The 144179-nt window shown below is 39.8% G+C and overlaps 2 protein-coding genes across 3 annotated transcripts; both read right to left on the bottom strand.

The window, feature by feature from the left end:
* Positions 1–44701: 44701 nt before the first annotated feature.
* Positions 44702–108255, bottom strand: RAB28 (RAB28, member RAS oncogene family). Of its 2 annotated transcripts, XM_039699109.1 has the most exons (8): positions 107928–108255; positions 101444–101540; positions 96283–96371; positions 87271–87400; positions 55710–55813; positions 52830–52907; positions 47580–47677; positions 44702–46675 (listed from the first exon to the last, which is right to left on the bottom strand). In XM_039699109.1, exons 1-7 carry the CDS (start codon positions 108003–108005, stop codon positions 47585–47587), a joined length of 669 nt encoding a protein of 222 aa, XP_039555043.1. In that variant the 5' UTR covers positions 108006–108255; the 3' UTR covers positions 44702–46675; positions 47580–47584. The 2 variants fall into 2 exon arrangements, with proteins under 2 accessions (XP_039555043.1, XP_039555042.1); XM_039699108.1 differs by lacking the exon at positions 47580–47677 and having other exon boundaries at positions 107928–108251.
* A 21392-nt stretch (positions 108256–129647) lies between these two features.
* On the bottom strand, positions 129648–133206 carry NKX3-2 (NK3 homeobox 2). The gene is made up of 3 exons (XM_039698774.1): positions 133195–133206; positions 131653–132307; positions 129648–131206 (listed from the first exon to the last, which is right to left on the bottom strand). The coding sequence occupies exons 1-3, from the start codon at positions 133204–133206 to the stop codon at positions 130728–130730; spliced, it is 1146 nt and encodes a 381-aa protein (XP_039554708.1). The 3' UTR covers positions 129648–130727.
* Between the last annotated feature and the right edge of the window lie 10973 nt (positions 133207–144179).

The raw sequence follows: 144179 nt of genomic DNA, 5'->3' as shown, positions 1-144179 counted from the left end.
GAGCTTCATTCCTCGCTGTTAAACACACAGTAGATCCTCTGACTGTGTCATTACAGCTTACCATGAATAAAACCACCCAAAGCCTACATATTTAGGAATGCAAATCAATAATATCTTGCAATTTTATCTGAGGCAAGAGTCTAAAATTAATTACTTCTGAACATTCAATGGTTATTATCAAGGATATTCTTTCAGCATTCAGGGAAAATATGGAAGGGGAAAAAAAGATGGCATAGTCTTTGGCATGTTCATCCCCTTAATTTTTTAAAAAATAAAAACATGGTAAATTTTTTTAACATTTTCCATTGGTTTCCTATAAGTAAGGGAGGAGTAAATGGATAGCATGATGGTGTGAGGCAAAGCTCAGTACTAGAAATCATGAAATGCTCAAATTAAAATGTTTCATGATGGATTCAGAACTTAGGAAAAGCTATAAGTTAGTATTGGCAAGAGAGTTTTCAAAAAGCAAACCAGGACATCTTCCTATAAACGAAACAACTGGGATAGAGATGCCCATAGTTACACATAAGAAAAGAGAAATAAAAACTAAGGAAAATATCACCACACCTCTGGCCTCACTGAAAGAAATATAAGAGATGTGGAAGAACCAAAAGACATCAGGACTTTCAAGTAAGAACCACCTGTGTTTAATCTGAACAAATGCAAGCAAATAAATTTGGATCACAGGCAGAGTGAAAAAAGCCTTTCAAGCTGTAACTCCAAGTTTTTTGAGAAGGGCTGACAGCTCGCAGAAACATCTGTAGAGGAGTCCCAAACCACCTCAGCAGGGCTGTGCTGAGCAGTGTGCTCAAAGCACGATCACGTCAGAGAAGGGTGCTCAGGTCATTCCTACCTTAGGTACCAAGAGCAGCTGAGCTCTGGAAGCACAGACTCCAGTGCAGGCTGTTCAAGCACAGCTGAGGATCAGGTTCTTCTCTGGGGTGTTTGGTGTTCACCCTTTGTTGGCTCCTGGTATCCAAACAGATTGATAAAGTGAACGGATTTTGCCAACAGTGCAACAATTGCTTCTTCGGTTTGCTTAAGTTCAATACTGGTATGGATTACACTGCAGGTATGCACAATGAAAGCAGTTCAGCACCAAAAATTAAAATAAATAAATAAATTTTAAAAATAAAAAAAATATTAAGTCAACCAAGGAAAAGCAAGAGCAGTCCCTTGGCTAAGTGACTAAAGCTTGATACCAGAACCATTTTCTGCAAAACTTTTTCCTGGCTCTCAAGTCAAACAGCAAGGACAGACATATATCTAAAAAGACATAACTCACATTCCATAACGCTTATGCTTTGCATCCTTAAAAATATCCTGTCGTTTTTACCGCAAATATTAATTTCTGTCCTAAACACTCTGTAACCTTGCTGTGTGCTTTTAAACAGCAGCCATGTTTTGACACAGGATCGCTGTATTCCAAGGGTGAGAAAAATCAATGCACTACTGTTTAAGTGGTCTGTAGACTGCTTTGAGAACCAACCAGCAAAAGTGCCCTGCATTTATTTCATTATTTATTGTTATTGTGCAGAGGTGGCTATAAAGTCTGCTGGAATTCAGTCCCCATGTGTATTTGATTGCTGGGCTCTGTGTGTGGACAGAGGGCACCTCTGTCCAATTAGGGGCTTTCCAAGGGAACATGGCAGAGGTATCCACTCCAGGGATTGTGTTTTATTTACTTTGCTTCTTAAACAGAAATATCAACCAGTTTTCCATTGCAGGACCTGACTTAGCAATCCTCATTTACGTTGGAAGGCAAAATAAGGTGGTTTTTTTCTTAAATCTGCCACACAAAGAAGTAAAATACACAAAAGTTCTTCCTAGTCAATATCAGTAATATGCATATTAAGAACAATATAAAGCATGTGCATTTCATAAGAACAACTAATGGTTGTTCTTATGAAATGCACATGCTTTACATGCATTCTTAACCTTGGTTTCCTTAACAAATACAAATCTTTCATACAAATCTGTCCAGGAATACATGATGCTGAGAACATCTCAGACCTCATGGATTCATTCACAAATTATATATTCCAACTACTACATTCTACACCATGAGTTTTGAGTAACTTGTTGAAAATATCTGTACTAGAACTAGAAAATTAGCTTGTTTGCCCAAATTAAAGACCCGGGATTTAGTTAACCTGATCAGCTCTCTTTACAGTGATAAACATTTGGAAAAGTAGATTGGATTCCATGTCATTCCATTCAATTTCATTTCAGAAATCAATCTGTAAATCTTTATTTTTCTATTTGCAAAGTGCAGCTGACAAAGAACACTTCATACAACCATGTTTTTCATGGTCTAATACTCCAGAGACTAGACACAACTCTAGTGACAAACTGCTGTCATCTGACTGTCATCGCCATTCTCTAGTATCTAAATATTAGCAAACTGCCTAGGAACCTGCCAAGAGATAGGCCACAAGCCAGCAGTAAAACAACTTGAATGGAGGATTCTAAGATTGCCCGCTTGCTATGTAGGGAACTTTTTAAAACATAGGATTTCTGGACTCTTGCCTTTAGGCTGGATAAACTTATAAACCCTCTGACAAAAATGGAGAAGCATCAAGAGATAAAAAGGGGTATGAAATTTCGAGGCATTTTAAATTATTTCCTGTTATTTTTTTCCTCAAGACTCTTGTGTTCACAGATAGAGATTTTAAAAACAGCTGAGTGACTTCGTAGCTGAGGCAAATAGAAAGATAAAATTCAGGGTTATTGGCTGCCTAGTAGACATTATATTCTGGTTTTCTCTGTGCATTCACACAAGTACATGTATTGTATGCACACAGTCATAGAATCAGAGAATATACTGAGTTGGAAGGGACCCATCAGGATTGTCAAGTACAACTCCTGGCCCTGCACAGAACACCACCAAGAAGCACACCATGTACCCAAGACTAATGTTCAAACACTTCTTGAATTCTGCCAGGCTTGGTGTTGTGGAACTTCCCTGAAGAGCCTGTTCCAGTGCTAAACCACCCTCCCTGTGAAAAGCTTCTTCCTGATATCCAACCTAAAGCTCCCCCAACTCACCTTCATGCTGTTTCCTATAATCCTGTCTCCATGTCATGAGCATGGAGAGATCAGTGTCTTCCCCTCTGCTTCAGTCCAAGTTGTGAAAATTATCTTCAGATTAATGACAGGCTTGCTTCAGTTAATAATGACAGTTATTTTAGTGCCCAGCAGTTTTAAGGAAGCCATTGCTTATTTCATCCAATCCTACCCAGGTCTTCGGATAAATCACTACTTTAAATATTCAGGTACTTTGCTACTCACAAGACCAGAGGCTGAATCCACTGATTTCACTAGTATCCATTTATTGCTGCAGCATATATTACAGTTGTAATGAAAAGAGTGGCTTTTGTTGTGTTTGTTTGTTTTTTCTTTTTATTTCAGAATTACCAGAGGACTTGGGAAACTGCTGAGTTCAATCCCATGTAATACTATGCAAGAAAAATTAATGTACCTTCCATAGGCATTAGAAGAACACAACTGTAGAAAAAACAGAAGAGCAGACTATTTGAAACAGGCTGAAAAGGACAAACCTACATGACTTCATGTTGTGTTTAATGCTACATTTGCATGTAAAGATTACTTCACTAGATGTGGCCACTGCTGATATTTGGGACACGGTGCAGAATCCATGCAAAATCCCACTAGGAAAGGGGAACAAATCGTTGTTTTCTCTTTTCTGCGCTGCTTAGGCATATTCATTTGGCTTGAAATAATCAAGTAAATTAAACAGATTCTTCATCTCTGCCTCTGCCTTAGCTCTTTACTCTCAAAGCTATTCCCAAAGCCAATTATATAGAATCCTATAAGGTAAATATCCCTAGTTGTACAAAAACAAACTCACTATATGCTGTTTATTTTTATGAACTGCTAAGAATCACAAGAAAAGTCATCTTCTCAAAACACACTCAAGAAGAAAAAACGGTCATATGAAGGTATTGGCAAAAAACTGATACAAAAGAGTATAATTTAAATCAGTCACAGCATTCATAAACAGATTTGTCTAAAAACATTATTTTGTCAATGCTTCCCAGATTTACATTCTCAAAGTAGCACTGTAATTAGTAGAATGTAATGCTAACAAGGTACATTAATCAAAAAAACCCACTGGAAACGGAAGTTCTTTTGGTCATTCACAGTTAAATATCCCATTTGAACTCCAAATTCCTCAATTTTTCTCAGACAAAAGCAAGGATATGCCTCACTCACTGACTGAACCAGTTTTGTCAGAGATTATTCAAAAAATGTTTATGCAATGGACATTAAGGGTTTTGAGGGAACTTTCACAACCCTTGTTTCCTTCTTTTACCTCTGGAAGAAGGCACCTCAAACCAGATCCCATAGGCAGGGAGTAGCAGAACCTGGGTTGCAAAGATTTCTCTTTGCTGTAGTAAAGCTGTGATGCTACGTAAATTTCCTCAGAGCAGGGCTCACAGGGAAAGCATGTGTGGGGTCCCCACTACAAAGGAAAAAAAAGAGAAAATCTCCAGTTGGAAGGCTCTTGTGGATCCAGGATCTCACATCCCAGTGAACGTGTCCAAGTGACCAAACTCACAGCTAGAAGCAGTAACTTAATCCCCTCTTCCAAACACATTTTGGCAACATATGGAAGCCACTAAGTGGGTTGCAACAGATAAGTGACCACACATAACAAAATGAGACTCTTCAAAATAGTTGTAACAGGCTGTGAAAAATAAAAGAAACTAACAGAATGAAATGAAGGCATATTAGACCAGGCCTGGAAGGTCTGAGTGGAATCCAATTCACCTTATTTATATAAAATTTTGTTTGATGTGTCTGATTTCAGCTTTTATATGAGCATGAAAAGGGTTTATAGGAAACAACTAGTATCACTGTCCAGAGCTGGTATCAGAAAGCCCAGTATCAGAACAGAAAGCTTTCAGCTGGCAGGCAGACTGAAGGAAGTGAGTTCTTGAATGAGTAAATGCCTGAATGAGTAATCTATCTACTTAGCACTAATAAGAGTTAGTACAAGAAAGTAGAGAATCAAATCCATGCCTTTCTGAATCCAAATGATTTTCAACAGAAGCACACTGCACAAACATTTATAGAAGTGAAAGGGTGACTCACTGCTTGCATATAAGTTTGTTTTAATGAAATTATTGTCTTACTTGCAGAGTTATATGTTAAGTAGGTGGTCTCCCATTTTTTAATTAATATTTGCTTCCTTTTTTAAAGGCAGCTACACAGCCCATAAAATGTTAAGGCTAGTTTCAAAGTCTGGCCATTCTGTGCTGTTTAAATAGCACAGCTCTAGAAACGAACACATTTTGAACACATTACCCACCCACATTACTAGTCATTAAAGGAGCAGCTGTATCCCAAATCCTCATGCTGACTGGAGGAGTTTGGAGATACCTGAAGTCATCGTGGGACCTACTGACCCACGTTGCTCCTCATCTGGTGCACTTACAGAGGAGATGAGGCCACTGTTCCAAACACACCTCATCACATCCCTTTGCTTCATTCTTTGTGATTTTCACAGGGTGACCTTTTCAGTCACCTGCACATTTTAGTTTAGAGGTCTTTGTTTGTTTTCCGAATAGCTCATATTTGTGGCTCTCAAGCATGTGCCCTTTGACTCCATCTTCCCAAAGGACAGTCATTTTGGTCATACCTACTTGCTTTTCCTAAACCACAAAACAACACTCTTAGTCTTATCATAAGGTGGTTACTTCTGCTGCTAATCTCCAGACACACAGCTCTCTACATCTGTTGCTATTGTGTCAGATCTCTTTGGAGGTGTTTTATCTATCAGTGCTTATTTTCTTTGATTATAACCAAGATATATTTCTTCCAGATTTGATAAAATCAAAAGGACTTTTTGCTTTTTCCTCTCCTTAAGAATTGTTTTAACTCTTGAAAACTGCATAATTGATAAATGTCTGCTTGTATGATTTTGAAGTAAGAGATGAGAGTCACCAGAGACACCTTTGGGTATCCTCTGGTCTACAGTAGGAGAGCTACGTCTTCCCAGGGATGCATGAGACCTTCAAAACTTCTGTATGATGCCTGCCAGCTCCACAGAACTGTCACACCCCCACCCTGGAGAATGCTTATAACATGGGTGCACGCGGCTGGGCAGCAGAACCGACCTCCATCGCTTACATCAGGCTTTCAGTGTGCCCTGCAAACAAAACAGGCCCAGGAGCTCCCATCCCAATCACTGTACAGCACAAGAATTTATAGCTGCAAGACTAAGGTGCAACATAATGCCTATTTATACCTTGAAGATAACTGCAGGTGTAAACTAGCCAGGAAACAGCAGTCAGTACAAATTTTCAGAGGATAGGGACAGCATGCTCTGAACCGGAGTAAGACAGAATTTGACAGTGAGTGTGAATCTAAGGGAAAGATAAAGGAAACTTTCAGAGGGACTGGATGGACAGATTTTTTAATAATTTAGAGGAAAGACAACAATCATCTGTGGTTAAATAAGAGTTTGCCACAATGACCTCCAGATTTAGAATTCTCCCTGCAACTTGTGTATACTTCAGGTTGAAAGATTGATTAACACAGATGAGGGGTCTCCACGGTTTTATGTTTTATGTGTTATGTGTAAACACACATATACAGAATGTCTTTTTTTCCTTTCCCTTCAGGTTCTTAAAAATCTCAAGAGACAGAGAAATATAAACAGGTAGCTGTTACAAGTTAGTTTTACATTGAATAAACCTCTAGTAGAACATGAAACTGAACCCAAAAGCCTGAGTACATGGTCAGTAGAATTCCTAAGCCCTAAGCTAGCATAACCCATCTCCCTAATAATGTTTTGTGCACAAGCACACACACATATGTCTAAGACACAGGATTGAAATATCAGGGCTGTTCTTAGCTATCCCAAAGCTTTTCCACCTGACACTAAACATTAGTTCCAGACAGCTTAAATCATCACAGCTACATTGAAATCATTAATCCTTGTTAGCAATTATGTGCACAATCTTCAGACATCAAATTTATAGTAAGCATACAAAGCTGAACTAAAAAAAAATAAAATTCATGTTCTGTGCCCATGTTTGACATAGTAAGATGCAATAAATGTTTTGCCTTAAATAACATTCATAGGAAATTTTAAATTATTGAGTGAAAGACTGTCACCTATCACCCTTGGTTTTTCAAACAAGCTGACCATCTTTTGCTTGCACTGATTTCAGCCAGAGCTGCACTCCCTTAGTTTGTGTGAAAACTTCACAGTTTTCATACTGTGTAAATACAAGAGTAACAGAAAAAATAAGGACAAAGCAAAACACCTAAAAGGACAGAACTGGAATATTTATCTGTTACAGCAATCTAATTTTTATCTTCTTTGTATTCAAATTGACCTTGAGAGGGAAATCTTGACATGTTTTTGAAAATAGCTCTATTGGTAGCTGTAGAAAAGCTGTCAGAGGTACCTGGCCTTCTGCTGCTGGGTCACTCTTGCAGAAGATTTTTGAGCCAGTTCAGCCTCCCACTAATAACAAACAGATGTACTTAATGCTACTGAATGTAAATATTATTCTAACGCACTTTTGCCTAGTTTTCCATGAGGCCTTATTTTGAACTGCACATGCTTGTGAATCCCCCTGCCCAAGGGTTCTGCAGGTGGCCTATCTCACAGTGCCATTAGAAAGTTAATTACCTACAAGGGAAGTTTAAACAAGTTGTTCCAAAAGCAGTGGAACTAATAAAGCCTGGTTTCCTAGAGATTTGTGGCTTGCATCATTCCCTGCTCTGTAATGCTACAGTCCAAGCCCCTTTCCCATACTCCTTTGATAAATTCCCCTCTCTGTGATCCACTATGCTCTCCTCCACCCCTCCTGTATCCATCAGCTTCAGGTCAAGCAAGAGGCACTCTGCTTGTTTCTGAACACCGCACATGCCAGTGGCTTCATCAGGATACGTCTGCTGAAAATTTTCCATCCACCCATGTATAAATGTCTTTCCTAGCTCTAGTTTTCTCATAATAAAGAGGAACTTCACGAATTTGAGAAAACATTGCACTTAAATTCAGTAAAAATGGCCAACAAGTTCAAAAATTTCTTTAGAATAAAAATATCTAATCATACTCAATGAATGATTTTATTATATTTACTCCTTTAGAAATGTAGTTGAAACTATTCCTTCCTCTCATATCATCTGTGTATATTTTCACATTGGTAAAAAGGACATTTTATCTCTTAATCTACTAAATAGTAATCAAATCTTTAAGACCATTTCAATCATTGTCTTCTTCATCTCAAAGATAATTACGTCTACAGAAAGATAACTGCACACCTTCCAAAACTTATCAAGTAACATGTAGAACTAAAATTAAAATGAGAATTTTAATTTTTTACTGCTGCAGGGAATGAGATTACGGTCTGAACTGCTCTCAGATACCTGAACTCTTCAAGGACCAAAGTGTTTTATTTCCTTTTGATAAGCCTGTCCCACAGCTCTCATAGCATCTTTTCTTCACTAAGCAATGGTCTAAAAGTGTAATTTTCTTGGACTTTCCACTCAGTCCTCCTTATGACTGTTGTGAATACCATGGGTCTGTAATCTATACAGCGCAGGTTTCCTAGCCCCTCACTCACAGAGAGATTAGACTTTTACAAGAGAGACCTTTCTTAATAGCAAAAATAATAAATGTACCTCCTAAAATAACATCTGTGAATCTGGCCCAACTCACCCAAAGATATTTTTCTATCACCCAGTAACTATAACATGCATGCATATTATTATCCCTGAGCTCTGCGGGCCCATTTTGATTAATCTTTCCCCAGGACACAGAGCCTTCCAAGCTATGAATCACTTTTGCTTGATTTTGTCTGCACTTTTCCATGTCAGCAGTTTTCCTGCCCCACCACATGATGACAAGAGCAGCATGCAGCGTTTGTTGACTGCCAAGTGTTACACTCACTGTCACACAAGTAGAAAATGCAGTGGAAACAGATCGGCTTTGTTTAAGGAGGTGCAGTGACTTTGTTGGCATCTCCAGCTTCATCTATCAAAATACCAAACGTCTCTTCCCAAAACAATCCTCAAGATTCCCCACAGACTGTGTGAACATTTGAGGCAAAATTGCCTATCACAGGTTGGTACGACACAGCCCACAGGAGTTAAAGTGGTCACCACACACTTGCAACTTCCTAGGGTAACACCCATTCCTGTAGGCTGATTCCATCTGGAGAGCCTGACCAGGAACACCAGAAATTCCCTGTGGCACACCTGACCTCCCCAGCACACTTACTTTGCCCTCTTTAATGAGCACACAGCTGCCCAGCTTCTTTCCAATACCCACCAGTTTCATATCAGCCCTGCCCTTTGAACCTCTCCTTGCCCCTATTTTGATGTGTTGCTGACTCTGCAGCAAAGCTACACCCTTCTTTTGGTGGAGAATATGTTAAATACTATTTCACGACAATAGTCATTAAAGATCCATCATGAGTCAAGCCTTTGGTCAGGACTTTGTTTATTCTGCATGAGAGTTTCAATGGAACTTGTTCCAACTGTGTGCATTCATCTTACAGCTGATGAGAGACATAGAGAGAATTTTGTTTTGACCTACCCAAAATAAACACTTTCAAGAAAAGAGATACAAAATAAATAGCAAAAAGACTGTAAAATATTGAGGAAACTTGGAATGTCTTCGAAGATTACATAGTGTCTTCCCATGTAAAGAGATTAATTTCTTTTCAAAATCCTCTTTAAATTGTAAATTATCAAATAAACATCTATTTCAGTCATTATTTAGAACTTAAAAACAGAGGGATAAAATTACTACAGCGAACTTTTGAAGGAAGAGGAAGTTAAGGTTCTAATTCATTTTAAAATTGGTCCTGTCTGAAATCTCCAGTAGGATATTGTACACAAGCACATGGGCAGCAGCAAACGAAACCAACCCTCTGCTCAGGGTCTGGGAGAAGACGAGTCCTGGGGTGGGCTGCAAGCCCCAGCCAGAGACAAATTTACCCTGTATATCACAGTGTCCCACTCTTCCCTGGCGCAGGCAGCTCATCTGGTTCTGCACCAGTGCCTGGTGACCCCACAAGGACAGGGAGTGAAGGTGTTTTCCTTGCAGTTTTTCCCACTTCTTCAAGGGAAAAAGAGAGGCCGAGGCACGGAGGAGGTGGGAAGAGAAATGAAGGCCCAGTTGTTCTCTGCAAGGGCGGCTATGAAGAAATAAACAACTCACATTACTCACAGGAGGGGGTGAAAGGAAAGTGGAGCCAGTCTGCAGGAGCTGGATTTTCCTGGCTCCAGCAAACCCCCCCGGAGCAATACATTGAGCCACCTCACACCCCTCACTCCCCTATCTGAAACAAACTGTCCACTTGCAAGAAGTGCTTTGCCTTCCCTCGCAGACCTGTCCCCAGCTCCTTCACACAGGTAAGGGAACACAGGAACCAAGAAGTCCAAGGCACAGGCTGAGACTCCTGGGAGGAAGAAAACAGCCACAGGAGTCGCAAGGAGTAGGAAATTCCAGTATCATCCAGGAAAGAGATGGGAATAGGCTATGCTGTTTGCAGAGAGGTGTCCTCACTGTAAAGTTGCCAACTTTCCTTTTGACCTGCAACAGAGTTAGTGGTGTGGCTAACACACAGCAGGGAAGCTGCACAGGGACTGAGGAAAGAGAAAACACCACCTCTATTTACTGCAGCAGATTTGAGATTTGAACGGCAGCATGGCAAACTGGAACACACAGTGCATCTGCTGTAGTTTCTGCAGACACAAATTGTTTGAATATGCTTAATCCAAAATATTTTACCAATTTTGAGAGGAAACTAAGAGAGGCAAAATACACATCTTCTTAGAGGCTTACATTTTAAATATACAATTTCAAGCACATGGAATGTTCAGAACTCTACATATTTGCTTTGAAACCCATAGGTTAGATGATGCCCATGCTAGAGCTCTTGTCTTTCAAAAAAAAAAATTAAAACTTCCAACTTATTTTACATTCTTCTGCACCCAGTACAACCTAAAATTACCTTTTCAACTCTCCCATTTTTTCAGAAAGATTGCATACTACCATCTATTTCTTTATATTTGCAGTAACTAACAAAATTGCAACTAAACTCACAAATTGACATAACCCCCCAAAATTATGAAACATACTGTGAGTAGTGGAAACTTCTGGGAAACACTTCTCTAATATGCAACCACCAGATGACTGCACAACACATTTATAACTGTAAGGAGAGTAGCTTAAAATCTGAATATAATCATTGTGATGAATGATGGTATTTGAATTGTCTTAGAAGACAGACCTCTCTTCCACTGAAGATACATCCTAGGGGAAAGATTTATGGAATTCACTTTTCATTCAACCCCCGTTTTTCTTAAAGCAATACAGAGGAACACACAAACTCCAGGTCGGCCCTGAGAGGACTGCAGTCCAATGGAAAGCAGTGACAGTGCAGACTGAGCAGAGGACCTGCTGGGAAGAATGTTGGGAGGATTTTGCAAGGACAGGACCCTGTGTGACCCATCTGCTCCCAGGTCACCTTGACTCGTGAGTATCTCCAATACCAGCCTTCCACCCATAACCTCATTAGAGACTGCCAAACTAGGAATCTCACATCCAGCTTTCTGGCAGGAGCCAAATGACAGCCTGGTAGGCAAATGGACAAACTCATCTCTCAGTCACTTTCTTCAAACCCATTGTTTGGCACCTTTATTCAATGTCTGGGGTGGATTCTGGCCCCTACCTTGAATTTGAGAATTTCTCTTCCAAAGAGTAGAGCCCAGAAGTCAGGCACAGGCAATGCACAGGAACACCGAATCACCTCTTTACATTTGCTTATCAGTAGATAGATGACTTTGGTGTCCAGCTCCATTTTTTCAGACATAAATTAGGCATCAAGAACCTCAAGATTCACTGGTCTGCAATAAAGTCAGATCTAACCACCACTGAAACTTTGAAAAATGTGTTAAGTTCCTTATCTCTGAGTTGACTTCTGTAATGTTTTTCCTTCAAGCCATTTTGGAGACAGGGACATGTCAGAGGACAAAGCTGAATGAATTTGCATCAGCTGTGTGTCTGTCTGCAGGGCAGCATGAAGCAAACGCTCATTCTGGTAGAGATCCAGAGATTCCAGGTCTCCTCTCCTGCATGATCCATTCTCTCTGCTAGTTACATTACATTGTCAGGTAGTATTTTCAGTTATCCCAATTCTGACCAAGTCTCTTTGTCTAACATTAGGATCCCATGCAGGACTTTCCCACTTGTTGGCCAAAATTTACAAGAGTGGGCTTTGACCCAACTCAGTCTAACATCATCCACTGCCTAGCAAATGTACAGACTTTATTAGTGGGCTCCCAGTCTTTAATCACAATATTGCTGTGCTTCAGCTAGCCAGAGTCCGTGCTACCATCATCAACATTGAACTTTCCAGAAAGAAAATTTCCTGGGAGTCATTTTGCAGTCTAGGGCCAGGGATGAAGCAACTTGCAGTAGTAAAAAAGAAAAGCTGAAATGTAGCTCCACTGGAGCTGGCTAGTGACAGAAAACCTGAACATTCACATACAAAATCCTGGCCCTGTTAAAGGCAATGAGCAATTCTCACTGATTTCAGCAAGATCTGGATTTCTCACAGATGCACTCAGAAAAATGTTTTAAAAAATCAGCCTCGACACTGAGTCAAATATTCACATTCCTGCTTCTGTAAAGAACCAAAATTCTCTCAACCCCCAGAGCATGAAAACCACCCCCATGTCTTATGTAATGCTTTTATCTTCAAAAGCATGGCAGCCAGTCCAGAAAATGGATCAAGAGGCTTGTTAAATGTTAAACAAGTTACACTCTTCTGTCTCTCCCCTATGTTTCCTCCTGTTTATTTTAAAAGGGAGCTTTATAATCCAAGAACCTAATTCCCATCCTGCAATGTTTCCAGAAAATGAGTTATGGGCATTACTAGGCCGATAAAATACTTACAGGATTTCAGAATTAGTTTTACCTTTTCTAAAATCATCAATTCTTAAAATAAAGTAAGAGGATTATCCGGTGGAAATGTGTTCTATCAAAAGGAAAAAGACTGCACCTATATTTAGTCCCATTCAATACAGACAGTTTCAAAGGAGTACTGTAAGTAAAACTCTTAGACAACACTATATAAACACATTATTTAACCTACATTCTGGATCTGATTAATTATAACAGGAGATCAAATGTTAACAACTTAAGAATCTTCACTCCCATTGACACATATGGAGTACTTTAAAAAGAACTATAATTTCAGAGTAATAAATAAGAGCTCTCACCTAAATTATATGGACATTATCTTTTGATTGCTTTAAGGTGAATGCATAATACAGAGTTTTCATTGCAGGCTCATTTGGTAAAAGTTGCCCATATATGGCTGCTGAGAGAACCAAAGAGGAAAATTATGTTCTTTGTAAGAACATTTAATTCACAATCCTGTTCTGTTTTCTGTACAACAGTTATGCTTATGACAGGTATGCATTCCTGCAGCACTTACAATGTGTTTTTATATGAAAAAGACATTCATATTCATCCTTAGCTGAGAACATGTCTTACGTTGCTCTGAGTGTTACAGTAATCCTGTTTCTTAAGAGAATAAGCCAGGCCAACTTTCTTGGTATTTGAAGTCCAAATTCAATTTGTATCCTTACCATTTTGCTTCCAGCTATTTTCTCAAATACTGGAAAACTTCCACTAAGCTCCACTTCTTGCAAAAATATATTGAATGTTTATTGCCTGATAACAATTACAGCAATTTTCAGTATGATTAGAACTGCCACATCCTGTAGTCACCAATTTAAATGAAAGGGAAAAACCATCTCCAGTCCAAACCATAACACAGATAGTCCATGCTCACTCCAGATGAGAAAGAGCAGAAACACAATCATGTGATCCCAAGCTACCAATACAGGCTTTTATATGCCACATATCACCTTATAAAATTCAGTAATGGAAGTGAATCCTTTATTTGAGGTTTCAGCTATTTTCTTTTTTCTTTCCCTTTTTCAGAAGCAGACATACTGGCCCAGAGTTTCATTTTGAATTAACAGTGGAAGCAGTCAACCTTTAATATGGAAGACTTACAAGGAAAGCAAGCCCAGTATTTTGGGAAAATTACAGCTGTAAACTACAGCTGAAATTTACTTCCCTGAATTTTCATGGTGCACAATCAGACTTTTAGGAGAAACACGTTTTGCTTAACATATATGAGTCTGGCATCAACCAGCAACCTACTTCTGTTGAAGGAGTTCAGCAGTTCCCAGACCCTGAATTTGGATAACTTCAGCCCATGAAACATGGAAAGAGCAGAGGAACAGATACACAGCATTGCTTTTACTCTTGCTTCAGAGTCACATTTGAATCAGAAGTAGGCAGGATTTGTACCAAGTCACCACAGCACTCTGGTAACTCCAAAGATATGTCATCTTTATATGCCACTGTATCCACCTTCCATTCAAAAATGAACACCAGAAACCAAACTTGGTCTTATGTGTTCTGATGGCTGTAATAAAAACCAAAAGATGTTCCAGAATTCAAAATGTCCACTCCCCTATATCTATCACATCTTTATCCCATTCACCACAGATAACTCAAATACAAGATTTACCTTTTTCATTTCCTTTTCTTCAGAAAGCAGCAATTAAATGGTTCATACTGTTTGTTGTTTGAATTCTTAAATACAATAATTTTTTCACCTCAGAACTCAACTATAGCTTCAAAACAAACTTACTTTCTATTGGAAACATGGGAGGAAACAGAAAAAAAACCCACAATATTTTATATTGGAAATTGTTACAGAAGAAAAATAAAAGTATCTTTCATTAAAATTGCACTACTCAATGTAACCTTTGGATATGCTCACTTGTTTTCCATTGTATGCTGTTGCTTTCCAGCAATAAATGGATAAGCAGAATATATCTAATGAGATGTAATCATTATTTCCAGAACTGACAAGGGAAGAACTTAGATATTTGATTGGTGTCTGAGTTCAAATGAGCAGTGACTCGACCGACTTCTATCTCCTGAAATGAGCCCCAAGACATCAGCCCTGCTGGACTGTCCCACCCTCTCCTCTGCCCTCCCCAAAACCATCCCACTGCACAGTGACATCACCAGGAAATCACCTCCTCTGAAACGTGACCTTTCGTTTCAGCCCCTCCATTATCTTCTTTGCTTCCTGAAGTTTCCATTCCTCACCAATTCCCATTTGGTCCATGGGCATGCACCACGTTTTCTTTAGACATTAACCTCATGTTTCCTCATAAACATGCAATGAAGAGAAACCTTCAGAGAGAAAGGCAGATTATATGATAAAACTCAGAATCTGGGGTATTTTGCATTCTTTGTCTTACGTGCTGGGGAAGGCAATTTGCTGTAAGTCTAAAGAGGCACTGTATTATTCTTTGGCCTTGACCAGCTGGGTGCATATAAATATTTCTGTATAGTATCATTTCAGTCTAGATTATGCTTAATATTTAAAATGTATATCACACACTTAGGATGGTTTGTGTAGAAAACAGATATAAAATGCTACAGTGATGATGACAGCATTAACTGCATGGAAAACTATCAGTTAATTTTTTTACATTAATTTTAATATTTTTCAATACTGTGTCAGAATGATTTACCTTTTCAAAACAGCAAGTGGTAAATACAAAAACATAACTCCTGTGAATAAGCACTTTTTAGATTTCAACTGCATGAACTTCATAAGAAAAAGACAGTAAACCTTCCAAAAGGTTAGGTGATGCTTCTAAAACATCTTTGTTGTTAAGGAGCTTAAGCATATATCTTTTGAACTTGCACTTAAGCAATTATGAAAAATATCATAAAGCAAATATGAAGACATGTAAAGTGCTGGAGTCTAACACCTGAACTAAGTTCAAGCCCTGTGGAATATGTTCATTCTTTTAAACTTAGCTCAGGATTAACAAGTAACACAAGTCAGAGCCAGGGTGAAATATGGAAACTGTCATATTGAGAGATGAATGTATAACACAAGCTTACAGAAACAGGTCTGGACTTTTTGCTTATATAATGGGTCAACCAGACAAAAGCTGTAGCTCCAGGTTAAAGGTACATATTTATGAAACAGGTGCCACCACCTTCCTCCTTTTTCTCTAGTCCCAGAGCATTTCTAACACAGCAGAGTTTTGTCTGCTGATGGTTTTCACTGCTATGACACTGTAGTGACTTGAAGGATGGAGCTCTAATTCCTTAACCTTTGGGAGAGAACCAGCCCTCCAGCTTTTTTACTTATTTACTCCATATGTGACTCATAGCTAATAGTAGTCCCCTGCTTTATTCTCCCTTCTCAATACTGCTTAGAAAAAAAAGAGAGCATATTTCCTGTCCAGCTAAGACCCAAAAGAATTATGATCTCTTTGGCCTTCTTGAAACTAGGATAAGGCAAGGAGTCCTTTGACTTTGAGGGCTTGTGAGTCCTGTCACAAAGCCAACAAATCAGCTCAGAAGGCGTAAGCAGCAGTGCTCAATGTGCTGTGCAGTTTATCCAGGTCTGGCATGCCTGGCCCTGAGACACTGGAACACGTGGCTGGCCCATGGTCCAGGACAGCCTCAGAGTGCTGGGCTCACAGGCTGGAAGCTCTTGTTCTGTCAGCTGCTGCACAGCCTCATCCCAGGAGGAAGGATCCCAGGAAAAGCAGGATCCCAGCCATGGTCAGCACAAACAGGCTCACCCTGTTCATTTCAGCTACAGCACATTGTCACAAATCCCACTCACTGTGTGCACGTGGCCGAGTGCCTCTGAATGCATGACCTGGGCAGCAAAAGGTAGAGCCCTGTCTGTAATGGAAATAGCTCTCCATGTGTCACAGCTCAGCCACACTGAGTACCAGAATGCTTGGATTAGGGGGGACAAGTGTCCACCTTGGAGCACTGGCTGCTGTCAATGTCCATGAAGTGGTTGGGTGATGTTCTTAGACAAAGAGTTTCAGTTCAAGATTGCTCTGTGTGAAGACTGGCAGCCACACTGAGTACCAGAATGCTTGGATTAGGGGGGGACAAGTGTCCACCTCGGAGCACTGGCTGCTGTCAATGTCCATGAAGTGGTTGGGTGATGTTCTTAGACAAAGAGTTTCAGTTCAAGGTTCCTCTGTGTGAAGACTGAATTTGGACTCACTGATGCTAAGGGGTCCCTTCAAACTCAGGTTATTATTAATCTGAGGGGCTGGGTCTGGGGTGACTTCGTGGTTTTGGAAGATATCTTATTCAGTGCTCTAGTCCAGCAAATGAGCTTCACATGCTCCTTTCATGACAGAGATGATTGACATAAACCCTGCAAGGTCTGTAATTTTTAAAGACTGCTTTTAAAGGGAACAAACTGCTGAGAAGTAGAATCAGCTGGGACAATTGTGTCCCAGTATAAATATTTTGCTGTTACATGTGGACTATCATTAACTTCTATATGAATGAAAGTTTCACAAACAGAGGTTCCACCTCCTTCAAAAAAAATAAAAATAAACAACGATGGGTGAGCCAGGGTAAAATTCACATTGTAAGCAACCGAGTTCAATGTGCTAAAACCCATTAATCATGCTGAGGTCAACCAGTGCTTTACATATTTCCTCCCCAAACTCTGTCTTGTGGGTGTCTGTCTCCTAACAGATTTTGTATTGCTGAGTTGTAAAGCGTTCCTGATGAATTGTTTTTGGCACTCAGTCCAAAGTCTTGAAAGCCCAAGTCCCTGAAAATAAAAAGCAGAACCTTGCTTTAACATCGCTGTTGGACACAGCACTGTAACACACTCTACATTGTGTTCATAACAGGAGAGGAGTCTATTGCCTGTGCTTTTGTTTGTGATATCAGGGAGGCACGAGGCTATCAGCAGCGTTATAAACCAAAGCCACTAGAGAAATGAGAGCACATTTGAAAGAAAGGCTATTGATATTAAATTTATTCCTCCTTTGCTCTACCCCAGTAACTCTGGGACTTGTTATGCCTCTCTAACTCCCACCATCAGACAGTGATCCAGTACATTCTTCCTGCTGCCCTGTTACTCTCCCTGCATTTCCTTAACCTCTCACTCTCATTAGTTTCCTCAAACTTCTGACAGAAATGTGCCTTACTCTCCTTCACTGTTTGAAGAAGAAATGCACAAAACCCATTCTGGCTTCCATCCTTTTATCCTGCCATTTCAACAGTTGCCATGAACAGTCATTCTGAATTCTTCCTCACTGACCTCATTCTTTACCCAGTCCAGTCTGAATTCTCCCTTGAAATTTCATCCTTCCAGATACAGTGAAGCACACCTCCTACCTGAATCCAGATGTTCTTATTCCACCTTTACAGTCCCTTAACTTTCATCTCTTTCTCATGCTCTTCCTTACATACAGCCTTCCTCTGCTGTTTGTGTTTTGATTTGGCATTCAACACGTCTTCCTTTTCTTTCCAGCTTTCAACAAAGAATCTAAACACTCCATCTTTTGCTTATGCCCTTTCTCTTTCAGTTTCCATACCTTCCATACCACCTTAAAATTGCAACCCACACAAATTTTTTGAGCAGAATAATTTTATCAGCTATGTATTAAAGAGTCAAATTCATTACATTCAAAATAATTAGTACTGAATTCTGTTATTCTGTAAACAGCAATGTTCATAGACTGCAGAGAAAGCAGAGCCCCTCTTTTTCCTTTTTTTTCTCTTTCTATCATACAAAATTATTTTCTGAGCACTGCTATGGTATTTTTAAGCAATAAGTATCAAAGCAATATATAATTCACTGTCATATGGCACTGTTATGGTATGCCATACAGTTATACCTCATCTACACATACTCTGTCATAATTTATTTTGTCCTTCAGAAGACTGCTCAGAACTTCCTAAGTTTATGATCCATAATCAATAACATTAAAGGACAATTATTCTATTCTCAGAAAAATAAAACTTCAATTTATATTCCCTTTCAGGTGTGTAAATTATAATGCTAATGTGCCTCGTGACTGGGGGTTTTAGTGTGTTTAACTACACAGGCTAATTTTTCATAAAGCTTGCAAATGGATTTCAAAGATCATTTCTCTTTTTGTTTTCACAAAGGTCAATAGGAATCTATTCCTGGATTTCAGCAGAAGCTTGATCAGACACCTGTTTTCTGTGATACTCAGCTTCATTCATCACTGTTATCTACTATTTATTCTTCACCACTTGACTAGGGTTGTGATTAAAACACAACTAAACTAAACAAGTCAAAGAAAGTTAAGAGACTTTAAAAATCATGGCAGCTTTAATTAAATAATAAATGCAAATAACTGTTCATAACATAACAAAAATATAGTCTGCATAAGAATTAACAAACTGAAATAAAGAAAAATTTAATGAAATTCTGCAGTCTTCATTCCAGCAGGAATTTGTTTAAATACAGCATACAATAATTTAAAAAAAAACAGTTATAGATTGTTCAATGGGATTAAAATTTCAGCTATGAGTGATAAAGCATATTAATGTGAGGATCATCTCTTTCATTCATGTGATTACATTCACTTAGTTATTCCACTTTTTGTTGGATTATTTCTCCATGTCATGTCTTGTCCTTTTTTTACCAATAAATGCTCAGAAATGGAATATTCTACTCTATGTTTATAAATAACCTAGCACAACAGAACCTCCATCCTGGTTATGAGATTCAGAAACAATTCAACTTCTAATTATAGTGACTTCATAATTACTAATGGCCAGCCACAAGAACAGTCCCGTTTAACTCTAGTTAAATAGGTCTGTAAACATTATTGCTGTCAACCCCTTTTTTGGGGGGATAAAAACTATACAATAAATTAATGCTTTGAACATTATCATTTTCCCTCTCATGTACAAGACAGTATGTTTTTGTATAGTCTCTTCTGCCAATAAACTGATCATTTCATTCTTCATGGGAATCCCTGGTCGATGTTCCACCTGGAAATTGCTAAGAAGGGCTGTGTTGGCCTCTAACCTCAGCTGCCCCAGTATCTGCTGGGGGTAAGTGGATGCAGCAAAAAATTTCTTGGTCCTTCGAGCTTGCCCATGGTCTGATTTAAACCAACCCACGCCACATCTGACTAGCTGTGACCCCAGGGCTGCCTGCCAGCTGGGATCTGCCAGAACATCGTGTGCTTTGGACATTCCCCTGTTCCCACAGTAACGTTTTGTCGGGGGCTGCAGGAATGTGCTAAGCAATGAGAATTCCCAGCTGAGGAGACGCAGCAGTTTTCCAGACATCTACAATGTAGAATAGAGGAACTTAGATTGACACACTCCAAATCTGTTTGCAAAAGCAAATTCTCTTATTCCAGGTTTGAGAGATCTCACCATGCTACCCCAGCTGTGGCTCTGAAGGAGAAAAGGTGCAATGTTGCCTATGAAGGCATTTCTATTTAAATTTATAGGATAGCTAAGATAAACATTGCAAAACTGCAATTGTATTCAGGCAGAGAGCACTAAAATAAATCCAGATAACGGGCATCTGTGGTTTCAGGGCACCATTCTGTCTTGAAACAGTACTATCTATCTTGTCCACAATTTTACATGTGAATTTAAAACTGCCCATCCATGGAAAAATCATTTTTATAAACTCAATGTATATAAATTAGTGAGATATATTAATGAAATATTTTTGCACCACAACTATCTTTGCAAGGTAAAATACATACATGGGATGGGCCTGAACCAATACCATCAGCATGTTAAATTACATGCTTCTTAAAAATGACTTTTTTTTTTAATAAGGCTTAAAAGTGAGTCTCTAACTGCCAGAACACTTAAAAGTCCCAACTCATTTCCAGCAAGGACCTAATCCAGTACCTTGGCTCATCATCTCCTGCTTGTTCCCGACCCTATTGACTACCCAGGGCTGCTCAACAGCATTGGGTGGTTATTGAATTCTTCTCCCATCGATCATGGTGCTCCAGTGCTGGGTTTCTGAAGCTGTGAATAGTTGTGCAAATCCCCGATGAAATGCAAAAAGCACTTTGGGGGAAACTTGATAAATGAAAGCTCCATAGAACTTTTTTGTTTAGCACAAGAGCTTAATGGAGCATGATCGTGGTGGGTGGTGTGCACCTTCCATGGGGGGCGAGGAGCAAGCCAGAAAACAATCTTGCTGAGAGGAAGGAGAAGGCAGAGACAGTAAACATGCAGCCACGGGCTTTGCAAGAGATGATTTTTGAAACAAGCGTATTCCAGTATGCAACACATATTTTTCTATTGCTTTGAAATTGCATCTGCTTTTTGTAAGATTATTATGTAAGAAAGGCCTATTTGCCAGAGTATGTGGTTACACATTTTCTACTGACTTTACAAATTGTTCAAATTTCAGTATTTGTTGGCTTCATTATAGACCAGTGTTATTACTGGCAGCTACTATAAGGTATTATAAAAACTTTTTTTATTGTTACTATAGTGTGGCATTAAGGATCAGAAACTCATCTGAAATAAGTGAAAGCTGAAAGGGCAGGAGTCATTTTACATTGAATTACATTTTAAAATCTTACTATAATAAATTATATTTTCCCAAAAGGTCAAGGTACAAACTGATCTCCCAGATGTGTGATGGCTTCTGAGGTGTCCTCAATAAGAGACTTCTGTTTCAAACCAAATCCTGCCTGATTATTCTGCTCAGTTGAAGAGGCTCCCTTTGACTGGCCTTTGTGCTTCAGCTCACTTCCTATCCAAGGCACTTTCTGGACTCATTTACAGCTGATCTTCCCCCCTACTTTCATATTTTCTATTGGTTTTGATCTCATACCAGCTGAACACAGATTTTCCACCACAATCACCCATAAACATAGGCAGTAAGGAGGAAGCCACGGTGTGATGAGCCATGCAGAAGCTGAAGGGTTGGCCTAGGTCAAATCAACAATAACGAGCCCTGTTCTAGACAAATTGCCCACTGCTGGGGGAGATGTTTCAGTGTCACATTTCTGCCAGAGTGGCACACTGTGACAGGCAGAGGAACCAACAGATTTCAACCAATTGCTCGTCTAAGTGGCTGCTAATCTAATTTAATTGTTCAACTAATTGCCCATCTGAGTAGCCAAGCACCAGGCAATCCTGTGTCAGAAATGCAGGCTCCTTTGTAGCATCACAGAGGGAACAAATGCAGCATCTGAGGAAACTAGAAAATGAGAAAAAACTCCATTCCCAAATGAGATGGGTTAAATCTGTTCATTGCTTATGTTTTTGCTTTGTTTCATCAGTAAACTGAAACACAAAAAATTGGTTTGTAAAATCTCCAATTATACACTCAGGTAAGTATTTTCCTTCAAAATACTAAACTAGAATTGTAGAAGCATGCTGAGTTTTAGGGCAGCAAACCTGTGCCTACATTCATCCTGATAAACTGAGACCACAGAACACTCCTACATTAATTAACAAGCAGAAAAATTTCAGGCTGAAAAGAATAAACATATTTGAGAATGCTACATAAGCTGTTGATCTGGAAAATTCTACAAAAACGTCACTTATTTTTCTGTCTTTGAAAGTAAAGTGGTCAAAGAACACGAGAATTGTTTATAATCCAAATGTCCTGAGTATGTGCAGGGCTTCCCTAACTTTTCAGAGACACACCAAATGCAGGGACTGAACTATTTCACTTCACAGAGCTGCATTGAGTGCTGATGTCAGCAGAAGCCACCACTCGCCCCTGAGGCCAAAACTCATCAGGTCTGCTCTCAGGTCAAGGCATTCAGAAAAATCAGGTTTAAGGTCAAATGTGGTGGGACAAAAGGACAGAAAACAAAGCCAAGAAGCCAGCAAAATGAAGCTTTCATCTCAATTTATGGCAGCACTATATGCAGACTAGTAGAAAGTATACATCCAGTTTGCTAAGGTTTACTGGGGGATAGGGAAGGTTAGCCTGAGCAAATGCCCAGTATCTGCTGGTCTCACTAGATTGGACACAACATCTGTAATAGAATCACTTACAGCATTGCCACACTCTTGATTAATTGCCACAACATCAGCCCCATTCTTGGGTAAGGACACAAGACCTCGCTGAGCCCACTCTTCATAAACACTGCACGAGAGAAAAGATGATCTCTCACCCGTCGGTGTCACACTGCAGTGGTACAAATGACAGGTTATTTTGACACCTACTGGCCAACTCCATGTACAGCATTGTTAAATTCCCAAATTCCCAGGCTGCAACAGTGCCAAGAGAAGGCAGATGTTTAAGCCAGAGTCTGTACAGTAAAAACTATTTTTCTTTCCTTTTAGGTTTTTGGTTTTTTTTCTACTGGAACTCAGTGCATGATTGGAAACTGTAAAGGCAGGACTGACTGCTAAATATCCCAAGCTAGTTTGAATCACAGGTTTACTTTAAAATAATTTGAGAAGATAAGGACAGAGAGTGGATAGGAAGGAAGAAGAACACAGGGACTGGGAAGCTTGGAGAATGTAACATTTACTTTGTAAGCACCGGTGTGGTTAATGGCTCTAAAATAGCTCTTATGCATTGAGGCATGAAATCCATTGCCAGGTCCAGGTGTTGAAAAAGGACTTGACTGATAAGAAAAGGCTGGCCAGAACTGAGAGCACCACCAATGATATAAACAGCTGTCATTTGGGGGAAAAAAGGATTAATCACCACTGGAAGCTAATCAGAACACCATTGCCCCTAAACACCGTTAGGGGATTATAGTATCAGGATCCATGCAGAGAGAGTGTGCTGGTATATTACAAGTCAGTTAAAATGCATCATGAAAGTAAAACCTGTGGATTCAGGATGAAAAGATTAATGAACCTTGCAATGTGTTGACACTGGGAGTCAAAAAGCATGGTTACTGTCAATCTGTCCTGACTGGCTGACACAGGTAGAGAAGCAGTAGATGCAGATACAAAGTGATGATTCTGCTTAGTTATTTAGATCTACAAAATGGAGACATTGTTAATTGTTAATAATCTTTGAGAGAGGAACTGAGTGCATTCCGCCAATCCCTGGGATCTCCAGTCTTCTTTGCAAGAGCTTCCCCACTCAAAAAGCATGGTTACTGTCAATCTGTCCTGACTGGCTGACACAGGTAGAGAAGCAGTAGATGCAGATACAAAGTGATGATTCTGCTTAGTTATTTAGATCTACAAAATGGAGACATTATTAATTGTTAATACTCTTTGAGAGAGGAACTGAGTGCACTCATTTAAGCACCAATCCCTGGGACCTCCAATCTTCTTTGCATTTCTCTGGCTGTGCAGCTGGACAGAAGAGGGATCCCACAGCACAAAGCTGTTCATAGTTAGTGCATTCCGCCAATCCCTGGGATCTCCAGTCTTCTTTGCAAGAGCTTCCCCACTCCATTTCTCTGGCTGTGCAGCTGGACAGAAGAGGGATCCCACAGCACAAAGCAAAGCATAGTTCAGAGAAATGCTCAGTTGAAAGAGAACAAATTTTCCAAATTTCTGCCCCTCCCAGCCAGTCCTCTGGATTTAGCTACACTGTAGAAAGCTCAAGCAACAAGTCATACCATATTTTTTGCAAGTAAGTAGTACAAGCAACATATTGCAAGAAAACAAGACAAACATACTTTCCAATTTTTTTAACCTATGAAATTTAACAATTAGCACCATATATCACATTATGCACAAAAGAGAGGTGAGAAATGGGCAAAATAATAGATTCTATATTGTTGAGATCTAGTACTAGCTCACCTTAGCCAGCCAGACTTGGACATGCAGCAGCTGTTCAGCTGGAACACTGAAGTACATTTATGATAAGAGATGGAAAAAGTTTTCCAAGCTGAAAAGTTTGTAAAGAATCTTCATGCTGAACATTGGAAGGAAAAAAAATTTTATTTCTTCCCTCTTTTATTATGCTAAGGGCAATTTATTTTCACTCTGCCATTAAATGGAAACTTGTCCTCCATGGATAAGGAAACCGGTTTGGGCCCAGCATGGGAATTACTCATATAATCATATAATACACAGAGTACAGACATTTTCATACAAATTTCTAAATTTCTGCCCTTTCTAGTCCTATTTCTTTATCACATTCAACCTCCTTTTTTTTTCTTTTTTTAGAGAAAAGCACTTTATTACCATTTTTAGCTTTTTTCCCACTGTTTTCCCTGCCCTTTTACCATACTCTTGAAATGAAATGTGAAACTAGTAATGCTCAAGATTGAGCTGAACCTTGAAAGTGATGATATCTGAGCAGGTTTCAAATTAGACAAAATGAATTCTTCATTCAGTTGCTTAGGAAAAGATGTCAACCTGTTTAGAGAGATGTGGGGACTGACTTCAGTTTTCAAACAGCACAGAATGTCTTTACAAGAATTCTGTGCAGTATCTGGGATACTGAGTCATTGTAGAAGGATTTTGTACCCTACCACACAGAGGGATCCAGTGTTGAGAGCACTCAGACAGAGTTCATATTTTACTTGGGACTCAGAGAATATAACCTTTTTTGAGGCAATCAGTTTATCAGTAATATCACCTCTGCATGGTTGCTATAAAGAAAACAAAGCAAAGCTGAAAATTGAATACTGTGAGATCCCCTTTTGAAGTTTGTCCTTATCTGGCAAAATGTGTCTGTTCAGGCTGTTTATCCCACTGAGATGGGGAACATTTTTTGCTCCCCTGTAAAAATTTTAGTCCCAGTAACATAAAGCATTGTGGTGAGGGTGATATGAGCATAAATACAGATACAAGAGGAATTCCACATGAGGATTTAGCCTGTGCCTGTAAGCAAGGGCAATCAATGGCACCTGCAGAGTAAGAGGTGCTGAGTGCCGTTCCTCAAGTGTTATTAAAAACATTTTTCTTTGTATTTGACTTCACTGGACATGGACATCAGTGTGTGGGTGTAGCCTGACCCTGAGCAGAAGAATGACCTCCATGACAGAAACATTGCAATTCCAGTACCAGAGAAGAAGGTACAGAAACTGCAGATGTGCAGGGAAAGCACAATGAAAACTGAACAAGTCATCTTGAAGGGCAGCAATTTCAGTGGTTAGGTGCTAATACTCTTTTTGTAGGCTTCTTCGGAAAACAGAATTTTAAGACCTGATACTTAAAATTCATCTGCATGTAAAGCCAGTGTCACTCTCTCCTATCCAATAAAACAATAAGAAAAATTCTTGAGTTTTTGCCCTCCAGCTAATTCAGCTAAAGAGCTAGAGGGAGCATCCATTGCACCTCATTTTAGCAGTGTAGAATCAAGGTTCTTGAAACTTTATACCAACAAATGAAGCTAAAAGTCCCTGGTAGCCATTGAGCCTGAGGTCAGATATTCCACAGCTGCACTCCAAACACAAAAAGAACTTTTATCTTAAGCCTCCCATGATACTTCAGATGCCTTAAGCAAAATTCTCCCCTTTCACATGCACACTGGGTTTCATCTCTACTGGATTTTGCTCTCCTCCTGTGGGCAGTTAGTGGGATTCTCACTTGAGTAGAGCAGGCAGGAAAGATCTCTTGATTCCTCAGGGAAAGAAGTTTTATTTTAACAAGGCTGCCCAGGAAGATCAGAAGGGATATTAACATTAATGTTTTTGGTGTTGATGTTGTTGTTTTGTTGTTGTTATTGAGACATTCAGCTCCCTCCAGAATCAAGAATGCATGTACCCATTCCTGTTACATACATGGAAGAACAGGAAGATTGTGAAAAAATTTTGTGGCTTCATTCCCCTACCTCACCAAGATTTCATCTCCTCATTGTATCATTAACAAACACACCACACTTTTGCTGGTCCTGTATGTTAACACATACCTGAGTGTAATAGTTCAGGGATGGGTTAAGAATTACACCCAAAAGCACTTAATAAAGCCTTTACTTCCAGTAATGAAGGCTACATGCAGGTACTGAAGAGAATGAGTACAGGAATGACAGGGCTAGTGTAGCATTAGCATTAGTGTTGTGTGCTACTTGCTGTACAGCTGTGGTTTGTATAAGCAGAAAGAAACCATGTGTCAAGAGAGGGGAGAGAAGAGGGAGTCAGTAGTTGGCCAAACTAAGGCAATTTTTCATCTGTATGGGTTGCAGATATATATATATGGGTAAAACAAAGGAAACCCCAGAGCCCACTTTTCCTTCCACTAACTATCTGGCCTCTGAACTCTGATCATCTGCTCCCCCTACAGCTATAGTTCTCCTGGCTTGTTTGAGGATTTAATTTCAAATTATACATGTGTAAAACCAGACTGAAATCCCATTTTACCACTGGTTTGATCATTACTGCCTGAACTATAATTCGAAAATGTAGTGACTGTAATGTAGTTATGCTTCTTGTTTGCTCTTTGTAGTGTAATAAGATGCAGAAGTCAGGAACCCACTGTGTCAAGCAATGTGCAAACATATCCCTGTGCAATTCTTCCTCCATGAGTTTACAATTTAAATATACAAGGATTGAACTATGTTAACAGTACTGCTACTTCCCTTTTTTTTTTACTAGGCTCTGAAAGACCTAAACACCAAGTTGACTGTATATGTTATAAACATTTTCTAAACATTATTTACCCAAAAGGCAGGGTAGCAGCTCTGAAAGTATAAGTATGATGTAGAGTCACTTAAAACACACATAACTTTCCCATGCCTCTCCCTTGCAATCCATTTAACACAAACACCCACTACTGTTTTCTCCAAACACCTTTATGTTAAGTATTTCCACCAAAACCAAAGTTTCCCTTTACCTTCAAGGCACCATTTGACATTCACCTCATCCCTTTGCCCAGACACCAATATCTTCTAACTGCCCCATTTCTGACTGTGGATTTTTCCCATACTATCATAACTTTAGCTGAACTTCCAACTAGACATGGCAGAATCCACTTAAAAATATTTCTGTTGCAAACCAATTTCTCCTTGCTACATTTAGTAGATAGCAGTTTCTGTACTGTGCTAAATTACCTTTTTTGTCTTAGATGATGCCCAAAGATGGCAGGTCCTGTAGGGCCTATGACTGAAATGGCTCCAGTGGACAGCTTGACATGGAAACAGAGCTGAAATTTATGATAAATATAATGCTACCTTCACCTCTGAATTAATTCCATCTTCTTCTTCCCAAATATGTAACTTGAAAATTAATCCTTCCAGTGTGTTTCCCAGTGCATATTCTCTTTCCACCTTTAAGCACTAAACTGAATGAGCAAGGGACTGGTTCTGTTTTGTATCTCACACAGAACTGAGCAGCTCTGTACTTTGTGATGAATATGTGAAAGTGAACAAGGGAGCATACCACCTGAAGTTTCCATTGCAGACCACTGACTAAATTCATACCCAGACATTAAATACTGACTTCCAGAACAGACTGGAATTGTTTCTCCTTTGTGACCCACTAAGAGACCTCTTATAATTTAGCTTTTTTCTTTCAGGAATCATATACTTAAGGTTTAACTAGTTGATTGAAGTTGTGTAAATTTATGATCTTGATAGAGATTCTCACTTATTGTAAAAATATGTTTCTTGCCCTATTAGAGAAGCTATTGCAGTCACAAATTATTTAGAAGTCATTATAATAAAAGGATACCTCAGAATCTTTTTTCTGTCACATGTTGGCATTGCTGGCATTGCTCAGGATAACTTTCCACATTTTAAAGTTTACCCTTATTGCCATCAGTGGCTTCATCTTCATATATTGAATATTAAATAACTGATTCTGGTGATTAAAAAGATCCAGACATTTATTTAATGGACATTTATTTGGTAGCTTTTAACTTACCATTTAAAATGGTAGCTGAAGAGGCTACCATTTTAAAGCCATTCATCATGTGTTAAGTAGTTTATTACATGTAACTAGCCCATTCAAAATTCAAGGAGCTTTGATTTCACTAATATTAATATTTGTCCTAAGTTACTACTAATGATGGATACCAGTTTGAAACAATCCCTTTTCCTTTATGTGTATGACCTGCAACCACCCAAGCTGTGAGCCCACTGCAGATGCACCAAAGTATCCATCTTCGAGTTACAGTCATGTCTAGGTTTTCCTCTTTGCTCTATACCTTATCAAAACAGCTGTAGGAGTTTGGTGAGAAACGAGCAATCTGATTTTATTGTGTATTCTAAATAGTTGACTACTCAGCCAAAATAAACTTTGGCCCTCTAGTAGCTTAAAGGCAGTATTGGCACACGTAAAACAAAACACACAACAATGCATACCATGATGAGTGCCAGATGTTCATGGCCAAAAACACACAGCTGTTGGGCTTAGATCACCTGAACTCATTTTAAAGCCAAAGACAGCAGTCACCTTTGTTGAGCTGTCAGATTAACAGCGGGACTGCAAAGACTGGAAGCAAGGGTGGGTCATCTCAGTTACACTGAAGAATGCCAATTTAGCCAGCTGTCATGTAAAATTCCTTATGATAGACAGAACTAAAAATAACCCATTTGTTTTAAATGCAGTTTTGTACTTTGAAATAATCTAGTTGTAGTTACTCTTCTATCAGAAGTTGAATGTTTCTCAAGCTAACTGCAAAACCCAATAGACCACAATTCTTCTGTTCTTCTATCCAGAAATATCATTCAGCAGTTCAGAGAGAACTTACTCAGGAAAACTAAATATCACCATGCCATCAATCACGAGCAAATGGACTGCCAAACCCTGAATTCTATATAATAATAAAATAATAGCTAGGAATTATTATTATCCTGCATACTCAAGCACAAGATAAATATTGGGTGATACATATCCCTGATATAGAGCTTCAATAAAGATTAATAGATTGCAGCAGACAATTAAACTATTAAAGGTGGAGTTACCCTATTGCTAAAGAAACTGGCAAAACAAGTCCCCAGAAGAGCACTTCCCTTAAAAGGATATAGCTACAGGATTTTAAGTCATTTTGATGAAAACCAGTTGTAAGACTAAACACAATATTCCATTCCCAATGCTGAATTACAGTAAAAGTAATAAATATTTTCCTCAGTTTTCTGAGCATTCAAACAGCAGGATTGTGTATTTTGTAAGGATTCAGGAGTTACAGTGTTTGGATCAGTGATCTAAAATTCTGCTAGTTTGCACAGACACAAACATAAGCAAACTATTTGCAAATGGCAATAACCAAGTGAATAGTCTATTTTTAAACCTATTTTTGTTGATATTTATCCTATGAATGTATCCTGTGGAAGGCACCTAAAAATCTGTTGTGTTTACACTTGTTTCGGTTCTTTCTCTGAAATTCAGTTGGGGCCAATTCCACAAGTATGTTTATCTGTGTGTTTTATTTTCTCCTCTTCTTACTATTTGACAAAACCATCTTTTTCTCTTTTTACTTACATTAATACATAAAATAAAACTCCTTTTGGCAAGATATTCTTGCCCATTGTAAGTAAATTTAAAAATGTACTTATGATCACATAAAGAAGCAAAGCTTGAACAAAAACTATCTTAACTGGCAGCCATCATTCTACTTAAGACACGAGAGCACATCTGGGATGTTTTCCCTTACTGAAAACAAAAGTAAAATTCACATGGTGCTAGCTCACAAAAGATTTGGCTCCCAGAGTCCACACCTCAAATTCCTTCTTCTAAGTGTCCACGTGCACATCCATGTTGAATTTCCCCAGGACAACGCTGTAAATGGTCAAATTATACACTGAAGTTTTTTAGTTTTGTGTCTCTTACTTAAGAGGACTTACTCTGGCCTCACTTAGAACCATTATGCTCTAATATTTGTCTGATATACAAGTTAGGTCATGACAGAAAGTTCAGGATGTGTTAAACATTTTCTGAAAAATTTAAATCAGCCTTTATGGAAAGACTTTATACAAAGAATCTATGAGGCCCATCTGCTTTGCATAGGGTATGAGAGCCCATGAGATTCTTACAGTTTCATATTCTGCTATTAGTTAAGGACTTTATTGCTTCCTAAATAAATACAGGAATTCAATCCATAAACTTACCACTGTATAACATATTCGGTATGACAGGCCTGACATTACCCATCTGAACATGTGATTACCAGAGACAGGTGAACAATTCCTCCTTCAAAGCACTGTATTTCTACATATGCTGAAAGAAACATCAAGGAAAAAAATGAAACTATCATAAGGAAACATAACAAATATTTTAAATATTTTCATTGCTGTAAAATCTCACAGGTGGTCTCATGGAAATACCCCCTTTTTATTAAGTCTAATAAATTCAATGCTTCCTAAAGTTGTAGCCTCAACTGAAGAATTTAATTGCTAAAATAGCACAAAACTTTTATTCACACATCTGGTTGAAATTCCTTTTCTCTGACAAATTTAATCAGTAATTATCTATTTGACAGACACATAGACAAGAAAAAACCTCAACGGATACATGCTTCAATTAATCTTTCCAAAAATTTGTATAATCTAACAGATGGATCAAACTTTATGCAAGTATTTGACCAAAGGCTATAAATCAACAGTGACATGTTTTCTTTCAGGCAAAGAAATTAATGTTGTTTCACAGATAAACAAAGGAATTGTTAATCTTACAATAGTTCCCGTCTTCATAAAACTATCTGCTACGCAGAGAATATTAATGATACAGCATTCTTAACCATGGCAAAGAAAAGATAGGTGTAATATGTGTTGTTCTTGTTAAGTAATTTTCTTTTATTAATGTAAGAATTTCACAGATTTGCACTACAGCAAATTATTTCACAGTAACACTAATGAACAAACAGTAAAACTGCCCAAGAGGCAGACCCCACAGTTACCATCTAATCTCACAGCACTCTGTCAAAGTGACAGTGACAGCACTCTGTCAAAGTGACTCTGCTCTGGTTTCATATTTTTCATTGCATTTTAAAAAATGCAAAATATTGTGATATGAAAATAAAATTCGACCAGGGAATGTGGCAATATTCTGGGAAAAGCTCCAAAAGACGATTTGTGCTGTACAGGAGAGAGGCCTATGTCACTGCTGACCCTCCCTGTACAGATGTCACCGCAGCACTGCCTGTCCTGGCCAGGAGTTTGTGCTGCCCCAGTGTCCAGAGCACTGGCACCACTGGGCTGGGCACACCTGCAGCTAGCTCTGAGAGCTGCTCTGGGTGTATCAGCTGAAAGCCTCTCAGTTTAGAGCAGTCCGGACCTCCCAAGCTGCCCTCAGAAGGAAAAGTAAACTCGCAGCTTCTCCCCCACTAACCAAAACACACAGCAGCTGAGGAGCCGTGGTCTGCAGCAGGTCACCGTGTCACCACCCTCTCGCTCTCCGTGCCCCCACACACCCACCTGGCCACGCTGACAGCAGCACTTGCAGCCTCAGCAGCCACAGGAGCTCCTGCCACCCCCCTGAGGAGTGACACACCAGACACAAGGCAGATCTCACCAGGGGAGGGGGTCTTCTTGCAGCTGAGCGCCTGCGGGCCATATAAAGATGGTCAGAGCTGCTGCTGCCTTCTACACAATTGTTGCTGATCAGCTGTGTGCTGGCATCTTCCTGCTTCAAATAAGGGAAGAATTAAACTTGCAACTCTCTCCTGCTATGAGAGTGAGCACCATAGCTAAGAGGAATGCCAAATCTATTCATTATTTAGGCAACCTTCAAAATGAAGCCTTGTTCCTCAGCAGAGCGTGCTACCATGCTGCTATCACAGAATGCCCTAAGATTGGTACCTTGGAGTGGCAATACTTCTTGCTCTTTTAAGCACAAGTGAGAAGCCACAGGAAAAAATTTTGTCTGGCACAAAAATATAGTCTCTTGGATATGACCTTCAGCATTCTGCTCTGTGAGAAGTAATAGGAGCTTTGACAGCAATTAAGGAGCTGGTAACATGCAGAGCAATCCAGACAGTGTAATGTAGAATTGGGTGGGAGCAAGAATTTCATTTAAATCTTCCACTTGTTAAATACATCTTTCCATCTGTCTCTGAGTCAGCAGCATCCCCCTCAAGGCTGACACAAAGCTCAAGAGGAAACGAAACTGCTCCAAAATATTGTTGAACTTAACCTATCAAGCTAAAATTTAAAACCATCTGAGGTTCACTCACTCTCAAAGAGAGGGTGGGGGTATTCCTTTATGAACCATGAGTGGACTTCAAAGGTATACTCTTTTCACTTCAATGTGAAAAGCAGACCTAGTCCTCTAAAGCTACAAAGCCCTAACGCCCTTGATGTCTTAGAGATTATTTCAAATCAAATCAAAATTAATACCAGATGGGGAGGGGCAAGAAGGCCAGAAGAAGTGAAAAAAAATTAACTTTCTGTTTTATCTGCAGTTATTTTTGGCATTTCATAGAGGTACTTTAATTTCTTTTCCCTTTAGTCTGCTATGACTAACTAATTCCAAACTTAAATGGTGGTGACTATTGGCAATTCTGCTTGCTTGTCAGATAATCACAGCAGTTAATTTTTCCAGATTTTTTTATTTCATAGTGCTAGGCAAATACATAAAAATTTATTTGCAAATACTATTCCCTTGTTGATTATGTCTTCTGCTTTTTCACTGCACTGGTATTTGCAACCTGCTTCTTTACTTGGGCCTGGATCCTGCTGGAGCTTGTGGACAGAACTTGCTGCTCAGTGGAGCCAGGCAGTGGGACAAAAGCTATCTCATGCAGACCATGAATATGTGTGGTCAAACTTTGCATTTAGAGGAAAAAAAAACCAAAACCAACTCTTACTTCACAGTATAGAAATAGCTATTACAAATTCAACTTGGAAACAGGGAGCAAGATAGCACATTTTTCAGTCTTATGCTTTCCATAAGGAAACAAAAAGAATAATGTGCAAAACCAACAAATGATCCTATGGCATGAAAAACTTGCAGGAACCAGCATAAGAAAAAACCCCACAGACTAAAATTAATTTGCACGGATTACTGATGGAACTTTAAGAACATGAACTCATTCCCAACACAACCTGTTTGTGGTAACTTGGAATAATCTTGAGGGATATATTTTAAGAAGATGAAAAGGTCCCTTTTTACAATGTTACTAGTTCAATCTAACTGAAAACCCAATAAAAATATAAGATAATTTGCTTTAAAGTCTACTAAACTTCTCTTGGCAGCATTGGCTTTACCATAGCTTATTTATTTATGCATGTATATTATATCCAACATATATATTATATTATACTATTACTTCCCTTGGATATAATGTAATGTAATGTAATGTAATGTAATATAATATAATATAATATAATAATCAAGAAAGCCATATGGAAAACAATTAAGGTTCCAAAACCAGAACCAGGAAAGTTAGCAATAAAGGCAACATTGCCTGTTCCACACAGTGCTGTCTGCTCATGCCTATACATTTTGACACCATCTCCCATTACACAACTGCTTACTCTTTCCCCTAAAGAAACTCCCACCCAGATACTGGATGAGATATTTTCTCCCTCCCTCACCCAGAAAGGTGTGGCACATTCTGTTACTGCCTGAAAGCCTTGCTGTGAGGGCAGGATTCATTTCCTCAGTGGTGGATGTGGTGTTGCACATCCCCATAGTAACTGACTGCTTCAACCACGAGTGCATTTTCACAACACCCCTGTCTCCATCCTCCATCACTCTGCTTGCTCCCAATCCCTTTGGCAGCCCACCACCTTCCACAGTTTCATGCCCCAGTCACCCAATTCCTCACACAATCTTGGTCTCAGCCACACCTAGAGAATAAGGTTCCCATCCAAGTCATAACTCCAGCAAAAACAAAATTTAGAAAAGGTGGGGTTTAGCCCAGACTTCCTTGAATTCCTTCTGATGAGCTCCTCTCCAGGGCCTGAAAACTCACTTGAGAGGTGAAACAACCCCAGCAGCCAAAATTAAGCAAAAATTTTAAAAACCCTGTGCAGTGAATTGGAAGGGATAATTTAATGAGGTGAATCATTACAGAAGAAGTTGCAGCAGCTCTGCCAATAATTTTTATACAAGACACCAGTTTCTAGGAAAAAATTAATTTAAAGTGAGAAAAAAAAAAGAGAAAAAGGGTTAAAACCACCCCCTGGAGTAGAGGGAAGCACCCACAAATACCACTTTCAAGATACTTCATTTTGCACCAATTTAAGGACCAGTTCTCAGCAAAACATGCCAAGGAGAGAAAAGTAATTTTGTAGAAAGCAGGCAACATTAACAGTTGTAGTGAGAAGTGGTGCTAATACATATTTTCTAGTTCAAAAAGTAAAATATATTACATATTCTGAATTGACTCTTGCTATCTTTTCAGATTTGAGGCTTTTTAAAGAAAAAAACAGTAATATGAAATGACACTTCATTACTGGATTGGTTGTGGGGCAGAAGTAATGTTTAAACACAATGTTAAAACTTCTTGTCTCTACACTAACTGTAAAAAATATTCTTGGAAACTTTCTCCCATTAAAATACATTTTGGCAGTATCAGCATACTGATGCATATTGAGGAACAAGCTCTGTTGATGAGTTGGTCCTTCACAAACACAAATCCAGATTCTCATTACTAAGGCTGTCCCTGCCTGCAGGCTCTCCTGGAACTGACCAAAAAAGCTGCATGACAGGATGTGATCTGGATAATTCAGGCAAACCAGATGTGGGTGCACATCTGGGACCAGATGTATCTCTTCTGCACTACTCCAAGGCTGAACTCCATGATCTTGGAGGCCTGTTCCAACCTTAATGATTCTATGATCACTGAGCACCAGGTCCTAAGAGGAGACCATAGAGCCACATGGGGAGTGCCACACTAATTTAAAAATTTACTGCCCTAAAACCCAATGGTCTGTCCTCTGTTGGCCTCTGGACAGGTGCCTCTCCAACCCTCAGAGAATGGCACTGTCTCTGCATCTCAGAGTTCACAGTCTGAGAGCAGATGCTCGGGGCCAAGTCTGGTGGCCTTGGGGGCTGGAGGGTTGTGTGCCCTCCCTGGGCCACCGCTGCCCCTGGAGCCCTGCTGAGCCTCACGTGCACTCCCACAGCCACAACAAAACATTTGCATACATGCAGACTCAAAAATGCCACGGCAGCATGGACACACTGGCCTTTCGCTCTGCAGTTCCAGCTCTGGTAGCAAATCTCAGGACAGGCATGAGCAAAACTAACCTTTTCTTTTATCAAATAATTTATACACCTGCAATGTCAGCTTCCAGAGAACTCAAAGCAATCAGGAGGATTCAGACTCTACTGGAAGCCTCCCCACCTCCAAACATCATAGAACAAGGCAGGTAAATCTTTTCTACTTGAAGCTTTAAGAGCAAGTACAATATGTCAAGTAAAGAAAATAAAAAATTAGCAGCATGTTGTAAAAAAATGGACTGGGGTTTATTTCAGTTTTATCAAATCCCAGTAAATTTCTGGAACATTTATTCAGCTGTTCTGGATAAAGAGTAATATCTTAAATATTTTGAAATATCATCAGATATAAGACTCTCTCATAAATTACAAATTGAAAGGTCAATGACTTCTGTGAGTTTAAATGGTAACCAATTAGAAATCAAAGGCAGCAGTCCAACTATTATGAGATCCATCTCCTGACTCTACTAAGAAGGAGATTAAGTAATGTGTAGCTCCATGGATAAACTCTTAGTCCTTTATGCATCTATTATTTATTAAAATTTAACAAATGTTTTGAAGGCCCCATCACCTTAGTATAGGAACAACTTTTGATTATTTTGTGACAAGACCATCATTTGTTTCTGCATTAAAACGGCATCAAGTTTTGCTAATTCCAGAACAACACTGGTGTTTTAGCACTTTTTGATAACAATAACAAATAGATATGTTTCTATTTCCCCTAGCAAAGAAACAAAACCCTCCAAATCACAAACAGGAATGTCTAGATTTGATTGATTTGACCAAATGTCTATCATTTACATGGCATCTTCACTTATGCGGCATAAACATTTACATACATTACATACTCACACGGCAAATACAAATTAACAGGCTATTCCTAAGGATTGTAGTTTCCACACAAGTGGGCAACTCCAGCTTTGGTGCAGGTGGGCATAATGACATTAGTCAGTGACAGCCATATGCTAAACACATGATTTTCCCACATGGTTGTTCTTGATCCAGGAACAAAACAATACAAGAAAGCTTCTAACCAGTATGGAGTCAAACATGCCATAAAGTTACACTCCCTTCCTCAAGTCTCTTATTCACCTTCAGATGGAAGAAGAGAATAGAAAGGTACACTGGAAACTGCAACTGTTCCTTTTGTGGAAAAAGTGCCAGAAAACACAGGGAGGAAATGTAAAGTGTTTCTTTGCAATGGATTTCAGATCGGCTGAAAGGGGACTCTGTGCATGTCCTCTCTCTTTCTTCTCGGCTGTTTCAAGAAACCACTAAAGAGGTACAGAAAAAGGGTAGGTCATTTTGTGCTTAAGGTAATCATCTTTTTTTCATTGACATTTATATTTAAAAAGAAAACACAAATTATTTTATATAAAAGGAAGTTAAAGATATCAATTTTCAAAACCTCAGGTAACCCTAGTCCTGGAATCAGATGCTCAAGTACTCATCTCATTTTAGGCATCTGAAATATCTCCTATATGGAACATAGTCAGACCTGTTTTGGTGCCAGATATTCTTTGATGGGGTAACTGATTATAAAAAAAATCTTGAAAATCATTATCTGTTGTGTTTATGCCATTAACAGCAACATGAAAGGGAAAACAAATGATGGTTTGAATATCTAGGAGCCCAGGAAAGGATGTGTTTGCTGACTGGCTTTCTGCAGGTGGAACTGATGTCAAGAGGAGGTCATACAGTGGTGAGCAGGATGAGAAAAAGGTCGCTTGTCTTTGCAACTGTTGGATGGCCTGAGGACTGCAGGTCATAAAAAGGTATACATTTTTCCAGGTCTGTGATTCCATGAGTTGTCTTCACTAAACACTGACCACTGGTGCCTCTGTGCTCCAGCTGTCACCTCAGCCATGCTTAAAGAATGCATGCCAAGCCACACTGATCCTGTCTTCTAATGCTGCTCTTCCATGTTTTTTAAGCTGGATCATTTTCCCAGTTTATACTGTAACATAAATAATTGTGCTGCCTTAATGACAGTGAAGTGGAGGGAGGATTTGAAATACTATAGTCTGATACTGCTGTGAACATCCAAGTGCTTTGGTGGAATGACAGTGAGAGTTTCCATTCCTATTCTCCAACCATCTTCCCATTGTGCTATTTTCCACTGCAGCTCTTATTGCACCATGTAAATAAAAGAAGGTGAGTTCTGGTCAGGAATGCCATTTTTGCTCCACAGCAAACAACAACATTGCAGTGCTCTGCAGGGCTCCTTGGACCTGCTTTATTTACTGTATCGATGTAGGCAACATAGTTAGGGACAGATATAGCTAAAATGTACCACTATATATTGCAGGTATTTCCAAGTTTTAGCCATGTAGTCTAATATATGCTTCTAGCATATATTGGCTGAAAACAGTAAATAGAGATAGGTGAAGAGAGAACTCAACATAAAACTCTGCTGGCTCCAACTAGCAAGACACTCGTTATGTGCCAAATTGTATGGAGGCTCCCATACATTTACATATACACAGATGCACGTGTGTGTGTGAGCAGAACAATGTCCTCCTAAAGCACACAGGGAAAGAAGAAACAGCTCAGAATTATTGCTGCTGAGGGTGGCTGCAGGTGCAAAGGGCACAACAGAAACCACTGCTCCAATGATTGGAACAGTAAAAGAAAAAAAATATTTTTTAAAAGGGGTTTTGCCAGAATGCCTCAGTGATCACCTGCATTAGCCTTCAACTACCAGTTGTGTGTCTTCAGAGCAGAAATAAACATTTTTTAATGTTTATGGTTTGCACGATGTGAACAGTCAACTAACCTTGCTGGGTTAACTTTCATAAACTTGAGCCTATTTGTTACCTGAAATACATCATGTCCAGGTCCATCCCAAATATTTGGCTACATGAGGGATACCATCAGACTGTACACTTGCACAATGGAAGCATTGACAAGAATCCTAGAAAATATTACTTGATGCCTCCCATGTCTAAACAAGGAACCAGTCAAAGCTCCCACTTCACCACAGTACACAAGCACAGGACATTCCCACAAACGTCCACAGCAGCCCTCTGGATGGAGTACTGTGGTCAGCCTGCAAAGAGTTCCAAGACATAGACAGCTTAAGTGGTTTGTACAAATGCACACAGGGAGCATTTGCAGCTCCTTCAATTCAGAGCCAAAGATTCTGCCAATTTCCATTGAAAATGCTGGTCTGCAATGTCCCATTCCAAATAAATTCAAAGACATTGTCATCTGAATTTCTTGGTGAATAGGTGCCAATTAGATTAATAAGATCCTATAAACAGGCATAAAAACCCAATTCACCAATCACCAATTTTCATTGCCTAGCACTTGTACCATGCTAGGGAGTAGAGTAACAATCACAAAGATCAGAATTCTCATGAGCTGCTTATAGCACCCCCTTTGAATGGATACTACAGCACCATACTGAATGCTCCTCGGAGAGTCAGCTAATGAAGTGCCTGCCCAAGGATCTGGATTCAGCCTTTCTCAAAGCTGCATCAGAAACTGTGTCCAACCTGAATCAGTATGGTTAGTGAGTCTGCACTGCAACAAGCTTCTCAACCAAAGAAGAAAAACTGTCCACAGCAGGAGGATGCAGAAACATCCAACCTGCTGTCACAACTAGAACAACTACACTAAGTTTGCACCCACCTGAAAATAAATAATAATAGTAATTTTTAAAAAGTCAGTTGGTGCCTTATCCAAAAGACAGTGGAAGACATTCAACTCCTGCTGACATGTATAAATCAAACTAATTGTGTCTCAGTCAATTGGTTTGCATTTCCCCAACTGCAGTATCTGGCTGAAGCTTCTCCAAGCCTGCTCAGCTGCACTTCAGTGTCACCAGTACCTATCACATCAATCTCTGCTGTTGGGGACCTGGCTGGCTCCAGGTGCCCTTGACAGAGTAGATTGGGAAGCCACCTCATCAGTTCAGCAGCTGACCATATGGAAACAGAGTTAGACTCTGAACTTTCACAGGTTGGTTATTTAGTCAGGAACATTAGCAGAATCTGATTGATGTAGAGATAGAACCTGATAGATAGAGAGCACCCTCTTTAAGACTCCTGATTATATTCAAGCTTACTGGCACAAACACAAGTTGCACTTCTGTATAACCTGTTGAATACAGGCTTACTTGCATCCCTGAATTTCTGCATGATAAAAGCAGTGAAGAGATTCAACTGAAAAACTTCCATTTCCTTTCTTACATCAGTGTGTGATTCCTGGGGGATATGATTCGTTTTCTGGTCATTTATGCTAGGTTGTGAGCTCACTCCCTGTTATAAATGGGTTGTCTGTATAATTGTTACCAATTACATGCAAATTGCTCCTAAATGGCACAGACAGCCCATTTGTGCCAAACGTTGGTTTACACTTTGCTCTCTTTCCAAGACAGTGGAGAGATAAAAAAGCAATTGGATTGATGAGTGGGATGTCAACATTTCTCTCCAGTTTCCATTATGCAGTTAAACATTGCCTCACCATTCTTTGACAAATATTGGAATATTTCCAGAAATCACACTTCATTTTTTCCAAGATGGTGATCAAATACCTCCCCAAATCTGAGTAAGAAGTACCAGCTCTTGTTTATCCTCCACGTCAGATCTGCAATTCAGACACTACAAATGAGAACTTGATATGTTTTCCTGCACAATCAGATGGAATTCAGCTTGCAATGAGACTTGTCAAGCACCTCCAGATTCTTTTGTTTCTGATTCATTATGGATCTGAGAAGCATTTATTCCAAAAACAGCAACTTGCCCAATGTCAAGTAAATGTTCTGCTCACAAAACTGAACCACATTTCAACTTCTGTTTTTTCAATTTCCATATCATTCATGCTAGGGAAAATATCAGCAAAACAACCGACCATATGAAAAACATTTTTTTTCTTTCTTTTTCTTTTCAACTTGGAAATGTCTTGAGTTTTAGTGGCTTTAGTGGCTTTATACCCTTCACAATGGGTAGAAAATTTAACACTGAAATTCTTGAAAGAATTTTATCCTCAAAGGCATTTATTTCAATGGAGCCAGAATTTCTGTGTCAGCAAAGTATGACAGAATGTATTTAGCTTCAAGTGTGTACTTAAACAGCATAGACTTCAAGGGAACTTAAATACATGCTTAATTTTGAGCATATGCTTAAGTGTTTTTGGTGAATAATATTGAACCACAGCATTCACCTCTTTTTTAAAGGAGAGAATGCCTTCCAAAGCAACATTTACTTTTCAGGGCACAGTGTGTGTTTTTGAAATCCTCCTTTGATGTTCCTTGGTCTACTTTGTTTTTAAAAGCTCACCAGAAATCAAAAAGGATTAGTAGGTCATGATCCTCCAAGCTACCTGGTATAGATCAGCCCAGGAAAGGACAGAAATGGAGTTTAGCTAGCAAAGAAAAAATGCTTGCCTGAAGCAGTTTGAAGAACTTTTTCTGAGGCACAATTTAATTAAAACTGCTTTGGTATTTTGTTTTCTATTTATAATCATTATAATTTAAAGAACACTTTAAAAAAGAATATAGGATATTTCACAGATCATAACAACCAAATATGAATATTACTGTGTATTAAATATCTTCAACTATGCCAGTAATATTTCATACAACAAGCAGTTTTTTCCACTCATCCTTAAAAGAAAAACTTTCCTGAACCAAAGTATACTTACCATTTTTTTAAATGGGAACTTGAATTAATATTTTCTTAAAAGCATTGATTGCTAGTATGACATTACAGAGTAGAAGTAGAGGAAGTCTTGAAAGTGATATTAAAAAAGATCTGGATTCCTACTTCCTCCAGAATTCAGTGCTCTAAATGTGGTATCTGAGCAAACACCAGCTCTTGACCTCAAATCTATATTCTTCGCTGAGGTTCATCCACTAGGATAAGGACTGCTGTGTAGCAGTTAAATACAAAACAAACCTGAAATTTGTACCTTCTGAGGTTTGGTTCTGACCAGCCTTTGAAACAAGATTGCTTTCAGTCCATCGGTTATTTCAGCACCTGACATCACCCCTACATAAAACAAGGCAAATGGCCAATTAGCTAACTGGAACTTTTCCAGTTCAAAATGGTGCCAAAATGAATGAAGATGAAGTGGAGTAGAAAAAAAAAAGTTTAAATTGGCTGAACAGTCAGCTCTCTATGGGAAGCTGAAAATAGAAATCAGTTCATGGAACTCAGGAGCTTCACTATCTTCTATTTGGGGAAGATCAAACTTCGGCATTTGCAAGTTAAACAGGGATCCCCAAGGCTTCTAGAGAGTACTTTATAAAAAGAGGTTTTATACAGGACCTGTGTATTTTGCAAATAAAACTGCAGCACATTAAATTCTAATCACATTCTATTCATAGCATCTGAAATCAGAGTATAAATTTGCTTCCTACAGATAATTATCTGGACTGGAGTTTTAATCTTATACATATGCCATTACCCCTATGCAAACATGGGTAACTTTTGGCTTTTTCTTTTCAGCAACATTCAGCTATTTTGACATTTTAAGTGGTTATGAGTTGGTTTTAAATAAAGACAGCCTAAAGAAATCAGATTATATGTTAAGCAGTAGTATTTGAAGTGAGAAAGAAAAGAATACAGCATTGTAAAATAACATCTCTGCTTGGGAAATAATGTGCAAATTCCAGAAAGAAAAGTAGTTAATCACGCCAACTTTGTAAATATAACTTCTATAAAAGTCAGTGCTGCTTTAAATACATCTATCAGGCCCCTCATACAAACTGCTAAGCTACATCAGAAATGCATTTAAGTATTCTAAATAGGAAAAATTCCCCCACAGAAAATTTCCCATTATTATAAACTTGTTAGTTATGCTACAGAACAGCACTTCAATCTTCTGTCAAAACATTAGCAGCACAGTACAGTCCAAGCTACATATACCAATGTTTACCTACTAAACAATACTCTCTACTACGACTTTGTAAAACTGTCAAGAACATCATGAAGCAAAGGTTATAAATCTTTGTGGAAAAGCAACCATATTCCTGATATAAAATACACTTTAAAAGGTATAAAAAGTACAACTGCAATTTATCTAAATTGCCATTCTCAAAAAAAGCAGAATAACCAACCTCAAATATTACTATGATATTTTTCTTTACAAAATTATAAAATTTTGGCTATCAGGCTATCAGGTGCACCTGCTGACAAGCAAATTAGCTCTGCATGTGAAAGACACTGCCTGATGCAAAGGCCCTCTTCTTCCAGTGAAAATCAAGCAGTGATTTAAAGAAATGGGGGTTTCAGATGGCTAATGATGCAGATATATCTATCGATAGAACTGACAGTGATCAAATTCCTCAAATGAGTACATTTCACATAATTTGGTAGTGGCCTTGTATGTGTCCAAACTTTAAAAAGAAAAGTTAGTCCGGTTAAAAAGCAGCTTCACATGTTTTTATGACTTTTATGAACTGTCAAAAGAACAATGTATTCAGAGAGATTATGAACTCCTCACAGGTTCTGGCACTCACAGCATCTGGTTGCAAGGGAAAATAACTTCACACTGTTGTTTGTGAAACAAATTCAATTTGACTCCACCAAACTTTAGAACCACAGAAGACAAGAAGTTGCATGAGTCCAATAATGCTTCAGATCCATGTTTTTAAAGCACTGATACTTGGCCATGCAGACACAATGAACCTACTGCAATCCACCACATCACGGAGACTGACCTCAGCAAGGAGCTGAACTTAGCAACAACCTTTAGCTGCAGAGCTGTTACTGAAATGATTAGTTACAACAGCTCTGAGCAGGCAGATCACTTCACCAGTGTGCATCTGTGTAAGATCAGGGCCTGAACATGTTTCTTCCCTTCATCTGGCCTCAGCTTCAGGAAAAAACATGTTTCACTTGTCCCAGCTCACTCCCCATGTCAGTGGACATTAAGCACATGTCGCCTCACTTTTGGAGAGCATTGCATTTTTTGACCTCGTAACTGTTTGCTGAATTGCCTTCCACCAGTTCTCACCTTGGAAAAAACTTTTCAAGTGCATTAACATGGCACAATACAACTGTACTATACATGAATCACATGAATCAATAGTGGTGGGACATTACTTAGATAAGGCAACCGGATCCAGATTCCTTACACAGTCTTTCTCTAAGTAGATTTGTATCTATCCCTCCAGTCACCAGAGCCCTTGCCTTCCCTGCACAACACTGTCTATTCCCTCTCTCCATACCCCTTAATCCTCCAGAACCATCTCTAACCTTTCTGCTCCACCTGGAGGAACTTGTGCCATAGCACCAGCAACAGCAGTGCTGAATCTTCAACCATAGCTGCTGCAGCACTTCAAAGGCAGATACCACAGCCAAGGATTTAGACTGCAGCTGGAAATTGAAGGCTCAAGGTGGGGTCCCCAGGGCTGAGCAAAAAGAGCGAAGCTCATTTGTAAGGATTAAAAGGTGGACAGGTAATGCATCTCTGTGGGGCAGGAAGGAGAGGGAAAAGCAGAGAGAGTGGAAGTCAGTATACAATACAAAAAGCTGAGGAGGTTAAGAGGGGCAGCAAAGGGAGGGGCTGAGGGCACAGAAGAGAGGACATTCCTGGTTAGTGTAAATAAAATACATGTATGTTAGGGAGGAAGAATGAGGGCAGTCTGGAAACATAAACAAAAATATCTTCAGAAAAGGTAAGCCTTTAACATAGCAGTTGGTGGAAAGATTAAGAGGAATAAAATACAAAAGGATGTACAAGTCAAAGACAGCTAGAAAAATAGGCACTGAGAATAAAAAACTGTGATGAGACCAAGAAATAAAATCAGTCTGTAAAACAGCTTGCACTGGGACACATATAACATCTTTCATACAGCAGGATACCCAAAATGTAAAGGCAAAAATTTTTTATTATTCAAGGTAACAATGGACTCTGCATATGAAGTTATAAAAAAGCTTATATTTTCTTTTGAAAAGTAAAATTACAGAAATTTTTAAAAGAAAAAAAACCAAACTTTACCCAAGAAGTCGGTGTTTAAGACCATGCTACATATTACTTGGGAAGCAGGACCATGAGGATGATACACATGGACTAGAGAAAGACCACAGCTACATTGTGCTCAGCTTCTCAGAGGGGGCAGTTCTAGTCAATATTTGAACATATGAGCTGAGGCCACAAACACACCAAGAAATGTAAGGGTTTTAAACTTTCCACCTGCCTTGGAGACCATAAACTTGTGAAGTGAATAACTATTAAGAAAATAGCTTTGAAGAGAAGTTCTCAGCTGGTGGTAGTAGAAGAGACTTATCCTCACAGTTGCAGTTAACTATACAGTAAAGCAATGCAATGGGACACAAACCCTATGGAAAGGAGCAAGAATTCAGACTAGAATAAATAATTCACTGCAAATCACACCTACCTTAGTGTAGCATAATTTCTCAATATCTCAGCTTCTTAGAATTTCCCACATCTGAATGCTAAACAATATACACTAAAGTCATATCACAGAGTTATATAACTGTGTTAAGCTAATAAATAGGATTTTTTGCCATCTGCAATACTTTCACAAATAGTTAAAATAGTTTAGCTATTTTGTTAAACTACTAATAGTTTAATTGTTGCTTGAACAGCTTAATAGTAACATTCACTTGAAGAACCTCATAATTTTAACTTGTGATATACAAGCCTCCTTCATAGCCTTATTACTTTCTGAATCTCCAAATGTTTCCTTGTAGTTATTAGAAAGCACATTCTAGAGTTTAAACAGGAAAAGATTTCTAGTTTGGGCATTGAGATGGCTTAATTGTTTTTCTCTCCTTAGCCTTCTGTTCAGATGTGCCAGCAGAGAACTGTGTGCACTGCTAGGAAAGCAACAGGGGAGAAGTGTGAAGATCACAGAAGACACAGCTTTTTATTTGTCATTTATTCTAAATTCAAAAGAAAAGAGTACCAGGCCAAAAGTCATTCTGTTAGTTATTTAAAGTGGCTGATGCTAATTGATCTATCAACAGTTTCTAATGCATGTTGAATATATCACTCATCATTTACAGATCCAACTGTTCACTGAGATTCATCCATATTCATAAAGATGTATAAGCCTATCTATTAGTGCAAGAAGTAATGCTGATGTGGTAATAAAAATACACAAAAACACTAGCATTTTTCAGAGCATCCATGGAGACAATTTGAGACTTCAGAGAAGTGACTATTTTTATAATAACAGCTTTATTTCAAGCACTGTTTCTCACTGGATACAACATTTTGTGCTAAGTGCATATATATTAATTGAACACTTTCAAAATTATCCCTAGATAAAATATATATTATGTGTTTAAAACTATTCCAACAACAGCTTTTCCAAGTAACTGAGTGTTAGTTCAAATAAATGGAGGGAAAAAATTAAAAATGCTTTGGCAAAATACCCTTCCATGGTGATGTCTTTAAAAGCATTTTGAATGCAGGGCTTCCTCATCTATTTTTATTCTGGTATCAGTCAAATAGAGAGGAGGAAACATAAACACAGTTATACAGTTTCATTTAAATATAATTTTAAAGAATATAGACTGAAATTTTTCAAGTGTGTGGTCTCATGTTTGAATTTGAGCCAGTTTAAAAACTGCCTGCTGCTTCGTAATGGACAGTGGTACATGTTTCTGAAACCTCTAATGGCATTGTTGTGCTGGTCCCTGTTAAAACAAAGTTCCTGGTGTCCCAGAGCCTGCATCAAGGCAGGAGCACTGCAAAGGTATCAAGCCAGAGAAGAACAGGGTGGTCACTGAACTGCACACATTGAGCTCCTGGAAGGATTGACGGATCTTGTCACAGGCTCCTGACTGTAGTTGACAATATCTGCCTTCACCACTCTCTGTCATGAGAAAACACAGTAACAATCAGAAAATTGAAACTTCTTGCGGACAAAGCATTCAACAGATTTTTATGAAATACAAAGGGAAAAATAACAAACAAACCAGTATTTTTTTTCACTACCTTACAGGAAACCTTATCGGGTGCTAAGTCTCATTATAATTCTAGGTTTATTCATGCTAAGCAGAAGCAAGTGCCTTGGTAGGTTATCACAACACTACAAAAGCAGTAGAATTATCTTGCTGAAGCAATGAATGCAGTTTTACTTCCATGAAAATTTTTCTGTGTCAGAGTAATAAAACAGAATTTATTTGCAAAAGTTGTGCCGTTCATTCTTTAATAATAACTGCCTACATTGTAACGGGAAATTGTACCTAAGTCTTTTTGTCTTTACTCCAAGCATTTCATCAGAAAATATGGACAGAATTCAAACTGAATTTTAAATACAGCCATATTTTTAAAAAGCTTTGCTATGCATACTGGCTAACGATTACATTAACATAAAAAGAAGCTCTGCACACTATATTTCTTCTCTAATACAGATCTAACAGGTATCACACATTCTATTTACAAAGCATATGATAAGACTGATGCTCTCTCCTACATGAGGAGACAGAAATGTAGAATTTTGTATCCATTTCCATCTGAGACAGCTATGCAATATTTTGAATGTACAGCACTGAATACAGCAACAGGAAGAATTTCAAAGTTTCTACAAACTATCTGATTATTAGAAACACTATGTAATTAATTGTACACAAAGTTACAAAATAATATGTTGAGTATTACAAGTACTTACACGTACAAAACACAATCTTCCAAAAGAACTTACTTTAACAGTTGTTACTTCATGTAAAAGCAATGCAGCTTATAAAAAAGAAACAAACCAAGTTTTTCATCAATACCTGAACTACTGCATTGAGCAGACTTTGCTCTGGCAGTTGGAAGTGTGATGTTGGTTATCTTCTTCAGGATATTTCACTAGTTCTGCCCTGACAACATTCTGTTAACCATGTATCAACATGATGGATAGAGGGCAAGGAGAAGAATGTAAAAAGAAAAGAGAAGGAAAACAATGGAGAGATTAATCAGTAGTTGAAAAGAATGAATGGATAACATAAGATTATGCAGAAGCAAAATAAAAGTGCATTTTCAGGCCCTAGGCAGATATAAGAGCAACACGTCTGGCTGAAAGCAGCACTCTCAGCACCAGGGCTGCTTGTCGAGCTTTCTCCAGAACATGCCCTCTCAAAGCACCAAAGTGAAAGGCTCATACATGCAATCAGCAAGAGTGTGTTAAAGCTAGAGAAAGGACAGAATAAAAAGGCAGGGAATTCAGTGAAAGAAAAGATGACAGTGGCCTATTCCTCCTCAAGTGAAAGATATTTAAATATTACATTATCAGCCTGTAACAAGTGCATTAGCTGCACACATGCATCTTTTCCATCACATAACTATCACATTACACCTAAATATGTAATCTAAAAGCAGTGATCAAATTAACAACCTCATGTCAAAATGCTTGCAGCTTTGATTTTTCTTTGCTTCATTTAAAAATAAAAGGTTCCCATTTTTTCCCTTAAAGACAAACAAAACTGTTTTCTTATTGTTAATACAGATAATGGATACAGGGTTCTCATTATTAATACCGGGTCAATACAGGGCTCATGCAAAGGGAAGTAAAATTCATGGAACAATTTCAGTAAAGAAGCAGCAAGAGGAGGTAAGTCTGCTATGAAGGATACCCTAAACCAGTTTAATATTTTTTCTTAATTACTTCAACTTTCCTTCAATATATTTTCAAGGTCAAAATTAATTAATAAATAATTAAATTCCATTATTTTAAGGGAAACAATATATAAACTGGATTAGGAATATATAAACAGTATACATTAAAGATTACCTCTGTAAATAAAACCTGTATGTCAAACAAGCAACAATAATTGAATAGGCTGGCAAAGGACCTGGATTTATTAGCTGCTGAAGTACTCTTCTTGAGCTTAATTCATCACATTCATATTATCTTATCTAGTGGAAAACACTCATGATTTACTGGACTCCTGGCCTGATGTTATCAAGAGAAAGGTTGCCAAATCCCACGTAGGGCAGTAGTAGGAGTTTTAGCATTAAACAGCATTATCTGACCTCACAGGACCTAGTTCCTTCATACCAATCTTTTGACTAGAGCTGAAGGGCAAAAAAACCCCAAAAGAAAAAGTCCTGCAATCAGCAGGCAATTAATTGTTCCCCAAACATTGGTCTAAATCCCATCCTGTAAACACAGGCAGATTAGTGACCTATGCTTAGGTACACTGTAGCAAAAAACTGATGATCATAAATGACCTGGATTTTCCAATGGAATTTCATCCAAATAAGAGTTTAAAAATATCATTGCAATATTTCTTTCATTAACTTTTAATTACCAGGTAATTAAAAACTTGGGCCTCTGCATCAGATTCTACATCAAGTGTATAATTGCCATGGTTCAAATCAACATAAATAATGAGAAATAACCTTTTCTTGGTCCAGGTGCTCTGTATTCCAGATCTGACTTATCTGCCAAACACTTTATTGTACAAAGCTGGCACACACACACTGGTCTGCTGAACTGGTGTTTAGTTAGAGAGAAAACTACACATCACTTACAAAAATGCTAGCTCTTGCCAGTGCCAAGGAACAAAGCTGTACCCCATGCAGTTTTTACACTACGGTTGAAAGTAAAAAATACAGAAAGAAAAACATTTGATTAATAAAGGAGCTATTTCCTCACATTTCATCAGACCCTTGCAATTTAAAAGGGAGAGTATTTTGAGGACTGAAAATAAGTCAGAATCTGCAATTTTATTATTTTGGAACTGTTCTATTTCAAAAAACATGCTCTACTTTCCAGTCACGCATGAAGAGTAATCTAGTTCTTTGTTTCACCACAGTTTTGTCCAAATAAAAGTTTGATTAACAGCTATCTCAGCATGTTACCAGACAAGGTTTAGTAGCTCTAGCTGAGATAGTTTAAAGACTTACCACCCCCAAATGTCTGTCCTATTCCTCTGCTGGATGCCATTGCTGCCAAAGGAGAGCTGCTGGAATGTAACGTGGACTTGCACCTCATCCACTTCAGCACAGTCTGGCAGCTTCTCTTTAAAACAACTTTCAGCAGCAGTTTAAGCTAAGCTGCTCAACTTCACCCTGATGTGGCCAAAGCACATGATCACCTTCCATGTTCTGATTCTGATGTGGGAGCAATACATTCCAACAAAAAGGCAGCAGAAAATAGCTTGGGCTGCATTAATATCTTAAACTGCTGCAGCTGTTTTCTGAAATAATGCAGAGTAAATATAATTCAATCTCTAAAGCTTGTTCTTGCAGTCAATTAACAGAAGTTGTGCTGCTAATTTGAAGACAACTAAGAACCTTATATACTTTTCACAAGAGCATCTGCAGTTCTGCTAGTCATCAAAGCTCAAAAGTCATGAGCCAAAATCCAAAAATTCATACAAGTTAAAATACTATGTTTGGGATTCCTATTACTTATTTGTATCCACCTATGAGTCACATCTAAGATCCTCCTAGACTGTAACAATCATAACTAACTCTAAACACAAGAAATAAGATATTCAGGCACAAAATCAAGCGCTAGAAATAATTTTAAAGTGTATTCTCAATACTAGACAATAAAAAATACACATATAGCATTTGAGTGTTGGCATTTTACAAAAATTCAATATTTAATCTTATATTTTGCTACTGCCTAGATTGAATGAACATATCTGATTCTCTCTGACAAATGGATTCGAGCAAGAACCATCTCAGCAATAAGGAAATCTCACATTGCACAAAATATGGAAAACTCAAATATACAATCCAGTGTGTAAATAGTGCACATTTGTAAAATCCAAAATCCTTATTTAAAGATTGAATCCAAGTCAACACTTGTATACTTTATGGATGAGTCACATTTACTATTATCTTGTATTTATTAGATTCTTTATAGCATTTATCTAGCATCTGTTTATCCACTGATCTAATTTTATAGCCCAGTAGCTAGAGTATTCAATGTCTAAAAACTTTAAGGAACACATGTTATATAATTGTCCCACAAATTAAGGAATACACGTGCCCATTTTAGAGATGAAAGAGGAGAAAACTCCCACCACCACCACTGTACTGAAGGGGCCTGCACCTGTCATACAAGAGTCTGTGGTAAAACAGAAATCTAATAATGGCATCATCCTCTAACACCACCTCCTTCCAGCCAAGAGACCAGCTCCACGCTTTTGGCAAACATCATCCACGCATCACTTCAATTAGGCTTTTCTACTGCAGACAAATGAATTTCTCTAAAGAGAATTTATCTTTCCGAGAATATGAAGATTCAAGTTTTCGCTCTCCAGATTATGAAGAAACTTTCCCTTTTCTATTCTTATGAAGTAATGGGGATATTTGGTTCCATACAACAGTGAGCCTTAAGATACAGCTAACAGACATTCCAATACAATTCTCATTGGGGAAACTCTTAGAATCCCTTCAAAATAACCCTCTCAAATGGAGCAAAGGTTTTACTGATAACAAAGACCTATTGCTTGTTTGGAGTAGATTTAAATTATGCTCCATTAACAGAACTTTGCAAATTAAGCATCTCACACTCTTTAGCTACACACACTGTTGCACCACACAATGACTTCTCCTGTACCTAAAAGGCAACAGTGAAGTTTATTTTCTGTCCAAATTAATTTACTGGCTTATTTTTTTTCTTTTTTTTTTTCTTTTTTTTGTGAGTGGTGGTGGTTTTTCAGAGACATTTTTTTACCTTTTTTTTTTTTGATAATTAGAGCCTGGATTCACATCAATAGTAATATATGCCACAGTATTTAATTTATGCAAATTAACTATTTATAGGCTATTGGTAATGCAACTTGTGTAATATCAACTGACCCATATATTGCATATTCCATTGATCTACTCAACAAAATTAAAAGCTAATTACAATACTAAAGTAGAAGGAAGCCTACTTAAATCTAATACCAGTTTGACATAATTAATGTACTCTTGAACTGGGGCTATATGGAGCTTCTTACTTTAAAGACAACCTATAAGAATGCCCTTTCTTTAGAATTATACAGTTTTCCCTATAACCCTATTATCAGTCTCCTTTAAATTTAAGGTATTTATACACCTTTCTACAATCTTAGACCTGAGTTACAGAACACCACTCAGAGCACAGAGAGGTCTAGGAGTGACAGTCCAGTGCTAGCTAAACAACCAAAGTAAAATTTAAGAACCCTATGTGCTCAATTATTTAGCACAAATAATGACAGCTCAAAATAATACATGGGTAGTGCCTTAGTAGCAAGAACTCTATGTGCTCAATTATTTAGCACAAATAATGACAGAGCTCAAAATAATAGATGGATAGTGCCTTCGTAGTAAAAGAACATTTAAAAGACACACTTAGTATTTCTCTGCCTATAAATTACAGCTTTTTAAAACTAATTTGTTGCTAAGTATGCTCTGTAAGTTTATTTTACAATTTTACTGTTTGCAATACAGTTTTCTAGCCAACCACTTCAACACAGATTGCAAACACTGCTGTGGCAAAGCACTTTCAGAAATTACATATTTATTGTATATTTCAAAAAGAAGGACACCAAGCTGTACATAAGGAATGCTTTGCCATTTATTTTAAATAAATTTACTGACTTATTTTGTGGTACTTATTTAACACTGGTACTGAAAAGCAGATCTAGGACGTTACACCACTAGAATAGAAACATTTGGATTCACTAAGTAAATTTAAATTGGTTGTAGAAAAAAATTTCAGTTTAAACCCATGCATATAATATAATTTATATCTTCCATACTACCTGCATATGCACACATATTTAATTTCTAAGCTAATCTTAAGTGCTATTTCTAAACAAACACCCTTAGAACTAAAGTTTTTTCTTAATTTCTGAACATGTTTTTTCTTGTTTCAGAGAGTTGATCATGATGGATAAGTAAGGAATTATCATATTTCATAAAAGCTGTTGTGAAATTGAATATTTATCTTCAGAACAACAGATGAAGATTTATTTAAAGAACAGTTATAAATCCACAAGATCACTTTTAATACTAAATAAAATACTAAAAAAATCCATGTATTTGTGAAAAATCACCTGTGATTGTTCCAATTCTGCTTTGTTTAATTTGATGCCGAGTATGTCAGCAGCAATTCTCTGAAAACACAGGAAGACCTATGGAAAGAAAATAAATTGCATTTCAATGATTAAAAACAGACATCCTTGAGGTTCTTTCAAATATATCAAACCATTCCTGAACAGTAAACAATGATATACAAAATTGTGACCTGTGCAAAACAGATCTGAAAAAAAACCCCTCAGCTGGTACTTTCAATTTTGTTTAAAAATTTGAGAAAATAATTCAACAATGGTACAAGGAATGAACAGTATGCTGGATTGTTAAGCAACACTTCTACTTTGCCTCCAGAGACCTAAGTTTAAACAAGCTTTTACACAACCCACCTCTCAAATACTACTCCCGGTGCTATAAAATATGAATAAGGGTATTCACTAATGTTGAGCACAAAAATGTATTACCAGTGTATTGTGAAATAAGAGATGTAGGTTTCTGAAACTGAGAATAACAGAACTGTGCATCGACATCACCAAAATCCCTACTACATATGTCCAAAAAATAGCAGTATGAAAGAGTTCTGAAGAATCTTACAGAACACACACCAAAGAGAAGCATCTAGGAACAAGCAGGATGTTGTACAGCCTGTAGCAGCAGCCTGGCAGAGTTAGACTTTGGACATGGTTTAACACATAATACTGGGTGGCAATGCTGTTTTAAATAATTTCTTTAATTCATCTCAAGACAGTCCACCTATCTCACTGTTTAGGTAAAACTGCATTTTAAATGTGACTAAAGAATATGACATGTTCAAGAGGAGCAGCTTAAGTGTGCAGTGCTGCTAAACACTGTATTGCCAAGCTACAAGTTACATTTTATCTGCAGGGCTGCTAACAACATCTGAGCTCACCATCTAAATACCTAACAAACGTTGTTTTGCATCATGCAGCTGATACCCACCAAAAAAAAAATCTACGTAAATGCTCACCATCATTTTCAGTGAAAATTAAGAAAAAAAATACTATTTACACGGTCTCTTCTAATATCCAAGATGGAAACCAGAAATAAACTAGTGGCACAATCAACAAAGTGTGGTTGCTTCCAAAACAATTGCTCTTTCTCTCAACTCCTTGGTGCAGTACTGGTCTGTTCTACCAACATCTACACAACAAGAAAGGGCACACTGAACAGAAATTCTGAGGCTCAGAGACCTACTTTAACCCACATCAAGATCACAGGTGCTCTGAGCTACATCACCTGCCCTGAGGACACTCTGTGCAAAAAACATCAAGCACAAGTGCAATGCTTCAGCTATGTGATTTGGTGGACAGTAACACAGTTAGTGATAATAAATCTTCCATTAATTTTTTTTTGCCCCTGAGATGACTTTTGGAATTTTCTATACACACAAAATCATCTTTTGCAAATAGGTCTGTTGAAAAGATCTGACATAAACGAAACAAATCATTGAACTGAGTAAGACTCCTCTAGTCTATATTCACAGTAGCAATGGATGCCTCTTCTTAAATCACTGTCTAGGATAAACACTCCATCTTCTGAATGATCAGTGTGCAGCAGCAGTGAAAGGGATAATGCAAATTTATATTCAAACTAAAAATGAACTACTGAAACTACTTCTTTTGTTAGTATATATTTAGGCAGAGATTTCCTGTTAATATTTTCTAGTCATGTTCAGATTTACTTTTGCTTTTAAACAGTAAGCTATTAAAAATACAATCAGTATATATAGTGGAATGCTGATGTAATTAAAGACTTAATTAAAAAGCTGAAATAAAGATTCTGTCATAATTAGCAATGATAACTGTATCAATTATAACATGAACTGATTTTGGTGGTCTCCTTGAGAAAAGAATACATTTTATCAGATGCACATGTTACTAAGGGTAGAATTATGATTTTTTTCTTCTGTTGCTAGCATAAAAAGCCAGTAATTCCACACTTAAAACAAAAAAAATATGCCAAGGTTTTAACACAAACTAAAAAGAGAATCAGGACTCACTGCATTTGTAACAGTAGCATTGTTAGACTTCACAGAAAAACTATTATCTTACAAAATTAGGCAGTTCACTGCACAAGATTCATCTAAGACCTTAACAAGTGATTCCATTTGTGTACTATACTTCCATGTACATGACCATGGTCTTGCTATTCAATAACATTAAAATAAAGTAAACTTTCTTGTCAACAGTAATATTAAGTAGACAGATACAAGACTGTTTTATGGGAATGACAAACTCATTAGGCATGAGACAGAAATCAAGCAAAACAATATAATAATATTTAATTTGACTGATAGTGTCAACTCAAAAAGAACCTTTTCTTTCATACACTTCCAACTAAAACAAATAACCCAGTTAGCTCAGAGTCAAAAGATTGTTCAAAAATGTACTCTGCAAAGCATCTGGTACAAATGTCAGAATGTTCAAATTTCAATGGAGCTGCAAAGGGAATGTCTGTCATGGCTCAGGACTCATATTAAAATCTTTTATTGCAACAGGGTCTTGTCACATTATTTACCAATTGTTGGAAAATTCTATATTGATGGGCTGTAGATGGGACTCCACCTGGAATGAAGAAATATACTTAACTACAGGCTGACAGCAAACAGAGATTTAGTTGGTCTCAGTTTTCACGCTGATGTATAAGTCAGATCATTTCCATTAAAATCTGTACCTCAAACTGAAAATCAGATGAGAAACCACTGTAATTTAATAAGAATAATACACATTCATACAAAGATCTACTTTTCATGCAACTAAGGGAGTCAAAAAAGGGCCTGCAGCACTCAGAGTTCTCAACAGTTCATATGAAGTATAATATAACTGCTGCATCTTGAAAAAAAACTACAGACATCTACAAGTTTGGGGTTTTTCCTTACTTACAGAATCTCCTGTCTTGGCTGACACAAAATGGCTACTGAAGTTGTTTTCCTGACAAAATCGCTGGTGCTTGTCAGCTTTCACTGTGCGAATATGCTCCAAGTCAACTAAAAATAAGTTGAAGAAATGAAAAATTATTACACTGGAGCCCATTTAGTTACTGACCTTAGAAATTATTCACTGGAAACACATCAGATATAATACTTTCCTTTACAGGTATATGCAAATGCAAGTTTCTTTCACTCTATAATCATTTGCTAAAATAAAAGCAATTAATTATATCAGACTAATTTTATTTGCAAAACTGAAATGAAACCACAACTAAAATTTTATGGCCAAATGCAACAAATTCATATCTCAAAGTACAAATTTATTTCTGGATACACTCAAATATTTTGTAATAACTTTGCTGCTAGCTACATACAAGACAGAATTAATATTCCATATTCTGTTTGCAAGATGCATATTGGGGATTCCAGTGTAACCTGAAGACTTTTACAAAATAAATTCACCAGGCACATCTGCATCGACATATTTTTCCAAAGTAAAAATGTAAATAAGTTATAAAGAATTTTATTGCAGAACATGGCAAAGCAAAAACATTCACTATAATAAAAAAATTGACTGAGTAAAAGCAGTGATGCTTAGTTACTTACATATGAGACTTTCAATTCCACAAAGGTGTGGTTCAGAAAATTTTAAAAAGTAAAATTCACATTTCAAGACTCACACATATTTTCATTTTTATCACTTTATAACCACTGGAAGCAGAGTAAAGCTTCCAAATGGTATTTTGTGCTGAAAAGCACTGGTTGCTTCCAAAATCTCACAGAACTCAAGCCTTGTGCAGGTTTTATTGTGTACATTCCAGTTTCTCCAATCTGATCCTAAGGTAATTGGAAACTATATTGAACAGTTTCTCTTTTTTTTATTGCATTACGGTTCCTATAAGGGTGTTGACTCAATGTAGTCAAATTATAAGGCAAATATATTCAGAAGGATTTAAGGACAAGCAAGCTCTTTGAGTTAATACAGGAAAAAAAAACTTCAACTGATTTCCTGAGGAAGGGACCCAACTGACTTGTAAAAACTTGTAAATTTGCAAATCTAGTAAGCCTGTATAATAGTGTTATTTGATTATCAGCTGAAAAAATGCTCTCCTACTACATAAAAGGCTTTATTTTTAAATGATATTGGAGGTCTTTAATTTGTAGGCTCTGGAGATTTTCTCTTGGAGATTTTTAGCCTAACAGGGGATTCCTACACCCCATTTATACTGCTTACCTTGGTTAATGTGGAGTTTTTGACACGTATTACTGTTCCTTGCACATCAGTAAGGCCTTGTTTGTAAGAACAGGCCTAAAATCATCCAGTTACCACAGACATTAATTTGTGAAGGACTAAAATACTAAACTATTAACACTAATGTTTCTAGTATAGTTTTTCCATAACACTAAATGCCCACTATGTCATAAAGATTCATTTAAAAAGGGAAGAACAAATACATTTACTAAAATAAAGCCCAAAGTCAATAACAATTTTGTTAAAAACATGCATTTAATTTTTTTCTCTGAAAAATAACTATCAAGATAAAAGATAGACTCTTTTGAAATGCCTTTAAGAATAAAATACAGCATACTGCCTAAAACATTTCATTATTAACTATTATTTTTATGCTTCATATATTAGTTTTAAGTGCAGCTTGGAAAAAACAACAGTAAGATTACTCTTTTGGGAAAAATAAAAATGTATTTTCTTTATTTTCATTTCATGAACTTTTAAAGGAACTTTAACTCCATCTCCAGATTTCACTCATTATATTTCTCTGATTATACCTGAACTCAAAAAACCTACACACAATTACAATACAATTATAGATAAATAGATAGATAGACAGCATTTACACTATATTCCTTTAAAATACCACTACATGCTTACACAAATACATAAAAACAAGTTCACTAGTTACATTCTCTCTCAAACTCTCTTTCCCAGGAAGGAAAGAATACAGAGTGTACAAAGAAAACAATGGCTAAAAGGCTGATGGATTTCCAGGAAAAAAATGCCACAGGCATATTGGAAATCATCCTCAAATGCCTCTTATTTCCTATGAAGAAACATCAATAATAACATATGGTCAGTAGAGTATATACTTTACTACAGAAGAGAAATTAAAGCCCACGAGATCATAGAAACAAACAGATTGAACGTGAAAAATCAAGGTGTAATTATGTTTTCAAACTTTGTGTACTACTCAGTCCTTCTCCCCAGTCACAAGTACTTCACTTTCTGCCTCCTGAATTTTGGGCTGTCTGCTCTGAACTGTACAGGCATTGTCATGCCAGGGAACTGCCAGGTGACAGTCCATGTGTGCATTCAGAGGCCACAGAAAATGCCAGGTGATTCATGTTACATTAGCTTGTGGTGAAAAAGGGCACATTTTCAGTACAATAAGTGTTTCAAGAGTTAATAAATATTTAACTACCCAAAACTGCAGTTTGGAGTCAATGAAGGGCAGTGATCCTAAGTCCAATTCCTTTGCATTGCCCACGGGCCAAGGGCATAATTGTAGAGTTACTGAAGATCAGCTAAAGACAGTGAACAGTTACCCTCCAGTCCTTTTCCTTTAACATCTGACACTGGTCAGCTCAACAGGCAGAATTCTTAGCACACCAGGAGATAAGTCTTGTCCAGCTTTTATTTAGACATCACAGCAAAAAGACTTTAGGGAGAGCTTTGGAGGAGAAAAATTATTTTCTAAAAAAGATATTTATAAGGAATGTAGGGACTTTATAGACAGAAAACTAACAGCTGGCTAATGTGGGCTCATACGATGAGCCAATTAACAGCAGGAATAGGTATCTTGGGATGAAGAATGATACGAGAGTGCACTTATGCCATGAAAAGTTTAACAGCAAAGACAAATACATTTTGGATAGAAAGAACGTGAATAAGATACATAAATACCGTTTGATTTTATAAACCAGGCAAATGATCTTGCAGAATATTCTAAATGACTAGATAACAAAGCAATGGCCAAGAAAAAGGAATTATTGAAATTTAGATACAAAATGAGAACATTTTAACTCTGGTAATGGCTATGCTAGGCCATATCTAACAAAGGTCTCAAAGAAGGAATCTGCAAGATTTGGCCACACATCAAACACAAACATTTAGAGAAAGGCCCAAAGTGAAGTTTACATGCCAGATGGTACAGTCATCCTCTTCATCTTTAGGGAATGGGAAAGAGGGTAACAGCAGGGCAAAATTAATAGCTTCTTTTTTACCAAGCAGAATATAAACTGATGGCTAGAGATTCACAATGGGATGAATAAAGGAGACAAAAGGACACAAGACACAAGTTTGAAAAGTAGAAAGATTTAACTATTTGCAAACAGTGACACTCTACAGCACACAAATGTTACAAACCAGTATTTTTGGTCAAGGGCTTGAATACAAACTCTCCTATTTGCACTAAAGTATGTTTTCTGATCATAAAAAGCTAAGGCAGTGAGGGTATTTCTTTGATCTCTCATTTCAAAAATTCTAAATGTCTTAAAAATGGGATCAACAGGCAGAAAGGGCTGTTAAAAGTATACATTATGAAAGCAATAGATAAAATGTCAATGGGGTACATCGCTAATTCCCTCGTTAGAATGGAACCACTTAATATATTTGCATTAAATGGAATACTTGCATGAAAACTTGTATCGAGAAGCAGAGGGACGTCATGAGCAATGGGGGAAGGAGAGGGAGATAGTATTGTTCCCCTGACTAACCTGATCAGGACAGGAAAAGTGGGCTCATCAGCACCAAAGTACATTCAAAGTCCTTTTCAAAGAAAAGGCATCCACAATACAGGCTGTTGCAGATTTGGTCATTTTTTTGCCTGAAATACACACTAAAAGCCTCGAGTGACAACTACAAAAAATACATGGCTGCCAGATATCCTCCAAAATTTATCTCCATTGCCTTGCTTATGCTCTAATGAGCCCTTCTTTGATTGGTTCTCTAAAATAGGACTAAACATTCATCTTTAAGATTTCTAGTATGAAGAGTCACTTCAATTACAGTAGCAAGATAAGACTGCTGTTCCATGACAGGTTGATATACATCTGTATGTACAGGTATCTCATAAAGATACCAGAACAACAAAAACAGATTAGAAACTTTGGGAATTTTGACAGGTTGATATACATCTGTATGTACAGAACAACAAAAACAGATTAGAAACTTTCGGAATTCAGATGCAACTCTCAGCAAGGCAAACAGATCCAATTAAAATCTCCATTTAAAAACTGAGCAAGCATAGATCAACATCTGCTGTTGCAAAAGTAGGTAAGACTTACTAAAATGCTTGCTTCTCATGAATTCCAGGGAGTTGCATTTTGATTTATAGGTGAGATTAAACAGAGATCTAGTGAGGTGAAAAGAGAAAACAGAATCTAGGAGGAAAGTATTGAACTCCCACAGAAATCCCAAGGATACTCCTTCTAAGGCATTCCTGAAGACTTCTTGGAAGAAAATCAACTCTATCCCAGCCAAAACCAGCACAGAAAGGAAAAAAAAAAAATAAAAAACACCTGTAAGAACAACACTGCAAGTGACAGTTCAAAGAAGGACAAAGAAGTAAGATCAAGTTATAACCAGAGAGACTTGATTAAGTTACAGCTTCAGGTGATCTATAAATGATTTTCAAATTGCTATTATACATCAATTATTCGTAGTGAAAATCTCACGGACAATGCTAAATCAAAATGGAAAAGAAAAGCATACTTTAAAATACTGCAAGGTAAGATATCAATTCTATGATTTAAAAATTCTGAGGAAACACTCGAGACAGTATAAATTCTTCTTCAAAGTCAAAAGTCCATATGAATTTACTTGAGAAATTAAGAGTAAGTCAGTGAAATTTTAGTATATTGGGCTGTGGCAAGGGAATGGAAAAACTTTAAAAGTACGAGATAAAACACAAATGAGTGCTTTACAATCTATCCACACCCAGCCATCCAACAGCAATTACATCTTGATTGAATAGTTCTGCTGCTTTTGGCTCTGAAACCACTAATGGTAAATAAATTAATGTCAAAACTGTTTCTCTTCCACTATTTAGATGCTTGTGTCATTCCATAAGTTAAAAAATGGCCTGCAATAAACCACACAGCACCACCATGCACAGACTATCTTTTCCATTCCACTACACCATATCTGGTGTAGCAGCTTCAAAACTACTTGAACTTCACTGCTTCTCTAAAACCCAGGAGCTAGGACTAATATAATTAGCTCACCAGTGTTCTGCAAGGAGTAAAGAGTGATATCTAATCCCAAAACTGGACTGTCTTAAAATTAAGGCAATAAATAAAATAAATGTAACAGTTTACTCAATACAACTGGTACAAAGACGAAGCCAGGAAGTACTTTATATATCATCAGTCAGAAGAGTGATGAATGTTCTGGTTTTATAATCTTTCAAAACCATATAAGTAAATAACTGCACATACTTTAAAAAGACAACAGAGCATCATTTTTGCAGAATGTAAAGGCTGCTACTCAGTTTATTTATCTCTCTTGCCCCCAGGACTGCCAGTCTCTTCTTTCATAACATCACGGAAGAAGAGCTCCATGTAAAATTACAGGAGTTTTTTAAGTAGGAAAACATCCATTTTTCATGAATCTTCCTTTCAGGTAATTTTGGAAGAAACACAAAACCTGTCTATAATTCATACAGGTACTTCCAAGCAGCTGAGAAACTAGTGACAGTACTTGCTGAGGACAGTATAGGCAACTGAGTATAATGCATGTGAAGCAAGTCTGAGTGTTTAATACTTGGGACTTCCCCTGGACTGTGAGATTACAATTTGAAACCATAAACTGTTTTCAATGATTATACCAGTGATAATTAACCTACCCTCTTTCTAAAACATATGTATGGAAAGAAACAAGAGACAGTTTGGAGTTTCAGTAAACACATGCCTCTCCACCCAAATCTGACGATCATCTGCTTTCAGACCTTGAATTGTAAAAACTGCAAGGGATTCATTTGCAAAGGGGCAGTTCTCTTTAAGATGGACCTTTTTTAATTGATAACAGTATTTTCCATTAAAACTGGCAGTAACACATAAATGCAGTTACAACTCTCTGGTTTTTTACTTATCTTACATATTATAGCTATTTCGTATTTCAGTATAACTAAGAGTAGTTTTAAAGTTATGAGTAAACATCTTCATTAATCTATGGTACCACACAAAAATATGTTCTTTTATAGTATGCTGTGAAAAATGAAATATAAATCTTTCTGCAAAGTATTTGCAGCTGTGCACACAAGGTATACAATTACATAATGTTTAAATAATGAGCTATCACGATTAGCCCACACAGACATGACAAGTAAAATGCTTTAATAATTTATTAATTTGATTTACATGTGCTTAAAATTATGTACACATTTTCTCTTCTGAAAATACTTCAGGGTCATTAAAAAAAGGGTCTGTATATGACAATGTCTTTTTCATCCTATTTTTTGGTATAATTTCTGACTGATTTCTTAAGAACAAAGCTAGCTTGGGCACCTGAAAGCCTAGCAGACAGGACAACAACACATACAGCACTGTCCTCATGCAGTGCACGCTGCTCAACAAGTACAGTCGGTTTAATTCCAGAACGTGACAGTTCTGCTTCCTCCATGCGTAAGCAAACGTGGATGAAAAAGGGAATTAAAAGAGGAATTTCTGCATGAGGTGCCAAATATCCGCTATTCTAAAAAATAAACCAGAAATCAAGCTGAACACTGACAACATTCTAGGCAACAGGATTTACTTTCCAGTTTATCAGACCTTTTTCTCATAGCCTGTCAACAGGGAATAGCTCAGCGTGGCCCATTGCTCTGGCCAGCAGGAACCCCCTTTCAAGCCTCTTCTGCTGTAAGCAATATTATCTGGTTTTAATCCTAATTCTACTATCAATCCAAAGAAAAAAGTGAAATTTAAAAATGGGCAACAAAAAACCCCTCCCTAGTTTTTTATTGCACAGCTTACCAGCAACCTACTGCTTTCCCACTAAAACATGGAAGTATTTCATTATGTCTTAGATTTTAAAGAGTATTTCAGTAGGTAAGTTAGAACTTCAAGCAACTGCACTTTCATTTTCTATTTAGACACAAAGGTTCTTTCTGGGTAAATAAAAAAGCATCAAATATCTAATTATTATTATCCAATATTATCAGATTTATACAGAAATAACAATAACTTAATTTGCCAGAAAACTGGTCTGAAGCACTACCACACTTTCAGCTAGCTTTTTAAAAATCTGTTGTGATTTGGTACTTCTAAACTACTACAGCACGCATTCTCGCATATTCAATCCCAAATGTCAGAGTGCAAACTGCAGCTTTTCATAGTTAATTTTCTGTTAATACTTTCAATCTTCTTCTCACACTAAAATTGTGTAACTGCCAGAAAAAAAAACTCTTTCATGGAAGTCCTGAAAACTATGCCCCTACTCTGATTTAAGGAAGCTCAAAAGGAAATATAAATATAGTTCCAGTACAGATTTTCTCAGTAATTTTTTTAGGTTATCAAGAAAACATCTAGAGTGTTGATCTGGTTATACTCATGTCAGACAAACTACATGTCACATTAACTACCTCCAGGAAGTTATTCCAAACACAAAATAAACTGTTTATGCCACTTCTCAGATAGATAGCATGACAGATTGTTATTAATTGAAGACAGATGAAATACATTAATTTGATTGCAAGCATGTGTTTACTTTCTCACTGTCATGTACACTCTACTGCTGATGCTTTCCTATGAGGACATAGTAACAAATCAAATCTTGTATTAGAAGACTTGTTAAGGCAGAATAATAGGTGTTGCTGTACTTAAATACTTTTAAAACTACATTTAACATTTCCAGCTACAACAGGAAATCACTAGTTTCAGAAAGCAAAAAAACCATGGCTTAAAAACTCTTGTAATTTACATAAAACACTGTAACACTTCCTCCTCTTAAAAAATTAGAATTATCAGCAAATATGCTTCTCAATTACCATAAATAAAAATATATCTTTCTAAATAACAAATCTATGTTATTTAGAAGGCACTCTATGTGAGTGCCTTCCAGAAGACAAATTCCTACAGATACAAGACATGAAAATATATGCCTAATATGGGAAAGGAAAGGTGAACAATTCCTAGGTCTCTGCTTAAAAACAGAAAGACATCATGCCTGTGAATGAGGTTTGCCTGGTTTTGTGCACACCTCTCATATAGGCCTCCACTTATTTGTACGAAGCTTATGTGGAATCATCTTTCTTGTCCAAAAAATGTCATACAAAGACACAAAATCTGAGCTTCTTGGAATAACAATATTTCACACATTAAAATCAAATTGATGAAGCTGACAGTTTGTTCTAACACAGGAAATAATTTTAAAAAAGTGTTTAGCATGACAGGTTCTCTATTGGTATTTATGAAAGTAGCTGCAGTTATTACATTAACTTCTTATTACAAAAAATATCCCATATTAAATGAGAATTTCAAATACTGTTAAACAATAAACAATTACAGCACTTCAGCTAAAACTCTAAAACACAGTGGTTCTTGAGCATCTTAGGTTAATGAGGTTAACACTTGCAAGACTTAAAATAGGTTTCAACAGAAAACAAGAAGAGCAGCCAGAAGTAAATGCCTCCATCTCAGCACACCAAGTGCAGCTAACTAAAGAGGACACAGTGTGACAGGATTCTTGTCTAATAACAAGCATGTTTAATGTCTGGTAGATGGCAGGACATTTTTAAGATGATGTTAACCTTTGCAAATACAAACAGCAGGCATATTTTCATACAAAAGTAAAATTTCTTATGAAGGAAAAAACAATACACCCAAGTTTCTTTTCAAAACTAGAATGATGGATGATTGGCCTACACAGCTTAAAGAGACAGATAAAGAGAAAATAAGAATTTTTTTTTTCCCAGCTAGACATTTCCCATTTTCATTTTTAATAAATTCTTGGCAGAATTTCTTGCAACAATTTCTCATTTGGCTAAATGGACTAAGACTACACTGACAGCTGGAATCTGATCTCTTCTGTTAGGTACCTGTACCACTTACCCCTACCCGTAATGCTGACATTTTTGGAAACAAGTATTCAGAAAAGATTACATTATTAAACTAATACAAATTTGAGTCACCTTAAATATTATTTTAGGATTAAAACATAACTGGAACTACTCTAATTTTTTTTTTCTTTTTGAAAGGGTATAGTAAGGCCACAGAAAGCAAGAGAGGTGGATGAAAGGCATTGCTCACTGTCTTCTCCCCACCCTGCAACTCAAGTGGCAAAGTACACTGAAGATCTATTGAGGCAGCAGACCGTGAACTCAGAACACATTAATCGAGGCACAAGGAGTTCAGATGTGGTGCACACACCTCTGTGCAGATGATTTTATAATGTATCTCTGCTTGCTGCAGTGTACAGACCTAAACGAACACATCCTTAGGGTAAGCTTAACAATCAAGTGGGGCTGTGAAAGAAAGAACATGAAACACTTTTGTGCATTCTGGTATGGAGAATGAACAGCCTGGCTTCAGCAAACTAATGCTACTTTCTCAATAGTATCATGTCACAAGACTCTGATGCTCTTTAATTTCACACCTATGGTTAATTAGTTTTTACTTTTCCCACAGAAACATGTCCTAAGATAACAAGTTACTCCTGGAGAGAAGACAATTTGTTCACTGTTGCTTTTTATCCAGTCTGTCAGATTCTTATATGGCCCTAGCGCCCATTTACAAACCCTTTACAATTAGTAACAGATCATTTGCTGACTAATTTGCTTCCCAGTAGGCAAATACCATTCTTTTTTTTTACAAAAGGAAAATGAAACACATATGTAAAGATAAATTTAATGCCTTGCTAAGATCATAGGAAATTTCACTGAGCCATCAATTTACTGCTTTGTGCACTAAGTCATCTTTCATCTTCTCTTACACTTGTGTTCAGCCTTCCTAATCTTTGTGCCAATGGGAAACTTAAGTTATAAAGTTATGTTAAATGTGTTAATCTAGACTCAAACATCTTTATGAGTGCCTGTTTCCTAAAGACAAGGAAAAATGAGAAAAAGCCTAGGACAGGAGAACACAACCCAGCTGAATTTTTCTTGCTATATTAGTTCAATTATAAAAATCACAGGGCAGGCACAGTGACCAGCACAGGACACGAACACAGTTGAAAATGTTTATGGAATGATGCTGAGAAAGCAAAGCAAAGAAAAAAAAGCAGTGTTCACACAAACCATAATCCCCAATGCCCAATACCATGTACATTAATTCCAGTCCCCACAGGAACACTAAAACACCGACATTAGATAAGGATATGTTTAATGAAATTATAAATTATACAACAATAGCATTGGTGTAACCATCTATGAGAAAAAGAAATTCTGTTAATGAAGAACCATAACTCAAATAGAGTAGAGCATGAAAATATGTAATAATTCTTTTGTATCTCTGAAACTCTAGTTGCTGCATTTCTTCTCACATTCTTAAAATTTTCTGTAAGTAATATATATGGTATTTCATTTTTTGATCCAGCATCCTTCACAAACACAGTAATTAGGCATACACAATGAAAAAAATCAAGTTTTAAGTGAGACATCATGTGCTACTTGCTAACATTTTAACAACACCAACAACAAAAAAGTTATACCACTTAGAATGAAGATTTTCACTCACCAGTCTAAGACCACCCTTTATAGAGCAACATATAAGAAACACAGAACAATTTGATTCATAATATTTTGACAGTATTTTTAACACTGAAATGGCTGCACTATATTTTTTAAGTGTTCATATGCACAACTACAGACAAGTTCATTTCTATGTGCCTAAATTGAAAAACCACATTTCTCTTTAGATTAGATATTACTGGGTTTGATAGTAGTTTCCAAAGTTCCCTGTAATGGAATTTAATGACTGCCCCAGCACTTTAAAGCAAGACTTGCTGACAGAAAAAAAAAAACCTCTTCTCTGATTCAACATGAAACTATTTTTATCAGGATTACTGAAAGTTAAAAAACAAATGCTTAGACTGATTTAGCTGAGCTACTAGTGACAAACTGCTGGGCTCAATAGCTTTTTTCAAAAATAAATTTCCTCCTTATATTATTAAAGGTATGTTTTAAGACAGAGATTAAAAAGGGTAAAAACAAAAAGCCTATTTTCCTAATAATCCAAATAGAGATGTCCATTGTTTTGGTTTGATTTAACAATTCCAAAAGGGTGACAGAGTGTAAAAAAAGACATTATAGTAATGTAATTTCTGAAATTCTAAGTTGAATGAATATTAAGTGTTCTTTAGTGCATTATTGAAGACATGAAGTTGCAGTGTACTAAATATTCAGAAGATGGTGCTAGTCCAATATATCCACAAGCCATATGTGGATCAGCTTTTCTTCATCTCTTTCAAATATCTTCTCTAGTTTTCATGTATCTACTACATCATCACAGAATTTATCAATACCAGGATAAAGTATAGTCATCATCATTCAAGTACTAAGAGGAATACCAAATGATACCAGTCTAAAATTCATGAAGATTTACAGGATTTACAGGCATAAAATATAAAGCTCACTATAATTTCACAAATTCAGGGTCTTGCAATCTCCATGAAAACTAATACAACATTTCTAACATCCTGCCTTCAGTCACTCACATCTGTTTCCTTCTGCAGTCAAAGTTTCAAGACCTACTGATGCCAGCACCAAAGTTTGGAAAGTCTCACCTGTCCCACTCCTGGCTCTTCATCCCCGCCTTCATGCCAGAGTGTAACTGATCCCTCCTCACCTACTTAGGAGGCCATGCAACTCCTGTGAGCTTATGGAGCTCAGTGAGCTGATCCATGTTAAAAATAGCCATTTCTTTTTGGCTGCTCTGTTTAACCCAGATCAAGTCTCAGATCCGATTTCCCATGGAGCAGCAGTGGTAACTTCAAGCTGCAAACGTGCTTCACCACAAGGCCAACCAATTGAGAACTGCAGCCTCCTTGAGCTTGCAGGGGCTGAATTCCTTCTCAGCGCTGAAAAGGGCTGGCAAGTTAACAAGGTCAGTCCCATTACTGCATATGAAAAACTAATTTTTTCATATTATTAAAGGCAGATATCTATTTATTAAGATATGAGATGCAGTCTGTAGCTATAGACAGAAATCAAAACTAATTCCATCTGCCCTCCCCCACCAAGCTCCTACAAAATCTTGGAACCAATTTCCAGTTCTGCTTATTATTCAAACATTATACAGCACCTTCCATACTAAGTACAGTTGGACAAATACTTTCTTCCAAAAAATAGTAAATCTAGACATACTAAATTACCAAGAAAAAGTCTTATCCTTTCCTAGCAATTCCTAAAACAGTGTTTTCCAAATAATGCATAGGAACATATCTCAGAATTATCTATTTCATGAAGCCATAGAAATTTATTAATACTAAACTTACTTCTATAAAAAGCATTTATCTAAAAAAACCCAGTTCCTCAGAGGGCCCATGCCAGCATTCTGGATAGCTACTGCTGCATCCATCCACACTGACTGTTTCCACAGGTATGCTTCTGTTGACATCAGGCCAACAGCTATGTTTGGCTATCCTCTCCAGTGTGATGCTTTTATCCAATACTCTGAATTACTTGCTCTTACCAGAGCCAACCCAGGTAACTCCAGGGGCCTTCCATGCCTGATTCCTTCGTGGTTCCAGCAGATGTAATAAGGAGTTGGAGACACTTAGTGCTTCTCCTACGTACCCCTCTGGGAACTCTCCCACAACAAAAATTATAAATGAATGTGAAATCATTCACTGGGATATAAAAGCAAGCCTTAAATGTTCAAAGATCAGGCCAAGTCAGTATTACTGTTATTACAATAAACCTCCAGCATTAAGCAATTCCAAACATCAGTTCTTCTTCCAAAATTTTTCAATGTAGAGACAAGATTGGCACATATCTGAGAGAAATTACTCAGTTACTAAGCAATTTATTACTGCTTAACTGTTCCATGTGTATCAAATCCTGTTTAACAGCAGCCCAGTTTTTCTTCCATTTGGAAGCTTTTGTAACTAATTATTACTAAGCCAAACTGATTTCAACTGGCAGTTAAAAATTAATAGTCCAACTGAACTTTATATTAAATTACTTTTTATAAGCAAAAAAGTGAGGCTGCTTAGTAAATAAATATAACATACTTCATTTAACTACAGAAGGAGAAATTGAACCCAAGCACATTCAGATCAATGATAGTAAATTTACCACCTAATTCTTAAGCTGAGCCACAGCTTTTCAAAGACTAGAAAGAACTGAATTCAAGCTACTTATACTTTACAATATGATGATTTCAGAGCAGACAGTAGAAATCCTACACATTTGCCAACTCACATACCTCATTATCACAATCTAGTAATGCAGGCACAAAATCCTACCTGAATTTTAATCAATACATCAGTTGGTTCATCACTGTCTTGAAGAACTGTTCTTACCTCTGAGCAGAGTGAGCATATAGCTCATTTCTCCCTGACATAAATTTCTATCATAATGTGAACATGTGCTCCAGAACTTCATTAGCTTAACAGAAAGGTATTATTGACTCAGATATAGAGGAAAAGCTACAAAAGCCGTTTCCCAAACAAATTTAAAACATCAAATAGTGGACACACTAAGACAGATTATACTAATATTGTAACTTCACCGTATTAACCAGTTTCAGATGAGCAGAGGGAACCAAGTCATCAGGCTAGCTATAAGGGACTGAACAAAAATCATCAGCAACCTTGTCCAAGACTTTAGAAGCTATATAATGCACAAAGGAACCAAGGGAATAAGAAAAGTACTTTATACATTATTTGTTACAAATGAGGGCCCATACCCTTCTCAGAGCTAACCCAGCCATCTGCCTTTGCAAAGCAATCCAATTCCCTCTTATTGTTTCTCTCTCACACACAAACAGGAAAAAAATAAAATTAACCAAATCAACCTCACACCAAAAAGACTTTCATCAATAAAGTAGATGGTTCAGCAGAGTTGGCAGGCCTGAAATCAGTTAGAAAAGTGATAGTTTCTTTAGTAGTTTAAGCTACCACAATTGCAAATCAAAGGGATGATCCTGGCTTTTCCTGGGCTACTGGCTGAGCACTTCCAGAGCTTCTCAAATGATAGCACCACTGCAGAAGAAAAGGAACACACATGTTCATTCAAAGAACTCCTCTTTGTTCTGCTCATTTGAGGCTGGATTAGTGAACAAATCTGACTCCGTGCAGTGCTACCATGACTGCAGATGACAAAAGTGAAAATGGGCGAAGTCAATCATGAAACCACCTCAGACCAGGCTGTGCTGTGGGAAATACATTACTGAGAACAGCTAAATTTGAACATAAGGTAAGCACTCTCATAAGTTTTTGTCAGGATTCATTTTGATTTGAAAATATTAAGTAAGTTAGGGTTCAGCTGGAACTTATTTTTTTAAACTTTTTAACATTTCTTTTCTAAAACTTCCTAAAAGCAAAGGTGATTTTAAGAGTTTCTGCTTCATTCTATTTTTGTTTAACTTAGAGAAATCAGCTACATCTGACCTAAAGCAGAACTTAGTTGCTGAAAGTATATTTTCCCAGACTATTTAGTCAGTCATGACCTCAAACAGTGAAACAAACCCAATCTATTTTTTATAGTTTAGAGTCCTCAAGGATCAGTAGTACTTCCTTTGCTAGGTTTGGAAAAGTAAAGGAGAATTTGCATCAAGCTAACAAGTCCCTTGCAAATAACCCCAAGATATTATCTACTAAAATTTTAGCACAGCCCTGCTGATGACCTCATTTCTCTGTGACTTAGAATACTCCTCCTCTTCTAATATACATTAAGAGTTTCCACAGGCACAGTTTCCATTGGTGAGGTGTTCTAAATTAGGATAGTAAATCAACTTTTTTAGCTAATGGTTAAACATTTGTTTAGGCCATCAATGACCAGTCTTTGATAAATTTTAGAGCATTTTGTGCTTCTTACCGAATGTTTTAGTTCCTGCACTAACGTGTTCCTACTGAATTGGTTTGGGGTTTTTTCTCATAAAAGGGAACAGAAGAGAGGAATCTCTACTAGTTAATCCCAAATGTTTCCCTCCACAGCAGGTTGAAGCACAAATCCACAGATTGTGGATTGTCAACATCAAAATTCCATTCAAAACATGTTAATAAAAATATATTAAAGAACATGTTAGATTCTTAGAACCTTTCAGTATCACAATTTTCTTTAACATAGTCTAGGCAAGAGAGGGTTTTCAGAAGAGTCTGTGAGATTCACACTGGTTAAGAGCAGATACTTTAAAGAAAGACCTTTAGAAGGCCTAAAATTAACCAGGCACTACTGAGTACTCAGCATTTCTCTCTGTCCCCCAAACTTCTTAATTACTTCATCCAAAGACAATTGTATTGAAAAATAAATAAGACTGTAGAGCAACCACCAGAATCCAGAACACATTCTCTCACCTGCACTGTTCCAACCACCCAGCTACAAATACACAAAAACACAGCTACACAATCTAAGGCACTGAGGTCAAAATTGTAAGGATGTGTGGAGGTGTTTTGTTCACTGTCCTACAAGGTTCTTTGGAGCTTGGAGTTGGGGAGAAGGAGTTGTAACAGCTCGAGAGAGTGAATTTTGGGATTTTTAAAATCCAGTAGTTGAAGGTCTAGCATCGACCACGCCAGCAACTTCGGTTAAAGAGCATTCAGCAGCAGGTACTGAGGCAGAAAAATAAGAAACTGTACAACTACAGTGATAACTCCTTGATACACACCCCACTTTGAGGCAGCCTGAGTTCTCAGCATGACATTCCTGTTGCCAGGAATACAGCTGAAATGTTTTCTAGCCACTGGTGGGCCAGCCCTTCACAAGTCTCTGTGGTTCCTTTCTGAAGCCATGTGCACTTCTGGCTTCTACAATGAATAAGACTTCAACAATTTAGTTGTTTACAATGTGAAAAAGTAATTCAATCTGTTTATTTTAAGCTTTCTGCTTAAACAAAAGGCATGATATTTCCTTAGGTTTGTATTGAAAAGATGCCATCTAATTGTTCTCTACCCTCTTTTCATGGTTTTATACACCCATTTGTCTTTTTCTGACTTCTAGGAAACTCAATCTATTTTGATCCTCCTCACATAAAAGCTTTTTCATTCCTCTGGTCACCACTGCTCTCCTTTGTAGACTGAGATCACCTAAGTTTTTCTCAATTCTTGAGGATAATTCTGAGATTCATACCCAAAATTCTAATCCCAGTCTTACAGAGCTTTGCAGTTTGACACCAGAGATACACATTGTGTTAGAAGGAAATTACTCACTAGGAATTTTACTTGTCCTACTTGTTACTTCTTTTCATTTTCAGAAATGACAGTAGGAAATTTGTAGGGAATTCAAGCTAAACATAAAAATGAGATATCCAACGAACTGGAAGTGATAAAAAAGCTTTTTGGGTTCTTACTTTCCAATAATATGAAGTCAAAACATACTCAGACATATAAGGAGAGAGCAATAATCAAGTAACTTTAAAAGAATTTACCTTGCAACTCAACTCATCTTCACCAGCTGCTCATACAAAGCAAACAAGGGCATATTCCAAAGACAGATGTGTTAAATGAATGCCACACCAAACCTTTGAAGATAAAATATTTGGCTGCATACCACAGGCCACATTGTTAGGAGCAAAAGTTATATTGAAGGTATTTCCATAAGTGTGGAAACCCCAACACAGCAAAGCAACAAGTACCAAGACCAGTGATGGCACCAGTTATGACAGACTCTAGTCTGCTAAGATAAAAAGCCAACAGACACCCCAACAACCTCAACTAAATAAATAAAACTGCAGCTTTGAAGAAATGTAGCATCTCTGCTGCCACAAAAAACATTCAATGACTACACCTGAGATGCTCCCCAACTGTCTGAATACAATTCCACATGCAGATGCATGCTCTGACCAAGCACTGACACAGTAAGCTCAGTCAAAGTGAACTCAGTATGGCCCTGCCACAGGATAACCTGGGGGGACAAGTCCCACCTGCTCCAAGTGCCACCAGACATCTGGGAAGGCTTTGCAGCGACCATGTATCACTTACGGACTAGACCAACTAGAAAAGGACCAAAAAAATTGCTCAAACAAATCCCAGAGATATGTACACATGGATATTAGGTCATAGAGCATTTTACACTCTAGCCCCATGACCTCCAATATCAGTAAATACAAAATGTTCTTGAAGGAACGACTTTTTGCTTTTGCTCTTTCAGAAGGTGGATTGAACAAGGCAAAGTCTAAATCTTACCTCTTTCTTTTAAACATTCAACATCAGATAAACTCTCTGCCTATTTCTGTCCAACTGATTTTAATCAGATTTAGTAACCTGGACTTAAAAAAGAGAAATCCTAGGATTACCTCAAAATACTTAAATAATGAGCAGGACTATAATGCTTGCAAAATATGGCACAAGGGAAGTATTATGCTTAGTCTTGGAACTTGGGAATTTCAATGAACAAGATCCCTTATTAGAATCAAATGGGGACAGATGTACTTACGTGTGGGTGGGCATGGGTGGACATCAGCCCCTCCAGCCTCTCTAATGAGCAATTTCCTCAGATTCAAAGAAAAATTTCATAAAAAGTTAAAGAGAAATGGCAACTTGCCTCCTATTACCACTGGCCTAACTGCTTGGGCTGCTGGTTCTATAAAAAAGGTTTTTTTCAAAGAAAATTATTGTTAAAACCATTTGGCTGAAAGTGAAGAGCTATTGAAAAGTACATTCAAACTGGCAGCTTGCTCTTAAAATTCCCCCCACCACTTTTATAAGTATCGTTTTGCTTGTGGCTTTTAACAGCTGTTCACACACGTCTAAGCTAGATGTGAACTTTTATTTTCCCAAAAATAAATGGGAAGCTTTAAACAGCATTTGATTTAATTTTTTTTTAATTAAAAGTGGAGGTTAAAAGGACTGTGGAAATGGATGATGCAGCTGTGCTGATGCTAGGGAAAAGAATTCCAGAACAAGAAGTGAGGTAGAGTAAACACACAAAATAAGTTTCCCTACACTAAGTGCACACCACACTCAAGGGATTTGATTAGCTAAAGAGAAGTTAACTCTATGTTTCTTCAGAAACATTTTGCAAAATTAAACTAAATTGTGTTTTTCAAATATAATAGAATTGTGATGTCTACTATGCTTTTCCCTTGGACCAATCCTAAAATAATTCCAGAATGAAGTGGCTTTACAGGTTCCAATGTTATTCACAAATTCATTTAGACACTCAAAAAACTCAAACACTCAAGTCAGAACTAGCTCATTAATATCTCCATATATTTACTTTGGTTTGGTTATCAAAAGAATTGAACTTTCCCTATATTTAGACATCCTCTTGGAAGAATTAAACATTTAGAGTCACATTTGCAATGGTACTGAGAGACTGAAAGATGAAAGCAGGCATTCCTATGGGCACTTTTAAAGTACCAAAGCAACTGGGCAACTAGGCAATTGTTTAAGCCCATTTGAAAACCCCACCACACAGCAGTGTACATTTTTAAGCACCATCATACTGACAAAAAGTCTGCCTTCTTGGCCTAATTGCTTAATATGCAGCACTAAATACTAAATTCTAACAAAAAATACACAGAGAGAATAAAAATAGCACAGCTTATTTCTACTTGTACATGTTAAGTACAAAAGCACCCTATGACATTATAACAATTCTGGATATCAACACATATTTAAGGGTTCATTCTACTAAAGTTCTTACAAAAACATAAAAGCAGCTCTAAGGCAGAAAATGCACAGGATTATGAAGGAAATGCCACATTAATTCATGTGGATTATGTACCCTGTAGATTGTAACAGTTCCAAAAGAAATCTTCTTCAGTACATGAGTGGAGCTACTACTTAAACCAAAAGAATTTAGTAGTTCATCCATCAAGTTTATTCAAAGAAGCTGTTAGAACTTCTATAAGGCGTCTAATAGAGTAAAAAGTGTACAAAGTAAGCCACACGTCTCAAAACACAATTACTGAAAAAGGAGAGGAAGAGAAGAGAAGAGAAGAGAAGAGAAGAGAAGAGAAGAGAAGAGAAAAGAAAAGAAAAGAAAAGAAAAGAAAAGAAAAGAAAAGAAAAGAAAAGAAAAGAAAAGAAAAGAAAAGAAAAGAAAAGAAAAGAAAAGAAAAGAAAAGAAAAGAAAAGAAAAGAAAAGAAAAGAAAAGAAAAGAAAAGAAAAGAAAAGAAAAGAAAAGAAAAGAAAAGAAAAGAAAAGAAAAGAAAAGAAAAGAAAAGAAGCTTGGTATATTGGGCTGATGAAGCACCACTTCCTGGTCATCATGGATGAAAAGAAAACCAACATTAAGAGCATTGCCTTTGCACCAAGCACAAGGAACAAGGTGTAAAGAGTATGAAGATGAAAAAGTGGAAGAGACAAGTAATCCAGCCTGGACAGCAGAGCCTAACAGAGAGAGGCAGATGGAAAATTACAGTGATGCAGTCATTTGCTTGCCTCCCTTGTTCACCCACATACAAGAGGCTCACTATAAATATGAAAATCTGAACTAATCAACACCACAAATCCAGAACATTCTAGTCAGGTCCAATAAAAAATATTGCAGCCTGGATCCCTTCCTTGGTTTCCTCTGGGACAATAGCCTCTGGGATATTGTCTTTGATGACACAAAGCCTTGATTTCTGTTGGGTCAGTTCCTTGCTAAATCCAGGGCACAAATCAAGTCAAACAAATGAAATTACAGTCACAGATGAAACATTTTATGCAGGTACATATAAATTACATTTGTACATTTTAACAAATGAAAAGTCAAAAATAAAAATTCACCACAGGTAAACACAAGGATATAGCAAATCCTTGTTTGATATAGCAAAACATTAATGTTTCTGACCCTTCTATAAAAAAAGCCCCATGCTTTAAGAACTGATATTAATATACTGAGCAACACTTGCAGATAAAATGATTCAGAGTGCACCACTTCATATTTTGCATTAGATAGAGCAGAAAGGAAATAATTTCCAGAACCATGAAAATATTATAAGTCATTTTATGTTTTATTTCCTAATAGCACTGTCCTCAGCACTACAAATAAACTAATTATAAGAGTATCACTCAATGGAAAGACAGAAAGAACTATCAATGACAATATACATTTTGCTGAAATATAGCTTCTTAATATTCCATAAGTGAGCTGGAGAAAAAATTGGCCAAGCAACTTCAGAAATGGATACACATGACCAACATGACATAGATTCACCCACACTATAAAATGTTCCAAAATGGATGGCATAGAAACAGAAAACATCTTGCTACTACAAGACATTTCTTTGTCCAAAGGATTATCAGATATCCTGTCTTTTCCCTACTGTCAGTTAGAATGAGCCTAAATGTATGAGAAGATCACTCCCAAAAGGTACACAGAAATTTTCTCGTCCTGAGAATTCTCAGCTGCAAGTGTTCCCCTCAGATTAAACAACTACAAAAGCATGTGGGTTTGCAACCTAATAAATAAGGCATAACACAGTGAAAGTAATCAAATTCAGATGAAAAGAAAGCATTCAAATGAAAAGTAATAATTTCCATCAATAAAGCAATATAATCTGTTTAGGACAAGGAAAGTGGTTTTATTGCACATTTGCTCAGTATTCCTTCTACACACTGGTTTCCTAATCACAGACTTTGTCAAGAACCTGACTTTATTTACTAATGGCAGGCTATTAGCAGTCTCTACTACTTCAGAGAAAAACTGATGGCCTTCCAAAATGATCTGCTCTAGTTCAGTCTGAATTGCTAGACATGAAGCAAAAGGTAGAGAACAAAATATTATGACATGTGCTGTGCAGACCAAGCCTGATTCTGAAACAAGGCTTATGGCTAAAATCTCTGAAAGAAATCTTGGTCACACTGATGTCAAAAGCCAAACAGTACCACTGACAACTGAACTAGACACTCAGTTTTAAACTTTTGATTTTTCAGATCCCTCTCAAAACAGATGAAATGTTAACGTTTACCCTCACATATCTGTCAGTATGAAAAAAAAAGTAGGGAACTATTCCTTGTAAACATCTTCTTGGTCACACTGATGTCAAAAGCCAAACAGTACCACTGACAATTGAACTAGACACTCAGTTTTAAACTTTTGATTTTTCAGTTCCCTCTCAAAACAGATGAAATGTTAAAGCTTACCCTCACATATCTGTCAATATGACAAAAAAGTAGGGAACTATTCCATGTAAACATCACAATTAAAATAATCTTTCTATGATCATTTATTTCAAAATTAAGATATAAGGGAAGTTAACCATTGTTTTGGTGACTGTGAAAGACTGTAAGTATGCTTCAATTTTAGAGAAACAATGTACAAGATATTTTTTCTGTCCAGTTTGCTCTCTAGCGTCCTGCTTCCATTATTAGTTCATTGCCATGCTCTAAGTTGAAAAATATGAAGGAAACTGAAGTCTTGTTTCAGTGCTTTTGAAGGCAATGAGACTGCTTGGAACAAGTGAGGGTAAGTGTATATGGTGGGATTGTGACGTTGCTATAGTACTCTTTCATGAATAGTAATTACTCTGCAAGTGTGTAAAGCAGACAGGCCCCGTTGCATAAAGCTCAATGCAAGTTTTATGAACTGCAGAAAAGCATGATTAGTATGGGGGGAAAAACATGTTTCACACTTTTATTGTAAAGAACATGAGAATCTCACAGAAACTGCCAGAACAGATGTTCATAAATTGGGCCCTTAATCTGCAGCACTTTCCAGGTTTTAAGCTATATCCACTGGTCTGTAGAACATATTCCTCTCTTTTTAATATAATTCTTCTGTTTAGTTTTTTTAATAAATAAGTTTATGACTTTAGTAGTGTTGCCAGCTGTTCAATTTTGATTTACTGTCAGAGTCTGCTTTAATATATAGTGGCTTTTGTGGCTTACCCATATAGATTACATTTTAAGCTTCAAGATATCACTATAAAGCAGCTGGAAAAAGTGCTGGCTGTGCTCAGAAACCAGCATTATTGCCCTAGTGATCAACCACTGAAACATGCAACTAAACCAGTAACCATTCTCTAATAAACTTTTGTATACACCATTCCCAAAATAGAACTGCAAACCTTACAGTGTAAAAGCAGGTCATCTTAACACATGTACTTTAAGAAGTCAGCCCAATAAAATTGCTAAACTATTAATTAGGGCAATATATTAGCTAGCAATATATTGCTAGCTAATGACTGCTCTTTATTCTTTTCTTATATTGTTTCCTTTACTTCTACTGTGCAGCTTGAGAAAACTTAAAAAATAAAAGATTTTACAGCTGCTTTATGAAGTGCTTTCTAAAAATTTTCTTTAAAGCAGTACTGAATATTACTGGGAAAGAACTGTCAGTGTTCTTCACACTGAACAACTTTCAACCTCACAGAATTACAATACAACCTGACTAAGCTTCTTTTCTCCAGCATCTGCAAGTACACAGGGTAATGTTATTAAAATAAACTACCACAACAGTATACTTAGAATTAAACAATTAAACTCAAAAACTCTGGAAATTCTCTACAGCTGAACTAGTTCAGAAATATCAGTCAGAACTACTAGGGCTCATATATTACACTGAAAATTACTGGTTCTGATCAAAAATATTCCTTTTTCCATATAAAACTAACTCCCTAAAAAAATTCCAGTCAAGAGAACCAAAAGTTTGATTCAGAAAGATCAGTATGGTGCCTTGTGAGAGGAATTTTTTTGCTTGTCTTACACTTTTATTTTCTCTCAAGTTTAGACTTGCCAGTTGGACAGTATCCCTGCTGCACTACTCTCACAAAGTCCTATCATCCCTAAGGGGAAGGCCTTCCTACATCATGGAAGATATAATGGGAAAAACAAAAATGAAACCAGCCTTTCTACCACAGCATCAGGAGCAAAGCCTGTAGGAGAATGAAGAATGAAGAGAAGCATAAAAATGCACATCCCATGAGACAACGCAGTGGCATCTCCAAAACAAAACACATCAAGTTCATGTAAATGTATGAAATAAAGTTTTAGGAACTGAGAGTCTCTCTTTCTGTCCAGAGCATCAAAGGTGTGCTATCCGTACAAATCTTGGTTCTTCCAGCCTTCATGTTAAATTATCTACCACAAAAAAATGCTTGGTTACAAAATCCAACAATTTAAAGCTGTCCTCAATACACATCATGATTATATCCCTGGATTTTTCCAAAGCAAGCCTTTCCCAAGGCATTTTACTGTTCTGTGTGTTCCATTCAACTACTTAGGCTGTAGCTTTTTAAAATTACTTTTTGTTTAGCATGTGAAACAAAAAGCAATAGTCCTGATGGCAGTTTTTAACTGGGATGACCTAGGTATGATTGAGTTCTCCAGTCAAAGCCAGAAAGAGTTAATGTTATTCCTCTTTCTGTACACATATTTCAAAATTTTAATAAATTCTACCATCTGTGGAATTCTACATACTAGCATTATACCAGTACAATATATTCCTATTATCATAGATAATTAGGTGAAAATATTGGACAATATTTACAGCCAAAGAAAATTCTCATAGTATACAGATTAAAAAAGGTAATCCAGAAGAATATTATAAACTAGGGGCGAGCAAGAAAACACCAGAGTGAACTTGGAGTAGCTTGTGAAATGTGCTCTGAATTTACACCCATGTAAACAACAAAATTTCTTATCTTAAGCACTACATCTGAAAAAAATACTAGAGTTAAAAAACAAAAAATATGTCATGAAAATTTCATAGGGAAATCGGTATTTTTGAAACAGAAACCATGTACAATGTACATAAAGGCCTCCTCTTTTACAACCTTTTTTTAAATAAATAAATTAGATTACTAATTTACCATTCATCAGCACTGTATTCCACCCTCCTTAACCAACATATTTCAGTATATCTTAATTGTTTTTTAACTGAATTTATTGCGAATTCTTAGCTCTCTCCCTCAAAAACAAGCATATTTTGAAGTTATCCTCCAAACCACAACATCTGGAAGCACAGATTGCAAATAACAGCAACAATACTCTCTGCGTTTAACCAACAAGCTTATCTCAGTGATCTGTTTGATACTGGCTTAGCAGTGACTCCTGTGGTAACATCTTCACAGTCAAATATTACACACATATAAGGAAGGATACATCTTTTTTTTATTTTTCAAATACCATTTTTCCCCTCAAAAAAACATGATCTATAAAATACACCAAAGTAGAATGCAGAAAGAAACTTCAGCACAATTGGTACCTCATCAAGACATACCTTCTCAAATACTGGAACAATGAAGAACTCATAACCGTAAGTGCTTAATATGCTTAAGGCTGTATCAAAAGAGCCACACATTTAGCAGAGCACACGTTCCTGTACTGAAATGGGTATCATGACCCCACAGTGTCTCAGGAATGGAGCCATAACTGTGGGCTAAACTCGAAATGGTACCATTAATTTCCACTCCTCTAGCAAAACCCCAATAAACATGATGATGTCCTGACAATTACACAATTAAAAAATATAGATACAATGCATTCACTATCATTTTTCTTCTTTGTTCTTCAATCTGCATGCACATCATTCATACTATACCACCAAGAAAGCAAAGGTTATCCATTGTGATTATTCCCCATATTAGCATAGACTATCCCTCATTCTCTAAACTGAACTAGAATAATAACTGCTTACTTCCAATAAAAGTCTTAATTTTTTTTTTTGGTTCATTGAAATCAGTAGAAAAAGCTGAAGTTTTCTCTGCTGGTTAGGAATAAATTTCTCTTCCACACTTTCTGCCCATCCAGAGTATCAAATATATTCAACTACTACATGCATTTCAGTTGAAACACTGTACAACTGTTACTGCATTTATCAGTATTACTCTGAAGCTTTAAAAAAAGATTCATTTACTGACTTATCTAGCTTTTAAATAGAAAATAATGCTACAATAGCATTTGTCTTTTTCTCCATTTTGTCAAAAATCCTAATAGTAATGCCCTATTCACACTCGAAATTTGGTTATCCTCTCTCATCAACTTCCTTCAATAATAATATATGAGAATATATTTCCACAGTAGCTAATGGAGACATTCCTACAAATCAATGTGCTGCAGTGATACAGAAATAAAAGCTTACTTCACTGTAATGATGCTTCCAGACTTCCCTCAAGTCAGGTGGTTACTTGCAGTTAATGATCTGTGACATACCACACAAGTAGTCCTAAAAAGACTTATTATCCACTGCATGTGCAACAATATTTGCTTTATGGATGGCTAAATGAATGAAGACATTCAATGTAACTGTAAAAGTAAAATCAAAAGAAAACTTACAAGTAACATGTTTTCTTTGAGTAAAAGAGCTGTGAACATTTTCCATTAATACTTAACCTTTTGCTGGAGCAGTGCAACCACATATAATGCTTGAATCCATAAAGCCCAAGAGCTGCTCAGGGTTAACGCTGATTAACTACTCCCAATCAAATGTTATAACTTTTTAAAATTTCAGAGAGTTTCCCTCCACTAATGACATCGAAATTGCATTTATGTCATGTGGCAAAGGTAGAAGCAGGACAACCGGCAAAGAAAAAAAATTCTGCCCCATTTTAAAAATAGGTATTTTTTTTCAGTCCAATAAAACCGACATGAATTTGACTGGGTTTTAGAACTATGTATATTATGCTCTACTGACTTCTATTAATATACTAATAGAAAAGAATAGCAAATTAACCTAAAATAAGCTCCGATCCAACAGCACAATATCTCCCATGTCTCTCAGACTGTGCAGACATTCACACATTTTCTGTTTATAATTTTTTTCATTTACTAGACTCAGCTTTTGTCCACCATATGTCCACCGTAGATTAACTATTCCCTTAGGTACAATTAAGGGCTTTCCATTTGTTGTAAGAAGACCTAAGTATGAAGGACGCAGCCAGAAAAAACATTTCTACCTAAACCAAAAACAGAAGCACATTCAGCCTGAACTATAGTTTATGCAGCATCTTTTTTTATTGGGCGTATGTCTACATTGCTAAATAAACCACAGACAAACTCCATGGAAACAGTAAGAGATCTCTCAGCATTTCATTTGTGTATTATTATAAAAGTATGATACATATACTGTTCTAACCTTTGTATTTAAACAGTTTACTTCTATTTGCATTTTTCAATGACATCTCTACAGATTTTTTTCTCAATTTAAGCATAACTGTTAGACAATGAGACTATATTATTTACTGGTACTTCTGTAGCACTGATGTTTGAGTTCCAACTACAGTAACAGTCTACCAGGTCCTTGAATTTGGTTGTGGTTCTTGGCTAGCCATAGCAGGCAAAACTCAAGTGCACAAAACAAAAATCTCAAGTGCAGCCTCAAGGTTTTTACATACAGGAAGAAGAAACCATTTTATTCATCGTCACTAATTTTTTTTTTCTTGGCTAGCCATAGCAGGCAAAACTCAAGTGCACAAAACAAAAATCTCAAGTGTAGCCTCAAGGTTTTACATACAAGAAGAAGAAACCATTTTATTCATTGTCACTAATTTTTTTAAAAAATGTAGCATAAGAACTGTTTATTAGTTGGAATAGTTCATGACTATTCTCACTTTGTTGTAAAAGCACTGTATGACCCAAATGAGAAAACATTTTTTCTGCAAATAATTTGCACAGATCTAAACTGCCCCGGTTCAAATGAATACAAATTCATTGATTTTCATAGAACTACACCTGTTTATGTCAGGACTCTGTCTAGCTGTACAAATCTCAAACTCAGACAAACAGTAACATATCTTCTGTGTGCAAATTGTGTATATTGTTCAGCTTCAACTCTGTCATGAACCCCAGACTGCAGCAGAATACAAATGAAAAAACAAGCTCACTACTAACAAATGCTATCTGGGCTTAATACAGGCATTTGACAAGGATTATTAATTATCTTTTGAGCAGCATGAGAAAAAGGATTCACCATCAAAAACTACATTGTACACATGCTTCAATAATGGCTACAGCACTCTAAGTCCAGGAGTCTAAAAATTTGTCTTTAACCAGGTTAGTAATCAGCTTCTGTGTCCACTGCCTACTCATCCAAGAGATCGTTTAGTGAAGGATTCTGATAGAAGGCTCAGAGAAAAACCTGGGCTGATTTGCAGCCCTTTGCAACAGACACATTTATCACAGCAAGTCACATGAAGACTGGAGCCAGAATGGAATACATATGCACAGATCCCTTTAATCTTTCCTGCCAGGTGTTTTCCCTTCACAGACAATACAATATGGAAAGGTAAATGCTACACAAGAGCAATAAACTTTCCTTCTTTTGTTCTGTATAAAGTTCTGTAAGCTCAGATCCTTTCCGAAGAACAGAACTTGAGGCTCAAGCTCTGTCTACTAATCACAGTTTAGCAGACTTGTCCACATGGCAATTTAACAGACATAATTAAATACATCTCTTCAGCATGGATGGTACGCAGCCCTATTAATGTTAAGCTAAATATGATTTAGAATCAAAATCTTACAAGACAAATGCTTTCTCAGACAAGCAAGGTAATTTTTTCACTCAAAAATGTGTGTGCTCCTAGGTTGCTCCCACTGCTACAGTAATACAGAGCACATTGAGACACTGAGTTGTAAATATAATATTATGGTGAATAAAAGATCATTTTTTACCTGTGGTTTTCTCTTCAATTAATTTAAGTTTCTTGTTAAAAGTTAACTTTTAATAAAGTAACCTGACCTTTGAAACAAATCCATAGGACTGCAATTTTCTATTAATCTTACAAGCTGGTTGAGACAAACATTCTATATATAATTTAGAACAGGGTATCATTCTACATTTATTCAAATGAGTTGGTAAAATGATTGTAGCACCAGACAAGGTTTTCTTTTTAATGGAGTCTCTACAGGTAAGTAGTTTACTCTCCAATCCCAAAAGCATGTCTAAGGCTCAGGTGACCAGACCTGCTGCTGGCATACAGGAACTTTACTTTAATCAGGCATAAGACTCTAAAGAACAGGGGTCTCTGCATTAGCTGCTCAACACTTGTCTTAATTACAGGTGAAGGACTTTAAAAGGGCAAGCCCACGGGAAGCAAGAACAGAAAACTGGGGTTGGTTGGGAGGTACAAGAGAATGAATGCACAGCTCTGAAATTAAATAAAACAGATTATCAAAGTGAGTATTAATAAAGAAATGTTCTGAGTACAACAGGGGAGACTAAGTATATAATGCAGCAACAGAGTCAAAAAGCAGACTGGGCAAGTCCCATGACCAGCCAGATTCACAACAGTACACAAAACACCAAATGTTAATTTGTATCTGGGCTGGAAAATGTTTCTTTCCGTGCTCAGATAAGATAGGTAAAAACATTTTACATTGTATGTAAGGGCAAGTTAAAGGGTATACTGAAATGTAACCTTTAAACTTCACAATGTAACAGCATACCACTTCCTGTTCAGAGATAGCACTCCAAGATCAATTAATCACGGCTAAGACGAACAAACGGTCAACATTCTTAATTAGTGTTGATGCATTCTCCTCTGTGCCCTCATCTGTCATGAAGATTGTTTAAAAATCTGAGTTATTAGTCTTTATTGAGGAGTGGATCTGGTTAATATCTCTAAGAACAGAAATCATTCATCTAGGCACTATACTCCGGTACCTGATAATTCCTACCCCCTATATAAGCTACAGATAACCACCGCCCTAAGACCATCTTGGCAGCTATAAATCAAAATGAGTATAGCTCCCATGCAACCTGGGTTAATTTTTGTTTACAATATATCCACTGAAAATGCTGGCATGACACTTGAGGAGACTGCTTATAGATTAGTGCAGAAGAAAATACATAAAGCCATCAAGGTGGAAAGGAAGCAAACACATCAATCATATGAAACATGGTAAACCCTCTCTAATTCACACTTAGTGACTAGAAGATCCATTGTGATCACTGAACTTTATCAATACCTAATTTAAGCAAAGATAATAAGTGCACAAAACACAATTCATTCACTTGATAACCACCACAATCTCATTTATACCATACAAATCAAAGTATTTGACAGCAATATATATACAAAAGTTTTGAGTTATTGCATAGAAAATCTAAAACATGAAGTTAAAATTAACAGTGGTTAGTACTACTAAGCTAGTACTACTTGCTTTGCACTCTTAATTGGGTGTGCTTCCCAATTAAGAGTGCAAAGCCAGTAGTACTAGCAACAGAGATATAAACACACTTCAAATATACTTTATATTCAATAAGAATAAAATAACACAACATAAGTTACTAGGAAAGCCAAATTTAAGGTTCAATATCAGCTGTAAAATTCAGGATTATTAAGATCTTATGACTTAGAATTAATAAGAAAAATTGGGTCTACATTAAATTTCAAATTAAATTCCTTCTGTTGTTCATCAAATCCACAGACAAAAATCTGGGGAAAGACAACAGATAATTGAACATCAGTGCAGGAAGTAGGTCTGGGCAAGATCTTCATTCAAATCAGCTTTCTACTCTCTGATCAAATGTGTAGGACAGCCCATAGAAAAAAAAAGAATAAAGGTACAGGAAGGAAAAAAGAATGAAAACTGAAACTAAGCACCCAGAGGGAGCAACAACAGCTTAAATAAAGTCCTGGTCTTACAACAGAGATCTGCATTTCTGAAGCTCTTGCTCTCCCAATTTTTTTGAATAAATTAGTGGGTAATGACACACCTTCATCTAAAAAAAAAAGAGAGGTGGGAAGGTCCAGAATTCCAGAATTTAGGTAACAATCCATACTGCTCTACTATTTTCAAATAAATCTCTGATGGATGAGATACCAGCAACTGATAGGAGCTTTTTAAGTAGAAATTACCTTCCCAGTGTTTCGTGAGTAAATCTTAACCTCTTGCAATGACAACAGGACATTTTAATAGTTTGACACCACTCTGAAGCTAATTATCATGCTTTAAACAGACACAGCAGCTTACTGTGTTCACGCTGCTAATCTGCTGCAATGCACAATAAACCAGAACAGTGAAAACAAGCACTGATTCATTTAAATCAGCACTGAACAATTTCTTCAAGTTTTATGGAATACTAGAGAAATCCCCGCAAACTTAACATTTAATAAAATGACTACAAATTGATACTAGAAACTACTAATAAATTACCTATAAAACTGCATGACTTAACAGTAGTAAACAATTATGCACCATATACTGCTATATATCAAATAATTTGCTTTCAGTGACAAAATTACCCAGGGAAATTATGTTCATTTAATAGAGTTCAAGTGTACAGTTTTCTGTATCATATTGTGTAGATAAATATTTTTGTTTTCTTCCAAGCTATAGCTTTTTCCCGAGAGAAAATCCAGGTGTATCTCCCCCAAAATGGAAAAAATACATATGTATTTCAGACAGTGTTACTAAGAGAAAACAGACAAAGAACAGCCCAAGTTAAGTAACCAACTTTAAGCCAAAGTTTCAAAACAGAGGCTGAACTTCCAAATTCTTATCAAGGTATCTAAAGACTGGCCCAAAGCTTTCCAAATGCTATGAATGAAAATAACTGCATTCTTGGCAAATTTTACAAGGTTTTATCAGAAAGAAAGTTAAGTGTTAGAATAACTTGCCTGTGGATATTGACATTTCTAATCTTTCAGCAAGCTTACCTGGATATTTTCCTAAAAGACATGTACAGCTCAAAAAAACCAAGTACAATCCTGAGACAGAAACCACTCACTGGAGTATTTCTTCTGAATGATGCATGAGGTCAAGTAAGTTCATCAATTCATCAAATGGCTTTTCCTGGCTCTTAACCTATTATTGCTCTTGCATTGCATATGAGTGTTTTATCACTTACTAAGTAAAGAAGTTGAACAGAATGATTCCTCCCTAATAATGTGTTAGTACCAGTAGTTTTATGTCTTCATAATATCTGAGAGTCAATTCCATGCTTCTATATAAACACCTTGTTTTGTATTTATGTAACAACAAGAGCCTACTATTAATTTTTTAGTATCGGGGTGGAAGCGAAGCCCTCCTACATATTCTTATCCTACTACAGAATTCAGAAAAGCAATATACTTTCCAAGTCTAAATTTTATCATGCTGAAATAAAAATAAAGCAAAAACCAGTATCCCCTGCATGCTCAACACGTGCAACAGCAACAAACATCCTTGGCATCACATGAAATCAATATTTTGCTGCTTTTCTTTATACACAGCTTCTGAAGGAAAACAAGGCAGCAAGCAGTTCCTTCATCTGCTATTTTCATAAAATGAAAGCCTTTTCACTAGTCACTGTCAGCATTTGTATGAAAACTCACCTAGGAAACCAGATTCTACTTCCAGATGCTCCCAAGGGAACACTGGATATTAAAGATTTGTGGGCATGTATATGTGAAAAAAAAAACAGAAATAAAACACCTCCAAATCAAAGCCAATGTATATATATATATATAAAAATATATACTTTATGTCATTTCTTTGACAGCAAACCACATCCAGACTATTTCAATTAATATGTAAATATGAGTAACTTACTTTTATTTCCAACCAAGGCCACAAGTGGCTGTGTTTCTGATCCTTCATTCACTTTTTTTACCACATTATACCAGTCTTCCAAATTTTCAAAACTCTGGCCATTGGTAATATCATAAACCAAAAGAATGCCCTAAATAAAAAGACACGTTTAAAATGTTACAGATTATAAAAGAATTTAGCATTGTAAGATTTGCATCAGTCTAAATTATTATTGTCATAGAATAGAGCATTAACAAATAGTGGCATAATATCTTTTGAGGCTCAGTTAAAGGACTTATAAATTTCTATACTATACACATTATTACAGTATTTCTCCTGCATTTCATGTGTCCAAATGCATGTTTAGGAAAAAAGTGGCAACACAGTCAAAAGCACAATTAGTTGTATTAGAAATATTACAAACTGCATATGCTTTATGATAAACCCAAAATAGCATTTCACACTAACAGGAAGATAAAAATTACACTGGAGAAGGTATTTTGTTTTAACAAATATTAGTTGCAGCTTCAATGTTCCCTTTTTTGAAAAAAAAAAAAGGCAGTTCAATTGTACATTTCTGCACATTGTCTCTGATGCTTTTGCTGTCTTTTGGGGATAAAGGCCAAATTCCATTCCTTCAGTGTTGCAGAAGATAAGTAAGAAGTACTGGCAAGCTTTAAACTTTCAAAAGAGAACCTAAAAACATGGTGAGAACTCAAAAAGGGCTTCCATATATTTCAGAGGGCTTGGGCCAACAGGTGACAAATACTTAAAGCAGACACTGCTGATGTTTCCTCAGCACAAATATCCAAAAATAAAGCACAGCCTATTAACAGTCCAAATGTCATCCCCGTCCCCTCCACAATTCTAAGATCAGCTCTCAGATCTTATTGAGTCTTCTGCCCCTGCTTTCCACTACACCCTAATGAAATCAGTATCTTGTAAATGAGGAGTAAAGTCAGAACTGGTTTCAGGCACACTTGTTCTCTTGGAGTTCACACCTGGCAAAAAACCCCCTACATCTGCACACTGTTTCTCACAGGAAATTTTCAAAAATATTCTGAAAAAACAGTATGGTCCATACAAAAATAACTGAGTCAATGACCCACTGTCAACAGAAAAGATTTTTCAAGGTTTTTCAGGCTTTTGTCTGGACCCAGTTTTAACTGATAGTTAAAAAGAGGAGTGCCTTAGATCACAAAACAGTGTACACAATAATTTCACATTTGGCAACAAATTAATATAGACTACAAGACTATTTGAGGAGAGTTCAGATTCTATGATGACAAGCAGCGTAAAAATAATAAGATGCAATTCAATAAATACTATGACAAGTTCAAAGGAAGCAATAATCAAGTGCACAATAGGAAGCATCTGGCTCTGTAGCAGGTTCCATATAATAGGATCAAGGAGTTACAGCTCACAGCTGAATATGTCGAGCTTATTTTGCAAATATCACACTTGCATAAAACATTCCAGGTGAAATAATGTATCCATCTTTGGACACTTGAATGTCAAAAAACGGTACAAAAGAAGAAACCAGTAAACAGTATCATAGGTTTGGAAACCATGACTGACATGGAAAAAAGTGGGAAAAGAAACCTGACTGCCTCAACAAACATATGACTTATGGTACGCATGATGATGCTGGTATGAGTTTTAAGAGAAGATGACAGGAGTTCTCTTTGTGTATGTTTTTACACATAATTTGCAGAAGCCACTAAATTGGGAAAACCAGCCAGTGTGCCCGAGGGCAGGGTTACCACAAAGGGGTATGTAGACACACTCAAGGAATGGGTGAACAGGAACCTTTCCACATTCAATAAGGACAAGTGCAAAGTCCTGCAGCTGGGAAGGAATGAACAATACAGGCTGAGGGGGGTAATACATGACTGGCTGGAGAGCAACTGAAAATGACCTGCAGGTCTTGTCAGACAGCAGACCAAATCCAAGCCTGCGGAGACCCTGAGAAGCATTTCCTTGGTTAGAGAGACACAAGAAGCTTCCCTCAAGAGCTGTTCAACCCCATTGGCTCCTTCCCTTGTTCCTATGTCCCTCAGCCATTCCCTCCCTATCCCCCCACTGGCCCTCATCTTTGTTAGCCCCATACCATAGTTCAGCCCCTACCTCTAGATACACAGGGATCTGGACTCTCCCAATGAGTTCTGCCCTTGGACCCTGAACATCTCACCACATGGCTAAATTAAACATCTGTGGATACTATGCAAAGGCCCTTTTTGGTTCCTTACCCTGGATTTTACTAGCAGCTATTCTGGCTGCAACACGAGCCAGCAACATTCCCTGGCAGCAAGGATGGCCAACGTGATCCTGGGCTGCATTAGCAGAAGTACAGCAAACTTTTCTACTCAGCACTTGTTGGATCATATCTAAAAGAACACATCCAGTCAGAACACATCTTTAGGCCCCTCAAGACATCAGAAAAGTGGAGTAACTTCAGCAGAGAGCTAGCAAGATGATCACAGCCTGGAGCACTTGTTTTATGAGGAAGAGATGAACAAACCCAAATTCTTCAGCATGGAGAGGAAGCAGCCCTGGGAAGACCTAAAAGCAGCCTTCCCATACCCATGAGGAAGCAATGAAGGAGATAGAGCCAGACTCTTCACAGCAGTGCACAGCAGGATAAAACTCAGTGGGCATAAGCTGAAATAAGAGAAATTCAAACCATAACTAATGAAAAGCTTTTTCACCATGAGGAAAATAAAGCAGGTTGACCAGAGATTGCTCAGTCTCTATCCTTTAAAGTTTACAAGCAGGAACTCAATAGACCCTCGAGCAGCCTAGCTCCATCTCTCAGTTGACCCTACTTAGAGAGTGTTTTATTTCAACCTCCTGACACCCTTCCACCCTGAACTTTCTTATGAATCTGTGATCAATACAACATGTAGTGATAGGTTTAACTCACAGCAAGAAGATTATAGAAAGAGTACTAAAAACAAGCAAACAAACAAAACAAAAAATCCTATGGAGACTGTAAGAATGGCAAAGCTCTGAAACACACCACCTATAACAGTCACCAACACTGAAAAAAATTTTGAAGGTTGATAAAAGTCTTTACACATGGATAGCTTTGAAGGAGGGTACCAGATCCTATTGAGATCCCTCCAACTTCTACTTTCTTATGGCAGCAATACCAATCTATCTCATTTCCTCCAATGTGACCAACTCCTTGGCAAACCTGAGTTTTTGTTCCTTATATTTACATAGTTGCTATTAATTTCTGAGGAACAGCTTTCATCAGTTCCTTCAGGGAAATTAAGAATTATGACACACAACTTTCCCCTTGCTATCTTTCCTTCTTTACTAATCAAATATAATATTAAATATCCATTTCCCTCCTCCAATTTTGGTACAATTTATTGCCTAATATCTTGTATCTCTAAGCTCTTCTCAGTTAATTCCTCCTGACTATTTTTATAACTACCCAAATGCCTGGGCACTTGGTATTAAATTGTCAAATTAAATTGTCTCATAATCCAAGTTTTGCTCTAGGAAGGACATACTTATATTATTAAATGCTCAGTGGAAAAGAAACTCAATCTAAAGGATAGGATAAGGTAAAGGTTAAAAAAAATGCCAGCCATAATGCTGGAAGTTGTAAATGAGAAAAGAGCACACAGCAATGCTTCTTTCATCAGCTGTCGAGTTCTCTCACCAGTTTGCAGAAGAACAGATTATCTAAACCATCTTCAACACTAATCAAAGTTTGATGGAAAAAAATAAAAAAGTGTGAGCATTTAACATTAGCCAACTCTTTCTAACCAATTCTTCATCAAAATTCTACTCTGCCTCATGTTCTCTAGACAACAGTAGCCTACCTACCCCTTTGGATAAAAGGGTATTCACAGTGGATTTACCATCAAATAAATCATTTAACAAAGTTTGCAACTACAGCTGACTTAACTTCCATTTGGTCCTTTTCTATGTGATCTAAAACACTGCTTCTAAAGCACATTCTTTTCTTGAACTTTTTTTTAGTCTTGTCAATATTTGCTGCACTTGCAAAAAACAACGATGGCAGGTATCATATAGATGTGAAAAAAAGGCAGCATGGCATCCAGGTCATAAAGAATACTTTCTGCTTAGATTTTCACCACAACAGCACTCTATAAGCAACTTAATATATGTAATTAATGAAGGACTAGTCACAAATCCATGGCTAAAATTTATTATATCTTTTTCTTTCATTTAACAGGAAATTCAATAATTGCTTTCAAAAAAAGAAAAAAAATACATCATATTTTCCACAAACTTACAGTTTATGGAGTACAGACCAAGTAGACAGCATAAAAGCTGTTGTTTCCCTATTATGTGTGAGGAATTAAGGAGGAAAATTAACACTGGCATTTTTACACAAAAGTACTGTATTTCCCTGCCATGAGAAAGGTTTGAAGCACATGGTAAACGACATGCCAAGAACAGCACATTGATTCTCTAGTCTCCAGCAACATGGTGAATGGTCCCTGCTTGCATAATTACACTCTACTAAGAGAGACATTTTGCCTATGTTAGTGCACATGTGAGTGCTTTTTGTTTAGGAATTATAGAGCATTTTCAAAAATGGGTCACTGGAAACTGAGAATATTACAGAAATTATTTGCTGCTCCCTGGAGAAAGTAGAGCCTGCAGTACTCCTATTAACAAGCCAATTTATGATGTAGCATATGCCAGATCTTAAAGATAATTTAAGCTAGATATGTGGGTAGGGGCAGCAATTACAGGTAAGCTATGAGAGTGCTTCTGAAAGATTTACCACGCAAACAGCAGCAGCCTTATTTCAAAACTGAAGTGCTAGTATGGAAGTGCTGTAACCAGGCAATATATTTGTACTGATAATCAAAATTTAAGACACGCCAAGTTTATGTCAAGATCTGTCACAATAAAAGGAAGCTAGAGAAAACAATAATTAAAAACATATATTTTCTTCTTCATTTAGCCTCAGCTACCCTCATCCTATGACTGACTTTTGCACCAAGGAACTAAACTTTCAAATTTTCATTCATATTATATAATAAGCCAGGCCAAAATTCTAGAGTATTTTTTCTAGCCACAGAATATTAATTTAGCAAAGAGCAACTTAATTGTTGCAGAAATGTGCAAATGAAAACAGAGTTTTTGTAAATGAAAGCAGCTTACAGTCCACACATACTTAACCACTCCTGTCTGCTGATACTGAGGACGTGGTCACTCAAACACATGTGATTAACTTGCCATAATTGAATTATTTACTCTCTATCAGTACAGCTGTGGCAACTGACTACACAGTTACTGTAAGCATCTCTCAATTCTGAGGTCAATGTGGTATTTTTAAATAGCTTTCAGTCAAGTGTTGATTATTAACACCCTTTATTTACAAAGAACAAAGGGCTCTTCTTTTCCCCACTGCTTGCACAGTTCTTCTGCCCCACCACTGAAATTCAGCTACCAAAATAGGATGCAGTTCTAAATGAGCACTATCAGAGGAAAAAATGAAAAATGTGCAGGGAGAAAGCAACTGCTTAAAGACAGAAGTGAACTGCAATTTCTCCAACTGCAAACAATGCAACTTCTCATGCTCAAATCTGCCATTCTTTTTTTAAACCATGGCACAAGAAATAGGGGATCTCAATCAAAATATAGCATCTTAACAGTAATCTAACCAAAAGATCTATCTTAGAGAATTGATTAATCTCTCATTAGAGAGAAAGACACCTCTAATGGCAAGTTTTTTGCGGTGAAGTTTAGATGGATGCTCCATTTACTCTTGTTGATGTTCTGATCAAATTTCAACCAAGATCAGTTGAACTGCAGACCATAATCTTTTCAGTTGCTGGAGATTCTCTAAACTTCCCTCTCCAGCTGGCCATAGAATTTTAGAAGTAGGCCATACACAAAAATAAGAATTTAGCAACTTATGTTTTCCGAAACTCACAATGATCAAATAGACAGAAATCTACACAAGGCTATGGGCAACTGCAAATACTGTATAAAGGCACAACACATGCCATAGATATGCTACAAGCAATTCCACACATGTACTTTAAATCTGAATTATTTAGATTTGAAGAACACACAAACACAATTTCTGCTTTGATAATAATCTGCTTTATCTGTATCCATACAGCTTGTGTACTTTATAAACAAGTTCAAAATCTCACCACACATGCTGACCAAGTGCACATCATAGGCAGATACACTTTTTTTGTAGCTACCTTCACTCAAGTTACTTCAATATTTTAAAGGCTCTCTTGCACTGGGGAACCCCAAACTGAACACAGTACTTCAAATGTAGCCTCAAAAATGTCAGAGAGCATGATACTCACTTTCCTTGATTTGATTACTTCATTCTTACTAACATAGATCAGTACTCAATTAGCTTTTACTGTTGCAAGCATGCACTGAAAAGTCCCATTCAACTGTTTTTTTACCTCAATAAGACATCCATCCAAGAGCTTTTTCCTCCAAAACCATTTCACAGAATGCCTGAGGTTGGAAGGGACCTCTAGAAGTCATTTGGTTCAATGATCCTGTTCAAGCAGTGTCACCCAAAGCCAGCTGCCCAGGACCACATCTAGACTGCTTTTGAGTATCTTTGAGGATGGAGACTCTACAACCTCTGTGGTCAACTTCTGCCAGTTCCCCACAAAAGAAAACATGTTTCCTGATGTTTAGAAGGAATCGCCTCTGTGTCAGTTTGTGCCTATTGTCTGGTTCTGTCAACAGACACTAGACAAAAAAGCCTGTTTCTCTCTTCCTTGCACCCTTCCTGCATGGTGTATATGTAGTGATTAGCCTTCTATTCTCCAGGCTGAACAGTCACAGCTCTCTCAGCCTTTCCTCACAGGAGAGATGCTCCAGACCATTAGCCACCTTTGTGGCCCTTCACTGCACATTTTCCAATTGATTCCCAGCTGCATAAGATTATTCTGTACCAGCTGCAGGACTTAGCATCTGTCATCAGCTGAACCTCACAAGGTTTCTGTTGGTCCACTCCTTCTGTTGGTCATGGTCTCTCTCAGCAGCAGCCCTACACTCCAGCACAGTGACCATTCCTCCCCAAACTGGTAATATTGGTAAACTTACAAACAATATTTTGCTCCACTGATAAAAGAATTAGTAAAAGACACAACCCCAGTACCAACCCTTAAGAAATGAAGCTTATAATCAGGCATCAGTAAGACACTGAGCTATAGACTTTTAAATCCAGCTGTCCATTCAGATTTTCAGTAAATTTATGGTCCACCCATTCCACTTGTATCCCTACATATTATACTAATATTATGGGAGATTGTCAAAGGCCCTGCTAACGTTAAGATAAATTACATCCACTGCTCTCCTCTCCACACAGCTAACCACAGACAACAACCAAGTTTGCTGTGCACATTTTAGCTTTACAAACTCCATGCTACCTCTTCCCAGTTACTTTCTTGATGTTTTGTTGTCCATTCACAGGAATTTTTATCCACATTTAAAAGTATTTACCTTTATAAATACTCCTACTTGATCTACTTTGCTTTTCCTCTTTTTCTTATAAAAAGGTACAGATGTTCAACATGAAATCAGCTTATGCCTAGAAATAAGCTGAAAGCAAGCTATTCAAACTATTCAAACTATTCATGTCATTTCATGAATAGACGAAAATGGAGACAAATTTTTGCATCTTTAACAGACACTGTTACAAAGCTAATAGAGAAGTGTGTTAGAATTCAACTTTCATGATAAGAAGCCTCTTACAGACAGTGGCAATACATGCCAACACTGTGAGAGAAAAATCACTAGTCCATTAAAAAAATTGGGTTAAAATGAGGACTGGAGGAAGATTAAAGACAAAGAGGTTGGACATAGGGTTTTTTGGTTAATGTGTTCTGAATGACAAAAAGAAATCAAACTTTAGTCTTATTGATGTCAATTGCTTATACACTTTTGGGCACTGGTATTAACTCTTTGACCTGCTATTTTTGGTAAGAAACTCCTAAGTTTATCACCAAATTCAATGCAGACAAAGCTAATAGCCTTTTATTTCCTTCATTAAATTTACTTTGGACATATGGCAACAATTTGTGATTAATCAAATTCCCTCTGTCAAGGAAGCCACTTTCTCCTATTGCTTTCTAGGTCTGTAACAGGTTAGCAAATCAGGTTTTATTAAAAAAAAAGAATATCCTATAAACAGATGCAACAGCTAAGAACATTGACTTTTTTTTAAAAGTGACAAAATGTTACATGGAAAGTCTGTCTTTATTCAATTAACTAATAAATCCCAATCTGTTTCATTAGCCATTCCTGTGTTGTATAACATTATCTAATAGCACATGTTATGTCTATTGGTCTCATTACAAATTCCAAATTAAGGAACAGAGCACATTTTAGGATCACTCATGCTAAGAAGTTTGGCATTTATACTACATCCTCCTAAATCATCTCATGACTCAAGATGCAGTTATAATACTTAGTTCTTAATCCTACCATCCACTTCAAATTGCTTAGTTAACCTAAAGATAAACTTAATTTTCATTGGACAGGAGTTCTGCAAAAATATTTAGCTACCTGGTTGTCTCCTTTTGTTTGCCCTCTTATAACCCCAGTTGCATGTATGAGTTTAATGGTGTAGGATTGCTCTTAATTTCCTCCTTCTACCTTTTCCCCCCAGGAGGCAGCTGTTCTGAAAGCAGCCACTCTATGTACCATGTGGATATCCAAATAGCCTTTACTATTTATTGTGATTGCTTTTCTTAACTCAAGACACAAAGCCTGGAAACAACCATCTGTTCTTGGGAGTTATTCAGTTCTATAAATGCACGCACTTGCTTTGCTTTTTATGTCAGCTCTAAAAAATTAGCTACACACCAAAATTAAAGTAGCGTATTAATATGAATTAAGTTTAGATTGAACAGACATTCAACGTTTTTGAGATTCATGAATCAATCAACTAAAAGCTATATATAATTTATGTACATATGTATAATTTTAAGAACAAAGTTTCAATTAATTTTATGTCATTACTATAAGATATAATTATCAGTATTTATACTGTACCTGAGCTCCATAAATATATTTATCCAGCATTTTGCCTCCTATTGTTTGTCCCCCTACATCCCACACTTGAAGAGTAACATTCAGATTTCCTAGAAAAAAAATTATACAGATATTGTATAACCTGGAAAATTTCGATACAAATATATTCAACAATAGCTTTTAACAAGCATACAAGAAACAGGAACTAAATTTTGAAACAAAAATTATTGTATCTCTGGGAAAAAAGTCATTTGTGTCCAGCTAAGTCATTAAGATACAGTAAAACTATAGCTAGTTATTAACATATCCAGTATTAATACAAAATAATTGGAATTGCATAAAGTATAACACTCCTGAATAGAAATTATATAACATATTGCACTGAAAAAACATATAAAACTGCATGAAGATGTTCTATAGCATGGTACTTGGAACTGAAAGGTAACACTAATTAATGCCAACTTATCCATATTATTTCATACTGCATGTCCCTTCCTCACCCCCTCTCCAAATATTCCTTACAAATCAAGAAGCGAGGAAAATCTTCATGATAACTTCATTTTGGTAGTGATGCTGATAGCAGTATACAGTCACAGAATTGTAAAAAAATGGAAAATGTAAAATTGTAAAAAAATGGAAATGCTGACACACATCTAAGGTGAGGATGCAAACTGTGATTACTTCCTCCACTCACCACCTTAAGGCATGAAGCTAAACTGAACGTGATTTACATAGTCTCATCTGCAAATAATCTACACCAAGAACAGACCCTCCTTTCTACTCTAAACCATTTTTAAGCTATGTTGAAACTGTTAACAGTTTGTTGGGTTTTTTTTAATTAACAAAAAAATCAGTGTAAATGCAGAATATTTAACATCCTACAAATCATACATATTCTGCAAGACAACACAGCAACTCACAGATCAAAAACATACACAGAAAGGTTCGGTACCACATACAAATATATTGAAGTATATTTTCTCACATTTTGCGTGGTAAGGACTGTTTTCAGAACTGTACTGATTACCCAGGACGACCAAACTATAACAGAGTAAGGACTGACTAATTTTTCACATGACACTTACATGTAAATACAAATTCTACATACTCACAACTAATCACAACTGCCCATTAATTTTACTTCTCAATTAAAAAAATGCAACAAATTTCACATAACAACAATTGCAAATCAAGTGAAAATGAATACATTATTTTGGCTTGCTAAGAAAGATATAATCTTAATTCAACTATTTTATGTAGTTGACAATCTGATTTTACCCCACATGACCCATTCAGCTGTAAATTTGTAAGTGACACACTGGCATTGGTTACACAAGGGAGTGTGCTCCATGGAAATGTATCACTGTACTAGGTGAAAATAACAGCAAATTGTAGCTATAGAGCTGAATATATACTACCAGTGATATTACATGTACCACATTATATTTTTATAATGCATCTTGCTTTAATCTGGTTAAAAGAGCAGATTCCCAAAACTACTACCTTGGACTCAAAAATACAGAGATGAATGTGAAACTGCTATTAAGCTACTCTGAGTTTTATGTAATGCAAGAGAATTTCTACATGGAGCTTAGAAAACACATCATTAACGCCCCAATTCAATCAAGGCAACCTTTTATAATCAACAAAACGCTTAGTTTTGATGGTTCATATACTATGTATTATTAATTAATTATTTCAAAAGCTTAGGACATAAAAAATCACAAACAATGCAGGAAAATCTTCCATAAAGCATCTGGCATGGATAAACTAGTGCATCCTCAGTCTGAAAAGACTATACCTCCTCAGTGGGTAAGCAAACTATGCAGGCTCAAAGGCTCACCATGCTGCAGTATTCTACCCCTATGTATTCTGCTGGAAACTCTCTGTGTCATTCATGACAGCTATTTTGGAAAAAAAAAAAACCTTTATAAATATTATCACTTTCAAAATCAGTAATTTTCAGATGCTCTTAGAAGTTTCAACTTCATTTTTCCTCCTAAGGAAATAATTATGCATAGCATTCTGGCCGTAGTATCTGGATAACTGCATGGAGCAACCTTAAAAATTTTTGAAGTTAAATTAAATAGTCTAACTGTGACTGTCCAACTAAAAAAAATCTCCTATTACAAATTATTTACTCTGCTTCATTAATGACAGAAAAAAGGAACAGGGAGGAAAAAAAGAGATTTGTATGTTCATTTAATGTGAACTCCTTCTTAATTAGAACTTCACTAACTATGAAATTCACACTGATCATCTCTTGTGCAAAATGCTTCATTTTCCCCTTTTTTCAGTAAGGTTCTGTAATACTTGCTTTGTGCTCAGATTGATGCTGGGGAAGAAAAATGGATATTAGGATTATTCTGACAAAAGGAAAAACTGCAGGCAATTTACCTAGTAAGTATTTCATTAACAACTGAGATAGTAGCACTCAACGTTTTCTGAAAGAAGTTTGAAATCTTTTATTTTTTCAATTTAACAGGAACATAAAAACTAGAGACTTGCAACAAAACAAAAAGAAACCATGCATAATAAGACAGTTCTTAGAAACAGTCTTAACACTCCAATAAAAATAACAGAAGAATCCCATCAAAATAACATGTAATACGCTATTAAGAAAAAAAAATCCCCGGCACTTCTTTAGTCTGTAGAAAATGCACACAAGTGCAAAGCTGAAACACACAGCACAGGGCAGGTGTGCAGATTGCTGCTGGCATGGACTGAAGCCACTAAAAGTCATTACACCAATGACTTTTAAAAAAATCCTTTTAACAGGAGAATCCTGTTTACTGAGCTGCACCCCCAACCCCCCAAAAAGTATACAACTATAGCTCTTAAGAGTCTCTGTCAGCAGACCCTGTGACTAACAGATACACTTTTTAATCACTAAAACCTACACCATGATTGCACCCAGACTATACAAGATTCTGCATCAATAAATATAATGAAACTGATTAGCACTTTAAAAAAAAAGTATTTTGAACAAACTGCATGAAGTGAATTTGTCATGTTGAACATTGGACACATGTTGAACAACACAGAACATATTCAAAATTTATCAAAGTATTTCTGATTTGTATTAAACTGTACTGTTTTACCACGCAAAATATTTACTATTTTCACTGAAAAACTGCATTTGTTACTAAAACAACTGGAGACAAATGCCACTTTTATCTTAAAAAATAATTTAAAAGAAAACAAAAAAAACCCCCAGAAAAACGGTATTTTATTTTGTAAGTTATAATATATTTCAATGAAGCCAAATGCAAACAGCTGTGCAATTCTAGAAATCTAATTTTAATTTCTGGAATCTTAGCTTACATTGAAGAAGAAAAAAATCAACTACTGAACCATAATTGTTCATCAATTCTCCCACTGAATAAGAGAAATCGAGTCTTTTTTCCTACTGCTACACATAATTTCTGTGCCGTGGTATCAATTAACCTGTCAAATAAACATAGCAGCTCTGCAAACCCAGAACTAATCAAAAAATTAGAAAAATCCACTTACTAAAGTAATGCTTCCTATTCCAGTGTTTAGAAATGTTATCTCCCTCCCTCTCACTCCCCACAACTAATCCAGTTTACCTATGAACCAGAGAGCCACATATACCTAAACACATACACAGGTATAGGCAAAACCAGATTAACAACCTACAGAAAAATGTTTCTTCCTGAATATGAATACAAATGCTACTGTTTTGAGGAAAACAGATGTACAGACTTTTTGGTGCTATTTTTATCTGCATTCTGATTTTATTACAAAATAAACTATGAATGAATGAAATTCACACACAATATAAACTATGAACAAAAATGAATGAAGCAAGTTGATAATTTTCCAAATTTTCTACTCAACAAGGATATTTAGAATCCCAGTAATGTACTAATAGTTTCTTTATGCTTAATAGCTGGAAAAAAAACTTGCAAAATACAAGTTCTCAGCATGCACACTGCATGGTTTGTGTACACATTCCACTTGCAAGTACTGCTGTTAAGTATTATACACATTGGTATTTTTAGAGGAGTGAGCAGGACAATAAAAAAATTATTTTGTTGATTTTATGGAGAAATAAGTACTGGGATTTGGTACTTTATCATTCACCAGATACTAAAAAGTACAGCAAAATGGCCAAACCAAAATAGTGACCATAGGGGTAGTCTGAAAAGATTATTCTGTTTCACTTAAGAAAATATATAAACATAATCAAGAAATTATTTGCAATATAATTTTTTTTAAAAGAAGTTCAAGAACTGTATGCATTTTCTTATAACTTCAGGTTATAGATAAAATGCTTACTTTCTGGATTTGCTTCCCTTCTCACCCTTCACAAGGAGAAGAGAGAACTTGCATCAACTTTATCAAATCTCACACAGCTCTTAATAATTACATTAACTTTTTCTAACTTCTGATTTCTGAATCCAGAAGTAAATGTTTTTAATTTTTACTTGCATACTTAGAATATGAGCACACACAAATCAGTGAGAAGACATATTTTAAACCCCAATTGTTCAGAGACAAACTTAACCAGCAATTACTATTTTTTAATTATTTCTTTGCATTTTCCATGCAATGTGCTGCAACTGGCATCTAAATAGTTTCTTTGCCGTCGTGAAGAGAAACATCTTGAATGCTCAAACTGTATTTTTATGAGTGCCGAGGGACCCTAAATTTTAGTGGTCTATTAAATGCCAGCAATTTCATGCTGCCTTGCATAAAACAGCATTCACATATTAGAGCACTGCGAGTCCATAGCTGCATTATGCTTCTCCCACACAACTCAAACACGAGTTGTGTATTTCATTTTAAAAAATATGTATTTCTTTCAAAACACATATACTTTTTCAACTAATATGTTTAAAGTTCCTTTTCATTGTTGTGTGTTACACTATCCACGTGGAAAGTGAGTGCACTCAAGCAGGGATTATAAAATTCATCAATATAGATAGCATTCCTTTTACTTGAATTCAGTGTTTTACTTATGAGATGTAAGTTGCAAATGCATAACTCTATGACACCTGGCAAGAAAGTATGAACAAAATATTCTCCAAACAACCTAATTTACTTTGCCATAAAAATCACTGCACTAAGCTTACTTAGTACACATTACTCTGAAGAATTGTGTTTCTGCAAGTCCTGCTGCCACCCAATCTTTCAGTGTTAATTTTTATTCTCTTACCTGGCAATAATATCCTTTTCAAGAAGAAGTCCAGTCCTAAGGTTTGTTTGTACTGTTTTCCAAATGTTTCTTGAGCAAAACGTGTAGCTAAGGATGTCTAAAACAGAACAGTATCAATTAAGTTGTCATTTTTAACAGCAACAAACTTTATGTTAACCCAGAATTATGAAATACAGTTAAGCACTTTTGAAATCAATGAATGCTAACAGTGTTCATGGATTTGGATTGACAAGCACTCCAGTCAGTTTCAACATAATAACAGGAGGTGGCAAAGGCTACTAATTTATGCAAAAAGAAGCAAGGTGCATATTTGCATTGATTTCAAAAGTACTCTAACAGTCCTATTACAAAATATTGTGCAGATTTGAAGGAGGCATCATTAGTATGCTCAAACTGACAAAATCCAGGTGACACCATCTGTACCTGAAGATGTTAGTATTTTTAAAAAGCATTCATTTCCAAAACAAGGGTCCTGCCCTGGTAAGGAACACCATGATCCCAGACCAATTTCTGGGAGAGAATAGAGATCTGCACAGTGCAGAATCCCACAGGAGCTCATAGGTGGGGCAAGATTTCTGCCACTCTACATCAGCTTCAGGATCAGGAATTACAGGAACTCTAAAATGGGAAGAGTCCTTTCTTGCACACAGGAAAAAAAGTTAAACTCATATTAAGAATGCACATTTATAGAATCATTTCTTTCAGCAGAAATTTGAAAATGTATTTCTTCAGTTGGTATTCTGTGGATTTATGAAAGGAAGCTTTTCACTGTTAACCTAATAAGAAGCTTTTATTATATACCGCTGAAAGGATACACAACTAACCTAGGCAAATTACTGAAGCAAGGCACTTACATTCTGTCAGTAGCAATTCAGTGTCTCCATTCAAGACAAGAAAAAAGAGGTGTGGGTAGAAAGGGAAATAAATAAAGAAAAAAGGCCCACAAAAAAAGTAAAGAAGAAAATAGCGGTACAATCATAAATAATTCAAAAGTTTGTATTGTAAAAAATTAATACTAAATATTAAAAAATATAAAATATAACCAACATCAAATTAGTGAACACTTGAAAATCTCTTGTTGACATGACATTTGTAAACAAAAATACAAATTAACTACAGAAAAAAATAATCAAAATATTTCTTTACCTATATAGAGAAGAAAAAATACTAGGAGGCTCACAAAACCCTTACACTGTTTGAGAAAACTTAAAACAGGCCAGAAGATTTTTCTTGCCAGTTTTCCATTCATCAAGCCATGAAGAGATAAGCCACACAACTGTTATCAGAAATTGCTGTTAAGAGCACATTTAATAAAAAAATGCAATAGCAAAATAATGCCAATAGTTCTGAAATACGAAAATAGGCAAGACCCATGAATACAAGGTTATAACAAAGATCTAAATTAGCATAATGGCAAATGTACACAGAAAAACAACCCCTTTTTTTGCATTAAAACATGATCACTAGAGCTCCAGCATTAACACTCTGGTATGAATAGGAAATATTTATTCAACTATTAGATTTCCTATTAAGAAAATAAAACAAGATTTATTGTTTTCATGTTTCTATATCATATTTATATTCCTATCACTGTCATATATATAATGAATGATATTTTCATATCAGAAGATATGTTTAGGAAACAATTCAGTAAGTCAGTGTTAGCCTATGGCAACATTTTCATTAACTTCATTGAACACAAGCCTCAAGAGGATTAAAAATAAAAATAAAAAAAAAGGGGAAAAAAAGCAAGTAAACTAGAAATGGCATGAATACACTTATATATTTATATCCCTGTGGAAAGGGGAAAGACCAGAGAGGATGAATCGTGAGAAGATTCTTCTGCCTTCAGCTATGTGAGAGTAATACTAACAACACACAAAACACACACAAAATAAAATTCAATGCAGATTCAGACTACAGTATTGAAAGAGTCAGTAGAACTGATTCATTTAATCCTAACAGCACAGCAAGATTACAATGACATCTTTAATTTGTCATGACCTTAAAGAGGTAGATGAGAATAGGACGGCACAGCAAGATTACAATGACATCTTTAATTTGTCTGCAGGACAATTTACTGCAGGAATACACCATTTAGTCTTCTTGAAATTTTCCTTTTTAGAAAAGTAACTGGTGCCTAGAGTACAGATTCAAGTATCATCTGACTCTATCATAGTATTCTATATTCTCCAACATACTAATTTAGATCCTCATTAAATAAGTAACCACTCCCTTCTTGTTTTAAAGGCTCAGTAAATATTAGCTTATCATTCTGTGGCACTCAATATTCCCTGAGGACTTCTAGGGCTGTTAGTAAAAAGAAACAACACACATTCAATTAACAGCCAACCTATAAGAGCAGCAAGTAATCAACAGCATGGCAAAGTCCTCTTAAACAGTTTTTCTCCACTGTGCTCTTGAATGCAAAGGAATTTATACCACAAAATCATTTACTAACTCCTTCTTAAATTTTTTCCTAATAAATGTTAGAGCTCAAGGAAGGTGTTGGATTACCAGTATAGGGTCCTCTATTTATTCACAAAACAAGCATTTATCCACAAAATACTAAGAGCAACAGTTCAAACTTCTTTACAAAAATAAACAAAGAAGTTATGTCAATGCATATTCAAGTGGCTCTACAATGCAAATACTCCTTCCAAATCCCAGAAGTGTTCACTGCCATGCTTGCCAGAAAAGATTTTGCTCAACAGTTTTACCTGAGGATATGTTGAATAAAATCTATATAAGAATTAATGGAAGTTAAATAATGGTTCAGTAGAACTGTAGCTGTAAAAATAAATCAGTAGTCAGTGTCCACTTTTTAGAAACGTTGCATTCCATACAACTCCACCCCTTAATGTCAGGGTTAGGAAACAGCACGATAGCATGAAGGCCTTTGTTCCTTTGCAGACAAACAGGCCACCAGCTTGCATAGCAGAATTTCCAGCAAAAATTCCATCAGTTTGGAAGGTTCACACACCTGACTTAAATACTTCAAAGTGAATGTCAACATCTTATTCTAAATATCAATACTCTATTGAAGGGTGGGGTTAAAAAATCCTGTTAAAAACAAGAAAATGTCTTTGGGCTCTAATATACAGCAACCAATATAGAAATTAAAAAAAAAAAGTACAGTATTCTAAGTTCAAAATACACTAGGATATTTGGGAAGTTTTTTTTTTAAAATAAGATGAAATTTAACCTTACATAAAAGGCATGACAGTTCCTTGCTTCTATTTTTCAATGTCAATAATTCAGTATAAACTGAATTTGACAGGCTGTTACTGAAGATCTACATAATGAATAAAGAGGGGGGGAAAAAGCAAAGAATATCTATGAAATAAACTAAAAAGTAATTAAATTGGAAGTCAAACAGAACAAGCAATGGTAGCCAACTCTGACAATGACTACTCATCAGGGTAACCAAAAACTTGAAGGGAAAATCCCACCAATGACAACTCTTTGAGTAAAGTCCTCTAGAATTACGTTTTGAGAAAGAAGTGCCAAAGTGTAGTATCAGAGTTGTAAGAAAGAAAACTAAGCCCAAAATTCAATTAGATGCAAGCACGTACTTCTGAAGCCACGGATTTCCATTCACACACGAACTTCAGCCACAAATTGAAAATCTACAAAAACCACATCCTTTCTCTCACTCCATTCTGGAACATCAATGCCATCACCCAAGCACAGGTACACTCATCCCTCAGCCATGTCCTATCTTATTGGCAACATCAGCAAATCATAATATTCTATCTCCAATCAGCATCCTCGTATATTTCAGTATTAAACCAATCTGTGCAGAAAAAGAGCAGAAATATCTGGCTCATATCATTTTTTTTCAATCCATACTAGTAATGTTGGTTTATTTTAATGTAAAATCATTTTGGCCCAGGAAGAGTGGGTTGAATTAAAACCTAGACACGTAAGGCTGCTGTGTGTATATATGTCCTTCCTACATTAAAAATCCAAAAGCCAACTGCTATTAATAATTGCTGGATTTTTTTCACCTCACATTGTTCCCACTTCTGATTGCTTTTTAGATTGTTTTCCTAGTTTGACTAGTTCATTAAAATCATCCTCTATTATCTTCTGACTAACCGGTCTTGCTTCCCTCAATTTTGCTTTTCCACAGTTCACCATTACCTTACCATCTGTATTTTCCCCTAGGAGTTTTACAGATGCTACTCTGTCTCACTTCTCTTATGCCTTTTTCCACTTTTACTCTTCTCTACTTATGTTTGCTCCAGCAGCGTTTATTGCTCTCTTAAAATTCTAAGTATCCAATTATCAATTCAACCACCTCAAAACAAATTAATAGAAGCACAGCACGCCTCCCTTGCCTCATGGATAGATCAATTCCTAGCTAGTGTAAGTACAAACACTACCTTTAGCTTGAACTGATTTGTTTTTAAGCTGCTACCAATCCTTGCACAGAACCAGAGTCACATTGCTTCTAAGCAATGAGTGAGGAAAACCAGCAAGTTTCCACCTGACCCACAACAACAATTTGTTGTTGTTGTTGTTTTGGAAAAAAGGGAGTAAAAGAGGCTAAATGTGAACACCTCACACTAAACACAAGAGACAGTATTTCAGATATATCCCATCATTTTCTACACACTCCTGTCTCATGATCCCAGAGTGACAGGAAGAGACCTTGCGCAGTAAAAGAGAGATAAGTATGCATGTGTGTAAAGACCAGCTGTGAACCAGATGTGAGAGCCAGGCAATTTAGAGTTGAAAACACAGACATACACAGGTTTCAACAAGTAAGCGGAACGAGCAGACAACTAAAGAGAGGAACCTCAACAATTTAGTCTTCTGAGGTAAAAAATAGCAGTAGGTACATTTTATCCTTCAGTTCCATGACCCAATTGCTTCTTTATTTTTACAAGACCTTACAATAAATCTGTGAGTGCTGCCAGGCCATTGGGATGGTGGGAAGGAGCCTCTATTACAGCATCATCTAGGGGGGACGGGAGGAAAAGCAGCCCACCAGAGTATTGCTGCTGCTCGTGCCCAAGAACCTGCCGTGGAAGCGTGAGATTCCCAGAATCAGCAGGAGATGCAGTGAGCGGCAGCTCTTGTGAAAGAGGCAGGAACCAACAGGAATATACATCAAAACTCAAGAATGCTTGAAAATCCATGCTTGGCGAGAGGTCTTGCCACAAGCTGCTCAACAGCAGCAGTGAAAGGATTCTTCAGTTTGAATGGAAAACTCCTGGGAAATGCTACCCATGAAGCAGCACTTCAGCTGTCAGTGCTGTGCATTTATTATGCTCTCATCACACAGCTGGTTGGAATTGCCCATCTACTGACTCAGATGAACACAATACCACTTCAGACTGGGTTTAGAATCACTGGAGACAAAAAAAAAGTTTTGTTTCTTTCTAGAGCTCTGAATAAGTGAGCAAAACCACATGTACTTTCACTTAGAGCTCATTCCTTAAGGCAGTTCATTCAAACCAGCTCTATGAACATTTCCACTTTTCATATGAACTGTAAAGCAAGCAGAATTTGTTCTCCTTGTAGTTTCAAAAGTTAACAACAGAGGAAAGAACTGTATACTTCAATAATACAATAAATTTACTATTTTCAGGTGTATCTCACAAAATTATTCAGGCTTCATATGACAATCAATATGTTTAAGGGAATATTTTAAATGGTTATTTTAAATTAACTATTTTAAATGGTTAAGAAAGCGGCCTTTCTTTTGCATTCTTTTGCCTCTCCTTGTCAAAATTTCTCTTTTACAAAGAGAAATTTGTTGGATTTTTGTTTGATTGTTTCGATTATTGTTGATAAATAAACTTTTATACACAAGATTTCATTATGGTGATTACAGATAGGGGGGGAAGAAATCCCAGAAACATAAAAGCTACAAACGAACATTAAATAGACCCAGCAGTGCCGTTCCAAACTCTGGAACAGTAACTCCACTAGATGCCAACTGCTCTATCCAGCTCGGGAGGTTGGTAGCTCTGTATCCGAAACGAAGGGCAGACCCAGCTAAGGACCTTCCCCGCTCGTCCCTTTGGAGGGGAGCCGCGAGCCCTCGTGCTCGGCCCCTATCCCAGCCCTCCACGCCCGGGGCACTGCAGGCACCGGGAAGGGCTGGGGGCTGCTCCAGCCGAGCAGCTCCTGCCGGCAGGGCGCGACCGGCAGCGCACGGGGATCGCCGCGAAACTCCGTCAGCACAACGCGAACCACGGTGCTCGCCGCTCCTCTGCTTACGGCTCAAGAGAAGTGGATTACAGCCGGGTACGTCTCTGTTGGCGATGCCTGCCGGGGTGCGGAGCCCCGTCAGGAGGGCTGGCTGCCGGGCACGGCGCGGATACCGCGCGGGGCCTGGAGCCGAGGGGAGAGCCAGCTATCGCTATCTGCCCCTCAGCAGCAGAGCCGGGCCAGCGTGAGAGGGAGGGCCGCGAAGGGACTCGGGGCACCGAGGCGAGGGAGAGGAGCTGGCGGCGGGGCCGGCACTGACCTTGCCGGTGGTGCCGTCCCCCAGCACCACCAGCTTGAGCTGGCGGTCCGGACTCTCCTCCTCCTCCGAGTCCGACATGATCTCTGCGGCACCAGCGAGAGAGAGGCTGAGAGCAGCCGGGAGGAGCGGGGTGCAGGAGCGAGGACAGCACAGAGAGGAGAGCGAGCGCCGCGCTCACGAAGCCGGCAGCAACGGTGCAGCGACCACCGCCATCTTCCTTCGGCGCGCCCTCCGTCGCTATGGTCCGCGCGGGGCGAAACCACCAACAGCGCTCAGGGAAGGGGGGAAACGGTAAATTGAGGGCGGATCTACACCAACAAGTCCAGCTGCTGCTTCGGGACACACCCACTTCTTCCCCCACAGGATAGGGAGATGGTTCAGCCCGGCTGTCGGCCGCACGCCGCGGTGGCTCGGGCTCCGCAGTGACGCCGTGCGCGGTAACCAAGCAACGGGGGGCGGGGAGGGGGCGGGGCTAGGGTCCGGCCGCCCCCGCTGAGGGACGGGGCCGCCCCGTGTGGGGCTGGCCGGGGAGGCGGCGGGATTTGCTGTGGCAACTGAATAAATGGCTGTGGCAGGCAAATCATAGTCACTGTGTGGTTTGCGTTGGAAGGGGCCTTAAACATCATCTCATTCCAACACCCCTGCCATGGGCAGGGTACTTTCTCTGGACCCGGTTGCTCAGAGCCCCGTCCAGCCTGGCCGGGAGCACTGCCGGGGATGGGGCAGCCGCAGCTTCTCTGGCAGCCCCGTGCCTGGGCCTCACCGCCCTCACAGTGAACAATTTCTTCTTGATAGCTAATCTAACCCTGCACTCTTTCAGTTCAAAGCCATTCCCCCTGTTCTATCCTTGCATGGAGGTGTATGAAGTCCCTTGGTGGCTCTCATCCCCCCTTTAGGGGGATACACAAAGGCCGGTACAGTAAGGTCACTGGAGCATGTTCTGCAGACTGAACAATCCCAGTCCTAGGGACTCCACCACTTTCTTACACAGAAAGTGTTTCTGATTGCTTTTCTATCCATACAAGCAATCAGAAAACTTGTCAAGGTAGCCCTTGCTGAATTTTAGTCCATTACTTTATTACATATAAAATACATTATATAGCCAGGGAGAACAGGCTAAAACCTCCTCTTTTGCATCATCCTCCCCTGAGTTTGAAAACGGCCACTGTCCCTTCAGCCTGTCATCTTTCCCATAGACTAAACAACTCCTCTTCGGTCAGTCTTTCCCTCGGTTGTCTTTTCTAGACTTCTGATTATTCTCGTTGCTTTCCTTTGGCCCCTCTCCACTTTCTTGCAGTACTGTGCCAAAAACTGGATACAGTACTTCTGTTGAGGCCCTGGGAATACTGAGCAGAGTGGAAGTATTACTTCATGTGTCTTGCGTACGAGACTTCTGTTTGTATATCCCAGTATGATGTTTGTTTTCTTGACGGTATGACATTGCTGACTCATACGAATCCTGATTTACTAAAAGAGCCTCTGGATGCTCTCCTGTTATTGGGGTTTCATACATGTTGAAGTTTTATTTCTGTTTGACTGCAGTGCTTTCTGCTTTTCCCCATTGAATTTAATCCTGTTTCAGGCTACTTGCAACATTTGTCAATAAAATTTTATTTATAATGTTGTCGTCCAAAATGCATGCCAACCATCTGAACTTGCTTATATCTGGAAGTCTAAGAACCACACGCTCTATTCAAAAGTCATTAATAACGATATCCAATAGTACCAAATTTCTTCAAGCCTCTATTTGACATATTTTTCCGGTATGAGTGACAACAATTCTTTGGGCATTGTTTTTGTGACAGTTTGAACAGAGACATCTGGAACTCTTTTAATAGATGTATTTTAATGGATTCAATAACAAGCTAAGAATTTTTAGAACAACTTGGTATAATGTCTGAATACGAAGACATTATACAACTTTGTATAATGTCTTCATAGTTAAAGGAAATATATGAAGTGAGTTGAAAAGCACTGGAATTAACAAACAGATCACTAGAGTAAAAAAAAAAGAAACATTTATAGCAGTATAGAAATAATTTGAAACTCTTATACATTTTTAAAATACTAAGAAGAAATCCTTGAGCAGTTACTTTGAATGGAGTTTCCACTGAAAAGTGCCTGGGTCACCAAGTGACACAGAAAATAAATATATATTGTTAAATAAATATATTTTATTTGACATTCTGTCTGTATTTTGTAACTCTCCCTAAGTAGAATCATTGCAATTTCTGAATGAGTTTTTGGGAGACAGAGGTAGTAGAGTGTGACAGGACAGGCCAGAGATGTTTAGGAGAGGAGACAGGCAGCAGTGGAGGAGTCAGAGCTTATATGTAGGTAGGAAAGGAGGGCTGGAAAGGGAAATCTGTGGGAATTTCTGAAGGTCAGAGACAAGAGTGGGAGATTTTAGTATTCACTCTTCACAGTCCACATTTTTATGCAACATCTTCATCCATCTCAAGAGACCAAGCCAGCTACCCAGCTCACCTCATTTGGGTGTAAAGGAACTTTCTTCCTGGCCTCTGTGAATTTTTATGTTGCTCTTGTTCCCTTCACGTTTTCCCCTACAAACCTGGTTAAATTTTTTGGTGCAAGCCATTGATTTTCATTTCTGCTCATGTTCTGAGCTGGCAGTCAGAAATACTCTCTTTTTTCTCCTGTCATTTTGTTACAGTTTAATTAGAAAACTATTTTGGTAATCAGTTTCTGTTTGAAAAAATAGCACAGTTCCAGTTTTTGGTTCCTTTGCCTCCTTGTTCTTAAGTTACCCTGACTAAGTAATTGTGGCATGCACAGTCCACCATGTTTGCAAATGCAAACGACAAATGCAAACTAGACCTCTGAATGTGGGAGGCTTTTTTTTTTATAATATAGTATTGCATTCCCTTAAGCATCTACATTGCGTTCCCTTATGCAAGTATCTACAAAAGCACCAAAAATCGTTGCCTACATGGAAAATAGATGTATGCTTCTCCCAAGCTCTGAGAAAAGGTGTGAATCAAGCTGAATGGGGTGGAATCTGCAATGAGAGAAAAAGGAATAGCATGTGTGAGAGCCTTCAACCTTTTTGCCATCCTCTTCAAGAATGCAGGGTCATTAGCTACCAAGTCATCTGGGCTGTCCTTACAGCACTTGATGGAAACAACACACTTCTCAGAGTGATTGACATGAACTGTGTCCTCCGTTACCAATGCAAGACATTCTTTTAACATTTGTTCTGCTTTTTATTCCCATGCTTACACAACAATACTCATTCTCTTTTGAGTTTCATTCATACCATTTTTTCTGTTTCAAGTCTCTGTAGCTGGGATCTGCACACAGTCCTCTTCTTCAATGTGGAAATTGACGTTGCGTTTGTTTGAATGAGGAAAGTGTCCTTGAAAAGAAAAGTAAAATTGTTGCCACAAAAATGGAGTGTGCATTTAAAAAGAAAAAACACTTACTTCTATTATAATGTTGGGTTTGCCACTTATCTCTGGAACAGAGTAGAGAGCAGCTGTTGGTTTTAATTGCACTACAGATTTGCAAATAAAACCCAAATTGTTTCTACATCATCAGTATCATATCTAATGTCTTTACCAGACACTGTTTTCTTCTGCGCTGCTTGATGACTGTGCCTTGAGTGAAACTCAGTGATTAATGTCCCTGACTAGACAGACAACTGAGTGGAAATGGTAAATAATGACTTGTTTTTATACACATAAAAAACAGTTCCTACTGAAGTTGGAAATCCTTGCTTTTGGAAGGGCATTCTTCCATCTTGCTTCCTGCTAACCTAAGGTCACGTAAGGAGTAACTGTTTTTAATGCTGTTGATTGCAGTGATGTAAACGTCTCTGGCCCAGACGCTGCAGTGAACAAGACTTTCCACACAGGAATATGGTTAAGCTGAGGGCCGCAACTTTTATGAACTACATTGCCTAATAAAACAGAGAAGAACCACTAGCCAGCTGTTCCCCACAAACTACCCAGTAAAACAGGGCCAGTGAGGTTCACCAAGCACAAGACTGTGGAGGCCAAGCTAAATGTTTAAGAGACAGCTGACCGCATCCTCCCTCTGGCAATAGTGACCATGGTATGTGGTCCCACTGAAACTGTCTCCTCCTACACTGACTCTGCTGGTGAGGGGAGAGAAGTGTCAGCAGTAGCTTTTTAATTTATGTAAGGCACTGCCTTTTTCCCTGTATTGTGGAAAGGGAAATAGCTCACTGACACCTGGCTAGTATTTAAGACATGGACAGTAATTCTAGCCACAGTTAACGTGAAAAACCCACATTGGAAACCTGCTCTCCAGTTGTGTGAATGGACAAACAAGTTCTCTTGTCTTTCCACTAGCTGAATTTACTAATAAAGCCACACCACATTTTCAGTGTGGTAAACACCTTTTCTCACTAAAGCACACTATATAACTCAAGAGTATAAAGTCCAGCAACAGCAAGGCTAACAACAACAGTTACAGAAAGAGAAGCTGAATTTACTAATAAAGCCACACCACATTTTCAGTGTGGTAAACACTTTTTCTCACTAAAGCACACTATGTAACTCTGAGTCCAGCAACAGCAAGGCTAACAACAAGAGTTACAGAAAGAGAAGGGTCAAAAACACCTACAGAATAAGAACTAATTTTTAAATTAAGTACTTCTAACTTCTACTGAGATGGTCATGCAAGTTTGGAATTTCCCACATGAACACAGAGGATCACTGGGAACTCCTGTTTCTTGTCCCCAAACCACAATGCTTGTTGGAAAAATGGAGAAAGCTGTCTTTCTCAGTCTTGACCTGTTACCAGTTAAAAAAATAGCTTTTTCTTTTTTCCTTTTATAACAACATGGAAAATCTAGAATTATTTTCCAACCCATACTGCAGCTTTGGAAGGACACACCTGAATCACTGGTGTCCTGTTGTTGAATTCCTGAAGGATACCATCAAGGTCCATCACAAGAGCAGGAAAGCCTTCGCTCTCACCACTCTTCTTGGAAGTTTGTTCTAAGGCCTGGTGGTTTCACTCCATTGTATGGGTTTGCCCTTCCAGTTCTTCCCTGTCCTGCTGATGGTGGAGTGTGCAAGCAGCTGCGTGGGGCTTGGTTTGCAGCTGGGGTGAACCACAACATCCCACCTGATAGAGAAGCTTCCACCCAATCACTTGGTCTCTCTCCCTCAGCAGGAGCAGGGAGAGAATCAGAAGGAGAAAAGCAAGAGAAGATTGAGATGATCACAGTTTAATAACTGAAACAAAGCTACACACACAAGCAAGATTTTTTAAGGAAATTAATTCTCTATTTCTCATCAGCAGGCAGATGTTTAGATGCTTCCTGGAGGGCAGAGCCTCAGCATGCCTATTTGGGAAGTACAATAATCTCAAATGTCCACTCTCCCTTTCCCCCAGCTTTTTTTTACTGTGCATTTGCTTTTTTCACACAGAAATCACATTTTCAGTAGATCTAGTAGCCATCTCGTTCTTCTCTTAAACCGCAAGCTATTAAATCTCATCTTCTCTTGAATATTTAGTTACTAGCTTCCAAGTGTATGACTTTGCAGTCTATATCTGAATCTTATCCCATATCAAGGGTTTTGGGCCACAGTTACTGAGTTCTCTTGGCCCAGTATCTTGAGCTTGCCAAAGTCCTCTTACCAGTTAATCAGCCTGATCCTGCTTTTTGTGGGCAGTTCTTTAAGAAATGCATTACACAATGTTGCACCTGAAACTTATTGCTCATGTGGCCCATCCCCTGCAACCTGATACTTCTTTCAGTAACATCCATCATAATTTTCTCTTTATCTAATTCTCCCATCTTCACCTTGTCTACTAATTTCCATTTTTCTGCCTCAATGTGTAGCTACTCTCTGTGAAAATCCACACAGAGAAATAAACCCAAAACCTAAAACAACTTTCTGTCACCCCTACCTTTTTCCCAGGCTCATCTTCACTCCCTGATTCTCCAGCTCCTTCCCCCAAGGGGTACAGGAGGATAAGGAATAGGGGCTATGGTCAGTTCATCACACATAGTCTCTCCCTCTCCTTCCTCTGCAGAGGAGGACTCCTCACACTCTTTCCCTGCTTCACCATGGGTTTCCCAAGGGTTCTCACAGCCTCCTTCAGGGACCTGCCTGTTCCAGCACAGAGTCTTCTAGGGGCTGGTGGTGGATCTCTGCTCCACCATGGAGCTCAACAGAGCACCTGCCTCTCCAAGGTCTGCACTACAGGCTGCAGGGGGATAAATCTCTGCTCCAGTGCCTGAAGCACCTCCTTCACCTTTTCCTCCACGGACCTTGGTGTCTGCATGTTTGTTCTTCTCATATATTCTCACTTCTCTCTTCAGATGCACTTGTGCAGGTTTTCCCTCTCTCCTTAACTCCTAGAGGTGCTGCCACTGTTGCTGTTGCCTTGACCTTGGCCACAGGCAGGTCCATCTTGGAGCCAGCTGGTATTGGCTCATGTTGAACATGATGGAAGCTTCTGGCAGCTTCTCATAGAAGCCACCCCCACCACCTGCTACCAAAACCTGGACACGCAAACCTAATACATTAGCATGTCTAAATTGCCCATGTCTAAAAAATCTTTCAGCAAATCAACTGTCACATTAATATGACTTGTGAAATAAACCTGTGTTGCAATGTGTCCTATTTTTCACTTGCTAGAGGTCCTTATTAACATTCTTTTTCACTCTGAACTATGTGTCAAAAGAAATTCCTTGGAAATACATTAATTAAGGCTTTTATATAATCTATCAGTCTGTGAAGACTGTGTGAACAATTCAGAAGACAAACACGATTTTCTGAATAAATTGTTAATTGCAAATTATATTTAATATCATTTGATATTAATATGACAATGAATATATCCCTTGAAGCACTTTTATGATCAGCTTTCACAGCAATAATTATTCACTATTGATCGTCATCCAAGGAACTGCGCATACATGAGTTGAATGAATCTTGCCATTGGAAACCCTCTGCAATCCCCTTTCTGCCAAGTCTATGCAACCTGTTCAAAGTCATATATGTTGCTAGCCTCAATAGGGAAGAAAAGAGCTCCAGGTTTCCTACTTTGACCTCTCCAAATATACATTTATCTCCAACATTAAACTGCAGATGTCACAGTCATGACAGTGCAGCTTTGTGTTCACTGCAGCACATGCCAGCCATGCCAGCCAAGTACAGAGTGCTCAAAGCTAATTAGCTCACCAGACTCCTAGACTTTATTATATTGGTTGCTGTAGAGCCTCTACTCCTCTGCTCCTTCACTGTGCAACCTCATCTATAAGTACTTGGCAGCTGGAAGGTACTGATGATCCAGTACAGTTGTCTGTCATATTGTATAAAATTGTCTTATTGTTCTTTGATTGTACCCCATAACTGTGGATTTTTTTTTTCTTTTTCCCTAGATTGAAATTTGCAGTTTTTAGGGAACAAATATGATCTATTGGCTATGCCTGTGTAGATCACCTAGTGAACTGGCATCCTCATGTCTGACTACAGATTTTAGCTGCTGTGAATATTCAAGTAATGCAGTCAGGTGTATTGCTCAGTCTGGAGTTACTGGATGCACACTTTCCTGTGAAACTTTCATGGGAGAGGTTAAGTTTGCACTGACTGCAGACACCCAAGACTCATTTTCTTGAGAAAACAACTATTTCAGTCCAAAAGTAATTTGAAATATCTATGGAGTGTCGTTTAGTATCCTCCAACTCAGATATATCCTGTTGTTATCCTTTGTATAAGATAGAGTACTCCAGAGGATGAACGCTAGCATTTCCTCCACAGACCCACCAGCCAGCCATCAGCTGTGCCATCTCATTGCCACGTCAGCAAATGAAGGCACAGCACTAACGACCGCAGTGTGCTTTGCCAGAAAATGGTCCCCATCTGAAATGTAATACCTTAATCAGCTTTGAAATGTCTTCTGTGCCCAACAGGCACGTGTATCACTACCCACCGTGGCAGAGGGCTCCGACTGTGTTCAGGAGCCAACAGCTGCAGCAGTTCAGGATGTCACATCCACACCTCTCCATGCTTTGCTGCCACCACTGGCAGCAATAAAAGTGCATCCACACCTCACCCACAGCACAGCCTCACCTGAGCTCATCTTCTTCAGCAACCTAGGCCATGACATGAGCACAAGTCTCTCCAGCTGCTTCAGCTGCTTTGACATCCAGCAAACCAGAGAGCTGGCATCCTGGCTGGGAACTGGCCTGTCATAGCTCTAATAAACATGCTTTCTTAGACATTATTTAATATCATTTAGCACAGTGAAGTTCACAGCTCAGTGTCAATATGTCTCAGCTGGAATCACAAAGAACTAATATTTCTGATAGTTTTTCTGTTTGTCTTTTTTATTGCACATGACAAACTAAAATCAGAACTATCCCCCAATTTTCCGTAAGGGACTTTAACCAGCAGAATTACATCTCTCAGATAACTAGTTTTCAAACCCCTACTTTGTATCAATTTTCTTCTGATGTGGTATCAAAAGTTGTGACTCACTCAAAGAGTTTTTCCTCAACGCGAGCTTATATGCTTCCAAATTCATTTCTTCCCAGGAAATTTTACATCTTCAGGGCAATTCTATTACTGCTGCCAAAACTGTAGGTGTTTCTGATGGAGATGAAGTGCTTTATGGCATGATTATCTCAGATCTAAGTCAAGCCAAACCATAGAGGTGTATTAGCAACGTGGTAAATATAGAAAATACTAAGAAAGAGAGAATTAGGAGAAGCACACCAGCAAAAGCTGGAAGAAAAACAAGACAGAATTTTCATATATAGTACTCTACTCAAGTAGACCAAGAAGAAACATTGCAATTAAGGTTTTGAGAACATGCAATTATTACTAATGAAAGATTAGGTATTATTTTCTATTTCCTGAGAATTCCACCACCTACATTTTTAACATCTTATAATGGATCAGTTGTTTTTACTTTATTTTACTTAGGTAAAATTCTCGCCAGTTAATAACACACTCAAATTCATATTCAGTTTAACAATATATTCAGTTAATTGACAGTTTACTCACATTATTGCATAGACTTAAAGGAATACTATAAAAATATCTAGATTGCTATGAGAATTGAGATTCAGACTTAAAATGAGATGGGATGTCTCTTTAATTCTTCTCATAATTCTACACAATTGGAAATGTTTGGAGTTATTTTCTATTCTTGTAAGTAGAATGCCATTTTTTTAAAGGAAATATGATATTTGAGTTGCTAGTGTTCCCTTTAAATGGACAAATGTACACCCACAGACACAGACACAGACAGTATGTATCTGTGACTGCTGGAGCACATCAAGTGAAGTGGCTGGATTTTAGATCCCTGCTGGCAAACACAAACTGTTGGATGCTGTGCAATTCTGTCACTTCACTTCGGTTCTTCGATGGCAGTTGTAATCTTCTGAAAAAAAAAATTGGTCTCATAAATTTCTGAGCTGTTTGGCCAAGTTCCTGCAATCCTTTGCCTATGCAAAACTGCCTGCTACTCAAGCTTTGTTATCCAGTAAAATATTACGAAAGTTCTCCACTGATCTCACTCTGTCGTGCAAGAACTTTTCCAAGACACTGCCTGCTAGATTTCAGCTTTAACTGGTAGGCGTTAGTATGTTTTCATTTTCCTGAATCAGGCAATGTCTGTCTCAAGAGCAAAACAAGGATCCTTGAGCCAGACTCTTGCACTGCACATGCAAAGACATTTTTTTGAGATCAAAGGGGAAAATCTGGCTGGTCTGAAGGGTGATATCACTGCTAATCCTGTTTTATTTTCTGCCTAGTGAGAATGAAGAGCAGAAAACTTTATACAATATACACTGTAAACATAACAGAGGGCATGAGCCTGTCAGCCTATCATTGACACGAGACATGCAGACCTGGAGCCTGACAAGGATATTTTGTGAGCAAAGGCAATAATGAGGTTTTGAAAAGCACACATTTAAGAGTAATGGATGCTTTAAAGCTGTGCTCCTACAAGTTGTGATTTAAAAGGCTGGAGGCTTCAATTTGAACCACTAAAATTCAAAATGACAGAAACTTACAAAATTTTATTGCTCTGCATTTAATAAAATTTACATTTACAAGCTGTCAGTTTGAAATGCTAAATAACTCATAGTTTAGAACACTGAAAACCAGTTTGAATTACTCTTGCAATCCATTACTTCCTACTCACAGTCTTTCTCAGATACTCAGAATAATCCATCCATCACACACTTTTCTTATCTCTCTTAATTAGTCTTTGGCCCCAAAAATATATTGGTTTTGAAGGAAGGTCAGGGAAAGAAATGCATCTTATTGCCATTAAAAAAACAAAACCACCTACCAAACCAAAACACCTAGGCATAATGAATGAAAAGCTCCCTTTCTGCTTGCTTAATGTGCTAATATAAGAACATTAAGGCCAATGTACCATCTACAGCTTGGTTGCTCTGGCTGTCTGGATTTTTTTGTTAATTTACAGACTCAATTATGTAGACTCTTAAATTCACAGCATTAGTGGGTGGGAAGGTAGATGGTTAATGAAAAAACACAGACTAGGAAACTTCTGTTTTATATGTACCTTGGGTAACGTTTTTAGAAGAACAAGGATCAAAGATTGTAATTTAAAGAAACTCTCAAGACAGGAATAAATGTACATGAATTTAAAGCACCCCTAAAAATTATGGGATGGCTAATATCCCCATGCTTCTGTGGTCTGTTCTAAAACAAAAATATTAAGCCAAATGTTTGGCTCTATATAATAAAAACAGATTATCTAATGGTTTCCAGTGGGAAATATGAGAAAGAGCATTCATAAAGACTCTGTAATAGTTATGAATTATAAAGACTTCCTCATTTTCAGTATGAACTGAGACCCCAGTAGAAACTGTTAGATATTTATTCACATGCCCTCAAAGGGACTGCGCATGGACATTTTTAATTAACATTATTTGCAACACCTTACTTAAGTTGTTCATTATGAATTTGACATGTTTTGAAGTCCTGACCAGAGAGTTTTCATCACTTACTCTAATAACACCATTCTTACATGATTTTAATACTTTTAAAGGGTTACAGTGATTTGCAATCTATACTTATGTTAATGAAGAAAGAAAACAATGTTTAAGTAATCAAGATCATAACATTTAAAAAAGAAGTCAGGAAACTTAAAATAAACTTTGGCATGCCATTAGGCCTTCTCTGTAAGAAAAAACAAGTAAAAAATAAAGTTACAATTTGACAGCACTTTTGTATTTCCAGAGACGCCCCTTTTGTTGCCATTTCACTCCTCTCTTTTCAGCTGCCCAAATGTTTTGACATTTATTACTGGTTATAAAACCTGTATATCAACTTCACCTCCATCTGTCCTCACTGGCCTGATGTCTGTGCCTATCAGTTCAAATTATTAAGATAGGGTAAAATGTCTTTGTTTTGCTCCATTTGAATGATTTTCCTTAGCTTTTCTCTTTCATGCAGTTTTAGCTACTGAAGCCAACACTGCATGGTGAGTCTGTGTAGATTTTTCTTAGGTTACAGCACTGGTAGCAAAGGCAGAAAATATGCAGTAAAATATTGACATGACCTTCATGTTTGTGTCTGCGCAGGATAAATAAATTCTACTACTTTCTTCCTAGAGTTTGGTAAACATAACTAGAAGAAAAGAGACACTGAAGAGAGCTGAGAGTACCTGAGAGCTGTACCATGACAGAGACAGAGATACCCTCTCATCTTCTGAAGGTGTCACAGGCTCAAATATGTTTAAACTTTGCTCCTTAGCTAGGAGCTAAAATGTTGACATTTAGCCTTTTAAATAAAACGGGCACTTGGCACCTTCCTTTGAGACCATGTGTTTAACTGGCTCAGCTACACCTTTTATGTTCGTAACTACACGTTTTCGTTGAAATTGGTTTCGTAAATAACAGCTGGAGCTGTAGAACACAAGATGGCAGTGTCACACGCCACGTACCAGCAGGGGACTGTGGGACCGTCCAGCGGGATCTCCTGAGAGAGGAGACAAGCAAGAAGCGCTGAGGTCTTCGTCCTTTCTTTAATACCACTGTGGAACAATTGCTAGGAAGCCGGGAGACCTTTCCGTTCCAACAATACCTAGAAAATATTCTGCAGAAGGAATGAAGATACAGTATTCTCTGCAGAATAGGTTTTGCTCCGCACAATTCACTGAGATCTCGAGGTCTAGGGTGGTGTCTTAAGACATAAAGTAATACTTATCTTACAAAGTTATCAAGGAAAAGGGACCTTCTGTCTCTGGAACATTGCTTTGCTTTCCTTATCCTAGCAGAGAATGAACATGAAGGTTCTTTTTTTCCTCTCTTCCCCCCCCCCAAAAAAAAATAAATTTATATATCACCATATATCACCAGTTGATACACAGAGTGAGAATATAATCTTTGTCAAAAACATATAAGAAAATTTATTTACTAGTTCTTGAATGCCGTGGTGTTTTTCCTGGTTTTAGGAAGTTCACTATAGTCGATGAGGGTGTGTATGTGAAGGTCGGGGTGGAGAAGGTGCGAACGTGATCTAAACCGTGGCAAAAGCCCCAGAACGAACCTGCCCGAAATGGAGCTGAGTCCAGTCGCCTGGCAGAAACTTTAGGGGAAAATAATTTGAAAGACCCTTTAATCAAAGCTGTATGTCCACGGCGAGGAAAGGTCATTAGCAATTACTGTTCTGCTGAATTTGAGGGATTCTTACTGGGGCGTCCATGACTTCTTAGCCCCAGTCCCGTTCCCACCGAGGAACGTGGGTCTGTTCCTTTGCATGCTGCAGCTGGGACCGCCAGTCTCGGAGCTCGGGATCGGGCGGTGTGTTTGGAAGGGCCGTTTCAGCCCAGCCTGCCTTGCCCAGGCGAGAAGCCCCGCTCCCGGCAGTCAGGCGGTACCTGCTGGCACGCAGTTGCTCGGGTTTTTTAATGTGCACTGAGCTGGTGATTTTTTTTTTTTTTTCCATCATCTTTACCTCAAATTCGGAAGCTGATAAATTATTTTGTTTAATTCTTGGGGAAAGTGCAATAACATCTCAGACATGCCGTGGAATTTTAACTGGAAATAAACCTTCTCATCAAAATACCTGCTCGGGAGCCGAGAAACCTCAGGCAGGCAATCCCTCTAGTCTTTATTTTAAAGTATATGGACGGCTAAATCCTTGCACTTGTTCGCTTAACCAGGCTGTGAGACTGCATTTCCTGCAGCTCAGCTGTCCAGAGCGGCGGTCGGTGTGTTTGCCCTTTGCGGGGACGTTTTGCTGCCGTGGAAGGTGCCGCAGGGCCGGGCCGGGTTCAGCACTTTCCCGACGATGACAGTTCCCTCCCGCCGAGCCGAGCGCAGTCCGGCGGCTGTGGCCCTGCGGTGTCCCCGTCCGCATCCCTGCCTCGCCCGCCGCTCCTCTCGCCCCAGCGGAGAAACGAGTTCATGAGTGGCTTTTGTAGAAGCACTCGGGGAGAACAGCCTGGGGACTCATCTCACCAGGGCTACTGCGAAGGCCCGGGTAATGCCCCGATGTGTGATTACCTTCACCCCGGTAATCTCCAGCCCCCCTGGAAACACGCGTGTCTGCGTGGCCCCGTCTGGGCTTCTCTGACACTCATCGGGCTGCGCCAGGGAGCACTGCAATGCGGGGCAGAGTAGCACAACATCAGGACCTGACCTTGCTCCCTCTCTGCCCGTCCTTGCAACTGTGACCGGGGTATCCACAGTCAGCTGTACCTGACGAGGGGAATGTTTCATGTGACTCTTCTAACGTTAAAGCAGCAGAAATACCCAGGGTTTAAAAAGCAGACGCTGCCTGCCGCTCTGTAGAAACGTGGAGTTTCTGCCTGCAGCAGGGCAGGAATGTTGTGCCATCGACATTGCGGTCGATGCGCACTGCGCTTCCGTCGTGCGGGGATTAAAGTCAAACGACGGCGGCTTCATTCGTTTATGCACAATAACAAAACCAAAACCAAACACAACTAAACAAACAAACAAAAACAAATAAAACCAAACAACTCCGAAGAAATCACCCAGGGTGAATCCTCACACTTCCTTTTCGCCAAACGAGACCCAGTACAGGGGTGTATCTGTCGGCAGAGCCTGTGGGTTCCCCGGTGGCCGTGCCGTGCCGGGCGACTGGCTCTGGGGCTGGGACGGAGGCGCGGAGCTGCCGATTCTGCTTCCATTGCCTGCACCGGGTCCCACAGAGACACCTTACATCGTGTGCATCTAGTTCTAGGGGCACTGCGGAGGAAAATACCCCAGGAAACGTGATGGGAGCAATGCAAAGGCACTGTTTGCAGCCGAACCTCCCCGTCACGGTTTGCTGTCTCTCCCACAGAGGACAGTTCAAGGCCGTGGGTCGCGGAGGATCGAAGCACAAACACGCGCGGGTTTCCCTGGCCGCGATGGTGATCGGAGCGGCGGGAAGGGGACAGCCCGCAGGGACGGCCCTGGCTGGCGGATCAAGCCGCTTTCCATCTGGGATTCCTCTGAGAGGTGTAAGCGCCTCGGGGCGAGCACAGCCCCGCTGCCCCGAAGGGCTCCGGGGCGGGGAGAGGCGAGGAGGGCCCGGCTGCTCCGCGCTGCGGCCCCGCCGGCCCGCCTCACGCACACCGTGCTGCGGTGGCCAGCAGGAAGGGCAGGGGGTGCCGGGGCTGGGTGGCATCCCAGGTGCCCCGCTCAGAGGAGAGGGGCTCGCTGCAAATGTCATCAGGACCTCGCCGCCGAGCCCGGCGCATTTCAGCCACATATGGTGGGTGGATTTAGGTGTCAAAAGCCGGCGAATTAGAAATGGTAATTGTCCGTCATTATGGGTGAAACGCGATCTATCACAACAACTGGAACATGTCTGGGCGCTAGCAAAAATAATTTGAATGATTAGCGATCATTATGGATGTCAAGCCGCGTCCATTAAGTTGTATGAAGAAATTATCCTTGACGTGCGAAATCAAACTACAAATACACAGGCCTGGCATTGAGAAGACCCTCCCTGCCGGGCCGCGGGAGGCCGGGAGCAGCCCCGCGGGGCGCGGGCAGGGCCCGGGAGAGGCGCTGGGACTGCTGCGCTGCCGGGGCCGGGAGCTCCCGCCCGCTGTCTGCTACGGCCGGCGACGAGAGCTCTGCCGCGGGCTTGCCCGGCCCTGCTCATGGCGAGGGGACAGGCGACAGGCGCTCGATCAGTCAGGGAAGGCTTTGCAGGGAGTGGGAGGCAAGAAGCAGAGAGCCGGGCGGGATGCGGCAGCGATGGGAGGATGTCCCGAGCAGCCAGCGGGCACCTCCCGGAGGTGCGGGAGAGAAAAGATGGGGAGAGCTTCTGGAATATGTCGTCTGCCAGACACACGCTGCATCCCGCGTAGCTGCTCCTGTCCTTGGTGTGAGGGGATGTCCGGAGACCCGCTCCCGCGGCCCCTCCGCGTTCTGCAGCCCTCAGGCGTCGCCCCCCGCTCACCCCGCCATGCCTGCCCGGCCGAGGGCTTTGCCACCCCACTGAAAACAGCATTCTTCCCGAGGCGAGATCTGTTTACAAGTAGTTTTCATATTGCAAATCTTGCATATATTATTTTCCAAGACAAAAGTGTCGGGGTTTTCCTTTTAAAGTTCGCCCCGTAAACAGGGCTTGGGATAATTTGTTTTTTTCTTGCACCTTCCTTTCTGTTCCTTTTTAGTGAAATAATTTGTTCGCAGAAACGAAGTGGTTATTTCAATATCTTCTGGAGGCATTTCGGGTAAAACTATGTTATTGTGTTCCCACGAGCCATGACCTGATATGGACATCTAAACACAACTTCCCAGTGGCCGCGAATCCACGCAGCAAAAAGCAAAAGCTCTTCTCGAAGACTGAGGAAACCCGTCTGCTTCTTCCAGACATTTTTTTTTTTTGACCCGCGAAGTTAGTAAAATTTCAGACAAATTAAAGGAACCTTCACAGTTGCTTGACAAAGTCACAGTCTGCACCCCTGCAGAGTGGCGTTTATAACCAGCAAATGAGCACGTGTTTTTTTCTTGTTCTGGTCGCTGGGAAAATGTAGTACGTCCATGGAAGTTCCCCCTTTGACACCATTTTTCATTCTTAACTGAATAAAGAGAACCTCGAATCGTCTATTATTATTAATAATTATTATTATTATTGTATTAATAAGCCAAGTACAGACTATTTATCTCATGTGGCCATTTTGAAGTACTGTGCCACTGTGCAGAGCGGAGTGGCAATGCCGCCGCCTCGGTAAATCCGCGCACGACACGAAGGAAAACGTCTCCGTGGCTTTTTAGGGGTGCCTTCAGGGCTGCGCACCCGCCAGCCCCTGCCGCCCCCCGGTATCGCAGTCGAGTGCCTAAAGGCAAGTTCCAAATACGACCTGTCCCTCGCTTTCGCCTCCTGAACGGAGGAGCCCGGCACAAACCCCGCCACCGAGTTCTAGCTCTGCCGACAGCCGGCAGAACCACCTTCCCTCCCTCCCCTTCCAGCCTACCCAGCTTTATTCGTGCAGTTTGCAAATCTGTATTATTCCCGCACAAGCCAAAAATAATATTAGTCCTCTCCGCTCGCATTTCATCCCTAATTATCACTCGAGTCCTTTGCGACACAAAGCGTTTCTCTGGCCAGTTTAAGCGCGGCGCAGATCCGTGGGCAAAGTGATTTTCCCCGACCCGGGAGACAAGCAGCGGGGGTTTCGCTGTCGGACGACTCTAACGGGGAGCGGATCACCGCTGCTGAGCGGCGTCCTCAGACCGCCGGAGCCGACAGGCAGGGTCGGGCTCTGAAGCAGCGGGCAGAGGTGTTTTTCAGAGCCGTCACCGCCTGCAGGATTTGCTCTCCCCACAGAGCAATTTAGGAGACAACGCCGCAACCCGCGCCCCCGGCCCGTGAGCGCTCGCCCAGCGCCGGCCCCGGCCCCGCGGCCACCCCCGGCCACCCCCGGCCACCCCTCTGCCCGGCCGCCGGCAGCCTCGCAAGCTGATACTCGGCAAGCTGAAAACCAGACCCGTCTTTTCCTTTTCACCCGTTTTATGGTTTTCTACCTTTCTTGTTCGGTGTGGAAGCACTGTTTTATTTCTCAATCGGCCGTGCATTAAAAGGTTGCTTGTGGCCTTTCTAGTTCCCATAATTTTTTTCTTTTTTCCTCACTTTTTTTAAAAATAAAGAAAAGAAGGTTTAAAATATCTACAAGCATTTTAACCTTTATTATTATTGTTATTATTGTTATTGTTATTGTTGTTGTTGTTTTGTTATTGTTATTAGTGTCCCTACTCTGGTGAGGAGGACGTCGTTCACCAGTTCTGGTGGCTATTTGCACCCCTCTGTAGACATCAGGGAGTCCTTGCGGGTCGCCTTCTGAACCCCTTTCTGTCTCTCCCAGCGCCGAGCCACTGCTGCGGGAGAGATTTCCCTGGCTAGTTTCTGTTTCAGCAGAGGATGTGCTGCTGGCTGCCATCCGTGTCCTTCGGGAGCCCAAGCCGTGGCCTCTTTACTACCGAGTCAGATTTTAGGCAAACAGCCGCAGGCGCACCTGAGAACCACAGAACGGCTTAAGCTGCAGCTCTGTAGCCACCACTCACCACTCTTAATTTTTTTCGAGTATCACCCCGACTATCGCCAGCACCATTTGGTGCCAAACACCTCTAGCGGCTCCTCAGTGGGGCAGCAGGCCTGGGGAAACACCGGAGAAAGAGCTGGGGATGGTTCTTCAGTCACCCCAAGGGCCTCGGATCGAGGAGCCAAACCCCTCATCCTCTGCCGGGGTTTTCTTCTGTGGGCCGTAGGACACGTCTGAGAGGGAGCCAGGGAGGTTTTTGCGGCTGTGGGTGGAGGAGGGCAGCCCTCGTCCTTGGTCTGCTCTAGTCACCCCCTCCCGGGCCGGCCCGAGCGTGAACTCGCCTCCTCTCTCTCCCCTCCCTCCCTCCCTAAAAAAAAAAAATAAATAAATAAAATAAAAGCCACTCTCTCTCCCCTCCGTCCCTCCCAAAAAAAAAAAAAAAAAATAAAATAAAAGCCACGAACAAAACCCAAAACAAAACAAAAATCCCACACCACAAATATTAAACGTGTTCTAGGAAAATGGCAAGCCCCACCTGCGGGTAGGAGTCCGCCCTGTCCCGCGGTCCCTCGGCAAGGAACCGGTGCGGAGCCGCCCCGTGCGGGGTAGTGCCCGGGCGGTGCGGGGGTCCCGCAGGCGGCAGCCCCAGTGGGGCTGGAAGCTCCTTGGCAGAGCCTGCCGGCCCACCTGCGTCTCTGCTCGCCCCCGGAGGAGGGTGTGCTGCCTGTCCCGGCACTGACCGCCGTGACACCCGGATGGGAAACGCGTCTTTGCTCCCTCGTTCACCTTGCTCCACGGTTCATCACGTTGTTTTCCGCAGCAGCGGACAACGCGAAGGAACAGTCTGCTTTTTTGCGGCTTTCAGAAAGGTTGGGAGAGGCAATATCCTTGATTATGTGGCCGGGACAAAAAGACCTGTCCTTTATTTTCCCCATCACCTAGGGGAAAGCCAGGCTGCTCGATGCAGACACTACTGGCAGCACCCTGGATCTCCAGCGGCCGCGGGGTCTGGCTTTCCGGCCGTGCGGAGGAGCACCCCTGTCTTTGTCTTCGGAGCCGTTCCAGAGGAGCGGCTGCCGCGGTGGTTTGGTGCTGCAGACCCGGCAGAGCCGCTGGAAAAGGGGCCGGGATTCCCCGCGGCCCCGGCCCGGGGCCGCCCTCGGGGCTCGTCGCCGTCCCACTGACAGGAGAAGCGGAGCGGAAAAAAGCCTGCCAAGGCCTGCCGGGGAGAGGCCCTTAACCTCGGGCCACCTTTGGCCCCTGCTCCCGGGAGCCCCTGGGAGGCTGGGCAGGTGCTGCACCGCCGGGGGGGCTACCTGTGCCCCGGTATCTTCTGGTGCTGCTTCTCCTCCTCCCGGGAAAGTGTCGCCGATTTCTACCTGCGTGTATTTGTGTGTGTGTGTGCGGAGGGGGGGGCAAATCAACGCGGTTTCCTGTTTTAATACCCTGCGAGCGAGCAGGAGGTAGCTAAATATAGGCAGCCTCCCGGCTGCAGAGTTGGACTCTGCGCCTGTGCGACTGTTTAATACACAAACACAAGCGCCAATGGAGACATATGCAAAGATATACACAATTTACATTACATTTCAACAATCGAATTTCTTGGAGCTGCGGTATTTCCCCCATCTCCCCCTTGTCTTTGCAAGAATTTTTTTAAGACTACAGCTTGCCCACGGTCAGATGGAAAATGATTCCCACGGCCCCTGTACGGTTCGGGGTTTGTGGGAGAGACCGAAATTGGGACACATCGTTAGGGAGATTGTTTTTACGTACCAGCCGTGTATGTGCTGATGAGCCGAATGTACATGTGAAGAGAGCATGATAGAGCTCAGGTTCTGCTGATAATTTAAGCACCGAAAATACAGAGTAATTCCTTTGGCCTCAGTGCAGTTACATGCGTGCAACTGGAGTTTTTGCCATTAAGAAAAGATAAAGGATGCCGAGAGTTTGCTTTATATTTAAAAAAATCAAAATTATTAAGAAAAAACAGGAATAGAAAAGCCTCAAATTCCAGAAAAATTCCCTTAAATTATCAATTACATTTTCCCAGTATCATATACTGACCTTTCTCAAGTATCACATTTTGTCAATGTCAAAAGAAGACACTGTCGATGCAGAAATGTTCGATATTAAACACCAATACTAAAATTTCAGGCAACTTTATTCGGATCAGCTTTTCCAGCAACTTCTATCTCGAGTAAAATGCACGTTAGTTTTACCTGGTTCATAGGAAATTAGTTTGACACTTTATTCTGTTAGCCAGTGTTACAACCCAAGGAATCTCTAATAACAGTCACTTCCCTTTTATGTCAGGAGGTTCCCTAGAGCATTACATCTGTTAGCAAGCACAAATCAAAATAATACAACACAGCGACCAAAGGGAAAAAATGATTAGGCTTAGAGATAGTCCGCTCCCTCGAACAGGGGGCCCGATAGGAACCACAGCCGGAAGCTACCGGGGACAAAACCTCCGCTGGTGTGAGCTGTACCATCGAACCTGAGATGGGAGTAAATGGCTCGGTGCCTTGTATGGGGCTGCAGGCAGAGAAACGTGCCCAGGGGCCAGGAAAAAGCAAACCGCAGGGCAGCAGTGGCACTTCTTTACCTCCCTAAGTGCACGAGGGTCCAGATTCTGCTGTCCAAAAGTTTCGTTTTTTCACGGAAGGAAAGTGCTGGGAATGTCGGAAGGTCGGAAGGAAATAGTTACAAAAAAAAAAAAAAAAAAAAAAAAAAAAAAAGAAAGAGACAGGAGCTTCGGATCGGGCCAAATAAATGTCAGTCCTCCCGTATCTGCCAAGGGACTGCTGCATCTGGAGCGCTCCTTTCGGCAGCAGGACCGCCGACACGCCCGGCAGAGCAAAACCAAACCCAAAACATTTCCTCCGGTGCCACGACGGCTCTGGGAACAGAGCGCTGGTCCCCAGCTCTTGCTGGGGCTGGGGCAGCCCACGGGCAGCCACCGCTGCCGAGTGCTGCTGGAGGTGCCAGCGCAGGGACATCTGACCCGCGGGGTGCCCGAGCCCGGGCAAAGCGGAATGACAGCCAGGGAGGCCGGAGCGAGGGGCTGGCAGGGAAAAAGCCCGGCTGCGCCTTGGGGCGGCTCGCAGGGGCAGCGGCCGGGAAGCGATGGGGCGGCAGGGGCTTCCTGCAAGCCACCTCGCGCCCGGGAGCCGCAGCGAAAGCTATGCGAACCAGAGAGAAAGAAGAGAAGCCCGTGGTGATGAAGACTCATCGGCGCCCAGACAACGCGGCCGCCTGTGAGCGGGGTCCGGCAGGGCTCCATCGGCGCGGGGAAACAGCTGCAGCCATCACCGGCTCCGGTCCCTCCGAGCGCCACTGCCCGGCCCCGGCCCCCGGGGAAGCTGCCCACCCCAGGTCGGCCTGCCCTCCCCTGCGGCCAGCACCGGCCTCGGCGGAGACGCCCGAGGACAGCAGCCGACGGCGGGGAAGAGCCGCCAGCACCGCGCCGAGGGTCCGGGCTCTACAGAGGCTTGGAGGAGACTCAGTCCAAGGCGGGAGGCTGCCCCAAGTGGCTGTCGCGGCAGTGTCGGGATACAGACGGCCTGGGCAGTTTCGTCGAGGTCGCCGAAGCCCCCTCTTGCAGCCCAAATCCTGAGCCCGCGCCCCCGGTCTCTCTGCCAGGCTCCGGCAGAGAGAAAACAATCCACCGACCCACGCACCTGCCCAGGATCCGCCGAGGTTGCAAACGGGAACGGCCCGCGGTAGAGGGGCCGCAGCCTGCACGGCGAGGCTGCCACCGACCGGGAAAAGCAGTTCGAGGTCCCAGTGGCTCCTCCGACTGCACCGCGTCCTCACCGCTACCAGCACCCGTAAATTCAGCCACTGATCCCGGCTCTCCGGCAGATGGGGGATCGCTCCATCTGCGACAGGCGTTACCAAAGAAGTGATTAAGGCGCCCGGCCAGAGCTCCTGGGTTCCCTCCGCCTCCCATAGAGGGAACGGGCATCAGCGCTGACTGCTGCAGCCAGGAAAGGCGGCACAGATCTCTGCCAGGCCCTACGATCATCACCGTGCAAGTGGGAAAAGGAGGGATGTGGTCTGAGCTACGGCCTGAGGTCTGCTGCAGGGAAAAAATATCACTGGGGAAATCCGTGTCCGCTCTCAGGAACGACAGAAACAGCAGAGGTAAGTGTTAAACTAAGTTTATAAATTAAAAAAAAAAAAAAACAACAAAAAAACAAACAACAAAACAAGTACAGCGGGTAGCTTACAAACATTCACAATTCATTTGAAGTAAATAATCTAGTTGAGTGCACAGTGCCATTAAAAGGGAAATGGAGGGGGAAAAAAAAAGAAGGGAAAAAAAAAGCAACGAGTTACCTTGGAAGAAAGAGACTGTAATTACATTGCTGAGCAGATCAGAAACCCCCACCCCTGGAGGAGAGCTCTGCAGAAGAATTGTAAAAGGCACTGATGGTATTAAAGTTTCCTGTTACATCGATTTCTTAAAAAGCCTGACTAGAAATATTCACATTGAATATAAAAATAACAACAACAACTTTAATACATCTGGAAAGTGCGAAAAATCCATAACTCCTCCCTCCCCGAACACGGAAAGATCTCAGGAAAAAAAGGAAAAGAAGTCAGAGTTTCGATATAAGTCTCACCCTTTTGTGACATATTTATCCTTTCCCAGGGATCATGGAGTACAGGAATAACATGAGCAACAAGAGCAGGGGGACCTGAAAGAGGCTTCCATACATTCAGCACCATACAAGGCACACTCAGTTTGCAACAAGTTGGAAGACCAAGGACTCAGACGACAAAAATAATCTTCCTTACAATCCACTGAGGGAGTCCTTGATCTCCTCTTTTGGCTTGCATTTGGTTTTACAGGTTGTACTTTTTTTTCCTCTCCTTTGTTTTCTCTCTCTTTTTCTCCACACAAGATCGAGTCTCTACCCATCCGAAGCAAAATAAAACAAACAAACAAAAAGTCTACACCAAATACACTGACAACATGGATACCATGAACGAGTTGTGCCGAATTGCAAGAGTCCTCGGCTGGCGGGATGGGGACAGGGTGAGGGTCAGGGTGGGGGTAGCCAAGAAGTCCTATGTTGAAAGAGGAGAGGGTGAGGAACCATCCAAAAATATTAATAATAAAAATAACAATAAAATAATAATAAATACTGTCCGAGGCACTGAGAGCTGCAGCTGGGGCTCTGGACTTGAGAAGCTGAACGGATGGATTGACGGATGGGGGGGTGGCAGAGGGAAGATGGGTTTCCTGGCTGCCCGTGTGTATGGCGGGGGTGCCGGGGCCGGGGGGCTGTGTATGTGTGCCTCTCACTGGGTGCCGGCAGCTGCGGCGCAGGTGGACAGAGCCCACCCGGGAAGGCAGTAGTAGGGGTAGTAGTAGGATGGCTGGAGAGAGAGCAGCGAGGGCGGCCGCAGCACCTCGCCAGGGTGGTACTGTCTCTGGTCGTCGCGCACCAGCACCTTGACGGCCACCTTCTTGGCGGCGGGGGCGGCGGCCAGGAGGTCGGCGGCCATCTGCCGCCGCTTGGTCTTGTAGCGCCGGTTCTGAAACCAGATCTTCACCTGCGTCTCGGTGAGCTTCAGCGAGGCGGCCAGGTCGGCCCGCTCGGGCCCCGACAAGTAGCGCTGGTGGTTGAAGCGCCGCTCCAGCTCGAAGACCTGCGCGTGGGAGAAGGCTGCGCGAGAGCGCTTCTTCCGCGGTTTCGGAGCGGCCGCCGCCTCCTCCTCCCCCGGCAGCAGATTCCCGCACTTGCCCGCTCCGTCCTCTTCCTCCGGAGGGCTGCGATCTGCGGGCAGGGCGAGAGCACGGCGGTCAGGGCAGCCAGGCACCGGGACAGCGGCATCCGCGCTCCTCGCGGGGCCCGCACCCGCGCACAGGCGCGCTCCCCGCGGCCAGCCCGCAGCGACCGGGCGAGCGGAGAGCCCGCCGAGCCGCTGCCCGCCCCGTCGCCGGGACAGCCGCCGCCGGTGGCCGGGGCTCCTCGCTCTCCTTTAAGCGCCGGGCGCCCTGGCGAGCTGCGGGCTCAGCCGGGCCAAAGACCCTCCCCGATCCGCCCTCCCTCGCCCCGCGGGACGTGTTTCGGGTTTTTTCTCCCCCCCGGCACAACCGAGCCTGTCGCACAGCTCCGGGGAGCCGGCGGAGAGCCACGGTCATCTCCCGTTCCCAGCCCTCCGGGACCCTCCCGCCCTCCTCGCGCGGGTGCGGAGGAGCCGCCATCGGGGCCGCCCGTACCTGAGACGGCGGCCGACATCTCGCTGTCGCTGAGGCCGGTGGTGTCCCGCTCCGCCGCCTCCGGGGGCTGCGCCTCCTCCTCCGCCGGCCGCCCCCCGCCCGTGGCTTCTGCGAGGCGGGCGCTGCCACCGGCGCCCTCCTCCTCGGAGCGCCGCTCGCCCTCGGGGTCCTCGCTGAGCGCGGAATCCGAGTCGGGCGCGCGCCGGGGCGCGCCGTCTCTTAACCCCTTGCGGCCCGCGGGGCGCCCCCGCCGCCCCCGGCGCCCGCGGCCGAGGAGACCCTGGAAGGGACGGTCCCGCTCCGTGGCAGAAAGCGGCGGCTTCCGCCTGAGAGTGAGGGGTCGTAGTGCAGAGGTGTTTCCCCCCTCGCCGCGCCTCAGCAGAGCGCTGCAGCCTGGCGCCGGGGAAAGGTTCGGTCCCGAAGGGAGAAGTGGCGGAGACGGGACCGACGCCGTAGTCTGGCGTGAATTGCTGCGTGCCCTGGGGAAGGGCTTCGGAACTCGCCTGTGCTGAATCTGTCGGGGCCGAGACGCCGTGCCGGTGCGGGGGAACGAGCCGTGTACGTGCGGCGGGATGAGCGCCCAAGCCCGCGGCCGCCCGCGCTGTCGGGGTAAACGCAAATCAGCCTCGGCCGCTTTTGAAAAATGCGCTTTTCGCTATTGCGTTTGTTTAAAAACACGGTCGGGTTTATACTAAGTACGGTCTTCTGTCTATGTGGCTTATAAAGCCCGTATTAGGAAAGCAATTTCTCCCAGATTAAACTCTTTTCCCTAAATGATGCTTTCCCTAAAAGAAATCGGCCCTACACAGGAAGACTTTGGAAACTGATACACGCACATGAATTGTATATCTGCGACTCGTTGCCAAAACAACAATATGCCCCCAAGCATCATACTTTCCTCTTTTTCAAATATTATTGGCATTCTCGGAGCTAATAAAAATAGCGGCAAGGGTATCAAGCAGGTACACGAGAAATGAAACGCCTGTGCTTCACGAACATGGGTGTTTGGTGCTGGTGAGCGCGGCAACATAAGGAGATAAAGCACAGGAAAAAGACACCCGCAAACCCGCTTTGCTCCATCAACAAAATTCTCAGGGCGTCACCGGGCTTCTCCACAGGCGTGTGGCCACCGCCAACACCTCCCTACCTGATCTCACAGAGGTGAACGTCGGTTTGCAGTAGACTACGAAGCGACAATAATTGATTATCAACGACTCTGGCACGAATTAAATGGTTTCAATCATACTTTTTACATCAAAATTAAATCAATAAAATAAATAATCCCACTTTCATACACAGCGCAAAGCTGGAGTGCACCTCTGCGTGATGAAGCGGGAGCTGTCTTTATCTTTCTGAACAAACTCAGACCATTTTAATAGCCCTGCTTGGACCCACCTTTTACCTAAATTTTTCCTAGGAAAGCCACCGCTTTGCCACCAAAGACTTGGGTATGACGATACACTAAAAAATATCCAAAGGGGAATTTTTAAGAGCTGGAAGTAAACGAGAAGCATCTAGGGAAGCTGCGAGAAATCCACTTACGAGAATATACATAGGGGGCTAGGAAGGGTGTCCTGCACGAGTGTTTTAAAGGCTCCTTAACAGCCAAGCGATGAAATTTGGGATGTCAGAAGAGATGAGCGGCCTCAGACGCGGGGACAGAGGAAGGGCTGGAGGTGCGGGTCGTGGGAGTCGAGGTTTGGGTTGATGGCCAGAAGGGGCACGCGGAGAAGGGAGTCCCGGCCAGGGAGCTCCGGCCAGGGATTCTCTTCAGTCGGGCTCTGCTCAGGTGGGCAGAGCGCTCCGAGAGGGGCAAAGCGGGCGGCTGCCGGGGCCGGCGAGCGGCGGGAGCAGAGCGAGCCTCTCCCGGTGCAGCCTCCCGCCGTGCTCCGGCACACGGAGTCCAGCCCAGGAAGACCCTGATTTACAGAGTTTCGTGCCCAAGCTGTTAGAATACCTGCATATAGTTTACAGTGGCTGTAATTCTTTGCTAATTTACTCAGCTCTTCCCTCCCCCCACATCCTTTTCTCTTTTTCTTTCTTAATTTTTTTTGCTCTTCCGCCTACTCGGGCGATCTCTGCACCCTCTTTCTGATCAGCAAACCTCTGTTTGGGGGAGGAAATGCCTGGGGAAGAGGCCGGGAGGAGAGCGAGCGGCAGCGGGGGTAAGGCGCAGCGGAGCGGCGGAGGGAGGCCGGGCAGGGCCGGCGTGCCGCGGCCCTGGGGCCAGCTGGGTGGTCCCGGCCCCCAGCCCCGCCGGGGAGACGGGCAGCGGGAGGGAGGGAGGGCAGGAGGGATGGAAGGGCGGATGGGGGGAGAGCTGCGGCCCGGCTCTGGCGCAGGGCTGGCAGCCGCTCCCGCCGCGCTCCGCCGGGGCGGCACCGGAGGGCACGGGCTGCCCGGCCACGGCGTGAGGGGGACACAGGGCCCCCTCCGAGTGTGCCGCGGAGAAACCGGGAGCAAGCTCTCCTCCTGGAAAGGCTCGGAGTGCACATGGTGGACGCAGCGGAGAGGCAGGGCAGCTCCTGAAACGGGGATATCTGAGGGGGGCACGATTCCCACCATGCCTCCACCCTTGACAGCGCTCCGCACCTCCCATTCCTCGCCGTCTGGACGCGGCCGCAAGCCTTAATACACACACCGTGCTGCACCAAAACACCGGGTCCGCCGTTTCTCGGACGTGTGTTACGTTTCAGCGGGGAAAGCCCAAACCCGCCGTGCCCTCAGCTGCCTCTCCCCGCGCCCACCGGAGCCCCCCGGCTCGCTGTCCCTGGGCCCGGCTCGCTGTCCCTGGGCCTGGCTCGCTGTCCCGGGGCCCGGCTCGCTGTCCCGAGGCCCGGCTCGCTGTCCCAGGACCCAGCTCACTGTCCCAGGACCCAGCTCACTGTCCCGAGGCCCGGCTCGCTGTCCCAGGACCCAGCTCACTGTCGCGGGGCCCAGCTCGCTGTCCCAGGCCTGGCTCGCTGTCTCGGGACTGGCTCGCTATCCCCGTGCCCAGCTCGCTATCCCAGGCCCGTCTCGCCGTCCCGGGCCTGGCTCGCTATCCCGGGGCCCGGCTCGCTGTCCCGGGGCCCGGCTCGCTGTCCCGGAGCCCGGCTCCCTGTCCCTGGGCCTGGCTCCCTGTCCCTGGGCCCGGCTCGCTGTCCCTGGGCCTGGCTCGCCGTCCCGGGCCTGGCTCGCTATCCCGGGGCCCAGCTCGCTATCCCGGGGCCCGGCTCATTTCCCAGGGCTCCGCTCGCTATCCCGGGGCCCGGCTCGCTGTCCCGGGCCCGGCTCGCCCCCTCTCCCTCAGCTGCAGCGCACCGTGCCGGTGCCGCCCGTGGCCGGGCTGCCCCACCTAGAGGCCGCCCGGCCGCACTGCCCGGCCCGGGGCCGCGCTCGGCGGGGCCCGGTGGCAGCGGGGCTGGGGCGGGCAGGGCGAGGCCGAGCGGACCCCGGGTGCCAAGGCACAGCCCCGCTGCCCGGTGTGAAGTGACAAACCCCGGCGGGAGGGGAGCCTGCCGTGCGGGCTGGCTTCTCTCAGCCAGCGGAGCCGCTCTGCTTGCCAGGTGAGAGGCAGCCCTCTCACAGAAGCAGTGCCTATGACATGTGGGGTGATGGAATGGGGGAAGATATGTTCGGCTTATAAAAGCCTTTTTATCACATGTGAAAGCACGAGGAAAGGTGGCTGAAAAAATTAAAAAAGCCTTTGTAAAGAGCACAGGCTTTCTCCATAATATATAACGTTGTATAAAAAGACCCAGATGATCCCGTGGGTGGGAGTACATTGCACTGGGAAAAAGGAGAAGTTATAGCTTTTCCTTCAGGGCAGGATTTGCCCAGTATGGGAAAATAATTAGTGGTGTAATCCCCATGTGCCAGTTTTGGGGCACAGCCAAGCTAGCACAGTACCACTTCTGCCTTCCAAGCTCTTCTCAGCTCTGAGGCAGGCCAAGGAGTTTCATGGCCAGGGGCTACCACACACTGTAGCCCTCTTGGCAGCACCTCCCAGAGCCTGCAAGGTGGTAGGTATTACTTTTGCCATACCTTATTAGATGTGATTTTTTTTCTAGACACAAGCTGTCTCCCCAAACGAGTTTTCCTCTCGATATACTCAGAGCAATGCAAATCCTTGCTGAGTCTCCTGCTGTGTCTTTCAGGGACCTAGATGGAAGATGGCTGTGGTACAAACAGTGCTTCCTTCTGTAAGGAATTTGAATCCCGTGTTGGTAATGGGGAAGATTTCTTTTGTGGCTTTTACCTCAGCTGTGCTGCTCTCTGGCTGTGCACACAACAAAGGCACACAAACATATCCTGGACAACTTGTTGGTTTTGCAGGAAAATCTTACGTCATCTGCTTTTGAGCAGGTTTTTACTCTATTTCTTGAATAATACCAATTTTTTCCCAACAAATGTAACTGTAACTACACAGTAGGTGACAGCTGTACATCTCTAAACTACTTTCCTGTCAAGATTTCTCCATGTGTTTCATGAGGGATCTCATATAAGTAACTGCTGCAACACTCAGTCTTCAAATTCCTTTTTGCAGTTGACATCAGGATCCTGTGCTGTTGCTGAGACGTCAACTGTAGGATGCTTCCAGACTTGAGTGAAAGAAGGATTTACCTTCCACATTTAAGAGAAATATTTTATTGATTTTTAGAATTCAACTGAATATGTGGAAATATAATGCTGACAATGAGAACTTTATTCTCACTAATGTGGCAACCTTTTAACAAATTAGCTCAGTAGGTTTTAATAGCTGCTTTACAATTCCTTTCATTCCTTATATGGGGAAAAGCCCATGTTCTTTAGGGCTGGGAGGCTCAAACAAAAACACTTCTACAGGAGTTTACAACCAAACTGAAAAGAATGCTTGAATTTTGCTGGTTGCATATATACAGTGACACAATTTCTCCCAGTTTTATTGCTCAGAGATGCTGTTTCTGGGAAAACCAACCCAAATCTCCCTCTTGTTGCTTCATCTTTACACTAACAAGCGAAGGCTTGGCATGCAGAGTACCGAGCATGAAAATAAACCTACCAACATTTCATTTCACTGCATGGCAGTTTCTCCTGAATTATTCCTCCTTGCAAGACCTTGAAAAGGAAAAGACATGCAGGCTGTCTAACCACTTCATGCTCTCAGGAAGGAGTGGAGCTGCATGGTTGTGTCTGATGCTTAGTGCCAGGAGGCAACAAGTTCTGTACACACTGAGAGCCCTGTCCCACAACTGCCTGCAGGCACCACCAGCTTTTGAAAAAAATCTTCTCTTTGACTGTCTCCTTATTTCTATGCTAAGTTTCCTACTAAAGACATAAATGGCTATGTATTCCTTATTTTTTGGTGTAGTTACCTGTGGATAGCAATGCAAACTGGATAAGATTGGCTTGTTCTACTAAAAAAACCCAAATCAGCATATGCAAATGGCCAGGTGCTTCTCACAGTCCTTAAGCAAAGCTTTTACAGACTGTATTTAGCTTTTAATCTGTTTTATTTGCAGTCCCTGATAGAAAAATTGAAGTAGAAATGTCATGTATGTGTGAGTCATCCATACAGTATATTTACTTGTTCTGAATTTTTCCCTATTATTCAGCAGAACACTTTAATGACTATCCACCATATTGCAGTATATGCATTTGCTGTGTGCAAGTCGCTAGGCTTTTAAGAACATTCCTAGCACAGATTAATAATTTGATGTTTATTTGGTACAACATCATATGAAGTCCAGGTTTCCTTTACCACTGCTCTTCCACCTATATAGAAATAATAACCTTTCCTACTTTTTGTTTGAAGTAGTTGAGCTCACTTTTCACATATGATGGACTAACTTGGTAACTAAATCAATGGCTGCTTTGGGGTATTTAACATTTAAATATTTTTATTGCTTTTGATGCTTAGGTAAATCAAATGAGCCTCACAGGATACTGGCACTGTTTACATTTCTAAAGAGATTTTACCTCTTTGTCTAGGAGTCACCTCTTTATTGATAGCAAATCAATAGTAATTTTATATTAATGTTTCTTTCTCTTTATTATTCATATCAGGAGTAGACACCCACCAAAGGTAAAATCTGGGAGCATTTGGGACTTATAAATTTACGGAGATCAGTGATTGCTCAAAAATGTCAGAATTTGAGATTAAGGACTTGTTTATTTCACATCCTTCTCCCACTGAATAGGAAGCCTGAACTGTGGAGATGGGATGTGGCATTTCTGTCTCCTGCATGCAGTGCTGGCTGTTGGGATGCTGCTTTGAGGAGCAGACCTGGCTCAGGAGATCCTGTACTGACTCAAGCGTCTCAAACACGGTGTGTTGTGGAGAGAGGGCTGTGGAATATCCGTCCTGTGTTGGACCCAGAGCTGTGTGATTGCCCTCCTGGGCTGGAAGGGCACTCAGAGGTGTCAGAGCACCACCAGCTCACTGAGTGATGGGGCTGGTGCCAGCAGTGCCCTTGGTACTGCCCAGCAGAGAGGCAGTTCAGACCAAGAGTCTCACTCCCTGTGCCTCCTTGAGAGCACTGTGACCCCTCTGCAGGGGACAGCCCAGCTCTGGCTGCTGTGTGACAGGGCTCCATGCTGCAGCTGCCTTGCAAGCTCACAGTGCTGGCCTTGCCCACTGACCTGCCGTGGAGCAGCCAAGCCAAGCAGTTTGAGCACGGAGAGCTCGGATCCAGGGTTGAGTTTATGAAGCTGGGGCAATTAGCAGGTTCACTGTGTGAGTTGTTTCCACTGGCAATGATTTTGTATGTACAGTGACTGTAGATTTCATCTGAACACAGCTTTTACATTAAATCACCAATTCTTTTGGCTTGCTCAGTGAGAATGCAAATACTTACATAAACTTCACAAATAAATTAGTGACTCTCTTTTGTTCAGCACACCTGCAGATTTAATTGGCTGCCTGAAAATTACAAACCAAAAAATCAAACGTGACACAGTTGTCTGCAATACAGGTATTGCTCTTATTTTCTAGATATTTCTTATAGGAATTTCTAATTTTTCTAATATTTCTATATTTCTTAAAGGAAAAAGACTTTGAGCATGTCAGTTGTCAGTGATTACAAATAAGCACCCTGTCTTCTCTTTATGATGCTAAATTCTGTCCTCTCAGAATTTTATTTCTTCATTGCTAATTTTTTTTTTTTGCCTAATTTTAGATATTCTGAATTTTAGGTTGTCTCCTGAGTAGGTTCTCAGGGTATTCCTGTCATAGAAGTAACCATTTCTAGAATTTATTCTAGACATGTTTTGGGATTTACCTAACAGAAAAAAATATTAAGGCAGATGACAACTAAAAACTTGTAATATGAGAAAAGCGGTTGTACCCTACCCATTACATGACCAAGTGTAAATTAGATGGTTGAAAAGGCATCCAGTATTAAAGGATTCCCGTGACTTAGTGGAAAACTCTTGTGATGGGAGATGGACAGAAATGTAGGTGGACAAAACCTCAGTTATAGATTCCTTGGAAAACCAAGAAAATCCTTTTCTTTTTCCAGGTTTTTCATAACGAAAGGATGTAGAAATATGCCTGCAAGTGAAACAGAGTAGAGGAGTGCTGTCTGGAAGGAATATTTCCAAGATGGCAAACTGTGATATCCTGCACTATGGATGAGGTTATTTTTGACAGGACAAATGAGAGCTTTCTGCTCTCCCTGCTTTGGAAGGAGGGTAATCGGTGGTGTGACCTTCTGGTGCTCTGTAGTATCCTCTGTATTTTATGAGAGCTGATTAACAACCCCATGCTTTTATCCATGTACTCTTAGGTTTCCAACCCTGTACAGGACCAAAGTTAACTGCTGCCTGTAGGAAGCATTAAAACACGGGCTTTGGTCAAAAATGTTGCTATCAACTCTCCTTTCACATCTCTGGAGGACTTCAGAGATGTCTATATTTCTTTCACACACTGTACACTTTGCGCAGCACCTGTCAAAGACTGTTCTGCACCAGATGTGCTCCCTCATCAGGAAACACAACTCAAAAAAATGAATTGTTATGCTTTATAGCTCCAAAAAAAAAAAAAAGATACCTGCAGTACAGTCTTCTGCAAAATAAGCAACAAAGTCAAAAAAAAAGAATTGTTATGCTTTATAGCTCCAAAAAAAAAAAAAAAGATGCCTGCAGTATAGTCTTCTGCAAAATAAGCAACAAAGCTGTTGTAGTCCACGATCTTTGTACTGTTGTGATTATTTGGTCTGGCTGACTGAACTTTCCAAACACAGATGGTATATATGTCTCTGGATCAGTCATGGATGTCCATACCTCTGACTTTACCCACAGTCATCATGCAGGGAACAAAAATCTCCCATGGGCAAAGGACCTTCATGTACAATAATATTTCTTTCACAGGGTTTAATTTATCTATTTTAGTGTCTCCTCAACATTTACTGTAACAAACCTCTGCAAGCATAAGGCCTGAATGCTGACCCTGAATCCCTGTGAGCTTTTGGAGGCTCTGGAAGAGCAGCAGTGTGCTGGAGAGAAGAGTGGACATCCTGCAGTCTGTGGAGGATATGGAAGAACTTCCACTTTTTAACCCTAAATGTCTCACTCCTTGGCCTGCATACAGCCAGGTGCACCCCTAGAGCTCCTGGGGCTGCTTTCTTCATGGTGACTTCAGAAGCAGGCCTGGGCAGCTCAGGTACCTGCTTTGGTATTAGGTAACAGCTGCTTCTACAGAGCATGTGTTAAATGCCAGAACACCTGGATAATGAGATAGTGAGATCCTTTCAGTGAGGAGGAGGCAATCTAGCAGTTGTGGAGCTGAAAAGACAAATCAGTGTCATGGCAGGGATCTGTGTGTTGTTTTGTTCCAATAGCCCCAGCCCTTTGGACATGGTACGTGGCAGTGGTGCTTGTGAGCATTGCAGTGCCATACTCTTACATTTAATAAACTGCTTTTCAGAAAGTGTTGATTCTGAGATTCATGATAAGACCAACTTATGAATATAATGGGTTGTTACAGGCTGTTGCTTGCTTAGATACATATTCCTTGTCATGTGCCTCAGGATCTGGGTCCCAGCTGACAGAAAAATCCCTTGTGCATTTTCCCCAAGAGCCAGAGAGTGTTCAATAATTTCCTTGAAGAACAATCTTTATTTGTGCAATTTCTGGGTCAGTCTGTCCCAGTTCTTGTTTTCTGCATCCTGGAAGCCCAAAATCCAATCATATCACAGTTAACTGAAAGAAATGAGGAATAAGGATGGCTAAGGAAAAGGGGATTATGATTGCTTTACTTGGTATTTGCACAACTTCTTTCACGATATTGACTTGCAGAACCTAGTACAAATAAAGTAAAAGCCCCTAGGCAGAGGCTAACCCGGTTCAATGTCAGTATCTCCATGTACTTTTTCCTCCACAAAAGTTCTTGGTCATGTCAAGAAGACTGAGATGAAGGAAGAAGGGAGCTGAAGAAAGCATTTTTTAAGAAATAAAAGGAGGACAGGGGCAAAGGGAGAGGTTACATTATATGTATGTGTTTCATATAACCCTTTCATATAACCCTTTCATTTAAGGGTATGCAACAAAATGATGAGGGGAAGGGAAAGGGAAAGGAAAAGAACGAGCAGAAAGCAAAGAAGAATGAGGTCTTAGAGGGATCTGAAATAAAAGGAGGACAGGGGCAAAGGGAGAGGTTACATTATATGTATGTGTTTCATATAACCCTTTCATATAACCCTTTCATTTAAGGGTATGCAACAAAATGATGAGGGGAAGGGAAAGGGAAAGGAACGAGCAGAAAGCAAAGGAGAATGAGGTCTTAGAGGGATCTTGTGGGAGAATTTAAGTGCTTGGGTGGGAACAAATGGACATTCAATGAAAGACAGGTCAAATGAGAAGTCACGATGCTGGGAATTACACTGGAAAAGTGCTAGGAAGAGGGGGCTAGAAAATGAGAGAAATGAGAAGGACCTAAATGAGGAAACAGAATGGAATGGAATGGATGACTTCTATCAAACCACCAAGTCTAACTCATTACACTTAAGAAAAAAAATATTAAATGCACTGCTCCTGAAGAAGTTTGATGTGCCCATAAAGATAGACCCATATTATATGGAATTTAATATTGCATCTGGAAACAAAACGCTTGGTGGATTTGGTCTCATGCATGGTATGCTACACAGCCTTCTCACGGATGCAGAGCTGAAGAAAGGAGTTTCTGCTCGAAGTGGTGACTCCTGCCAGTGCTGTGCAGAGCAGCAGCCCAGGAGGAGCTAGTGGGTGGCTGGCTCGGGACATCAGGAGCGGCGGCCCCAGGAGCACAGCACGCCAGCGCTGCCTTGCTCCTCTCTCGAGCCCTTGTGGGTGTCTGAGCTGCCCCGGGCTCCGGGCGCTCCAGCGGCAGGACCGGGATCCTGCCCGTGCCTGCCTCTGCCCTGCCCGCCGCCTACCTGGCAGGCACCCGTTGCCATCTAGTGGCTATTGTAGGACTCCCTGTCCCCGGAAAACAGTTTTTTCCCGGCCGAATTGCAACCCAGCAATTGCTTTTCCGGAGAAGATTTGCACGATTTGTCCCCACAAGCTCCTGAGTGACTTGCTCAGGAGCACAGGGTCTGCTGCTGGGAGCGGAGAGTGGGAGTCCCTTTCTGTAGCACCCAGAGTTTGCAGGTTATTCACCTGCCTTCTAGGTGGGCATTTTACAGAAGGAGGAGGCTGGGAAAATCTCAAAAGCAGCCAAATGAGACCTCAGCCCTGCTGGGCTGCCTCCCTTACTGGCAAATGGGAGCTCAGCAGTGCCAGGATCTTCACCTCCCACTTTTTGATGATACTGGCCCGATTATTGGAACAGGCTGGAAGTTTTTTTATCAGTATATGTTAGTATTTTCACCCTTGATAGTTCCCAACTGGTCCAAGACAAAATGCTCTAGCTGTTGGGCCAGCACAGAGGAAATATTGGTCCAATGGGTATGTTGCACTGGCTCCAGACCATTCCTCTCCCCTGGTCCCTGAGAACTGAAGATATGGTGTAGAGGACAGTTTAAGACTGATGCCCTTGAGTGAAAACCAAAGTAACTGCACTCCTACTCCTTTTAGAGATGCCAGTTACTTTCAATTTTTTTTCCCTGAAGAGAAGAGATGATAAAAGCTGAGAAAATTTGAGAAAGGTGGGAAAAGAGGGAGAGGAGTGAAGGCATGAGATCTATAAGCATGCCCTCTATTCACTGGTGTCTTTGAACAGTCCTGTTATCTCAAGAGATCAAATGGAAAAGTCTTAAGAAAAGAATTAGAAGAACTTGGAAAAGTGGAGTACCACCCTTGCCCATTACACTCCTTCCTTGAAAGGGAGACCACTATGAAGGAATGGAAGAATTTTCCTTCTCTGTCTCATAGAGTGCCTCAGTACAGAACTTCCCCACATCCTTTACTGTGGTAGCATCTGCTTGGCTTTGTGTCCACTTGTGATGGATTATTCAGTTTTGGGTTATTGCCACTGTGGTGTATAATCATCACAGCAAATAATAACCAATTGTACTTTAAGTACTTATCACTTACACACTGATCCTATTGCTGTTTTCAGAAGAAAAACTTCCCCAATTCTGGAAATACAAAAAAACCGTGTGAACATTCATCATGAGGTGATAGTGGTAACTGGGCAATATTTTGTTCATGCAAGAAAAATGAAGCTCACAATATGTCTGCAACAGCAAAGCTTTGTGCATGTGTTACACAGCACAGCTGCCGTTCTTCTTTCTTGGATGCACTTGAAGAGAATCCTTGAGTCTGCTAGCTCCAGGCTAAGGCAAAGCAAGGTATTCCTGCAAAGCATGACCGCAGGGCAAAAATCTGAAGCTGTTGTATGAAAAAAACCCCATCCAGCATATAGACGCTTTATAAAGAAAAAAGCTCCCAACCTTTTATTTATTTTTTTAAATGCAGAACTCTGTCCTTTTCGTATGTTTATTTCAAAACAGACGGAATCTTTGCTCTATGCTTCTACCTAAATTGAGGGTTTTATGCTGTTGTGCCTTTTCTTTCTTTTTTTTTTTCCAGTAGAAAAGTGGGAAGGAAAATACATGAGCCACTGAAAGCTGAGAACAAATGCAGCTTTGATTTTTGAAAACAGAAAAGTAGCAAAACTAAGTCAAGTAAAATGCAGGTCTTAAGGGGGTGGGACCCCACTGTAAAGAGATATGGTCATACAGAGAATAAAAGGCAAAAATTGCAACAGAGAATTTCAGGCTAGAAAATAATTCTTTAAACTAATCATCAGCAAGGGTTGAGTGACATGGGGGTGGTGTGTGCTTTGCCATCACTGGGTAGCTGTGGGATCTGGTTAGACATCACATACCAGGAACAACCTGCCCAGTGGACCAGCCAGTCTTTTCCTCCCCCCATGGGAGTGGCTGTCCTGTGGCTGATTTCCAGAGGTGCTGGTGCCAAACCTTCATGAAGGTTTGGACCAACTTCTCACAGCCTCCAGCCCCTCTCTGATGGTCTGGCCCCACCAGAGCTGTTGGCAGCAGGGTGTGGAAAGGGCACCACCTCCAGGGCCTCCCTGGGCTCAGTGGCCCTTCATGCTCATGTCTGGTGGCTCCTCTTCTCCA

Source organism: Passer montanus, unplaced genomic scaffold, assembly GCF_014805655.1.
Source record: "Passer montanus isolate IOZ18808 unplaced genomic scaffold, ASM1480565v1 scaffold13, whole genome shotgun sequence".
Lineage (NCBI taxonomy): Eukaryota > Metazoa > Chordata > Aves > Passeriformes > Passeridae > Passer > Passer montanus.
The sequence above is the reverse complement of the archived record's forward strand: the minus strand, read 5'-3'. Positions and strand labels throughout refer to the sequence as shown.

Excerpts from the sequence above, each read along its gene's own strand:
- NKX3-2 (XM_039698774.1), bottom strand. Across the intron at positions 131,207-131,652 it reads GATGTCGGCCGCCGTCTCAG|ATCGCAGCCCTCCGGAGGAA; the intron begins GTACGGGCGGCC and ends CCCTGCCCGCAG.
- RAB28 (XM_039699109.1), bottom strand. The coding sequence starts at position 108,005 with ATGTCGGACTCGGAGGAGGAGGAGAGTCCGGACCGCCAGCTCAAGCTG. Across the intron at positions 96,372-101,443 it reads GAAAAGGATATTATTGCCAG|GAAATCTGAATGTTACTCTT; the intron begins GTAAGAGAATAA and ends TTTTTTTTCTAG. Across the intron at positions 55,814-87,270 it reads GGCCTTGGTTGGAAATAAAA|TTGACTTGGAGCATATTCGC; the intron begins GTAAGTTACTCA and ends ACTTATTTTTAG.